Source organism: Mesocricetus auratus, unplaced genomic scaffold (assembly GCF_017639785.1).
Source record: "Mesocricetus auratus isolate SY011 unplaced genomic scaffold, BCM_Maur_2.0 Super-Scaffold_6730, whole genome shotgun sequence".
Lineage (NCBI taxonomy): Eukaryota > Metazoa > Chordata > Mammalia > Rodentia > Cricetidae > Mesocricetus > Mesocricetus auratus.
The window spans coordinates 10,885,164-11,005,844 of NW_024429184.1; the positions used below are offsets into that span (position 1 = coordinate 10,885,164).

At 45.2% G+C, this 120,681-nt stretch overlaps 2 protein-coding genes across 3 annotated transcripts; both read right to left on the reverse strand.

Moving 5' to 3' along the window:
- Window positions 1-18,696: 18,696 nt before the first annotated feature.
- Cavin4 (caveolae associated protein 4) lies at window positions 18,697-28,502 on the reverse strand. Its single transcript, XM_005078716.4, has 2 exons — window positions 27,704-28,502; window positions 18,697-21,946 (listed from the first exon to the last, which is right to left on the reverse strand). Exons 1-2 carry the CDS (start codon window positions 28,109-28,111, stop codon window positions 21,299-21,301), a joined length of 1,056 nt encoding a protein of 351 aa, XP_005078773.1. The 5' UTR covers window positions 28,112-28,502; the 3' UTR covers window positions 18,697-21,298.
- Window positions 28,503-28,601: 99 nt separating this feature from the next.
- On the reverse strand, window positions 28,602-104,410 carry Tmeff1 (transmembrane protein with EGF like and two follistatin like domains 1). Of its 2 annotated transcripts, XM_013119537.3 has the most exons (11): window positions 104,063-104,410; window positions 85,486-85,595; window positions 79,748-79,877; window positions 76,498-76,524; window positions 74,179-74,275; window positions 52,530-52,678; window positions 50,667-50,732; window positions 38,914-39,037; window positions 32,830-32,988; window positions 29,634-29,712; window positions 28,602-29,356 (listed from the first exon to the last, which is right to left on the reverse strand). In XM_013119537.3, exons 1-11 carry the CDS (start codon window positions 104,235-104,237, stop codon window positions 29,303-29,305), a joined length of 1,170 nt encoding a protein of 389 aa, XP_012974991.1. In that variant the 5' UTR covers window positions 104,238-104,410; the 3' UTR covers window positions 28,602-29,302. The 2 variants fall into 2 exon arrangements, with proteins under 2 accessions (XP_012974991.1, XP_005078775.1); XM_005078718.4 differs by having other exon boundaries at window positions 28,602-29,712; window positions 104,063-104,400.
- Window positions 104,411-120,681: the final 16,271 nt, after the last annotated feature.

Here is a 120,681-nt window from a genome sequence, read left to right on the forward strand (position 1 = left end):
TCTGTTTTAAGTGGTGGATAGAATCTTAGCCAATAATTGCATGAATGATCACAACCTGGGTGAGCAGTTAGAAGGGAAAGAACATGTTCACTAATGAAGAAGCTCCCCAACTTAGATGAAGGTGAGACATAGGATGCTCAGCCCAAAAGTAGTAACAAAGACAAAAATCATATTCTGTAGAAACAGAAGCATGACCATGGTACCCCAAGCAACAGAGAGGAAAGACAAATGGTCCCAAGCAGCCAGAGAGGCCTGCAGGGGGCAAGGCAGCCCCAGCTTTATAAGCCAAGTGCAGAAATGCTGGGCTTATTCTGAGCAGCCACTAAGGAAGGGTGATTCTATGGTATTACTGAAAAAGAGCACTCCGGCAGCAGCATTTAGCTAGAAGGCGAAGTCGGTGGTCAGGAGCTGGGCAGGGGGAACAAACTGCCACAAAGCCCTTGCAGTGTCTTTGGTATAATGACAGGTGACAACCTCACAGAGTGTGCTGGAAACCCTGACCATGCACGGAGGAGGAACGATGGGATAGTCAACCTGGCCGCAATAACGAGCTTGCCATCCCTTGTTCTGAAAGCTGTACACCATGACAACATCACGCGTCTTTTCAGTGATACCCGAGTTTCCTTTCGGATGCATCCTCAATCTTTGTCCATTGAGCCCTCTTGTTTGCAAAGGCTACAGTTGAGTTTCCCTTTAAACATACTCATCATTCCCCATTTCCAGAAAGTCTACTTGCATCATATTTTGAAAGAATATTGTACAGATTCATATGACTACAAGGACACCTTTCTCTGTGGACCCCAAAATAATTTCTAGGAAGGATAGAGGTAGTGAGAAACTTTGAGTTTACAAGTAATTACAAGGAACCTACTCCAGGGCAGCAAGATAACAGGGGCAAAGGTGCCTGAGGGCGACCTAAGTTGGGTACCCAAGATGCACAGGCTGGAAAGAAATAATGATTTCCTGATAGCTGGTTCTGACCGCCGTATACATACCATAGAGCATGCACTCATACACAGGCACACAAAAACAAATAAGCAAATAGTAATAAAATAATAATATCTTTAAGTAATCCATCCAAGTCAGGATCTAAAGCATCTGACTTAGAACATTCTCCTTGCATTTGCCCATAGTTAGGTTCATAAGCACATGGCAAGCAGGATGTTGAGAGGAAGAGAGGAATTACAGCTGAAGAGAAGGGGAAGGAGGGAAGTTTCAGTGTGATCTCTGTGGATCCTGATGTGACCACCAACTGTAAACAGACATCTTTTTTATATTTTTTAAAGATTTATTTATTTTATGTATATGAGTAGTCTACCTGCATGCCTGCCTGCAAGACAGAAGAGGGCATCAGATCCCATTATAGATGGTTGTGAGCCACTATGTGGTTGCTGGGAATTGAACTCAGGACCTCTGGAAGAGAAGCTAGTGCTCTTATCCCCTGAGCCATCCCTCCAGCCCCCTGACATTTTTTACACAAGTGATGTTATAAGGTCTGAAATGATGATATACAGATGTGTCTACAAACACCATTAGAAACGTATATTCGATTCACCAATGAACTGGTGTAAGGTACACAGTTTGATTGATAGCTGGCTAATAACTGTTGGAGCTGGGTGGCGGACCCAGGGACTCACTCTGTGCTCTCTCTTGGTTCCATGTGCATGTGGGAGAGGAGGAGACAAGCCAATCTACAGTGAGCAGAGGGGAGGCGGACAGAATGCTTTGTGTGCTGCTGTCTCCGAGTCTGCTGCACATTTTATGAACTACATTAGCCTTCAGCCCTGCAACCTGGAGATACAGACAAGGCTGACAGACAACAACTAACGCAGCCTGGTCAACTTGCAACAATTCCTTTGAAGTCTTAAACATGACAGGGGCATGCGGGTAAATGCAAGTGTTCAGAAAGAATGAGTGTCCGGGCACTTAAAAGGGAAGGTCATTCCTTGAGACTGGACAGCTAGGGAGCCGTGAAATTAGACATATGTGCAAGAAAAGGCTGACACAAGACATTCTGTGAGCTGTGAACTCTTCTCTTTACATATGATGATGCAACGCACTAGTCAAATAACAAACATTCAAATCCTTAAAACCTAAGGAAATTTTGTTACTTTCCAATCAAGTTATGGAGTAGAAAAGCTGGAATTCTAACCCAAACAATCTAACTTCAAGTTCCATAGTTTTAAACTCCATTTATTCCCCTCTCTGTCTCTCCCTTCCTCTCCTCTCTTTCCCTCCCTCTCATCTTTAACTCTCTCCTCATCTTTCCCCTTTGTGAGTTGTATATATGTTATATATGTCCTTGCTTTTATTTCTCAAGACAGGATTTCTCTGTGCATCGCTGGCTGTCTTAGACTTGTTCTGTAAACCAGGCTGGCTTTGAACTCAGCGATCTACCTGCTTCTGCCTCCCAAGTGCTGGGATTAAAGGTGTGTGCCACCACCACCATCTTATCTCCTTGCTTTTTAAATCCAATAATATTAAGTAAGACTCCTTAAACCCTTCAAATTATTGTGAGTTGTTTTCTGGTTTGTTTATTTGTTTCTTAATCCTTCTGGAAGCTTATTTGCTTTGAGTTCATGAAAGGGTACCAGCTGAAACAGAAAGGAATTACAAAATAGAAAATGTGACCATTAGCATGGAAGTGTATCAGAAAAAAACTCTCATGTGGTTAAAGACCACAGAATAGACAGATAGGACAGGCAAATTACAAAATTGGCCATAAAAGTTTGGGTTGCCCAAGTCCCATGTTACTTACCAAGGGCAGCCTCTATCAGCCTGTCTCCCTCACTTTGGGATGGCCTGGTGGTCCCATCCCCACAGGGATCCAGCCATACTTGATCCAAAGATCCACCCAGAGCGCTGTCTCTGCTGACTGAAACTTCCCTGTCTCTTCCAGGTTGGGACACTTTAGTTGCTCTGTCCATCCTTGAGACTGAGGACCAGTCCACAGTGCCAAGAAAACTTGTTCAAGACTCTTGAAGCAAACTGCCAAAGACAGTGGACTTCAGCAGAGAGGCAGATCTAGGTAGAGGTTGCGGCCTCAAATGCCAGACAAACAGAGAAAATCAAGATTTCAATCCCGCTGTGACTTAACCTCACCCTGAACATTGTACACACCTCAGCTGAAAGAAGGAACTTGAACAAAAGAGAAAGAAAAACTCAACCAACAAAAACTTATTCAAGATGCACAAATCCCAACTCAGAGATAAAACATTTAAAAAAAAGACAAAATAACATGCCACCTCCAAAAACTAAAAGCCCCCGTAGTGACAGTTCCTAATGGGAGAGAATGGCTATGCAATTTTTTTCTTCTGTTATTAATACCCCTTGGCAATAAAATTTTGTAGCTCCCCCCTCAAAAAAAATACAAATCCCAGTACTCAGGAAGCTGAGGTAAGCAGACACTGTGGATTGCAGGCAAACCATGGCTACATAGTGAGAGCCTGTCTCTAAAAATAAAAAAATAAAAAGAAATAAAAAGAAACAAAGAAATGAAGACAAAAATAGAAAAATGTCTAAGCCAGGTATAATAGCACACATATGTAATGCCAGCTCTCAAGAGACTCAGGCAGAACTGATTGAGAACTTGCCGGCCAGACTGGACTACATAGAAAGCCCTGTCTCAAAAGAGGCAGAGGTGGGGGAGGGGGAGGAGGAGAGGGGAAGGGCTGAAAGGAAATCTCTTCGTTGCCTTGCGTGGAGTCTTACCATGGATGTAAGTGGCTAACAAGACACTGACAAACATGTAACAGAAGCAAAACTGGAGCCATCGGGCCCCTAGGACTTGCCTCTCTGCTATTCCGCCGTCCTCAGGATGCTGGATAAATAACCACAGAGTAGTCTACTTAGAGATAGGAAGCCACACAAACAAAATGGTGGCGATGGCTTGCGGACTGCCAACAACCACACCAAAGAGAGGTCACCACCAAAGTTACATGGGAGTTGATCTGGACCAGAAAAACATCCCTGCCAACCCAAAGAGTTGTGAACTACAGAAAACAGTTTAACTAAACCACTCTGACTTTGGCAGGAGCATATTGCATGGCGAAGACTCATAAGCAGACTATCACCTGTTGTTCATACACTAAGAGCTATACTGTATCCAATTGGCAAGTAAAAACTGAAAACTGTTTTCCTTTCTTTAGCACTGACTACATTTACCTGCTTTTGCTAATATACAAAAGTATAGGAGAAACCTGTCCCTTTAGTCTCAATCAGGGTTCATCATGATTAGAAATAACCTCAGCCATGTGCCCACAACTTTGACCAAAAAAAAAAAACTAAATAAATAAGGCTACCTACCACCTTGCTTAGTGAAATGGTCTTCCTTAGGAGAGATCCTCTGTAAGCTATAGATAATTCCGGAGGACACCTGAGTCCTGAACACCACGGGAACAGCTCTCCTGTCCTGGGCCTGCGTCACTGGGACAACAGATTGCTTTTGTGATGGACAATAGAGCTATACAACACGTTGATAACATTTGACATTGCATTTAACAGAAAATCATGGATCCCCTTGGTATTTCATGTTATTTCAAACTAAACGGGGAGACATAAGACAATGAAATATGGTGTGAGAGAGAGGCAAGCCTGGTTCAGCAGAGCCCACCACCAGTCACTTTAGGAAGCACAGCATCAGTCACACGCAGGATGCTTCAAGGCTGCCCGGACCCTCTGCCCATGGTGGCCAGGAGAGTTACAGAAGCTGATCACAAACCACCCTATGAACAGGTACAGGAAAGCCATGCAAAACGGCAGGTCACCAACACTGCCCCAGGTAAACAGCATGTTCAAGGGACAGATTTGCTGCAGCAGGAAGTGGAAAGTTAGGGACCACTCACTATCAGATAGCAGCTAGGCTTCTGGTGTGACAGCCAGTGACCATCCAGCTGGATCTCTCTTCTTTCTGTCATGGCCACTAAGACATTCTTGCATTCCAAATACTGCAGAAGAGAACTCTCCCGTGCACGAACTGGAGCATCTGACCATGCTTAAGGAAAGTTCCACAAGGTTTTCCTCGCCAGCTTGCTCTCACTTTGAATGATCCCTGCTGTGATCTTGCTTTAACCTCCTCAGTTACACCAGATAATCTAACCTCCCGCCACACAGAGAAACGGTGGGCTCAGTCTGCATGTCAGGAGAGTGTCTACCTTTGTGGGAGCTGCTTTGGGTTTTTTTTCCCCTGGGAGGCAGGGTTATTTTTCAAGACAGGGTCTCACTTTGTAACTCTGGTTGTCCTGGAATTCACTATTATAGACCAGGCTGGTCTTGAACTCATAGGTTTTTTGTTTTGTTTTAGTTTCTACCTTTTAAATTTATACAGATAGCTGTAACTAAGGCTACAAATGAACAAAAAAAGGCTTACTAAAGACATCTTTACATTTTTAAAATCTGTTGTTATGTGCATGTATGATGTGTGGGTATGGGCATATGTGTCAAGGGACACATGTCGGAGGTCTGTGGTGGTTTGAATGAGAAAGGACCCCCATAGGCTCATATATTTGCATGCCTGGAAGTGGCACTATTTGAATGGATTAGAAGGATTAGGAGGTGTGGCCTTGTTGGAGGAGGTGTGTCCCTGGAGTGGACTTTGAGGTTTCAGAAGCCCATGCCAAGCCCAGAGTCTTTTTCTGCCTATGGATCAGGATGTAAAGCCTCAGCTAGAGCTCTGGAGATCAACCCTGACTCCTGTTGCCAGGCTAATGAAGAATTCACGTCTCCAGGCTTGTGAGGCAAGTGCATTTTACCCATTGAGCTGTCTCTCTGCCTGCTTTAACCCCTCTTTTTAGAGATAGGGTCTTGGTAGTTAGTCGAGGCTTGCTTCAAACTTGTGATCTTCTCACCTTAGCCTCCTGAGTGCTATCCTTATAGACATGAGGCACCATACCTAGCTATAAAATAGTATTTTCATAACACGTTTAATTTCAACAGTCTGAAAGGAAATCTAAGAAGATCTGACCATGGATAAGCCTTGATACTGTCCCATGCCCACTTCCCTTCCTAGGTACACAGAGATGTGCTATTCTAAAATTACTTTGAAATAAAAGGAGTATGCATATCTGAAAGTTCGCCACACAAACTCAATATAGCTAATAAAGAAAGAATATTTCAGGCCAGCCTGGTCTGCAGAGCGAGTTACAGGACAGCCTCCAAAACAATACAGAGAAACCCTGTCTCGAAAAACCAAAAGAAAAAAAAAAGAAAAGAAAGAATATTTCCTTTAATTAAAACTATCCTACAAAACATACGACTAGTAAGAGAAAAAGAGACAGCCTACCGTGTTATTTTGGTTTTGTGTTTGTTTGTTTCAAGCCAATGCTCTGAGAGCTGAGAATCCTCCCCTGGAACAGATCTCCCACAAGAATACAGCCATCATTTACCTAAATCAGGGGAGTCTAACAGGGTCTAGCTACTAAAATAATTAGCTTGTTTCTCATTTCCCTGGTTTTGTAAGTGTAAGAACACTTAGAAATCTATTGGAAATAGCCACTCTCTTTACTCAAAAGGTTTGGCAGAAAAACGATCTGCGTGGACTTTATTCAATCATGTAAACCTTACAAGATGAGTTAACAGTCCTGACTGAGCCAAGACTGAGCGATTACACACTCATGGTTAGGCTGCCAGCTGTGCCAAGAATATTCTTGAATGGAAGGTAAATAGCTACTGGGCCTTTGATTTTCATCTTGATAAATGGAGTAATTAGTCAAACAGTCCCTCTCTGAGAAAAGCATGCTAAGGCACTACAAGGAGTTTACATCCTATCTTTTCTGTTCTTCCCTTAAAAACTGAGAGGAAGCCAGTCAAGCAGGTGGCATACTCCTTTAATCCCAGCAGATTAAATCTCTGAATTGAAGACCAGCCTGGTCTACACCTCGAGTTCCAGGGCTACACAGAAAAACCCTAGAGACAGACGAGACAGGAGAGAGAGAGAGAGAGACAGAGACAGAGACAGAGACAGAGAGACAGACAGAGACAGAGACACAGAGAGACAAAGAGAGACACAGAGACAGAAACAGAGACAGAGACAGAGACAGAGAGACACAGCGACACAGAGACAGAGACAGAGAGACTACAGCACACCAAACAAGTGCACAATCCCTGAAAATAACTCCTATTTCTAGCTCTAAGCGCCCTCGGCCATCCACACCATCCTCGCTACCCAAGCATGTATGCTTCTCAGGAAGAAATCGCATCCTCCCCGCAGAGGCGCCAACCAAATCAGCCAACCAGGTATTAAGGTTTCTAAATGGCTTCCGTGCAACTAGACCAGATAGTCACAAGTTTTGTAACAGTCAGTAGTTTGGGCTTTGAGGATACTATGATCTCTGTCATGACTGGTCACCGCAGCAGCAGCTGATCAATTAAACTTTGTTTACAAGGACGAGCAGAGATCAGATCGTGTCCTGGCCCCTTTCTCCTCCTGTCACGTACTCTGGTCCCTCTGCAAACCAGGGCTCAGCGTTCTCATGTAATCCCTAAAATTCATCTCTGAATAATGCAATACCCGTGGCCGGGTTCCCCAGGGGGTCTTCCTTTGTCTTGCTCCTCGGGCGGAAGAAGTGGAGGATGAAGACGCCATTTTCGGAGGAATGTGTGACACTGGATTCATCTCACTTCAAAGGGATGCTCTCTGGCTCAAGGCGTTGAAACCCCTTAGGTTTGTCTCTGGGAGACCAAGCACCAGTGCGTCTCAGCCTGCCATCTAGCGGCAAACCGGAGCATGGACGGGGCAATCCCAGGGACCAGGCCAGGGGAGCAAGGATGGGCTTTGTAGCAGGTGGTGAGTCCTGCACCCCACATCCCTTGCCTCTGATAGTTACAGCCCATAAGGGCGGCGGCGGACACCAATCCAGAAGTCTATCAGAACACATATAAAATTCCGGCAGTGGAAACCAGTCCGCAGGAGCCGCTCTGGAAGTGAGTAAAAGAGGCGATCCAACAGTCAGAAGGCGGAAATGCGTCCCTGGGGGAAAGATGACTAAAATGAGGCCCGATACGAGTGAGGGCTCCAGGTGACGAGGAGAGGCAAGACACCGGTGTGGCGGCTCACGCTGGTAATCCCAGCACTTGGAGATCTAAGGCAGGAGGATTGCCATGAGTTTGGAGCAAATCTGAGCTAGATGATGAAAGCCACAGGAGCCTGGCTACTGACGGAGAACCTTCTCAAAAAAAGAAAAGTGAGGAAGCAGTTCCCAGAGAGAAAGGTGTCTGTCTAACTCACAGCGGTGGGTGGGGCGTGACAGGGACTGTGATGTGGAAGGGGAGACGGGAGGTAAGGAGGGGACAGCTGTGAGGGGGCGCTCACCGGGTAGAGCAAGACTGCAAGTCCGTCCTAGGGAGGAAAGACAGGGTCACGTCTCATTCCAAATGAGCCACACTGTGCATCATCACTCGGGATCGAATCAGGAGTCAGATACTCCTCTCTCTCTCTCTCTCTCTCTCTCTCTCTCTCTCTCTCTCTCTCTCTCTCTCTCTCTCTCTCTCTCTCTCTCAATCCCCTCTCTTCTCCTCCCTCTCTCTCCTCTTCTCCTCTTCTCTCTCAGTCCCTCTCTCTGTGTGTCTCTGTCTCACTCTCCTCCTCTCTCTCTCTGTCTCTCTCTCTGTGTCTCTGTCATCTCTTTCTCTTCTCTCTCCTCTCTGTCTCTCTCCTCTCTCTGTTGTCTCTCCTCTCTCTATCATCTCTCTGTCTCTCTCTCCTTTCTCCTCTTCTCTGTCTCTGTGTCTCTGTCTCTCTCTCTCCTCTCTCTCTCTCCTCCTCCTCTCTCTTTCCTCTCTCTCTCTCTCAACTCGGAAATTTTGAGGACTAATAACTAACGAGATAGGAGCAGTGAAGTCAACCACAAGCAATAAGGAAAGCAGAAACAAAGAAAAAGAAAGGCATAGCAGACACAAGGGACATCTACCATTCATGGATGTCCCGCCCCCAGGACCAAATCCGGAGCAGTAGGAGAAATCCTGGCCAGGGTTCCCTGGAAGGCAGAGAAGCCTCAGGAATAAAACTTGTAGGGCACCAAGGAACTCTCTGGAAGCACTCTGCTATAAAACTGCCTACGCTCGCTGCCACAGGGTGGTCTTGGCCACAGCACACAGTGGGTGGACTTAGGAACCCAGTGCCCAAGACTCTGACATGGGAGGAAGGCAGTGAGGAAACCACACGCTGCAAGAGCTGGCATGGAGTCCTGCATCACATGTAAGGTCTTCCTTTGTGTCTGCTGTCTCTCTAGTGCCCTCTACTGCCTAAATTTAGCATAGCGTTAACCATGGCGGGGGAATAATCTTTGGAGGACCCAGGCAAGCAGGCAATGGCTCAGGAGATTTGAAGGTGAGACTATAAATGTATTTAAAAATACCAAATAAAAGCCCTCACCATTAAAAACAAAGGACAGGTAAAATCTGTAACTCAGCTCTGACTTTTGAGGAGTTGTGTGTGCGTGTGTTTCCACGTGCACGTGTGTGCAGGTGTGTGCTACAGAAGCCAGAGCCCACCTCCGCCATCATTCCTCAGGATCCACTCCCTTGGGTCTTGCTGGTTGTTTTTTTCTGAGACGGGATTTCTCTGCCCTCACCACATCAACTGGATGACCGAGGAGGCATCTGCCCGTCTCCACCACCTCAGTGCTGGCATTACAAGCATGAACAACCAGGCCTGGCTTTTTGTTTTACCTGTGTGTTGGAGATCAAACAGGTCTTCATGCTTGTATGGCAAGCACTTCGTCAACTGAGCTATCTACAGTCCCTTGATGAACTTTTAAAGTATCTACTAATTGTACAAATAGTTGATTGTAGCGTTTTCATGCGTGCATATAATGCACCCTTGGCTGTATTCACTCCCATTACACTTCTTGCCTTACTGAGTCTCCCAAGCCCCTTCTTACTATATCCACACGTATGTATTAACATCATGTTTCTTTCTATATTCTCCACATCAGAGTGTACGACCTTTGTCTTATGTCGTTCAGCATGATGACCTTCAGCTCCATCCATTTTCCTGAATCATGCATGTTTTGTTGTGCTTTACAACTGTATGTACAACGTTTCATTGTTCTAACACATTTCCCTTACTATGCATCTGTTGGTGGACACTTCAGCTGATTGCACATCCGATGTTGGGCAGCTTGGCTACTGTGAATAGTGCCAACATATACACACTCAGTAACCGTGAGTATGTGCTGATTTTGACTCCTATGGCAGTTTGAATAAGAACAGCCCTCATAGCTCGTATATTTCTCTGTTTGTAGATCAGGATGCAGCTCTCAGCTCCTACCCCAGCCCCATGCCTGCTGCCGCCAAGCTCTCTGCCGTGAGGATAATAGACTAAGCCTCTGAAACTGTAAGCAAGCCCCAATCAAGTGCTTTTTGGGGGGGGGGGTGATAGTTACTTTGGTAATAGTGTCTCTTCACAGCAGTAGAACAGTGACTAAGACAATTCCTTCAGTCACATTCCCAGAAGTGACATATCTGGATCATATGACAATTCTATTTTTAACTCTTTTTTTTTTTTTTTTTTTTTGGTTTTTACGAGACAGGGTTTCTCTGTATTGTTTCGGAGGCTATCGGTCCAGCCCGGCCTCGAACTCACAGAGATCTGCCTGCCTCTGGCTCCCGAGTGCTGGGATTAAAGGCGTGCGCCACCACTGCCCGGCTTATTTTTAACTCTTTGAGAAACCTCCATACTCACTTCCATGGTGACCGGCCTAATCTGCATTCCCATCGCCAGGGTGCGCTATCGTCTCACCCTGCCTCTGCCTGCCACATCCTCTCCAGCATTCTGTCCTTTGTTTCCTGATGACAGTCACCCCCAGGGGGACTGAGCTGGAATTGCAATGCAGTTTGGATCTGTATTTCCCAAATGGTAAAGATGTGGAATAGTTTTTATTAAGAGAGCACACATGTTTGGCCTGCACACCTTAACCTGTAAGCAGAGAACTTTCTGGAGAAGGAGCAAGAACTGCTGGACTGGCCGACTGGGTGTTGAAGCAGGCCAGGGGGAAACAGAGGAAGCAGTAACAACCCACAAGACAAAACAGTAAACAGAAACACCCACCTACTCCAAGTCCCCAAATAGCAAGGCTCATATGCTGATGTACCCAAGCTCACTGGACTCACAGAGGAGAGCTTCCTCAGAAGGCCTGGATGAAACAGCAACCTGGGCCAGCTGTCACAACTCCTAAGACAAGCGACTGACAGCGACAGCTGTGCAGAGTCAATTCCTGGTACGGGAAGCTCACAGAACACAATTGCTCTGAGAGCTTAGCCAGCTTGTCAAGGACATCGGGTGTCAGAAAACTGCATCCAGTCCACACAAACACCGCCACAGCTAGTTTGGGGGGTGGGGCTCTGTGCCTCAAAACTTACCAAAGTAAAAAAACAGCTTGTGACAACTTAGCGTGCTTTTAAATCTCTGCCATGTTTAAAAGCCAGCCTGACTTTCTGAAGCTTCATGCAAGCCTTAATTCAGCAGCTGTTTCTAGATTGTCGGGGAACAGAGTCCAGGTGAAGAGGCAAGTGGCACTGTACATACCCCAGAGGACCTGTCCCTACCTTCAAACCAGTGGTAGAACTTGAATACCTCAGGGTTGGAAGTAACTGTCAGCGACTACAACTCACGACTTAAATACAAAAGAGGCCATTAAAATACTCCCTTGGGGCACTAGAACTGTAGCTGGGGAGCAGAGCTGCTGCTACTGTAGTGTGTGTACACATGTGCATGCTTGCGCATGTGCTCATGCACTGTATACGCACATATGTGTATGTGCATATGTTGTGCATTGTAGAGTGTTGTCTTCCCGCCAGCCTGGTTCCAGAGCCGCATCAGTCCCAAATGAACACACAGGACACTGTAGTAATTATGAAGCTATTGGTCGTTTCCTTGTTTCTTACAGGCTATCTCTGACTTAAGTATTTAACCCATAATTGTTAATCTAAGTATTTCTCTTACCAGAGAAAAGGGTCTGGACCTCTTACCCCTATGGTGGCTACATCATGGCTGACTCTGCCTCTCTTTCCCAGAATCCTCCTTGGCTCCTAGTCCCACCTATCTTGCTTCCCTATTGGCCACCAGTGCTTTATTGACTTATGCACAGGACTTCCCCATCAGTGCATATATAGAGAACCCAAACAAAGACATCCTAGGAAGCCTTACCCTCTCCGAAAAGCATATGGAGGGGGGTGCGGGGAGCAGGAGGAGAGGAGGGAGGAGGAACTGGGATTGGAATGTTAAAAATAAATTAATTAAGCCGGGCGTTGGTGGCGCACACCTTTAATCCCAGCACTCAGGAGGCAGAGGCAGGCGGATCTCTGTGAGTTCGAGACCAGCCTGGACTACCGAGCGAGTTCCAGGACAGCCTCCAAAGCCACAGAGAAACCCAGTCTCGAAAAACCAAAAAAAAATTAATTAATTAAAATGCAAAACAAAATTTTAATATAGGCATTACATTACAATAGGTAGCACCTCTAGAGGCCACTGTTAAACCTTAAATTATAAAAAGATCAAATCCATGCCTGGTCTTTAATTAAACCACCATTTGGTCTCATTAAAGCAAACTTTATTTAATACTGGCCAGGTCCATCCCCTGAGTCCCAGAGAATGGAGCTAAATTAGGATAATTGGGTGCTTAGAAAGGCAGAGCCCACAAGGTTATATACTGCCCATGTTTGCCCAACTGGGAGCAAGCATACATCTTGACATACTTGCTGTCTATGTATCTCCTGCCTACATGTGATCACACACATCCTGTGCAGTTGGGGCAACCAACCTTGTTTACTGAAGTGAAAACATGTGGCTTGTTATCTTACATGAACAACAGACCCAGCATTCCAGGAAGTTGTCTGTCCTTGAGCAAGTGGGACTTACAGGCTAGCCCTTACACCATCCGGGTCACCTCAAAATACTAATGTTCAGCTGTTACTACTGAGTACTAGTGTGTCAAGCAGTTTGCATAGATTGCCTGACTTAATGTACTCCCACAAAATGGACTTTAGAAATCAAATATAGAGAATTTAACTTGTCCAAGTTCTTGGAGTTAGTATATGGTAGGATTTGAAACTGAGCGTCCAACTGCACAGCAGAAGCTGAAAAAGTACAATAGTTGAGGGCTGAGGTGCAACAGACCTGCACACAACTATCACAATGTCCACTAGATGTCAGACTTGAGTTGCAATGGTGTTTCCTAGGACAGAGAAAGGCCCTAGCCTCTAATTGAAAACATTTGAAGTCTGGGTTGTTTTCCTGAAAATACAAAAACTGAGCCAAGTATGGTAGTTACCTTTCTAAATAAAGCAGCGATTTGTTTTTTCAAAAGTAAAAAGGTCGTAAACTAACAAGAGTGTGTCACTGTTGAATGTGTTCCAATCTGCCTCCTCATTCAGGAAGAAAACCCAAGTCCATGAGAAAGCCTAGAACACCCAACTCCAGGCGCCTCAGTCTTCATTCACCTCTCTCTGAAACACTTGAAACTCTTCACACAGCCCTGCATGGCTGACACAGACTTTAGACATCACAGCCACCCTGTCAGAAAACCCTTCTAGGCCCCACAAAGCAGCTACAAACAGCTCTTTCTGCCTACAACACTCTCCGTAAGCTTTCTTGGTAAACCTGGAAGTTCAGATGCCCTTAAGTTACATTCACTTCCTGTTACTCTCTGGAATCAGTTACGGAAGTAATGTGCTGATGCTCCAACATTGCCTGAGTTATGGGTGTTTGTCCTGGTTTTCTTTCTGGTGCCAAGATAGCAACTCTCACCAAAAGAGACTGCGGGGGAGAGGGGTGTCTTACACTTCCGGGTCACAGTCCCTCAGTGGCCAAAGTCCAGACAGGCACTTGGGTAGGAAGCTGAAGGCAGGACCCGTTGCTATTGGATGCAGCACTGCCAGTGGGATCTAGGGTGATCTTCCCCTCAATTGATGCTCTATTCTAGGCTGAACTGCAAAGCTCACTGCTACAGAACTCAATGTCAATCAATCAGTCAATCAAATAATTAACTTTCACTCAAGATATTTACATAAGAAAGTAGAATTCCACAGCTGGTCTTGGAGCACACCTTTAAGGCCAGCACTTGAGAGCAGAAGCGAGTGGATTTCTGTGAGTTCTAGGCCAGCCAAGGTTACACGGAGAAACCCTGTCTTGAAAAACTAGAATTCAGAGGCATTTCTATTCAGAATATCTATCTAACAAATACTCTAAAAACGACATTGACCTCTGGGAAGTAGGAGACATGTAATAAACAGTGCCCATTGCACTTAACCCGAGTTACGTGACCATGGAGTCACCTCAGCGCACTGAGAAACACCGGAACATTGAGGATGGGAGGCTGTCATTCAGCCCAGCGCCTCCCTCCCTCCCTGCCTCCCTCCCTCCCTCCCTTCCTCCGTGAACTGCACTCACTTTCCTTTGTCTTCAGTGACAATGGAGCTCCACTCAGCCTTCTCCGAAGTGCTCCGCATTTGAAGTGCTCCTGGTTCCCAGTGCTCCTGCTTCCCACCCTTAATCCAGTTACTGTTTGGTTGCTGTAAACTTAGCCATATGAGGAAGATTCGTGGTTTCCTTTCCCATTCGCCCCATTTGTGCATCTCACGGGAGTCACTGGATTTTTTAGTGTAATAACTGTCATACCTTTTTAACAAAAACGGTGTCAAGTCAGAAACTAATCAATTGAATGCATTATGGTTTCCACCAAATGACAAAAGTGAATCGCAGGCTCCTGTGGACTCTGGTCATTTTCCAGTCCCTCTAACCTCCCTGCCTAGAGAGGAAAGAGACGCCTAAGCAGATTCTCACTAAAAAACATTTTTATTTTTTAAGATTGGGATATGATGACATCATTTCCCCTGTCTCTTTTCTCCCTCAAAAGCTCCCCATACACCCCCCCTTGCTCTTTCAAGACCTCTTTCTCATTAATTATTGCTACATGCATGTAATAAGGTAAGGTCTTCCCATGTACATTTGCAAGTATAATGTGGGTTTGGGTTTTGACTCTTTACTTTTTAAATGTGTTTTGCCTGCATGTATGTGTGTACATAACTGCATTCCTGGTGCCCAAGAATTCAAGAGGATGGTGTCAGGTTCCCCGAAACTGAGCTTACAGGTGGTTGTGGGCCACCAGGTGGGTGTCAGAAACTGAACTCAGGCCCTCTGTGGGAGCAGCGAGCTGAGCCATCTCTCCACCCCATATTTTCACGTCTGTGTGTGAGCGAGTGTCATGACATCCATGCGGCAGTCAGAGGGCACCGTCAGCGTCCTCTGCGTCCTCCTTGTTGAGGCGGGGCTGTCTGCTGCTGCACCGTGCACTCTAGACTAGTTGGCTCGCAGCTATTAGGCAGGGATACCGTCTCTATCTCCCAGATTCCCATGGGAGTGCTGGTGTTCCCGGTGCACACCACCCCGCCTGACTTTGTGTGTAGGTCACCAGGCTGTTGCAGCAAGTGAATTTACCCAGAGACAGCTTCTGGCCCCAGATGACTTTTTTTTTTAATATGGGAGAGTAATCTTGAGTAATTTACTCTTAAAAACAGATTTTCCTGAACTACGGGTGGTTTTTTTTTTTTTTAGTAAAAAAGATTAATTTCAATCTCATGCATTTTCCTCATGAATTCACAATCTGTGATTTTATTCGGGTATTACCTATTAAAGATTTAGTCCTATAGTCTGACAGTTGACAATGCTCCCTTGCAAACCTTCCCCTTTACTTTGAGCTAGAACCAAGAATATGACATGCTAATTCCACTGATTTATTTCTTCTCCTTATGGAAAGATTTCAAGTAAATGCAGCTACTTCAAAGATGTTAACACAAAATAGCCACCCATTTCAAAGGATTTTATTTTATCCTAAAATGATGCATCTATGCAACCATGGCTTGACAGCTGAGAGCTTGCTCTGGTGAAAGTTCTAATGGGATCCTAATAAACGATGAGAATGGGCCCATAAGGTTACTAGGAAGCTGGCGGTTTAACAAGGTGACATAGTGGGCAAGCCTTCATGCGCTCAGCAAATCCTGTCACTGTGTACTGTTGTATGTCAGGTTCCTCTGGAAGTTGAGTTTGGGAGAGGGAGCTGAGGTGTCTGGGACTCCTTGCCCTTCCTAGTTAATGATGTTGAAGAGTAACCAGACAGTTTCCTTCAAAGAGCTCAGTCTGGGAATTTGTCAGCTACAAAAACCCCTCCTTTTCAACTGTCAGGATTTTCTCATGAAAATACACCACTTCACCTATCTATATTTTAAGGAGGGCATCAAGCCAGTCTTTAGCTTAGTTGGTATAGTGCTTGCCTAGCAGGTCTGAAACCATGAAGCCGTGGATGGAAGCAGAAAGATCAGAGGTTCAAGGTCACTCTTGGCTACACACATAACAAGTTCCAGGCCAGTTTGGGATACATGAGATACTACCACTCCCAAAAGTCATGCGCCTCTCAGTCTTTCCTCTAAGCTATGATCTATAATGTACAATTATCCAGCCTTCCTCCATCGGGCCTCACTTAGGATCAGCACTGCAGTTCAGACCTTAGTTCACTGGGTTACGTTACAAAACATTTTTCTAAGTGTGTGTGTTTTGTCTGTATGTGTATTCTTACATGTGCGTACTTGGTGCCTACAGAGTTCAGAAGGGAGTGCTGGATCTGGAGTTTGGATTGGCTCTGAGCCACCTTTCAGGTGCTGGGAACCAAATACTGCAAGAGCAACAGGAGGGTTCACCCACCAAGCCATCTCTCCAACCCCATGGGCTACATCTATAACTCTGCATACTAGGACCCTGTAGAGAGAAGCTTTTTCCTTGCTAGCCGCTTTGGTTTTAACCCCCGCCAGTTGCCTGGGCTCTGCTGCGTTTTAGTCCCCAACTAACACACAAGACACTGTATTAATTATGAAGCTGTTGGTCTTGCTTGTTTCTTACTGGCTAGCTCTGACTTAAGTATTTATCCCATAATTGTTAATCTAAGTATTTCTCTTACCGGAGAAGTTTCCGGGCTTCTTATCCCCATGGCGGTTACATCTTGACTCCCTGTGTTTCTCCTACCCAGAGTCCTCCTGGACTCCTAGTCCCTCCTATCTTGCTTTCCTATTGGCCAACAGTGCTTTACTCAACAACCAATAAGAGACAGATTTCAGAATGACATCTCCCATCAGGACTCAAAAACAAATAAGGCTGTACCTTCAAGCTGAACCTTACTTTCATATGGAGTGGATTCTGTGCACTAGTCCCAGCCTCCCCACCTCCTGGGAGGGGGAGTTTCCCGTGCCAGCTACCCTCAGTGACAATGAGTGACAGGCCTGTAGGCCTCACTGCCAACCGATGAGATGGGATGTCCTGCTCCGAATGCCGTGTTCTTGCTGCTGCCACATTAGAGCAGTGCAGTTTCCCAATGTGACACAGAGCCCTATCTCCTGTCACGGCTGCACACCTGTCAGTTGCCTGCCCTCCCGTTGGGAGATTTCCTGCACAGGTGCAAAGCCTTTGGGCTCCAATGCGCTTCGAGACCTTGTATGGTGTTTCCATCGGCTAGAACTTGAAAGGGGGAGAATACATTGCACAAACGCACCTTAAATCCCTAATGCATTCTGATGTATTATGCCATGATTCCGATCCACCGTGGCAAGCCCCGAAGGATCATGGTGAAATGAGGCTCTTGTGCAACCAAGGCTGATCTGTGAACAGCTGCACACCTGAGCAACCGACCTTGGCCTGTGTAGCGACTTACAGCAGCTTTTATTGCAGTCTAAATGGAAGAAAGCACTGCTTTGGATGGAATTTTCAGGTGTCCAACAATACACAAGAAGAAAGACACCCATGTTAAGAATCACGAGTTGCTTCTCTCTGGAACACACAAGAGGCAGGCAGAAACTCTGGCCTTGAACAAAGAATAGAATGGGGAGCGCAGTTTTTTCAACCCACAAGGCAGTTGTACTTGTCAGGGTGTGGCTGGAGGGAGGGCAGCGGAGCGGGGAAGGAAGCCCGCAGCTGCATGGGGCAGGCAAGTCCTAAGAGGCGCACACTGAGGCAGCAGCTGTTCTAGATCTCCAGCACGGCCTGATGCTGGTCTGGGAGGGGCAGCTGTAAGCACTGGGGCATCAGCTGTTCAAGGGAGTCACAAGAGTGACCCAAAACTGAGCAGGAAGCGCCTGCACTGTGGAGGTGGCACCGGCACACCATAGGAAAGATGAGGAAAATACAATGTCCTTCCACTTACGTGGGTACCAGAAACTAAATTTTCTTACGAGGAGTTCAAAACCAGAAAACCTGTCCAAGAATAAAAATAAAAGGGGCCCAGTGATCTCATGTAGTCAAAACGCAGTTAACATGGTTCTGGGGAATACTTTGCACAACACGACTCACACCCTTTAACAGATTAGAATCACAATGAGGGGTTGGAGAGATGCCTCAGCAGTTATGAGTACTTTCTCTGTGATTGTGAGGACCAGAGTTTGAATCCCAGTACTCACAGAAGCAACTCATCTTTAAAGACGATCAGATATAGGAAGATGGCTGGAACTTGCTAGCTTCTGGCCTAAATGAGAAAACAGGAATACCGCCTTCAGGGAGAGACCCTGCCTCCAAAGAACAGGTACCTAGAGGGCAGAATCAGATGCTAGGGGGACACCTGATGGCCTCTTCTAGCTTACACACACCTAAGTATATGCTCACAAACACAGACATGAATAAATAAATCTTTAATTAAAAAAAGAATCACCATGACCACCAGATCTGTTCAAAAGCAGCCCTTTAATGTGTACAAAAAGCAAAGAATGAAGTCAAAATGGTTGTATTTTACTTTGGCTTCTGTTCTTCATTCATGAGAACTTGCTTTTGGGGAACAAGTCCACTCACGCTAATATTCAGCATCATGTGTTTCTCTAACCTGTAAGCAGGGGCCAAGCCACTGCTCACTTGGGACACCTGGATCATCACATGCAGGAGACAGGTTGGCACTGCCCCCTCTGTCACCCCTGGAAGAGCTTCAACACCAGCTCCCCAACCCTGGCATCTGAGGCTGCTGTTCTGCTGTATCTCATGAGAATGGTGGTAAGTCCTGCTAAAGGTTTGACTTGAGTAAATTATTTAATGCCTGATATCTGTGCCTCTGCATCACAGATGAGTAAATAACCTAGTGTTTCCGGAAGCGTTCACAATAGTGGACACGGACTAGAAAACCCCCTGTACTAAGTGAGTGTGTGGACTCTGCAGCCCACTGTCTTTGCACCAGTAAAACAGGGTGAAGGTACAGGAAATCAAGAATGTGGAATTCAGGAATGTCCTAAACACGGAAAGACACGAACACATTAGAGACATGGAGGGAAAATCCTGGTAGCAAAATTAAAATGAAGCACAGGATTACCATGAGCCCCCAGCGACATGAACCATTCAGGGTCTCTGCGCCTCACAAGCCCAAGCCAAAGCTTCCCAAGATGTCATCTGGGTCTGAGTCAGGACACAAAAGCCCCAGATATCTGCAGAAAAGTATTTCAGCCCAACTGAAACAAACGGGAACCAACAACGTAACTTCCCCATATCCCTCCTACCCTCCATTTACAATTTCATCCTTCATTTGCATACCGCTGTCTCCATTCACCATTGGTTAAAAACTATCCAACTTCATCCTTCATTTGCATACCGCTGTCTCCATTCACCATTGGTTAAAAACTATCCAACTTCATCCTTCATTTGCATACCGCTGTCTCCATTCACCATTGGTTAAAAGCTTTCCAGCCACAACCCTGGCCTCAAAATAACACCATTTCACACTCACATCTACTGCTGGAAACCCAACCTCCTCCTAAGCAGTTACAAAAACGTTGTTTTGGAATGATGCTTTCGGAGTTTTACTCAACACTGTGCATGCTTTAGTTTGCAATGTAGAAAGATACCAAGATGCCTGGTGGTGGAGGCATACGTACACAGGAGGCAGAGGCAGGCAGATCTCTGGGTTCGAGGCCAGCCTGGTCTTGAAAAAAAGAAAGCAAGATGACCATGTACTTAGGGCACTATGATCCTCTTGTCTCAGCCTGGGGCACCAGGCATGCACTCCCATGCCTGCCTATTTCTAACTACTACATGATTATTCAAAGCCAAGTTGAATGTGAGGAAAGAAATCTATCAAAAATTCTGCTGTCGCTTCCACATCAAAAAATGACACAAAGACTTCAGTGGGCGGGAAGTGCAAAATGGGTGTGGTTTTCCTTCAGTGGCAATTTGTACTTGCAGACCGCATAGAACCTGGAATCTGAAGTCCAGCAAAGTAGCTGTGATAAATGCCCATGGGCACTGTTTTGGACACGTCAGCCCTAGAAGATTCACTCTGCAAACTAAGAGCATTGGAGGTCGCTTCTATGCCCTCATCAGGGCAGACCTTAAAAAAGCCACTTCAGGACGGACTTCCAGCTCATTGCTGTGCACACAAAACCTGCACCAGTCCGCCCCAACCCACGTCTGATGACAATCAGAGACAGTTTTCTAAGGAATATGTTAGGACCCAGCCACAACTCCAAGGTTGGTGTCGGCCGTTAATAAAAAATTGCTCCTCCAAGAATTTACTGTTCACTCTTCAAGCCATGAAAAGACTTGCAAAGCACAACTTCAGTTTCTGCTCAACTCGGGCCTCAGTGCCTGGCGTTGAGGGCTTCTTCATAGACACCGCTGTTAAGTCAGCTTAGAAGCACCACGTGGTTCGTGTTTCTCCACTGGATGTCCCCACACTCAATGACATCCCTCAGATCTCAAGTTCTCCAGGAAGTGCGGGGCCAGCAATCCCTCCCCATTTCCTTTACTAGCAGGGAAGTATGATGACACAGCTAAAGGCTCAAGCTCAAAACTTAATTATCTTCCCTCACACAAGAGCTTCATAAGGGGTGTGGCTACTGATTCACCAATCAATCTCCCAATGGGAACATCTGGATAATGCAATACACTCGTTAGCTACTCCCCTTTGTGACTGGACTTGTCAATCCTGACCCGAATCTAGTTTGCTGGTGAACGACGGGCACAGATTTGTCCCTCCTGTGTTACAGATGACCAAGCATCTAACTGACCTGGGATGACCAAGCATCTAACTGATCTGAGCCATGCAACTATATTCTAATTGGACAAGAGCTGCCATAAAAAGGTATGACACTCGAGGGAAAAAAAAAAGCTGTCAGAGTCATAGATTCTCAGGGGAAATGGAATTCCCATAAGAAGGTTGCATATAACATTTCTATAACCTTTAGGATTTGAAAGAAACGAAGCTTTTGTGCCATTTGCTTTTCTACTGTGTGTGACTAGCAGACTACCCTACTGTGACTGAGATGGACGCTCATACTTAATGCCTCTCTACGAGGACGGCTTTAAATCCAGCAGGAGGGACTCATCGTCACCTACTCTCACCTGAGGTTTAAAAGTCACCTTCAGAGGCTCGGGAGTCGGGGGGTCCACCTCCTTTTGTGTCTCACTGAACTCATCAGGATGGAACTCATGGATGGGCCCCAGAGCCAGGCTACCTGCGATGATGTCCACGCCCATCCCTCTGTCTCCCTCCTGGCTCTCAGCTTTGGGATCCTTGGGTTTCCTAAGGCTGCGCATCTTAAAAGCCTCCTTGGAGGGGGCAGCATTTGAAATCGATTTCTTAAATCTCTCCCCCGACTGTCTGAGCCTCTCTCCTGACTGTCTGAGCCTCTCTCCTGACTGCCGCAGCCTCTCTCTCCTCTCGGGCGTGACTATTCTAGTTCTAATTCCACTCACTTTCTTGTCAAAATTCTGCCGTGTCTTTTGCATGTTTTCTTTGGAAAATGCCTTCTTGATATGATCAATGCGCTCCTTGCCTGACTTCCTAAGCCTGGCAGATCTGCTTTCTTCTACAGAATACTCTTCATCTGATGAGAGATCTATCGGGGGATCAAAGACTTCCTCGTCCTCCTCCTGGTTCTCAGGCAGGCTTCTGTCTTTAACCACAGCCAGGGATGAGGGGCACCGGACATTCTCCTGAAGGACAGAAGAGAGACACGTGAGTACTTCCTGTGTAGCAGGCACCAGCTTTTACCTCTAGCGATACCTCCAACCCTCCTTCACGCTGTTTGTCCCCTTGGCCTTTTTCACACAAATAATGTTTTTTTGCGTCTCCACTCCTAAGATGACAAACTTCTCCATCTGGATATAGCACAGCACCTTTCAGTCAGAGGTGCAAACGCCATGGCGCTCTCCACTTGCATTTCCTTCCCTTTCTCTCAGCACCAGGGACCACTTTGCTGCCACACAAAGCAGAGACTTCAGAATTATCACCCCCAAATACAATGTCCCCTCTTGTCCCGTGGTCAACTAGTCATCAAGTTCTTCCGGTAACAGTGCAGAATGATTTGTTTGGTTTTTACTCCTCCACCCATGTCTTCATTCTGCTCCTCATGACCTCAGGTCTGAACTTGGGCATCAATCCCCTCCAATCCCTCTCTAGACCATTATCTGAGAGTTTCCTGAGAACCGTTTTTTATATCACGGTCTGGTTATAACTCACTGAAGACGTCCAAGAGTCCCTCAGTGCTCAAGGAAAGAACCGGAACCTTGTAGGATGCTTAGGAAATTCTTTACCTGACCCTACTTTCCCTCCTCTCCAGTCCAGAAATACGCACCATTCTCAAGGTCTTCAAACACAAAAGATTTTAAACCCTCTACACAAGAGGAGTCCACCATATAGCACTCTGGATGTAAATCCCAGGATGACTGTGGATGTTGTCCAACGTATCTGCACTAGACACTCAAGTAGACACTCACCCTCTACACCTTCATATATGTGGTTGTGTCTGTCTCCTACACCCCTTTTCCTTTTTTAGCTTTACAAATGATAGGTTTCTTCAACAATCAGTTCAAATGTCCCAACTTGCCCCAAGTAGAGAGTTAAGAAGACCAGGTCAAGAGAGGCCCCATGGCCAATAGTGAGGACAGAATTTACTATTCTGACAGGAATACTTCCCAAGGTTTTGAGGCCCATGGCCAATAGTGAGGCCAGCAGAGTCATGATTTGACCCACGCTGTGCAAGGGTCACTCTGCTGAAAGCAAGCCACGAGGGTAGGACAAGCAAGGAGAATGGCAGTACAGTACTGAGTTTGGGCAGAGGCAGGGAAGATTGGGGAGGGAGGGTAAGCAGGGGAAGGTGTGAGAAGTCTTCTGACTGCAGGTATGCTTTGAAGGTCAGAACCCACAGGATCTGCTGCTAGACCAACAGAGGGAGGGATCTCATTAACTGGGACAGGCACTGAAGCAGACCAGGAGCCTGCAAGGGAAGCTGAGCCACCTTTGGAATGGGCACTGTGTGTGCAGACAGAGAGGGTGAGCAACTGCGAGTCAGGAGGGAGGTAAGGGCTAGAAATAAGCATTCAGGAACCACTAATACAGTGATGCAATTACAAGTCAGGAAACTCTTGCACTAGGGAGGTCTCAGTTGGTGAAGTGTTTGCCACACACTCAACCCTGACACCCATATAAAAAAGCAAGGCATAGGGGATGCGTTTGGGCTCAGTAGCTAAAAAGTACTTGCCAAGCAAGCGCCCTTCAGACCCCGAGTGCAGATCCCAGGGAAGGAGAAAATCAGCTCCCAAAAGCTTTCCTCTGGGTTCCACACACATGATGTAGCACACCTGTGCCCACATCACACACACACACACTTACACACACCATACACATTTACACCATGCACACTCCCACATCATACACACACCATACACACACATCATACACACTTACACACACAATCATACACACATCATACACACTTATATACACAATCACACACATATTATACACACAACATACACACATACTTACACACATCAAACACACACATACCCAAGGCAAGAGATCAGAAGAGATATAGACAACAGAGTGGTGTTTCATTCTAAACTCCTCAGAGACAAATTATGCATGAGGTATCTCAAAATTCAGAATTAAATTGACTTTAGGAAACTATGATAGATAATATACTAGTTCCAGAAAAACTTCAGGTCAAGCAAAGTCTCCTGTGAAATGCGTCATCTTTAGTTTTATTTTGCTGCCATGACTATATCCCCAGTTCTCGGAAGCCTGAGGCAGGAGGATTACAAGTTCAATACCAGCCTGTTAGAAGAAAGAAATGGGAGGGAGGGGATGGGGAAGGGAGGGAGGGAATGTTTATTGATTTTAGAACATTTGAGGATTTTGAACCTATACATGAGGGAAGAAAGGACACCAGGAGAGTGGAACCCCAGAGGCTGAGGGCAAAGCAGTCTGAAGAGAAAAACCACCTCTGCCAAGAGTGTCAGAAGAGAATCTGCTAAAGGCAGGCTAGCACAGGGCACAGGAGGACACTTGCACACACCCTAAGATGTAACCAGCCTGATAGTCAGGAAGGCATCCTTAGAATCTTATTCCTTAGCTTAAATTACATTTTTGGCTACCGGATCTGAGCGCCCATGAGCCTCCCTCTCCCCAGCTAAAGAGGCAGAAGCGGGCGTCTCATAGCTTTCTGATGAATCAGTGAGGGGCAGGGAAGCTGTCCCTCTCCTTCCTGGCACCTGCTGTGGAGAGCAACCTCCGTGTGGGCTGGGCGAGCCTGAGACGGTATACTTACACAAGGAAAGAACCAAAGGGTATGCGTGGTAGGTAGAAATCCCCACCTCCTGCAATGAAGGCACCAGACAGAGGGAGACGGGACTCGCACGCCCTTCTCTTCAAACACACCACAGACAGTACAAGATCGGGCTTACAACCCAAGGTGAACAGAGGCAACGGTAGAAGTGGACTTGCCTGGAAGCCTGTCACAGTCCCTATGAATCCTGGCTACTATGGGCTGAGGACAAACACGGTACTAATAACAGAAGGTTGTAGGGGTAAACTACACTTGACTTCTGAATACAGCCACATTTGTACATGAAAACCCAGGTAAAATTAGCTCATTGTTGTTTTTGAGACAGGGTCTCACATAGCTCAGGCACGCCTTAGACTCACTGCATATATTCCAAATCCTCCTGCCTCTCACCTCACAAAAGCAAGCACTGGAGGTATACACCACCATACCTGTTTTAAAGTATGTTTTTTTGTAACAGAATGAATACTGTGGGTCAGAATAAAGCGGAACTGAATTAATATGAAAGTAACACAGATAGGGACATTTTGGACGCACAGAACTCTGGGACTTAATCAAACTTCAATATTTATTTGGTTGCCACAGACCGGTGCTTACGGAGCAGCTGGGATCATGAGAAGGCATGCTGTGGCTCAGGCCATGCACAGTGAGGGGTCACCAGGGTGAACAAGTGTTCAAAGAGAAAAGGCCTGGGCTGGGGTGTCACAGTCTTCAAATGCCAACATGTAGAATGTGGCAAAAGCTTAGTCATACACAACCGCAGAGGACAGGGTACCAGTATTTTGTTTGTCGGATACTGTTTTCATTATTATTATCCCTTGTTACCAAGTTTATCCTTGTTATCAATAAAGAAGATTATCAACAAAGGATATGCCCAGGGAAAACTTCAAATGGAAATGAAGATACACTTCAGTTGACTAGCTTAAGTTTCAAAATAATTTTAGAAGGGAAATCTTTTAAAAACTATGAGTATTAATTATAGCTCATTTTAAAAGCTAAAAGTAACTCTGCAAATATCGTCCAGACCTATATATATTCTAACATGTAACAAGTACATGAGTCTAGTCCTATGTCCATGAGACTTCATATTTTACATGTATGCTTAGAAAAGATAGCAAATGCTTTTTTTTTTTACAAACTCTTGCATAATTTGAACAACTAAACAGATGCTTCAAGATATTCTATCTTAAAAGAAAAGAGGTTTGTCACTAACCAGAGCCTCTCAGTTCCTTTATGGAACTATAGGATCCAAAGACGGGGAAAATACCAGTAAGTTACAGGAAATAGAGACAAATAGGAAAACAGAGAGAGAATTACATCAATAGATGGGACCAGCTACAATTTTTGTTAGCTTGCTGTAGTGTCTGTCAATCCCGTGGGAAACCTGGTCCACTGCTTGGCATATAGGTCCCCAAACAGTGGGACTCCAAGTGTACTTCCTGACAGGCCACAGGCGAGTGCAGGGTGAGCCCCCAAGGCAGCCCCCCCCCACCAAAATGGAATTGACATCTGCAGCTCATCTCTCTTTGAAATAAGCACATCATCTCTCTCCTCCCTATGTGTTCCTCAGTAACCGGTGAACTCTTAAAAACAGACGCAGAAGTGCATGCCCCTCACCTTTCCATTGTAACTCGACCACTCACCACAGCGGGCTCTGGGACACCGACTAACGCACAAACAACGTGAAGGTAATGGGCCCCGACGTTTCCACCAACTGTGTCCTTACTTCATTTTGGTTTGTATTCTTCCAGGGTTCGTGCGCACGACTTCCACTTTTCAAAGCATAGAGCCGTGCATGCTATATGCTTTTATGCTTAGAGAAGATTCTCTGACACGAAATTTGGGGGCCAGAAGACTTGGTAATTTTAAAATTCATAATACACATTATCAGAAACGTCTTCCAAAGTGTTGTGCCAGCTAATTCTCCCAACAGCAGAACAGGGAAGGTCGTTCTTCTCTAACACCCACACTCTGGATTTATAGCTCTGTAATGGCCACTGTTTAGATGGGTAAGAAAAACTGCTCTGTTCTCATTTACTTTCTATTCTATAAACTTTCCTCTCGTCGTTATTCTTTTTCAATGTGGAAGAGAGTTGAGCCTGTCCCTTTTAATTTACAGGAGCTTAAAAATTACACTGGAGACATTATGTATTGCCATGGGTATGTTCCATTTTCTTTTTTAAAGTTTTGAGCAGTTATAGGAACTTAGCAAAAAAAAAATGCAACAATGAACACAATTTATTAAACCAACTAAGAAAAAAAGCTTTTCAGCTAAGTAAAGAATTAACTACGGAATGTCTATATCTGTATTATTGTAAGAATAATATAAAAAATAAAACTTAAGCTGGAGTGGTGGCTCACATTTATAAGCCTAGCACTTGGGGAGCTGAGGCAGGAGGATTGCCAGTTTGAGGCCAGCCTAGATTACTACAGAGTGATGATTAGGTCAGCATGGGTTATAGGCTAGACTATCTCAAAATACCAGCAGAAACTTGAAAACTAAATAAATGGCCCAATTTTTCAATCAAAAACAGGTAACTTTTCTTACTGTGGATAATACAAAAAAAAAAAATCAATGGGCAAATATGTTCCGAGAAGTTTTGGGGTTTCTCGGCTCCGTATGACAATAATAAAGCCAGGACTGTGGGGGTGTTGGTTCCTACTTGTTTTCTTCTAGGGAGAAGTTGTATAGCGAATGCAAGCCTCAGCCATGTGGTGACTGCTCCCCATCCTCTGCCCCTCCCAGCTTCTTCTTTTGTGTAACAAAGGTGGTTTTTAAACTTGAGATTTCCCAGGGCCCTTTTGGTTCCAGCATTCTAAAGTCTACTGGGTCACTGTGCTTAACAGGATTCAAACGCTGGAAAAAACTGACAGTATTAAGTTTCCAAGGCAAGAAACAGCTCGAGCCACAAGCCACCGTTCACACTACGTAACCAGTAAGAAGCTCAAGACATGGATGACAGAGCATTGGTTAGCAAGAAACGGCCCTATCCTGAGGTGGCTTCTCAGTGAGTCCCACTGCATACCACAGGTCATGGCTGAGACACGACACTGGAAACTGTGACCTGACAATGACAAATGGTGAAAGAGATTATAGCCACCAAGCTGAACACAGGCACGAGCTTACCTGGAATATCACCACACGGAACTTGTTTTTCTTCATTATTTCTTCTTGTTTGCTTTCAACTTTGGTTACATGAACCTGCTGCTTCTCCACTCGGGCCTTCACGTCTTTGATGTGGGCGCTGACTTTCCGGGTCTTCTCAAAGAGCTTGCTAACAATGTAGCCCGTGTTGCTGTGTGCCTGGGAGAGCTTCAGCAGGTCGATCTGAACAGACTTTATAGCGTTTTCCATTTCCCGGTGTCTCTCTTCTATCCTCTTCTGGCTTGCCTGCACACGGTCCACGACGGTGGCCACCTTGTCCAGCACGGTCACAATCGTAAGAGCAGCATCTTGGTCTTCGTCTTCAGTCACACTTGACAATCGATTCTGGTGGATTTTGTCAGCATTGGAGGCAGACCCATTGTGTTCCATTTTACTTCTTTCTCAGCAAACGATGTCCTACGGCAATCTGTTCCTGCCCTCCAGGCCAAAGCCGGCTTGCTAGCAGGCACCGAAGCTGCTGTAAAGGGCTGACCACCGCACCCTGGAGAGCGGTCAAGTATTTATAACTACAGATGCCCATCCGTGACTGCCCTGCAACACGAGCGCTCCCAAAGCACCGGGGCCAGTTCCAAACATGCTTGCCGACTGACTAAGGGCCTCAAATAAGGCTGTGTGGGTGGAAAGGGAAGCTAAGCCGTGTCAAGAAGTTCACTAAAGCCACTACATTACTCATAAGAAGCCTATAAGCCAAGTGGCTCCAACACTGAGCAAACGTTTTCTCTTTGGATCATTTCAAGCAATAGCTTGTGTAAGAGACATTTTGGACTGCAATCTTCTTTTCCTGTTAATTTCACTTATTACAAGTACTAACAGATCCATACCAAAGGGTACAATAAATAAACACACAAAACAGACCATATAGTGAAAACATTATATTATAACATGCTTTTCCAAATCAAATTATTAAAATTAATATTTAAGTTTGAACATAGTCTTAAAATTCTACATGCATAATTTTGACTAGGCAAACTACACGTTAAACACCTCAATACAGTCTACTCACATTTCAGACCTTTAAACACCAACAGTCTATTAATAGAGCTACTACAGGACAAATTTGAATTAGAGGTCTTAGGTCATTTTTAAGCTCACTTTCAGAGCACCAATCATTAACAATTATTTCTGCATTGTATTCACAAACACTGATACAATTTGTGTATTTATATTAAAACAAATACCACGTTTAAAAATGAATGTGTAGTAAAGTTGTTTAACTGATATGTATGTTTTATTCCAATCTGCTCATTAAATAGCCTATCTTGACAATATCTAAATCTATTTTCAATGATCTGTTCCATCATTAATTCAAATTATTAGAATTACATCTTCAAAGAGAGAAATCGTCAATTCCAGTCCATACAGCTTATAAATATGTTACATCTAACACACACACAGCTTTGCAACTCATGCAATAGGGGCAGTATCTAAAAAAATCAGGTACTAAATCTCAAAAACATTTAAATATATTTAAACACAGTGTCTTCTAGATTTGTATTTTTTGTAAGAAAAGTAATCTGTAAACATCTTTCCTTTCAGTTCATGCTTTGCCGTCTGCCGTGGTCACTGGGGAAGAAGTATGACTTTATAGCCACTGCGAAGTGGGCCCAGCCGTCTCTGCAAAAATATTACATTCCATGGGTAAAGAACAATTCTTAGTACTACCATGTGGTACAAATCCGTGAAATCAATTTCTGTATTTAAAAACATAAAACAGAGACTACTAAACAGTCCAAAACTGCTGTAGCTAAATATTCTAAATACGAGCCAACAGTACTACACTAAAAATGTCCAAAAATAAGGCCTCTGAAATAAATATTTCCGTTCTTTAAAAAAAGACATAATAAATGTACATCGCATGGTTAGTGTGCATATAAAAGTCAGGAGTTCAAACCATTCTGGATGAAGTGTCTGAAGTAAAATGGCCTAAGTTTTGCTTCTGTCGGCGTCCTCTATTGTTCTTGGGACATTTTCTGTTGCATGAAAATACAGAAAAAAAAATCATTTAGTTAAGGATGTTTAAACTATGTCTAAGTAACACAGCTCACACACTGCACACCCAGTAAGGAAACAAAACAAGACACTGTTTAATTCAATGCAAGATGAGGACAGGCATGATGACTGTTTGTTCTTTGCTGAATAGCTGGGAGTTGAGAGGGATCACCCTCGTGAGTTAAGAACCGTGCCTGCCCTGCTGAGACACACTTCTGAGAAGGACGTCTGCCTCTCTGGTCTGGCAGCCGCTCAGTTCCGGCGACGGATTGCTGTCATAGTAGAAGAGATGCTGACCTGGGTAGTTTTCAAAGCGGCACCAAACCACAAGAAAAGCTTAACTGGAGATGGAGTAGCACGGGGCCGATAATCTCAGGCGGGATGCACTGAAGTCCTCCAACTCAAGGAAAACATTCAAAAGGAGCTGGTGTACACCCAGCTGCGGCGTGCCACAGGATGGCAGGGGAGAGATTCCTGGACCCTGCCCTTTTATTAAAGTAGATGTGTGGCTAATACGGAATGAGTCTCCGGACAAGAGAATGCATTCATGCAGAGTAACAGCACTGAAATGAATGCTGGCTGCTTTGAGTTTGGACCCTACGGCAGTAGTAGTGACTGCCTGTGCAAACCTGTGCAAACTCAGTGCCCCCGAGTGGAAACAGTGTCTGGGACTGAGTCCCTTTGCTCTTGTGTTCAGTTTCATTAGAGCACGCTTTTACTCAGTTTCAAAGGGGACTGCTTTACCTCAACTTAAAAGCCTTAATGACAACGTTTCTGATGGTTTTCAGAGGGTTTTCTCTCACTAATCCCTATAAAAATAGGCAGAGCTGGGATCATAGCCATTTCATAAATGAAGGAGCTCGCTGACAGGCCGAGTACCCGGCTTCAACTACCACTAACCCACCATGACCGGGATGAGTTCCAAGTCCCTGGGACCAAGGTTTTTTCCTTCTATACAGTAAAAGAGTTTGGCTGAGACACGTTCAAAGTCCCTGCCAATCTGTCATTCTAGGAATCTGAAAACATGAAAGAAGATTCTAAGCATAAAAGAAGAAAGCACTACTCTCAGATAAGTGGGCCGGTAGGAACACCCATTTAAAGGAAGATCCCTCACAAGCAGTAGCCATTGTGGATGAGCACCTGTCCCTTAATGGACTCCATGGGAGAGGCGTGCCTTGAAAATTCAGTGGTGTGGTCCAAGAACATAATCACAATATTCCACACACAAGACAGCAAGCCATTTGGGAGCAGGGTGGGGAAAGGCTGTGTTCCTTACATAGCAATAAATGTGGCCCTAATGTGGGACAAATGTCAGGACAGTGTCCACAATGTGCAGGAACCCTACCAACGCCCTAAAGGGCCCCCCCTTATCACCCATCTTCCCTAGTCCAGTCAGCTCTGCACGCGGCCTTTAGTATGGCTCAAACACACTAAACTTGACAAAAGCAAGTCTGGCTCCTGCCCCCACGCAGCAGTCATAACTGGCTGACCTATTCCCAACAGGACTCAGCATGGCCCTGCCTCTAGATGGCTCCGTTGAAAGAGGAAAGACTGGAGAATCACACAGCACTGAATCCAAAACCCAGGCACCTCCCCCTTCTGCTGGCTGAATGGCCACAGGCAAAGTAGTTAACCTCTGAGCCCGGATTAAATGGCCACAGCTGGCTGGGCTGTTAAATATTTCCCTCCATCCCTTTTTCCTGTTGTCATTGTTTGTTATGCCATTATGTCCCTACTTTGATCTACTGCCCAATTTTATGCTCGGTAGTCTTGCCTAAAGGCAGATCATCTGTTCTATGGAATAAAGCACGCTGACTTTAGTGCTTTAAACTTCACGAAAATTATCAGCTACTCAGAGGACATTTTCCCATCATTTCTAGATTTGTCATCTTGGCTCCAGGGTGCGGGGACGACTTGCGGGTCTCTCTCCAGGCCTTGCGTAGAAGGCCTGTGCATCCAATCAGCTTGTCCACACCTACTTGATTTGCTGTGACTCACACAAGCGGGAGAGTACAAAGACAGTACTCGTGTGACATGCCAACCAAAACTTAAAGGAGGTAGGAGGAGGCCAGGAAGGGGCTCAGGCAGGAGATGGAAGAGCGTGGCATCTGCTCTGGCTTTTTTAAGTTCCAGTCTGGGCGGACACATTTCTACTCAGTTTGAGAAACACCCATTTACTGTCAACTGCACTGCAAATAATATGGAAGTGATTCTCTCCTTCTACCCTAGAACCCGTGGGGTTTGGTGGCAAGAGTATTTATCCAATTGGCCTCAGTGCTTTTATTTTTAACACGGCATTTTAAAACCTTTTACTTACCACTGATATGAGGAAGAGGAAGTGATGTTGAGTCAATGATGCAGTCAGGGGTCATCTTTAAAGCTGATGGTTGTCTTCTTACTACACTTACTAAGGTAAAATATCTCTCTCTCTATATATATATATATGTATGTATATATACATATACATATACATATACATATATACATACATACATACATATATATATATATATATATATATATCCTCAGACCATAAAGTAGTGCTGCCCGGCCCTTCCTTAAATGTATCTCAGAAACTCTGCTACAAACACTGTCCCTGAATTCAGCAGTCCTAGGATACAGTTCTAAGATCCCTACCCACCTTGATTTCATGGACAATCTCACACCCTCTCTGCCTATAACCCAGATATGTCCCTAGCTCTGGGAAGGAGTTCCCAAACATATTGTAAAGAGACAAGGCAGGGAGAAGTCAGACCCACGTAGGAATTTTGTCCAGTGAACCAGACACTGAAACCGCACCTGAGGATTGGCCAGCTTAAGGACCCTGGCAAGCACAGGGCGCATGCTTTCTTTTTTTATTTTTTATTTTTTATTTTTTTTGGTTTTTACGAGACAGGGTTTCTCTGTATTGTTTTGGAGGCTATCGGTCCAGCCCAGCCTCAAACTCACAGAGATCCGCCTGCCTCTGCCTCCCGAGTGCTGGGATTAAAGGCGTGTGCCACCACCACCCGGCGGGGCACATGCTTTCTTACGGGCTTTCTCGGATTCACAGCTCCCGGTGCACAGCTGAAAGTCGGCACTCCGTGGCCATCACCTACCTTGTTATGCACATGACAATTGCTACTATGATGGCGATCTGCACAGCTCCGATGATGGCTGCGATAAGAACGTGAGTGAGCTTCTGCCTACTCGGTACTACATAGAGAATGCTAAAGTCCGTCTTTTCACAGTGCTGTCCAGTGTAACCAGATTCACATCTGCAAGGGGGAAAGATAATTACATCTTTAATATTTTCATTCGAGAGTGCCGTGCATGCATATGATGTAGTTTGGTCATGTTCATACTCCTGTAACTCCTAGATCTACCCCCACCCCTCCCAACCTCACGTCCATTTCTTTCCTTGTTCTTTTTTATTAATAGCCCACTGGGTTCAATTTGTGCTGCCCATATACACACAGCTGTGAGACCATCCACTAGAACATGACCGATTTTCCAGGGACCATACACCCCTAAAGAAAACTGACTGTCCCTCTCCCAACAGCCATCAATGCCAACAGTGCTCAGTTAGGGGTGGCGGCTCTGGTGCCCCTCCACTCTTTATACTGGAATGTTGACTGATCTGTTGTTGTTGTTGTTGTTTGAGACAGGGTTTCTCTGTATTGTTTTGGAGGCTGTCCTGGAACTCGCTCTGTAGACCAGGCTTGGTCTCGAACTCACAGAGATCCGCCTGCCTCTGCCTCCAGAGTGCTGGGATTAAAGGTGTGCGCCACCAACGCCCGGCTTGACTAGACTGATCTTACACAGGTCTTTGCAGATAACCACAGCTACTGTGTGTTGACAAGTGCAATGCGCCTGCCATTTTCCACCTGTCTTCAGCAAGCTCCGACTCACATGATGCCCACCCTCTCTTCCACAGTGCTCCCTGAGCCTTCGGGACAGAGGTGTGATGCAGATGTCTCACTTATGGCTGAACACACCACAGACACATGAGGAATTCATTGGGAGACAAGGTCTCAGCATGTGCCCTAAGCTGACCTAGAACTCTTGATTGTCCTGCTTACACATCCCAGAAGGAGTGATTATTAGTGTGTACCACTAATGCCTGGAAGAAATCACAAACTTTTATATTGCCAGGTTTTTAAAATTAAATACAAAGGAACAACACAGCCATCGGGAAGGGTGCCGTATTTTTACATTTCTGTTTTGCGTGGTGATTCCAGCATCTACACTTACTGCATCAGCTTTGGCCTTATCAGCATCCTTTGAACTTAGTCGTCTAGGAACTAACTAATCCATTTCCAGTTCTGAGATGCATCAGCTGTCCCCAGGTTTCACACGTGTAAATAAGATAAGGAGTCTAGTGAATGTGCACGTTTCCACTTAGTCATTCTCTAGGATACATACCTGGGAATAAGGTTACTGAATTAAGAGGAAGAAACATTCACAATTCTATGGACACAGCACCAAATTATATTCAAGACACTTCTCAGTGTGACCAGCATAGACACTTGATATGCAGGGGAGAGGAAAACGAGTCATCACACAAGGAGAGAAAAGCCGTCAAGTGGAGGCCAATCGTAGGAACTTTCTAATCCCAATTAAAGGTAGACACAAAGCCGCCACCAGCAGCTGGTGATGATAATCTGACAGGGAAGCACTTAGGCTATCCCTGTTCGAACGGGGCAGAAGAGAAATGTGTACATAAGCAAGACTTCAACTGGACCGCACGAACAAAGCATATGACACGTAGGGGCGCGGCTGGGGGCTCACTGGGCAGGAGTGTGTGTCCACTGTTGTCCCACGCCGCGTTGTGACAGGACGTGAAGCAGCGCTAGGGTAAAGTGCCAACAGCAACGGAAAAGAATCCCGAGTGCCAACAACACGGGGAGCCAGGTGACGTGGGCTTGCTCACGCATGCCCCAGGGATCCTGGACTCCTGGCAGGCGGTCCTGCACTGGGTTCTCAAGGAAATTCAGACCTCTGAGTTGAAACACTGGTCACGGTGTCGAGTTGAGAAGCCAGGAGTCAACCACACACCTGTGGTCAAACACCGCCTGACAGGGTGTGAGGGGGAGTCAGGGATGGGGGAACAGTGTCTGCAAAACACGCTGCTGAGAAGCTGACGGAGAAGAATGCAGCTGACCTCCTTCCTCTCCGCCACCTCTGAGTTAACTCAAAGCGGGTGTGCCAGTCAGCTCTGGTCAGCCTGACAGAACCCAGAGTAAGCTGGGAGGAGGGAGCCTCCACTGAGGGACTGCCTCATCAGACTGGCCTGTCGGTTTGGCTTTTTGTTTGTTTAATCACTGATTGATGTGGGAGGGCCATGCCTGCCATGGGAAGTGCCATCCCTTGGTGGGTCTGGGGATATTAGAAAGGTAGCAGAAGCAATGTTCCCCATGGCTTGTGTTTCAGTTCCTGCCTCTGGGTTTCTGCCTTAGCTCCTGCCTTGGTTTCCCTTTAGAGGTATAAGGTGAGGTTAACCCTTTCCTCCCCAAGTTGCTTTTGGTCATGGCGCTTTTATCACAGTGGTGCAAAGTAAGACAACATGCCACAGGTCTGAACACAGGAGCTAAAGCTGCAAAGTAAGACAACATGTCACAGGTCTGAACATAGAAACCAAAGCTACAAGTAAGACAACAGGTTGCCGTCTGTAATCTGTAACCCAGGGAGACTAGGAAACAGGCAGTTGATAGGCGGCTGAGCAGCAGCAGGAACAAGAGAGGCCTTGCCTCACAGGTGGACGTCAAGAACTGACTCCCTCCCATGAGTTGTCTGCTGACTCCACAGGCAGACACACACATGCACACACACACCCCAAAAAAATCCACCAATTAAAAAAGGGCAAAGGATCTGAGCTCCATTTTCTAAAGAAGATGTACCGTCGGCCAAAAAGATAGTCAAATATAAAATCCTGAAATCCCAGCATTCAGGAAGTTGAGACGGGGGTTTCAAGTACTAGAGCTACCTGTGAAACACAAGACCCTGTCTCAAAAACAAAACAAGAGCAAGCACAGACAATGGGCTACCACCACACACCCACAGTGCGGCCTGCATCAGAAAGGAAGGTGACTGCAAACGCCAGTGAAGGTCTTGCAGAGGATGGGACATGGGAAAGACGCTTTGAAAACAGACCTGCAGTCCTTGAAAAGTAGCTAGCATTTGACCTGTTAATTCCACTCTTAGGCATGAACCCAAGTGAATCCAAGCGCATGTCCATACAAAAACAGAAATGCTCAGGACAGCATCACTCGGAAACAGTCAAACCATGTGATACAATCCTCACAGCAGACTGCTCTTTAGCCACAGGAAGGAACCGCCCCCCACACCCTCGAAAGAAGTATGGAAGACCATGCTATATCATGGAAGTTCCATGAAATGTGCAAAATAAGGAGGGCGAAGAATGTGGCTCAGTTGGTAGAGCACTTGAATAACAGTCATGCGGCCCTGAGTTTGATTCCCAGAACCACCTACACCAGGCACAGTGAAACACACGCGTCTCCCCAGCACTCAGAAGACACAGGCAGGAAGATCAGAGATCAAGGCCAGTCTCAGCTTTATCGTGACTTTAAGACCAGCCTGGGATACACAAGACCTTGACTCAAGAAAGAAGAAATATCTAGAATAAGTGACCTATAGAGACAGAAAATAAATTCCCGGTTCCTGATGTTCAGGTCAATAGGAAGATTTGGGAACAAAGGGTAAAGGGCATGGGATTTTTTTTAATGTGTTAAAAACGACTGTGGTGGTACTGTATTAGAACTATTGAATTGGAAATGAGGGATAGAGAGGGAGAAGGGGAGGGGTCAGGGAAAGGAAGAGGAAGGAGAGGAGGAGAGGAGGAGAGGAGAACAAGAGGGGAGGGACAGAGAAGAGAGAAAGAGTACTGACACAAAAAGCAATCTCCATAAAATAAAATCAAACCAGTCATTTCAAAGGAGCAGTTACTACCGTTATGAAACTCAAGGGAACTTCCCCTCATGGTCCTCATGTAAAGAGGGCAACTTCTAACAGGGAGAATATCGTTCTCAACAACACAGCAGCAATAAATCCAATATTATAATGAAGACCCATGGGACTTTTAAAACAATGTCCTTCATGGTAGGCTAATGGCTCAAAGTCAAAGCTCAGTAAAATCAAAACAGCTCCACAGAGAGCTATAACAACACCCTAGATGAGCTGCTCTCACAGTCCAGCTTAATTCACAGAGTAAACGAGAATATCAAAAAGAACCTTGAGACCACACAGCACTCATTGCTTTCCTCAAGTGACGTTTACACACTCTACAGTATGGAGTTCTAAGGTGCCATTGCTTCTTCTGCTACTGAAGACAGAACGGGGGGTTCAGCCCCACACTCTACAGTATGGAGTTCTAAGGTGCCATTGCTTCTTCTGCTACTGAAGACAGAACGAGGGGTTCAGCCCCACACTCTACAGTATGGAGTTCTAAGGTGCCATTGCTTCTTCTGCTACTGAAGACAGAACGAGGGGTTCAGCCCCACTGGTTACTCATTCACTCCCATGACTTCGCACACTGACTCATCCACTCATCCATTGAGCACATTTACGGGGTAACTGCCAGGTTTCGGGTACTACAGCTTCCCATTCGGGGAAACAAGGCAACAAAGGAGCAGAATCCCAGGCTATGGAGATGGGTCGAGGGGTGAAGCACTTGCCATGCAAATGTGAGGACCTGCGTTCAGATCCGCAACAGTAAACTACGCTGCCACAGACAGAAGCCTAGGAGACTGCGCCCTTCCTCCCTCTTCCCTCAGCTACCTCTGTCTTGTTTTATGTTTCAAACTGCCTCGTGCACATGTACAGATTACAGCACTGTTCATACTGTATTCTGGTTACTAAATATTTTCTGAAGGTATCTTAAAAGACGCCCCATCTTAAGCTGTCAGGACCTGGACTTCTGTGAAGACTTTTATACCACTGTGGGACAAACACTAAGAATCCATGGAGGCTTTACATTGTGTAGTTTTCTTTTATATAGCTGCTGTTTTGAAACGTTTGGGGCGGGGGCATATAGAGAAGTTAGCTCCTTCAAAGACAAGGGGAATGGTCAGTTGGGAAAAGGCCAATGGTTTCACCCATTAGCAGGGAAAGCACTTGCTCTGCCTTTCATCTTTATGCCGGAGGGAAGGGGAAGGGAGCGGAAAGAAGAGGGACCTAGGGGGCCTCAGTGCCAACAGCTTCCTTTTACATCCAAGGAGGCAAAGAGTCACCGTAGGGAGTGATCTAAGTGCTGACCACTCCAGTGTGGGTGTGTTCACGGGTTCCTAGAACGTACGAGCTAGGGGGAGGAGACGCTTTCTCTTTGGGTTTTGGTTTCGACCTGGAGAGCAGCGTGAGGACCTTTGGTTCTCGGCTTTCTTGGCTTTCAATAAGCATCATAGGACATCCCTAAATTTGTGTAGTTTAATATTTCTGCTTCAAGTCACTACCCTGTAGGACAAAGAGAAAGTAAAATTCAACGTGTCCCCAAGTTCTGAGGTGCCCGCCCAACTCTCAGGAGCAGGAGCGAATGGAATGACAGCAATGCCCCATGTCCTTGTCTGGGGAAACCTGGCCTGGCTAACCAGACCCAAGGCAGCATGCAATTCCTGGCAGCAACAACAACAACACACACAGAGAACAGCAAACAGCACCGAGAAACTTCTTGTGTGTCGGGAGTCTGAGGTCTAGTTTCTTCTCAGCTCTTTTCCAGCTTGCAATGGCCTTGAACAGGTTTTCTCTGGAATGCAGGCATTGGCTGCTCACACTCTTCCACCTCCCTCTCACAATTCCCACCTGGTTCTTCAACCTACTCCTTTATTTTTAGGAATCTATTCTAGTACACGATTTACTTGAGTTATTTCTTCTCAATTCGTAATATATGCTTCAGCCATTCAGCCACCTTGTGACAGATTGCCGAAAGATCAAAATAGTGTTGGAATATGGCATATTAATATTAAAATGTCATCATAAAGATGTTAAGCTCACAACCTCCAAACCCTAATTCAGCCTGTTCCTTATCTTTGCATGCCAAGGTTTTGGGGATATATGGATGATCTGTTGATTTATTTTAAACTTATCTTTTGCAGATAACACTACTTTTGGTTATTACTTAAGTCTATAAAGCAACAACCACAGATAGGGCGGGGGTGGCTCTCGCTCCTAACTATGAGCCACTAACTTACCTACAAGAAGCCTTCTGAGTAGAATAGATGAATTCACACTTCCCGTGGATGCAGTACCCATTGAGATTTTCAGGACAAGGCATGTGGCTTCCAATATAAACATCTTCCCTTTGATCACCAGCATCTTAAAAGAACATAAACCAGGTCACTGCATACTGAAAAGAAAAATGGAAAATACAGACCTTTCCAAAGGCTCAGAAACAAAAGAATTCAACCTGTCAATCACCAAACTGGGCAAGTTAGAAAGGAGACTTACCAGCTAGAGTAAGCAAGATCTAAGGTCCCTTGCAACACCCACTATGCACAAACACAGCAAGCGAGCAGACAAATTAGATTGAAGGCGCACAAAAACAGTTGTAGAACATGACCAACTGCTATGAACTATGACTATATTAAAAACAATCTGAAAAAGACAAACATCTTTGCTAAATTGTAAGCGCCAGGTCTAGAAGTAAGTTCACCCTGGAGCAGGGATGGTCTATACAATATTGGCTTTAGAGAGGTGAAGCTACTCACTTCCCTGGCATTTATGCGGCACCTATGAGAACAATGGCACTGGCAGAGAGCAAGTTAAGGGATTCTAAAACTTTAGGGCAAAAGATTTATTTCGAATGAAAACTATCAAGCATGTGTATTCTCAAATGATAACGGTTTTAGTCACGCAGGGTGGCCCACACCTGTAATCTCAGCACTCAAGGCTGATGCAGAATCAATCCCAGTTCGGTTAAGGCCAGCCTGGGCTACATGATAACACCTGGTCTCAGAAACAAAATAGGGAAGGAAGAGGTAGGGACAACTGAGAAGAGAAGGGACAGGGAGGACACCTTCGTCAGCTTTTTCATATAGTATTTTTAAAGTGAATGTTCATTGTAAAAAACTTCAAGTAACAGAACGTGACAAAAATGCCTTGCAGACTCTGAACATTTACCATTCATTCTACTCTCTTTAGCCTTAGAATTCATGACTGTAAATTCAGGATAACAGCCTATACTTCATGCAGGTTTAAAAGGATTACATAAGATAAATAATGCCTTACAATGCCAATAAAATAACCAGCAATCTGTATGACACATCGCATAACAGTAAGTGGCTTATCTTTGTAAAACTAAAACACAAATAATAAAATCTGAAGAATGTTAATGGAAACAGATCAGGAAGGGTCAAAAACGGGGAGCTAGAGGCGCCTTCATCCCTACGTTCTAGTGTCTTTTGGTGCAGGAAGGTCCCCTACAGACTACCAAAAGAGAAATATAAGCAACAATACATCCACAAAATCTTTGACCTGCAATCTGCCCTGCCTGTAAAACACGCTAGGCAATGGTAGCACAGAAACATGTGGGAGTAGCCACCAATGTCTGACTTGACTTAAGACCCATTCCATGAGAGGGACTCTATACCCGACACTGCTAGGGTAACCAAGAACCAGAAACTAGATAGTCCAGAGACCTAGCATAAAACCAAATAGTATTGGTCTTAAAGGAAGGAGGATGGGAGGGAGGAGGGAGGGAGGGAGGGAGGGAGGGAGGGAGGGAGGGAGGGAGGGAGGGAGGGGTCGGCTGGCTATACATGTGTGGACACAGGAAGATGGGGGGAGTGCTGAGTGGGAAAACTAATACAGATGGGGAGAGAAATTCTACATTATATTAATTTAATTTATGATAGAAAGGGAAATGAACTAGAATCCAGGCCACAAATCTTCAATCTTAAACTCATCTCTGTTGCTTTCTTTGTGACCTCAGTCACACCATTTAATTCTCCAAGAGACACAAATGAGACACAGATATAACTTTCTATTTTCCACTAGTCATATTCTAAGGTTAAAAAATGAGTTAATCTTAATTATACAGTTTAATAAATATTAGCAATATACCAATATGAAAATTGAAACACTTTACAGTTGTCCCCAAGACCACACATGTGGTTAGTAAGTGTCACACTGAACAGTCTGGAATTAGTGACTAAATTTGTCGATCTTCTATTGATGACCTTCCATTGGCCAAACACGATGCTAAGTCTTGGGCACACAAAAAAAACAAGACCTATCTTGAACTGCAAGGAGCCCCACAGCCTCCTTTAGCTCCCACATGACAATTCTGCTGTGGCAGAGGCAAGCACCTGTCTCAGGACACGACTGCCTGAGCACAACTCCCCACTATATCCTCATCACAGAGGAGAACACCTGTTTGGACTTTAAAATCATCCCGTAAGACTGAGCTCCTTGGGAATCTAGATATTCCTGCTGTCTGTCCCTGCACAGTTTCCAATCTGAGAAGCAGTCTGTACAACACAGAGGGACACCTCAGCCATCAGACTGTTGGGATCTGAACTCTGATCACAGTACTACCTAACTGTGTGACCTAAAAGCACAGCTTTTCACTTCCTAATGTGGGTGAACTTGTACAGCGCTTTCTGCTTTCTCTTAGAGTTACTTATGAGTGCTTCGCTGGCACGGTTTCGTGTGCATCAAATGTGTGTTCTGGTGCTGGCAGAAGAGGGCACTGGGTCCCCTGGAACTTGGATGATTATGAGCTACCATGTGGGAAGGAGGGACAGATTCTGGGTCCTCCGCAACAGGAACAAGGATTCTTAACCACTGAGCCAACTCTCCAGTCCCTTGTACAGAACTTTAAAAACCGGTCCTTGGCAAATACTAAGTGCTTAATAAATATTACCAGCTGCTACTCTACTCTTAATAAATGTTACAGGAATGAATGATAACGTCCTCTTGTTAGCACGCTGTAGTATGAACACATCTGGCTTTGTGTGATGGGAGTATACATCAGTAGTGGAGCCTCTGCCCCACAGGTTTGAAGTCCTGGGTTCAATCCCAGCTACAGAAGAGAAAAAAATTAATTTATGGATTTAGTCATCTTTGGTTTCCACTTAAAAACTATCCCAACAACAAAATAAAAGGTTTCCACGTTGAAACTCCCTTTCAGAAAGAAGCCGCATTTAGCAGTCCTGCCCTGGGTCTCACAACACAGGCTGGAACTTAATTAACAGATTGCTTGTTTACAAACACTTGTGATCAAAGCAGAAGGCAAGCCTCAAGCAATCAGCACTGATGAGAAGTAGTTGAACAGAAACCAACTAAACTAAAACAAACGTACTTTTCTTGCTTCAGTTTCAAACAAAAAGTGCCATTCGGCATTCCCAGTCAAGCCGTGAGTGACAAGGGAGGCAGTCACTCCCCCATGCCACCATACTTCTCAGAACATGGAACTGAAGAGTGGGACACCTTCAGAGAGTCTAATCGAGGGACCACAGAGTGAGACTGCAAACCCAACTACCTAGTAAAACCCTGAAACATGATAGCACTAGGACTCAGTGGCTCTGGGGAGGTCAGGTAGTGTCCTAATAGACCATAAGAAAGCCCTATACACAGCAGGAAACTTCAGGCATAATGCAGAGAAAAGGATGCACAAAGTGTGACACCAATGAAGATTTATTAAATGAATTCATGAGAGAAAGTGGCCCTACGCGAAAGACGATGAGAAGCAGTAGAAAACAAGACATGGCTAACAAAACTGAGAGTCTGCCTGGCAGAGTCCAAACTCAGCACTCCACTCAAACCTAAAGTAGTCAGTATACCCCGCCCCCAAGCTATTCCGTGCACAGGCTCAGGGAGCGGAACGGTGATGCTTACATGGCCCCGACCCACAAGAACTTCTTTCCCATCAACTTAAGGGATCAAAATACGCATGGAAAGACGACCAGCAGCAGGCCCAGTATGGTGCATTACATTTAAGAGGAAATTCACAACCAAAGCTGCTGAAAAAGACCTACTAGTTGACCGGCAGGACTGAAGGTAGGACCTCAAAGTGCAGAGAGCTGTGGGCAGCAGGGCAGTAGACACAAAGAGAAGGAACAGTCTGCACAGCATCTCAAGACTCGAGCCAAGAGCAAGGACTAGATCAGACCACTGAAGAGTATGAACCAAAGTTAGGGAAACTGGCCGAAACCAGATTATGGAAAAACTTGGATCTCATGTAAGGCATGTTTTCCTAATCACACAGATGGGGGAAACGCCCAAGACCTCTTAGCTGGAGAGCAGCTCAATAAAAGCTGGGTTTGTGTAAGATAAAATTCACCTGAGAGTGGCTGCCTATGGCTAGTAGCAAGGGGGAGGGGATACCCAGTGACCAACTGCTAATGGACGTGGTTCCTCTTAGAGCAGTGATTCCCAGCATGTGAGTCACGACCCCTTTATGGGTCAAACAACCTTTTCACAGGGGCCATCTAAGACCTTTGGAAAACGAAGATACTTACATCATGATTCCTAACAGTAGCAAAATTGCTACATTAAAGGGTGGAAGCAATAGGAAGGTTGAGAACCAGTGTCACAGAGGGTAATGCAAATATTGTCAAGTTAGATTATGGAAATATTCCTACAACAGCATGAAAGCTAAATTACTAAATTCTGTGCTTTGAAGGGGTGAATTTAATGTTGTATGTGAATTTCAATAAAGCTATTTAAATAGAAACAAAGTATTAGAAGACGGACAAGCACTTAGAACAGCAGTTCCCAACCTGTGGGTCGCAACCCCTTTGGCAAACTTTTTAGCTCCAAAAATATTTACATTACAATTCATAACTGTAGCAAAATTAAAGTTAAGAAATAGCAACAAAAATAATTTTATGGTCGGGGGCGGGTCACCACAACATGAGGAGCTGTAATAAGGCTTGCAGCATTAGAAAGGTTGGGAACCACTACAAGTTAATGAAAATGAAATATAATAAATGTCTGCAAACTCAGCACCTGTGAGGTCAAGGCAGAGTGACGGAGGGGTCGCGTTCGGGGCCAGCCAGGTGACACAGCAAAACCCTGCAAGCTAAGCAGCTGCTCAGAGCACTTACTTGGCACACACAGGCCTTCGATTCAATCTCCAGCAACATACACACACACACTCACGCACGCGCACACACACACACGCACACACGGAAATCTAAACCAGAGATGTCCAGGAGGAATAACGAGTAGGGCACACTCCGTAAACATACTCACAAATGCACGCACAAGTTAAGTGAGTAAGTAGTAAGTACGTCTATCTGGGAGGTGTCCAGACTGTATGAGCTCAGATTCCCAGACCTCAAGGGTCCATAGAGGACACTGGCCTGGGGCGGCAATCCTTTAGTGTAACCCCAAGAGCCTGTTTCTAGAGGACACTCCCAGAGAAGCTCATCATAAGGCAGTCGGAGGACACTGTTGAGCATTTCTCATGCAACCTCTGGCTTTGTAGACACTTCCTAGGGCCGGCTCACTCACTGCCTCCCCGTGTTGTATTCTGAAGGTCAAACTTCCCATTGCTATTTGAGCATGTTTGGTTTACAACTATCTTTAAAGAGTTGTTTGTATCCAGGGGCAGGAGAGATAGCTCAGTGGTTAAAAGCACTTGCTGCTCTTGCAGAGGACCCCAGTTCAATTCTCAGCACTCATATGGATGGCTCAGAACTGTCTGTAACTCTAATTCCAGGGGATTCAATGCCCTCGTCTGAACTCCACAGGTACCATACCCATGAGGTACACAACATATGTTCGGGCAAAACAGTCGTATTATAAAATATGAATAAATATTTTTAAAAAGGATGGTACCCAGTAGATAGAACAGAACCATCCACTTTACCAAATGTTCTTAATAATCATGTGAATATCTCTAAATCTGAACCTAATGATGGGGAACCCAGCAGAGACATTAGTAAACTGAATTAAAACTGACATCTAGGGTCAGGCAAAAGGTACTTTTCAGGGCTGGAGAGATGGCTCAGGGGTTAACAGCACAGGCCACTCTTCCAAAGGTTTTGAGTTCAATTCCCAGCAACCACATGGTGGCTCACAACCATTCATAATGAGATCTGGTGCCCTCTTCTGGCCTGCAGGCACACATGCAGACTGAACAATTTTAATAAATAAATGAATCTTTTTTTTAAAGTGCTTTTTATAGAGTACCATGTTCCAAAGACCACAGCAGATTCCTGGAGTTTGAGACAATGGCAGAATAAACAGAAAATAAGGACAAAGTCTCACTAAGCAACTAAGGGAAAAGCGTGCTTAGGGAAAGAGCAGCTGGAGAGCAAGTTTCCCCGGGTATCCGCTGAGAGCAGGGAAGGCTTCTGAAGGGGACTCAGGAGAGAGCGGCTGGAGAGCACGGGATTCTTACAGCGGTAAGATGAGCACAACCAGGGCTCGGGACGCCAGCTTCGTTCTGCTACACTACAGGAACAAAACGCTCAGTCTCAACTTTACCAAACGCAAAATGAGGACAGCGCGGCTGTTGTGAGGACTCGGTGATAACGGTGATAACTCAAAGGCACAGGAGCACACAGTAGGAGGACACTTGCTTAGAGACTGCTAAATGGCTACCGGTGCTACTCGTGAGCCACAACAGGAATCAGGAAGACAGGTGAGCTCGCAGAGGGAGGGAAACTAAGCCCAGTCAGAAACCAGCAGTGAAACTGAAAACTGCGGTAATAACCACGGATCCAAAAAATGATCCCGGAAGCAAGGGTTTGATTTTTCAGACTGATCCCAACTGTCTCCCGGATGCGATCACTGAGGCTCAGAGAAATCGGGTCTCACAGCCCTAAGTGATGCTCAAATCTGACTGGCTCCACAACACAAGCTCTTAAACTGAGACTTGCCGCGTTCCCTGGGAGATGTGTGGGAGACGGACAAAAGCATAATGTTCAAGCACCTGCCCTCTAGACTAAATAAATGAGACCGTTCCAAAGGGAAAGGTAAACGGCTTTGAAGAGACGATAAAGCATGGCTTCAGAGCCAAGCCGAGATGCAGCCTGGGCACAGAAGGACCCTGTCTGAACAGTGCCCTTAGGCAAGTGGCAACAGGCTCCAACAACAACAGTGTCAACCTGGGCTGTCTGAACAATGCCTGAAGTGTGTGCGTACGCACAGTACATCTGGACACACAGAAGCTTCAAAAACAAATCTGCCATCAGCAGCCATATTTCGACACAAAGGACAGTGCACTCTAAGTCATGATGTCATAAGAAACACGTGGCCTCTCTGCAGAGGACTGTTCTACCAGTCACCGGGCCTGAGCCACAGCGGGCAGCCCAGAGGAACTGAGACTTGTACCTACAGGGTGAGCTGCTGCGGCTCCGCCTCCATCGGCACGTCACCACAGCAACCTTAGGGCTCCCTGTCTCTGCACTTGCAAACTCTAAATACCATGTGATGCTTCCCACGCTGTGCACTCCACATCTAGACCTTCACAACACTCGCATTCCCTCTACGGACCTCCCCATCCCAGTCTCCTCAAATCCAGAGCTGAGAGTGCCTACCTAGTAAACACACTCCTCCCTCCCCTCTAAGGCATCCCACACTGCTAGAAATCAATCCACTGCTCTCCGTCCCAACCGGGACCCTCCCACCCTCAACTGTGCCAGGGAAACAACTCCTCTGATTATATAAACTCACCTACCTCCTCAAGTGTGCCCTTAGGAAAAATCCTCCCAGCCTCCTCATGTACCATACCCACTCCACCTCCTAGATCCTCTTCCGGCCACTCCCCACCCTCCACCTTCCCCTGACGTGCTGGTGGCAGTTGCCTCTGGGCGGGCCTTCCAATCTTACCCCATGAGAAATCTCCCCTTCTTAGGAGCCCTTGAACAGCACCAACAAGGCTCTCTGCCTGCTTCACAATACACACTCAGGATCCTATCAGGGGATCTAGCACCTGTATCATTGACTCATTGTCTTTAAAGGGGCTCATCAAAAGAAGCTGGACTGAGATACATAAACAGTCACCAGGCAAACTAGACTCATGATAAAAGCTATCTCCAGTGGCCCTGGCCAGCACAATCAAGACTAATGAGCCTCAAGAACGAGTTCAGAGATGAGGTGAGGGTTGGAATGAGAAGTGTGGGTGTCTTTCTAATTGAAGTGCCACAGTTCAGTTTCGGCTGCATGAAGGTCTCTTTGGATTACAATGTCCGTATCATGAAGGAACTTCCTGGGAAGCTGGGAATACTGTCAACCACAGTAGGGTGTGATGTCCATGGAGTATATTCCTTTCAGGTTTGAAACTATCTCAAAAGCTGTAAAATTAGAACCATGCTGATAATGTGTTCTGAAGGTAAATAGAATAAAATGCTAATAAAAACCAAAAGTGGGGCTGGGTGATGACTCAGCGGTTAAAAACAGGTACTTCCCTTTGTAGGGGACCTGAACTTGGTGGCCAGCACCCACATTGGGGAACTTTAGTTCCAGTGGGCACCTATACTCAAGTACACATACTCATACAGAGACGCATGTACACATAAAGAAGAAAAACCCTAAAGGTTGGTATTGGGTACACATGGTTTGTTACCTTACTCTCTTGACATTATCTTTGAAGGTTTCTATCCCCACATTCCTCATACTCAATCATCACACCTTTATGATTTCAAGATCCTCTACTGCTACTGTAAGCAACCCAATTAAACTCATTGAGTTGCCCCTCTCCAAAAGAAATGAAAAAAATATTTTTCCACTGGGCATTCCCCTCTAAGTCCATCGTTCCTGTTGGTATAGTGTTGCTGCTTTCTATAGCAGGCCCTGCAGAAGTATCTCCTCCTACCTACACAGTCTTGGCTTCACTAAGGGCTCCTCTCAGTGCTGCAACAACAGAAAACAGAAGCAACAGGGCTCCCTTTTAACATGTCTCCTTACTAACTCTCACAGCCTGGCCTCCATCTGAACTCTATGGAAACTGTGGTCCAGTGACCTTACTGTCTTCGATTCCAGGTGATTGACACCTCATCCTGGAATGCCTTTTCTGTAGCATGTTGAACTTGTGGCCATCCTGTCCAGCTATCAACTCTGGACCAGAGGTCTGTCTCTAGATTTATGCTGAATAGTCTCCTGGATGAATGCCACATCACATCAATTCCAAGTGCAACTGATCACCGTCCCCAACGACTCCTTCACCTTCTTCAAACACCTCTCCCCCTCCCCAGCAAATCATTTCTATAAAAAGAACCAATTGTCAAAGCTTTATACTTAAGTCTCAATATTTTTAACTCTCGCTGTCCCACATCTAAGCAGACGCTGAGTCTGCTAAATTCACCTCTCTGCCTTTGCATGATGTCCCCGCAGGTATCACTCATTCAAGTGGTTAATGTTGGAGCCTTGTCTTTTACATTTGTAATGTACTAATGATCCCTGCCTTAGTCTTTGTTCTATTGCTGTGAAGAGACAACATAATCACAGCACTCTTATAAGAGAAAGTATCTAATTGGGGCTGCTTATAGCTTCAGTTTTAGACCATTTTCATCATGGCAGAGAACATGGAAACTTGCAGGCAAACATAATGCTGAGAAATAGCTGAGAGTTTTACATCTAGATCCACAGGCAGCAGAAAGGAGGAGCCACTGGGCCTGGCTTGGGTATTTGAAACCTCAAAGCCCACTCCCAGTGACACACTTCTTGCAACAAGGCCACACCCCCAAATCCTTCTCAAGTTGTGCCACTCTCTGAAGACTAAGTATCTAAATATATGTGCCTATGGAAGCCACTCTTATTCAACTACCACATCCCTGGGGTTCAAAATAAAGTCTCAGTTGTCCAACAGAACAAATCTGGCCAAGCTACTTACCCATTTACCTCCCCATCCTTCCTCTAAATCCCTCACACTCTCCAATACATCCTGCCATAACATTTGAGTCTCTATCTCTTCTGATGGTCTTCTAGCCTCCCTAAACACCTTGTGAGTCCTGTTCAAGCTCTAACTGTAGGTCAAACTTTTGTTCAAATTCTATCTTCCCTATGAATTTTCTCCTATCTTCATGGTCCCCTATCAAAGAGCATTCTGTCTTTTCTAAAGACCATTAACACTTTCCAACTCGAGTACAATCATGACAGTATTTGATTTCTACATTGTCAGGCACTGGTTAAGCACATATCATACCATAGTGTACACCCTAAAAATACACGCCTATACTAAATTATCTTTCCTTCCACAAGTAAATGTTGCCAAAAGGATTGGCTGGCATAAATTAAATCTATAATAAATAAATATCCTCCAAATTCATTTAAAGTTATATGGCCTTTCTTATGTGTACAGAATTTTTAGTACCTCAAAAGTGGCACAGACAAGATTATCAATATGTAGTCATATTATTAAATGATTTTATGAACATTACACAAGTGTTTGTAGTACACAAAATTTCCCAAATTGCCTTAAAAATGAGTTACTAACTACTGGAAAATGGTCTTCCTGGGGTATACATCAGTAAAGAGAATAAAACTAGAGTTGGTCTGCTGTGGCTCTGGTGGGAACACAGCTGATTTCCTATTTTAAATACAACACTTTGTATCGGCAGAGAAAACTGTTTTTCAGGACCTCATGGGTTATAAGAAATTTAGCAATTCAAGTAAAGGAAGTAACATATTATTCAATTACATTAGTTACTATTTACTGAGCACTTACAACCATGTTAGATTCTATTCTTAAAAGTTAGACATATAATGAAGATCACATTATTTTTTTTCCTGTGGATCCAGCTAGGGTTCAAGACTGCCAAGGCTGCTGCTGAACTAATCTTCAGCCCTTGGTGTGTTAAGACAGGTCTCACTACATAGCTCAGGCTAGCCTTGAACTAACTACACAGCTTCATGATTCCCCTTCCTCAGTCTCCCAAATGCCTTACATATCACACATTTTTACATTCATTTTGTTAATTTTTTTTTAGAATTTCATACATGAGTGTTGTACTTATAACATCTCTACCCCTCCCTCTGTCCCCTACAACTCCTCCCTCTCAAATTCATGACCTCTCCTTCTCTAATTACAAACTAGTGGCAGGTGTACTTGTGGATTGGGTAGTTGCACACAAATGATGATCTAGGAGTCCAGTGATAAACCAGATTAACATCACTGAGTCTCACACTTGTCATTGGTTGAGTGCTCTTCATACTACTACTGGTAACAAACTATAAAAACGATTACAGAAAGTACAGTCTCTGTACTACTACTTGTAAGAGTCAAATACACTAATGCATGTGGCCACAAGACAGGAAAGAGCAATGGAGCTTGAACCCAAGGGCCATGGATTCTAGTCTCTGCTTTGATCTTTACCCAACATGAGACTTTGTGCAAATAAATCATAAGGCTTCTCTGAGTCACGCCCATTCTCTCGAAGAGTATGGAGTTGCCACCGATTGCCAGACATTCTACTAGGGTTAGCAACAGAAAGTAAAGATGGTTTCTGTGTAATCCACATAGAACACAGGATCTGAGCTACAGATGGAGGGGGGAAATTATAATGGAGTAGGGTAAGTGTTCAGCAGATAGGGGGAGGGCGTAAAGGCATCTAATCCAGGTGTAGGGGTCAAGGAGTGACTGATTCTCCAAGGAAGTGATTCCCACACTGAGACTGGAGAAGATGAGCGGGGTTAGTCAGACAAGGAAGTGGAGACTTCCGGATAAAAGGAATGAGGAGACAAGGAAGTGGAGACTTCCGGATAAAAGGAATGAGGTTCAAAGACCTGGGCACAGAGGGGAAATGTCAGCGGTGGATTCTAGAGAAATTCGAGTTGTAAGGAATGATTTAAATCAATAAGAAGCATGCATGGGAGCGCTCTCGACACTGAGAGGACCCTTAGCTGTTTCAATAAACACTACCAATCAATAGTGTCAAGTGTGTCACCACAGCGAGCGTCGCTAAGGGGCTGCCACGTGGAAACAGAACCACTAGGGACAGAGAATTCCATAGTTCAAAATGAGATTCCAACCTAAAAGATCATAACGCAGTACCTTTCACATCTGGTCGGTATTGCAGCCCATCATCTTTCTTTCCCAATAAACTTGTATCATCTGTGTCTGCAAAAGAAAAAAAGGGCAGTTGTCACGTTAACAAGGATGTGATGCAGAAGTCACACCAAAGGACTCAAAATTATCCCAGCTGCTCTGGCTCCTTCTTAACCGTAAACCTACCTTACCTTACTCCTGCATATTTCTTTTAACACTCTCCTCTTCTAACTGGCAGAAATACATGCATCACGTACAAGACCAGTATTTTACATCTGTAACGCTGTGGGAAAGTTTCCACCATTCTCATCATCAACGGTCCCTTTTCTGCCTCAGATCTCAAATAAGCCCAGGTAGACCTCTGCATGATGAATGGATTTTATTTGGACTTCAGCTCAAATGACACCTACTTTAAAAAATCATTCCTCTGTAAACTGAAATTAACATACACCCCTTGGAGAGCCTCCTTCTAGGGAACCACTGAGCTCAAGATTTATCTTTTCCTGCCGTGTTTATCTGGAAACATGAGACTACAATCGATACGGGCTCTCTGCTACACTGTCAAACAGCATGAAGACCCTTTTCATGTGAACTGCACTGGACTGTGAAGACTAAAGCGAACCATAAACACCTGCTGAGAGGCCCAGGCTTCCACCTCCAACACCCGGAGAGAGGCAACGGGAGGTACAGCTAAGCGTGGATAGACATTAGTGAGAGGAATAAAATAAACTTAGGGCTCCACCACTCCCAAGCTGTATACATTTCAATTAAAACCCTCTGGCTTGCCCATTGCTCTGAACTGAGTATTCCAGGAAGGAATTCAAGCATTCAGGCATCCCACCTAAGTTCTAAATGTACTGCATGAAATAAACTAAACTGTATTCCAAGACACAAACCAAGAGGAATGTCTACCTATGGGATCTCTGCCAGGAAATGGCTTCCTCCATTATGCCCACGCCTACCCTACCTGGCAAGCCTCGGAGGACCTTCCTGAATCTGGGAACTGCTCAGAACAGATAGGGGAAGTGTGTCACAAACAATTCATTACTAAGACAAAGTAATAAACTCACTTTTACAACCTTGTTGCATTGCCTCAAATAAAAGCACATGTGTTTAGTAAGCCCTCCACCCCGCCCCTGCCACCACCATCACCAAGGACAAGGATAACGGGAGTTGAACAGAGCCAAGCAGGGACAGTTTATAACCCGAGTTCATGAGGATGGGCCTAGACTGCATGTAATACTAGAACTCATCCGCTACCCCAACCCACAGAGTGTGGGGAAAGCAGCCTGTGCCTCGGGTTCAAAGACTGTTAACATTCACAGTAGGAGAAGAAAACCCATTCTTACGTAGTTCCTGTTTGCTAAGTCATAATAAACAGGAAGAAGGGCAAATGGGATTTTTCCTTTACAGTCTATAACTTTACACTGAAAACTGTAACTGCATACAATGTGGGGGAGGGGCGGGGGAAACAAAGGGACGTATGTGAAAATAAAGGTAACTACCATGCTACGAGGGAAAGTGAGAATATAGACAGCAGATGTGTAGTTTTACTATCATTGAAATGGTCTAACTCCTAGCTCTAACTGAATATGAGATCACCTTAGTACTATACACTCATTTCACACTGAGTCAAATACGCTCACATCAGGCCATGATAAGCTTAGTAACCAACCAGGACACATGGTTGATGTCCGGAGGTTGTGAAAACAAAATGTCTAAACTATATCAGACGAAGCTTTAAAATATACAGTAATAAAAAGACCAAGGCTGAAGACTTACTCATTTCATAACGTTGAGACACTACCAAGCAAGAGTACCAGCATGTGATATTCAAGACAGGCTCCTGGCGGACAGAAGGGTTCTTACCTGTGCAGTGGCCAAGATGCCTTATGTCGATCTGTTCTTGCTTTATACAAGACGCTTCCCGAACGAAACAGGGATTGTTGTAGGAACTCCCGTCAGAAGCACACACTGGGTTAAAACTGTACCCACTGCAGTCTATGTTACATACACACCTGTTGAGAAAGACAACCATGTCTGCATTGGTCAAAGAAAGGATTCACAGTACCGCAACAGCAAACAGCGACTCCTGACTTTCTCACTGCCTGCTGTAGCACAGTTGGAATGATGCTATGCCACTGACCAATCTTCAGTGACCTGGATGCCCGACTAAAAATGTCTCTCGGGTATGGATTTGGAGTATGTCACCCCGGTCAGAAGTCTTCAGAATTTTCATTTTTAGATCAAATGTCAACATTAATAATAATAATAAAGACAGAACCATGGAAAGAACCCAGGAGAGTGTTTTAAACCAAAGGTCAAGGCTTATATTAACATCTTCCTCAAAGTCTTATTTGACCCACTATGTAACAAATGATAATATACCAAACAGTTGAGACAATTAAAAAAAATAATAGGTATGAAGTATACAGAAAGAGCTTTCCAGCAATACATTGAGGGTTCAGAGTATCCAGATCCCACAGCACAGAGTCCAGGCACACCAGGCCATGGAACTCCTCCCCCAAGCACACTGAAGCCTACCAGTGGGGATGGTATACAGTCTCTAGCAACACTCGGGCCCAGCACGCTTCACTGCTCTCCTACAGAAAACAGATGCTGAATAAGGCACTTTAAAATCTCCTCTTGGGCCAGACAGTGGTGGCACAGGCCTTTAATCCCAGCACTCCAGACACAGACACAGGTGAATTGGAGCCCAGTCTACAGAGCAAGTTCCAGGACAGTCAGAGCCACACAGAGAAACTTTGTCTCAAAAACAGAACAGACAACAACAAAACTTCCTCTTGGATATGCCCCTAGGTTGGTAGGAAAGTCAGGAACTCAGAACCCAAGTGACATGAAGACAAGAAGGCCTGCCTCTATAAAGTTGGTTTTCACCTTAAAGCTGTTGTTACCTGTAGCATGAATTCTAATTGGTATTACTAATAAAAACCCAAAGACAGATATTGGGGTTAAAGCTGAAGATCGGAGAAGCAAAGCAGCCAGCTACTGAAGAGTGAAGGGGTGATCCCATCCTCAGACTGCACTGCTCCTCAAACCCCATTGCTCTCCACCAAACCTCAAACTGCTGTCTCCCTAGACTGCAATGTTTCTCAGACTGTAATCTGTCTAAATTGCACCTCTCTCGTCTCCTCCCACTTTATATTCCTCTCTAGTGTTGGGATTGAAGGTGTGGGATTTCAAGTGCTGAGATCACCTTTGTGTGAATTCTGTTTCTCTTTTAGAATAGATTAGTTTCGGGTAGCTCAGGGTGACCTTGAACTAACAGAGATCCATCTGCCTCTGTCTCAATGGTGCTGGGATTAAGGGTATGTATCACCATTGCCTGGCTTCTACAGCTGTGGCTAGCTTGGCACTCTGATCTTCAAGCAAGCTTTATTTGTTAAATCATAAACAAAATGTCATCACATTGACCAAATGGGCAGATCCAATTATCAGCACTGGGACTCTATGAATAGGAGACACATAATAATGAACCACCTAAGGGAAGGAAACCAGAGATCTCCACAAAGCTATAACCCTTGGCATGAGCTTCCTTCCATATGCCAAGGAAATGCTTTTTAAACAGCACTGCCCTGAGCCAAGGCACTGAACCCTGGGGGAAAATAAGAGGTTAAGGACTGGATGGGGCCCTGGGCAAGAAACAGAAGCAAATAGGATCTCCTCTAGAGAAGCCCGATTTCATCCTAGGTCTTTGTGATTCTCCACAGTGCAAACGTGAGAAAAATAAGCACCCCTCCAAACAACTACGTGCCTGTAGGTGTGCATGTGTCTGTCTGTGTGTGGTGTGTGTGTGTACATGCATGTGTACATACACAGCACTTCAAGAGAACTAAACACAACTTCTATGAATAAACCATGTACTAGTGAAAACAAAGATTTCAACAGCCGGAGTTAACAGATCACAAACTAAAGGAGAACTGGAGAATCACAAGGAAGGGAACCGCTCAGACTACAACAGGGGCACATATGAAAAACAAGTTAAGACAAAGAGTCAAAAGAGCTTGTGAAAACGCAGGGCTATGTAAGGGTGGGGGTGGGCCTGGCAATATGCCTAGTAATTTAGCTTTAACCTTTCTAAAACTAAAAATAGAAATGTATCTAAGTACCTAAAAATCCCAAACAGAATCTTAAAGTGCACAATCTAAACACTAAATAGCAAAATTTTGGCCATAAAGAAAAGACTACTACTACGACAAAAAAAAAAACCTACAAATGAAAATCATTTTTTAAAAAGTCAAAAATAAAAAGAACAATTGAAGTCAGGCCATGGTGACACTCAATTTTTATCCCAGCACTTGGGAGGCAGAGGCAGGCAGATCTCAGTGAGTTCAAGGCCAGCCTGGTCTACAAAGAGAGTTCCAGGACAGCCAGGACTGTTACACAGAGAAACTCTGTCTCAAAAAAATCAAAAAAAGAACAATTGGTTGAAAGGTAATACCGAAGTCAAGTTATTTTTAGCCAAAAGAACATAAAATAGAACTTGCATTTTATTGGAATTAAATAGAATTCTACACAGAGAAATCCTGTTTTGTTTTTTTGTTTTTGTTTTGTTTTTGAGACAGGGTAATCTTATGCATCCCTGGCTAGCCTCAAACTCACAAGGTAGCTGAGAATGGCCTTACACTCCTGATCCTCCTTCCTGCACCTCTAAAGAGCTGAGATCACAGGCATGGGCCCCCATGCCCAGCTTATGCAGTGCTGAGATCACAGGCATGGGCCCCCATGCCCAGCTTATGCAGTGCTGAGATCACAGGCATGGGCCCCCATGCCCAGCTTATGCAGTGCTGAGATCACAGGCATGGGCCCCCATGCCCAGCTTATGCAGTGCTGAGATCACAGGCATGGGCCCCCATGCCCAGCTTATGCAGTGCTGAGATCACAGGCATGGGCCCCCATGCCCAGCTTATGCAGTGCTGAGATCACAGGCATGGGCCCCCATGCCCAGCTTATGCAGTGCTGAGATCACAGGCATGGACCCCCATGCCCAGCTTATGCAGTGCTGAGATCACAGGCATGGGCCCCCATGCCCAGCTTATGCAGTGCTGGGAACCAAACGCAAGGACAGCGTCATGCATGCCAGACAAACACTACCAACAGAGCTACACCCCAGCCCTCAGGAAAAATACATGAAAGAATAAGAAAAATTAAAAGCACTTTAGGAAAAAAAGTCGTAAGTGTGTCTCCATTGACTACTGAAAAGGTTCTAAATAAAGGGAAAGGATCCCAAAAGCAAGGCTGAGATGCAAATATGAATGAGGAACCAAGGTATAGACGTGTGCAAGTAATGCTGACAAAATGTGAACACGGAAGACAGCAGCAGGGTCTTCCGAAGTCACTCAACACTAATAGAGAAAAGAAATCAAAGCAGGAGCGGGGCAGAAAGAAGAAAGTCCACACAAACAGGACAAGTCAAGTCAATGGAGAGGGACACACGCACACGCACACACGCGCACACACACACACATATGGGGAAGGGGGATTCAAGAGGATTAAAGTATGCAATTAAAGCAAAGGCAGGCTGGATAAAATTACAAAAGCGGGCTCTATGCTGCCTACGTGCTAAGGTTCTGGAAAGCACATGCTGCTCTTGCAGGACCCTGGTTCAGTTCCCAGCACCCACATCAGGTGGCTCTCAACTGCCTGGAACTCTCCCGGGGCCTGATGCCCCCTTGTGGACCCCACAGGCACCTGCACTCACACATGCACATACCCACACAGACACAGTACACCATGATTAAAGACAGATATGCTAAGAAGTGATGATATAAAAATTGAGAAAAGAAAATGAAAAGTGAAGGAGATGTACTTGATGTGGGTTAAAATTAACATCACATACAAAAGACTTCAGAATGAAAAGGATCATAATACAGAAGTTAGGAGGTTCCCTTGTAATACCAAAACATTTTATTAACAGAAAGACTGTCTAATGTTTTAAGATAGTCTCAAAATCTACAAAGCAAATATTAACAAGACTACTGTGAAGAATATGTAACTCAGTAACTCATAATGCAAGCACAAAATTCCAGTGAAGATGAAATCACTGTCACACAGAGAGAGAGAGAGAGAGAGAGAGAGAGAGAGAGAGAGACTGAGAATCTAATGCTGAGATTTGCTTAAAATACTTCCCCCCAAAAAAGTTAAGAAGAGAAGAAAAAATGAAACACACTTAGTCTTTTGAATTTGAAGATGAATAATGGTATATGGGGAAGGGTCCTCTTTAATATTTTTCCTTTCCTGTGTGTTTGAAGATTCCTTTAATTCCTGATACTCTACAAACCAGATGTGAAAAGTAAAACTAAAGACTAAAGGGTTTAGAAGATTAAAGGTAAAAAAAATCCTGGCAAATCTGACTTTGAAATAAAAATGAATAATTATAGCTCATATAACCAACAAAAATAAGTATCCAGAACACACAGATATAAACCAGCTTCTTAAAGAATATAGTGTTGATGGGAAGGAGGGAAACAAAAACAAAGGATGAAAGAAGCATATAAACACAAGATTATAAAGATGTATAACCTGACAGGGCTTATTAGTAACCATCATGAAGTTGGGAAGTAAGACCACAATCACAATATCAAAGTCAAAGTTGATAAAAATGAGAACAGTATCAAGCGTAGTCGAGGATGAGGAAGGGTGCGGTGTGAGAGCCTACTGGAGTAACCACCTTGGGGACTACTCATTCCCGTGAACAGCTAGACTTGTATTTGTTCAACATGTCCCAATTCGGTGGACTTCGAAGTCTCTTACAGTTGTGCACCAGGAGACACTCACTGAGCACACAGCGTTTTTCATGAGAAGACTGTAAGTGACCCAAATGACAATCTGTGATAAAATGGGGCCATAAAAAGATGTGGTACCATCAATCAAATTCGGCACAATGAAAATGAATGGACTCCAGCTATGCAGAGTGCCCTAAATGAATCTCAAAAGCACTACTATTACATACAAGAGGTCAAGAATACATGTGTTATTTTGTCAACCTGATACAAGTCTCTGGGGTCATCTGGAAAGAAATAACCTCAGTAGAGAAAACATTTCCACCAGACAGGCCTATCAGCAAGTCTGTGGAGCATTTTGTTGGTTAGAAATCGATGGGGGGGGGAGGCTCAAGGAAAGCCTAGTCAGCTATAGGCAGTACCACCCATGAGCAGGTCTTGGGTGTATAAAAACGCAAGCCAAGCAAAGCATGGGGAGCAGGCCAGTAAGCAGCATTCCTCTGTGGTCTCTTCAGCCCCTGCCTCAGTTTCCTTAGATGACGGGCTGTGATAAGGACTTGTGAGCTAAATAAACCCTTTTCCCCAAGGTACTCTTAGTCATGGTGCTTATCACCGCCATGGGAAGCAAGCTAGGACAAGGAACACAGCATAAACCAAAGTTAAAAAAAAGTAAATGCAACGATGGGAGAGATGGCTCAGTGGCCAAGAGCACTGCCTGACCTTCCCGAGAACCGGGTTCTATTCCCAGCACCTACACGATGGCTCACAACCGTCTGTAACTCCAGTCCCAGGGGGATCTGATGTTCTCTTCTGCTCTCAGTAGACACTGCACGTATATGGTACACAGACATTCATGCAGGCAAATCGCCAATGCACACAAAATAAAAACTTAAAAGAGGAAAACAGTAAATAAAATCAACAGCAAAGTAATATATATTTTAAGAGACATAACCACATAAACTAAAACTATAAAGAAATCAAGGAAACATTTTACACATTATGCAGGCTTTTAGAGTCGAAGGGAAGCCTGCAGTACTAGCAAATGTTATGGCTTGAATAGGAGGGGTTTTCAAAAGACGGTGTGTGAAGCCTTGCTTCCCAGCATAGAGGAATTCAGAGGCAGGGCTTTGGGAAGTGAGTGGATCATGAGGGTTGTTTTCATCAGTGGATTCACCCACTGAGGGATCCGTAATTTGACAGCATTACTGGGTGTCGGTGGGAGTTAGGAAGTAGGGCCAACGAGGATCTTGTCTCCAGCCCTTCCCATCCCTGCTTCTCATCCACTGTAAGGTGAACTGCTCAGCTTCATTATGCCCTCCCTATCTGCCGGCTACTCACGTTCCCATAGCAACAGGGCCAAGGGTCCATGAACTTCAACCTCTGAAGTAGTGAGCAAATAAAGCTTTCTAAGGTTTCCTTTCTCAGGTATTTTATCAGCCATGAGAGCAACACAGTAAAGCTACATTCCTTGGTTGGGAGGGAAAAGTCACAAAAGCTTGTGTTTTTGTTGTTGTTTTGGTGTTTTGTTTTGGGTTTTTTTTTTTTGGTGCTACTCCAAGTATATAAGCCTTCTTGAAGAAAAGGGAAAAAATAAGACTCATAAGAACAATATTCACAGCTGGGCGGCGGTGGTGCACGCCTTTAATCCCAGCACTCTGGAGGCAGAGACAGGTGGATCTCTGTGAGTTCGAGGCCAGCCTGGTGTACATTGTGAGTTTCAGGACAGGCTCCAAAGCTACACAGAGAAACCCTGTCTCAAAAAAAAAAAAAAAAAAACACTAACAAGTAAAACAATAACACTGTAGGAAGCAGTAACGCAAAGGGCTTTAGGAAGCCATCTCCATCTCCTCCCAATCTTGCATCCGATGCAGGCCCCCCCCCAGTGAGACCCAATGCTCTGTCACACAGTCTGCCTGTGCACCCGTAGTGATGGTCAGCTTCGTATCTTACCAGGCATACATTTCATGGTTGACTAGTCTCTCCCCCATGATGGGCCCAAAAGCTGCATCCCAATGTCTTCCCCTATTGATACGGTTTGATTATGAAGTGACCCCCACAGGCTCCTGTGTTAAATGCTTGATCCCAAGATGACAGCACTATTTTAGATTTTGGGGGTTGGTATCAACTTGGGTTTGTGTGACCTTGCTGGAGGAAGTGGGACACTGGAGACATGCATGTGATGACTGTATCTCCTCCCTCTCTCTGCCACTGTCTTTCTCTCTGTCTCTCACCCCTTCCTGGATGTCATGAAGGGTGCATACTCCTCCCCCATGCAGTCCTGACACCATGATTTCCTACCCCAGCAACTGTGGGCTAAAACCTCTGGCACTGTAAGCTATGCAAGCCCTCCCCTTCTCTACACTGCTCTCTGAAGCTTATGTCACAGCTACACAGAAGCAATGGGTATGATTCTGAGTCTACATGTAATAATCCCAAAACAGCTTCCAAGAACACCCTCTACATACTCATAAACCATCATATTACATATAAGTTCTCATCTCTGTAAACTGGATCTCAAGATTACTCATCACACAACAATGTGACAGTTTCTAATTTGTAACATTAAAACTGATAAAAGATTATTCAAAGACAGAAACAGTTGACCTGACTGACCTAATGAGGGCACAGAGACCCCAGTCGTAAAGCTGGGGAACCAGCATTGGACCAAACCAAGCCCTCTGAATGTGGGTGCCAGCTAGCAGGCCTGGGCGGTCTATGGGACCTCTAACAGTGTAGCCAGTGTTTATTCCTAGAGCACAAATGGACTGTGGGAGCCCATTCCCTATAGAAGGACACTATTGCAGCCCAGATCCATGAGAGAGGGCCTAGGCCCTGTGCCAAAGGATGTGATAGACTCTGATGATCCCCTATGGAAGGCCTCACTCTCCTTGAGGAGTGGGTGGGGGATTGGTTGGGGGAGTCGGTGGGGGGCATGGGAGGATGGGAGGGAGAGGGAACTGGATTAATATGTAAAGTAAGATTGCTTCTAAAATTAAAAAGATAGCAATCTGAAAAAAAGGTTATTCAAAGATCATTCATTACTGTAGTATCCAACATCCCATCCCCCCCCCACACACAGATTCAGTATCTTATGAGGCCACAGACAAAGTACGCATACAGCACAGAAATGATTACCTTAATTATCCTAGCTGATGTAAATAAACACAGGGAAGGCAGCATCAATGTTTCTTATGCTTACATCCAACTTTGATCCATATCAAGGCTCTTAAGCATATTCACTTCCACATGTAATTGTTATCATATGGAAGCCAGGACGCCAAGGATCTCTACAAATCTTAGGTCATCTCAGAATGCTAACATAGTTTGGGCTCTAATTCTATCATTTACTCTCTCCTAGACTGACAGTCATACGTTAGACAAGTATATTACACATTTTTTACTAAGTCATCAATAAAATACTGATGAAGACAGAATCACATATACTATCATTAGAAAACTACCTTCCTAGCTTGTAGAAAAATCAATCCACCACTGAATCCCTATGGGCCGTGGATGTGGGTCAGTTACTAGAGAGCTTGCCCAGCATCCACAAAGCCCTTGGTTTGAGTCCCAACTAGAGTGACCCGAGCACTGGGGGGGAAGAGGCAGAAGGACCATTACTCAAAAGCACCCTCGGCTGCACAGGAAGCTGGAGGCCAGCCTGAGCTATATGAAACCCGTCTCAGAAAGGAGAGGGGTCGGGAGCTTGGACCACATGGACCATCTGCCGCCTTCTGACTCACGGGCACCTCAGGCTGGCAAACATCTCTTGCTAAGATTTTTAGATACTGCAATTAGGGCTCTGCTCAGCCCTGATGCAGGAAACCTTACTGTACCGCCACCACCACCCCAAAAAAAGAAAGAAAATGAGGTTAGCTTGGCTTGTTCCTGGTAAGCCTGTGCTGTTACTAGAAATCTCAATGTGTGCTCGGAAACAAAGTTAATGAAACAGAGGACTTAAAAGAAATCCAATGCTAAAAGTCACTAGGGCTCGAATATCATGACTCGACCAGAACCAAGCTTTTCCATGAAACAAAGGCCTCTCCCACTACTCAGACAAAACCTGGACTGTTACATTAATCGTGAAGCTATTTATCGTGAAAAGGGTCCCACCCCACCCCCGCCCCCTTTGTTCTTGTTCCTTCCTCTCCAGGAGAGGGATGGTGGGGAATGTGAGATGCCTCACTGTGAGCCCAAACGCAGAGCCTGATCTAACCGCCTTCTACCACAGCCCATGCTCCCTGCCACAGACAGCACGCACTGGTCTACACGAAAATAAGACAAGCTTTTAAAATGCTCCCCAAATTAAAAAACTCTCCTACATGTGTTTATCCCTCAAGGCAAAGGAACATTTTGAGAGTGACTATTCTGGGGCCAAGGACAGTTGCTGTATGTTGGCATGTAAAAAAAAGAGAGACCAGCGAAAGACAGGAGGTCAAGCCACCAAGAGAACAGAATGAAACTAATTTCAAAAAGCAGTCTGGCAAAGGTAGCAGACTTTCTGGTAAATTCCTATTAGAAAAGGAAACTGAGTTAGAGGTAATAAAAGGACTGACCTGAAAAGAAGGGAGAGCTCTCCTTTTTCCACGCCCTGCAGGAGTGAGGGAGATGTGAGGCAGAAATGAAGTTTGAGAGAGGGGATGAAATGTGGAAGGAGAGACACAACCAAGGAGGGGATGAAGCCGTCTTTCTACCTGTAGGACAGATCAGTGGAGAAGACTGACAGAGGACAGGAAGGGGAAATAATGAAAACTGCGTGTGCTGGGGGCATACAACTAAAGCAGAAGCTAACACACTACTCCCCACCGCCTTTACCGTGCATCAAGAATAGTCTTGCAGTGCTAGGGGTGTAACTCACTAGGTAGAGTTCTTGCCTAGCATGCACAAGGTTCTGGGTTCAATATCCAATACCACATAAAACGTGCATGCCTGTAATCCCAGCACTAGGGAGGTAGATTTAAAAGACCAGAAGTTCAAAGTCATCCTCAGCTACATAGGGGGTTCAAGACCAGCTTAGGCTTTATGAGTCTGCCCTAAAGTGGATGATTGATACTGAAGACTGAAGTCTGCTTTTGTATGTATACAAGCTAATAAAAATTCTCCCCCCTCTCTCTGTGTGGGGGGTGCATGCATTTTATGTGGGTGCCAATGGGGGCCAGAACTGGGTGCCGCCTGGAGCTGGCTTTACAGGCAGTTGGGAGCCACCTGGCGTGGCACTAAAGTCTGCTACTCAGGAAGGGCAGCGTTCACTCCTAACCACTGAGCCATCTCTCCAGCCCCGAAGAAGGGCTTTTACATTTTTATTTGTAAAGGAGTAGCCATAACAGCCCCCATGTAGCCTGCAAAGCCTGGGGGATTTACCACCTAGCTCTCTGCAGAAAAGCTATGCCCACCACTGGTTTACAAGATAAAAATGAGGCAAAACTGAGTAGCAATAAAATGGAAACAGCAGCAAGTAGAGAGAGCTGAAGACCTGCTCAGAACCAGGAAAAGGGCTGGCAAAAAAATGTCAAGACACTGTGTTAGTCTTGTAAGAAACCACAGCAAGCACTCATCTGACAAGTGACATTGTTTATGGCGGGCATGGGGACCGACCAGGAGCTGCCTTGATCAAATGGCGGGCAGAGACAAGTGCTCCCGGTGGGATGAACTCAGGTCCTCAGGCCTGTCATCATGCAGTTTTACCTATTTAATCATTTTCTGGCCCCACCATACCTTCTTGTGATTACTTTTTAAGGTTTTTATTTGTGTATACATGTTATATGTCTATATGTGCAGGTGCTCTCCAAGACCAGACAAGGGAGGTTTGATACTCTTCAAAGCCCAACAAAAGGAGATTGCAGAGCAGGACGATCCTGTGAAATGACCTCTCTTCTCACTTCTCACATAGTGAAAAGAACCAACTCCTGTAAGTTGTCCTCTGACCTCCACATATGCACAGTGGAGTGCGTGCGTGCGTGCGTGCGTGCGTGCGTGCGTGTGTGTGTGTGTGTGTGTGTGTGTGTGTAGGGGGCTGAAAGGTTCAGGCATTACACTGGGGTGTGTGTGAGCGTGTGTGTGTGTGTGTGTGTGCGTGTGCTTGTGCGTGTGTGTGGGGGGGTGCTGAAAGGTTCAGGCATTACGCTGGCCTGCCCCTATCACCTGGCAGAATGCACTCAGGCAATTCTCTGGTCATCCCAGGGCTCCATGAGATCCAGTCTGCACCCGGGTGTAAGGACCCCTTTATGAGACAGACCCTCTCCCACTTATGCATTCTGACTCCTGCTCTGAGCTCACCTCCTGCTCTGCTCTTACCCCCATTCTCTCTTGTCTCCTCGTGTCTCCTCCCCCGCTCTCGCTCGCCCACCCTGTAATAAACTACGGTTAATGTGCTCTCTCTGTGGCTCATGCGCCATCTAATCCATGCGGGTTCCATCTCACGCCTTTCTAATTTTAATCTTAACCAAAACAACAGGTGCACTCGAAATAAAATCAATAAAAATGTTTCTAAAAAACCCAAAAGATTCATCATTAATAAAGAAAAACATTAACCTAAGAATTCAGTGAGGACTACACTTAAACTATAAAAGCTTTAGAAACTTTATGGTTGTAAGCTTGAAAAACAAGGTGAAATTAATAATTTAATATATATATCAACTATCAAGTTTGATTCCCCACACCCAAAAGAGAGTTGGCAATACTATAATCATAAAAAAACTAAGTTAGTTGTTTACCCAGAAAGTCTTTTACACACATGCATACACACACATACATACATACGCATGCATATGGCTGCCATATGGGAAAACACGTGCAACTTGTCCCTGTGGTTATACACAGCTTGAACTCACGAGACCGTTACTCAGGTGACCCTTCGCAACCCTCAGGGATAAACTGGCTAGTCCATGAGACTTTAGTCGACCTCACTTTTAGGCCCTAGGCTCCCAGGTTCACACCACCAATTAGAGCAGTAAATGAGGGACAAATCCTAACAGCCAACAACAAAAAAGCCGGCAAAGGAAGAATCCACGATTCCCTGTGAAGACCAAAAAAAATTCCCGATATAAAATACTCCCTATTACGCATAGGTGTGAAAGATGGCAAGTTATAAACAAAGATACGACTCTAGAAAACCAGTGAGCACTGGATGCCAGGCATCTGCTCGGAGGGAAAGGCTGAAGGACCAGGAGAGGGAGGAGGAGGGGGGGAGAGAGTGTGTGTTATTCATCCATACATTAGAATCCTGTCAGAGGATCCAGGTTTGGTTCCCATCACATGGTGGCTCACAACTGTCTAAAACTCCAGTTCCTGGAAAGTTGACACTGTTCTCTGCCCTCCACTGACACTAGGCACACACGTGGTACACATACATACATATATGTGGGCAAACACTTATACATACAAAGTTTAATAAATCTTTTCAAGTTTTTTTAAAAATTGAATCCTGCCAGATATCTCAGGTGAACAGAGGTTCAACATAACTCCAACTCCCTTAACGTCATGAGAAGCAATGTTGGAAACTCACAAAGCCAAAAACCAGGCTCTAATTCGGAGGCTCTTGCTGGCTCTTGTTTTGCAAGCTTTACAGGTAGCACGACTGCCCATTTATTCCCCGGTGATTGACACTGCAAGGCTGTCAGTGTTTTAGTTTATACCCAGGTACACTGGCGTTCCCTAAATGGGTATGATGTAGCTATTACAATAAAAACTGTACCTGAGGTACAGAATGTGCTATAGCACACTGCAATGGCTTTCTAAAAGAAAATGAATGCGTGCACGGGCCTGCTTACACATGCATGAAACACCCCTGGAAGATTAAACAAAAGCCAATCACAATGATTGAAGACAACTGAGCGACTGGGAACAGGGAAGGGAAGAGATCTTATCCGGTACAGCCCTTCAAAGCTTTTCAATTTTTAACACTGTGAATTTCAAAGGCATAAATGCATGCATACGTACGTAAATAAATGACTAAATAAAATTACTTCTATGATTTAAGGCTAAGATTTTGTTAAATTGCAGCTTCCAGTCTTTAAAATTGGAACAATACCTCTAACACTGCTGACAGAATCAAATAAGATTTGAAGGGGACCCTTTGAAATATTTCAAATGGTATGCATACTTGCAAGGCGTCATTGTTACTATCACTCAAACACATCTAACCCTTTTCATTCTTCTAACTCTGCACAGAAAGTACCATTTCATCTCAACATAGTTTACTTAGCAGTTAGGAAAACACGGACTTAAAGGAAATCAGGTGCGCTGATTTCGATTTAACAAAGCACTTAATCAAGCCTGCCACAAGTTCAATACATTAAACCCTCACAAGCAGCTCCAAGTGAATAACAGATCCAAACCACTGAGTGCTATCAACTTAACAAGCAATGAAGGACTGAAGGAGAAGAGCCCCCATGCTTGAATGCTAGGTCCACAGTTGGTGGAACCATTTGGGAAGGATTAGGCCTTGTTGGAGGAGGTGCGTCACTGGCTGGGGGTGGGCTTTGAGGTTTCAAAAGCCCATACCATCCCCAGTTAGTTCTCTCTCCTCCCTCCCTCCCTTCTTCCCCCCTCAGAGCTGTCTCTCTGTGCCTTACGGTTACATCTCAAGACAAGAGCCCTCAGCGACCACTCCAGTGCCACGCCTGCCTGCTACCAGCCATGATGGTCATTTGTAAGTTGCCTTGGTCATGATGTCTTATCTTAGCAATAACCTTAAAGCAAAGTGCCAGGTCCCAGGGACCTCACAACCTGCCAGCGACCCCACAATATAAACATAGTGTCACACAGATGCTCTTCTTCAAGACCAAGGAAAACTCATGGAGACCATGGAAAAATGCTTCCAAAGAGAGGTGGTGGCATTCTGGTCTGGAAGGAATCCGACTTACGATAGAAGAACAGTCATGGGACCGCAGACAAAGAGTACCGGGGACAAATGAGGCAAGGAAAGTGTCCAGGGGCTCGGTAAAGCACCATTCAGGGACAAGAGGCCTGGACATAGGAAGCTCTGGGCCTTAAGGACAAACCCATCAAGAGAAACCTTTATTGGCAACTGTCAGAAGTTATTTCTAGAAAAGAACCTGTCCTTGCTCACACACAGATTTCACTTCCCATAAGATACCACTGAGTAGTATTTATTTTTCCATTACCAGCAGAGAAAGAGGTTAAAATTATTTTTTCTATTATAATCTAAGGGACAATAGATATTCATTAAGCTTATTGACTTTTACTGACTGACCATTTTATACATGTACACGATGCATTTTCATCTTGTACACACACACACACACACACACACACACACACACACACACCCTCTTCCTCTCATTCCCTCTGGAGCCCTTCTTCCCAAGAAGGCTCCATCCCACTTTTCTGTCTTTTTCTTAACGGCACACTGAGTGTAATTAGGGCTGCTTGCATGCGTATGGGTGTGGGGTTATTACTGGATCACAGGCAACTTACCAAGGGCTACACCCCTGAAGAAAATCCGCAGCTTCTCCCTCTCCCACAGCAGCCATTAACTGTCAGTAGCTCCTCAGCTAGAAGGGGAGAGCTTGGGAGCCCCTTAAATTATTTTTAACTCTATTATTCTGTGTGTCCAGAACCAGGCAATGCTAAGTGACAGTACTCACTGTCAGAGCAGAAAAGAAGAAAATTATGAAAAATACATAAAGCTTTCAGAAAGGAAGGAAATGCATAGCATCACACTTTTACCAAAGGGAAAGATGTCACCGCACCCAGAAGGGAGAGTATTCATGCTGTAATGCAGCCCCGAAATCTGCCAGAACAGAAATTGGCAACATGCAAAGATGTCCAGCAGGTGAACTAGGCTGCTATCAACGCTGTCTGCACACCTACACACCTGCACAATTCTCTAAGCAGCTCTCAGATATTTATATCATGCAGGGGTAAAAAGGAAACAGCAACCCCAGAGAACAGATTGCATCAAACTGGCAGAAGAGCAGATACCATTTCCACAAAGCACAGCACACAGAATTCAAAGAGAACTATTTGGGTATTTTTATAGCTCACCTGCATTGGCTTCACACATGGGGAAGTCTACAAATGCCTCAGACCATTCCTGGGCAGGGATTTGGGTCACGTACATAAAGGCACTAAACAAAGGGCCCTATCATTAGCAACCACACTATTCAGAGAAATGACTGGTAGCTGTCTTGCAGCAATAACAGAAGCGTTGGACAAATTAGAAATGCTACTGAGAAAAGGGAGATGGTCAGGGGAATAATACTAAGAACACATGGTTTGGAAGTATAAGGCTATCAAGGCCATGCTGACTGCAAGCTTTAAGACTGAGGTGGCCATCTAAGAAGTCCCTACACCTCACAGCTGTGGCAATGGAATAATAAAACCTCACCTACCAGGGAGCTGTGTTTTTGGAACCTTACCTATATACCTCCAGATAGAAATTGAAAAGGTAAGTAATGAATAATGCAGTCACTAAAACCCATGCAAAGCTCACAGCATCTCAGGAAAAAAAAAAAAACCAGTCTGCCTCAGGAAGAGGGGAAAGCACCTCAGAAGTCACTTAACCTGGAAAATTTTTATTTTTAATTACATGTACTTGTGTATGTGCCTGTATGTGGGTACCCGCATATGAGTGCAGATGCCTACAGATGCCAGAAGGGGGAGCTGGATTTCCCTAGAGCTAGAATTACAGGTGGTTGTGAACTACCCTACATGGGTGCTGGGAAGTGAACGTGGGTCCAGTGCAAGATCGGTAAGTGTTCTTCACTGCTGAGGCTGAGCCATCTCTTGCCCCAGTAATCCAAATTGTAGATGACTGGAAATAGCCAGCAAGTGAACAAGCATGAAAGGACACGCAATAGGGACCACAAGCGTTGCTAAGAAGAAACAGCATGAGCTCATTTGACGTTGAGGTTGTTCCTACACTAGATGCCGCTCCCACGGGCCCATCGTTTCCTGTTTGTGGAGGCAGGGAAGCAAACGTCAGCTGAGCTCACCGACACGACACACGGCGATACCCATCCATAGCAGCAGCTAGCAACCTGACAGGAGAGAAGAAAACTTTCTGTTTTGCTTTTTGGGTTGGTTTGGTTGGTTGATTGTTTTTTAAGGTAAGAGTCTCATGCTGTTGCTGGCCTCAACTTCACTGTGTAGCTGAGAATGACCCTGAACCTCAGATCCTCATGACTCTACTTCTTGAGTGGCGGGATTGCAGGCACAATACTCCTAACTCTGGGAAGTACAGGGGATTGAACCCTGGGCTTAGACAAAAACTCTACCAACTGAGCCAACTCCAGACCCAGAAAGTATAAAACGTGTGTGGGTGCGTGCGTGAGTGCGTGTGTGCATGCGTGTGTGTGTGTGTGTGTGTGTGTGTGTGTGTGTGTGTGTGTAGGTGCCATCTGTTTACAGGTGCACATACCCAAGTATGCTTGCTCATGTGGAGGTCAAGGGTCAACTTCCGGTGTTGTTCCTCAGGAGCCATCATCCTGTTTGTTGAGACGGTCTCTTCCAGGGAACTGGAGCTCACAGATTAGCGAGGCCAGGGATCTGCATGCCTCCACCTCTTCAGGGAAGGAGTGTAAGTATGCACCACCACACCCAGATTTTCATGTAAGTGCTGAGATCAAACTCAGGTCCACACACTAACACATCAAGTACTTTACCAACTAAGCTATCTGACCAACCCCTCCAAAAATTACTTTAAAAACAAATGTAAGAACATAGAGCACATAACAGCAGAATGGCATTTCGAGTGTGTGTGTGTGTGTGTGTGTGTGTGTGTGTGTCTGTGCATGTGTGTCAAGCAGACCCCTCTAAAAGCAGCCTGAGTTACACACAGTATCCTCTTGTGTCCTCAGAAGGCACCAATACATACATGCACAGACACACACACACACACACACACGTAAGTAAAAGTAAAATACAATTTTAAAGGAAGGAGATGAAAAGGGAGGGAGGGAATTATACAGTGTAATTAACTAAATTTTCATTTAAGTAACTGAAGTTAAAAACATAGATCTTTCTCTTAATAACAGAAAATTAATTTCCATGGTACCACTATTCCTTCTTCCAAAGTCTTGGTTTCTTGTGTGTATGTGGGTGTGTGGGTGTGTGTGTGGGTGCATGTTGATTAACAACAGAAGGAACATTAAGTGTAAGAAACTAAATAGATTATGCATCATTTCTTCTGACAGGAAAGATATTAAGTGAGGAAAGATAAAACATTTTAATGGATACCCATATCTAAAACCATGCAAGATATACAGCTATGATAGTTATGTTCAAGAACATTATCTTTCAAAGTGCACATCACAGAAGCAGTGGATTATAAAGTCAATTTGTGGACCACTACAGTATCGGTTACTTTGCTGACTGCTACTGCAAATGCCTGACAGAAGCAACTTCAGCAAGGAGGGTGTGGTGGTCTGGATGAAAGCAGCTCCCATGGGCTCATATATTTGAATGTTTGGTTCCCAACTGTTGGATTATTTGGAAAGGATTAGGAGGTGTGGCCTTGTTGAAGGGGGTGGGCTTTGAGAGCCAAGCCCAGTCTTTCTCCTCCCCCACACCCACTCTGTCTGCCTCCTGCCTTCGGATGAGGATGCAAGCCAGCCTCAGCTATTGCTCACCGGGGCCACACCCAATTGCCTGATGCCATGCTCTCCCCCATGATGGCCGTGGACTCTCCCTCTGGAACTGTAAGGAAGCTCCCAGTTAAATGCTTTAGTCTATAAATTGCCTTCATCGTGGTGTCTTTTCACAGCAATAGAACAGTAACTAAGACAGAGGATTTATTTGGAGCACAGCTAAGGAGTGGAAACTCGTGGCAGCAGGAGCCTGAGGCAGCTGGCTGGCCACATCGCATTCTAAGTCAGGGAGCAGAGAGAAATGGCTGCGGGTCAGCTCTATCCTATCTATGCAGCCCAGAGAATGGTATCGCCACATTCAGGGTAGGTCCGTCTGGAAAACTTCACAGATGTGCCCAGATGTTTGTCCCCTATATGGCTCTAGGTCTTGTCAGGTTAACCTTCACAGGCACTATCTTAGATCTTTTTCTATTGCCATGATAAGACATCCTGACCAAGGCAACTTGTAAACGAAAGAGTTTAATTTAGGGCTTATAGTTCCAGAGGGTTTGGGCCCATGACCATCATGTCAGCAGGCAGACAGCATAGGGCTGAAGCAGTAGCTGAGAGTTTACATCTTTAGACACAATTGTGAGGAATAGCATGGGCTTTTTGAAACCTCAGATCCTGCCCCCAATAACACACTTCCTCCAGCAAGGCCCCACTTCCTAATCCTTCCCAAACAGTTCCACCAGCTGGGAGTGAACCATTCAAAAATATAAACCTATGGTGGCCATTCTCATTCAAAATAAGATTGAAAGTATTAGAAACATTTAAATGCACTACATTTAATAAAGGTAAACAAGCATCATTCCACAGAATCCCACTCTCAAGATGTTTAAGTACAATGTCAACAATATGTAAGAGGCCCGTTGGTTAACCATGCCAGTGTATTTCTTTTTCACTTGTACATTTTATTTCACGTTTATGGGTGTTTTGCCTGCCTGTATGTATACTCACCCCATGTGTGCCTGCTGTCAGCAGAGCTAAGAAGAAAGCATTGGGTCCCCTGGAACCAGAGAAACGTGTGAGCCGCCACATGGGTGCTGGGAATCAAGCCCGGGTCCTCTCTGCAAGAGCAAGCGCTCTTAGCCTTGAGCCATCCCTCTCTCTCAGCCCAGGTGAATTTCTTAAATTGGGTGTAGTTTTATTTAAAAACAGAAAATCTGAAAGCTGCCCCAAACACAAAGGCACACAAATCCCAGGATTCTGGAGGCAGAGGCAGGGGTAAAGATAGGATGTCTAAAGTCGGAAGGGGCTGTATTTGGAAAGTCACTATAGGAACTTGCTTCCTTTTCAGATAGCCTAAGTTCCCAGCTGAAGCCAGCTTCAGTCAGAAAGACCATGAGTTTGAGGCCAATCGGGACTACTTAATGAGACCCTGCCTGCAAAATAGTCAACAGACAATCTAACAGCTGCTATTCATAGTACCCCAGGCAGACTCAAATTCACAGAGATCTGACGGGCTCTGCCTCGCAGGTGCTGGGACCAAAGGCTGGTGCCACCATATCTGAGGGTATTTTCATCTCTCAATCTCCTGAGCTGGAGTTTCTCACTGAGTCTGAAGCTCACTGTTTCTGCTAGTCAGTGAGCTCCTAGGATCTACCTTGGCTCTGTTCACCGTGCTGAGGTCACAGAAACATGCAGCCACACCCAGATGTTTTACATAGGAGCTAGGGTTTCAAACTCATGTCCTTGTCCTTGCAGGGCAAGCAATCTTGCTCACGGAGTCTTTCCTAGCCCCCCAAATAAACTAAGAGTGGAAGATAATAGAGGGAGAGTAGATGCCTTTTACAGGAACCTGCTCTCACACCAACACAAATACACACACACACAAATTCCCATATACACACAATTCTAAGGAAAATATTTTTAAAAACACAAAGCTATTAGCTGCTGTCACATTTCCGCATGTCATAGTTTTCTGTACCAGAAGTTCTCTGCCTTAAAGGAGCTAAAATAAACCTCCACAGATAGCTTTCTTGGAATCAAAGCCCACTTAAAAGTAAATTAGGAAAATTCAACAACATTGCTCTACCCGCAATCGGTGGTAGTTTACAGATGAAAGATTAGCCTACAAATGAAACTTTCTTTTGTTGCACATTTACAGTAGCATCAAGAACTTTAGCTTCCCCGCTCGTTTTCTGGACAAAGGTGTCATCGTTTCCTGAGTGTTTTCCTACTGTCCCGTCATTTCCTCACGTGGCCTTAGCTGTTCATCTCAGTCCATGTGCTCCTCTGCCCGCTAGTAATCCCTTCCCTGCTTGGTGCCCACTTCCCTGCGCTGGGAGCTGGTTTCTGCCGGAACAGTGGCTGCAGAAACACACACACACTTCATTTCCTCAGGGGAATGTGCTGCATCTTCGGAGGAGGCAGTCACATAAAGGTGGGTATTTAGATGTCTTATTTGGAGCCACTTTTGAGACTACATGGAATCTGCTTCAGTTTCAAATCTTCTACCTCTTTCTGTTTAAGCATGAAAAAAAAACCATGACAGCTGAGAAATGTATAAAACAGGGCTGAATAGAGAGGTATTGTTAAAAGAAAAAAAAACAGACCAATATACTCAGCCAATGAATCATGGGCAGCTATGTAGTCTATGAAGACTATTATAAAACTGTCCTAAGGAAAAGTAATGAAAGGAGTAATTACACACACACACACAAGCACACATTCACACAAGTGCACACAAACACACATGTGGGCACACACACACACACTGCTGTTTTATCAAGCCTTATCAATACTAACATTAGGAAAAACAGTGCAGTATCCATATTCTGCAAGTGCTTATCATTGGTCTCTTGTCCTATGGGTCACTGTCTGCTTTGGGTAAAAAAAAAAAAGGTTTTCCCACATCAAACCACCACGATGGACACTGACACAGTCCAGTCCTGTAAACAGTGTGCAAAAGCAACACATTAAGATGTCTGACGTCGCTTTCCTAAATCTGTTTACCTTATACACACTAGCAGTCCTGTAAACAGTGTGCAAAAGCAACACATTAAGATGTCTGACGTCGCTTTCCTAAATCTGTTTATCTTATACACACTAGGTAAACTACCAAGCATTGAGTTTCACCAAATGCCACCCAAACAGCTGACATTATGCCACAAACACTGAAAATGGAATGGTCCTGACTTATAAGCTCACTCTGGGCGTTAGTGCTAATTAATGCAATGTTCCAATGAAAAACATTTAAGCACTGAATAAAACATAGGACCTAAAACCAAAACTATGTACACAAGGGGTCCAGCACAAGCCTGTAAAAATGGGCATTTCTGAACACACACGAGAGCAAACAGAGGAAAGAGAAGCAGCTAGCACTCAGCGGTCAGGTCTGGAAGAGCATCAGAGGTTTGAAAATCAAATGTGCACCAATGGAGCACCGTCGGAAAAGGGAAGAGTGAGACTGTGTAAGCAAACATGACTCTGACGGAAGGGGAAATCACACTTGACCCTGATAAACGCCAGTGGTGTTACAGTGAGCACTCCTTACAGGGAACTGGCAGGAAGCTGCAGGCGTCGTGAGCCACTAAACTCACTGTGGTGAGGGCTGGACACGGACAAGAAAGACAGCAGGAGCTATACAGAGTACGTTTCAATGAAATAAAATAGTTAATACAGCTAAGTTTTTGCAATTTTTTAAAAATTTGTTTCAACGCACTGAAACGCATGACAAGCTTTTGTTTAGAACTACAAGAGAATGGGCAGGAGGGATGGCTCAGAGGTTGGGAGCACTGGCTGCTCTTCCAGAGGACCCAGGTTCGTTTCCCAGCAACCACACGGCAGCTTTCAACTGTCTATAACTCCAGTTCCAGGGGATCTGACACCTTCACACCAGTGCACATAAAATAAAGTTAAATTTTAAAAAACTGTAAGAGACCAAACAGAAGCTGTTCATTACAGTTACTAACATAACAGTAGGATGGGACAACTCAAACCAGCAGTTTTGATGAATAAATCATTAACATAGGCAAAATTAGTTTTTAAAGAACACTGATAAAACTAAAAAAAAAAAAACCTGTAAATGAATCCTCATTCTGAATACACAACTTATCTAAACTGTCACCATATCGGGACCCAAAGAGCACAAGCCCCTTGCTAAACTGTCACCGTATCGGGACCCAAAGAGCACGAGCCCCTTGCTAAACAGTCACACGAGCCCCTTTGGCCACAGCTCACCCGACGTTCTCCGCGTCCTCGTCGCACTCTGCCTTGTACTTGCACGGGCCACACTTGGAGTGCTTCCTGTGGGCCTCTGCTCCTGAGCCCTCCTCCTCTGTTTAAACAGAAAAGTTAAACTTTCAAGCGTTGCACGGATCCTGTCTAGACATCCTTCAAGTTTTCAGGGGTCACTGTCTTGTTTTGAAGGACAATGCACCCAGGCTTCTGGAGAGAATCACTTCCAAAACAGTCCTCCAAGTTGGGAGTCCAAAACTGCTGCTAACACTAAATACCACAGTCCGTGACGCAGCGCTGTTTGTAAAATAACCTCTTGGGCTGTGTGCGCAGAACAATGCAGCAGGTGTACTAAACTGCATTTCTAGCCAACTACCATTTAACACTGAGTTAGGAGAAAGCAAAACATGAGCAAAAAGTCCAGCCTGTGACTACCCTCCCCTCAAGCAGCCTGTACCAGCTGATAGGCCCAGACATGCTGGCCCACGCCAGAACATGATGATGACCTTTCCCTCAGCTCCACACCCCGCTCTCCAAGCACATTAAAAAACGAAGTCCGGAGTTAAAAGAAATATTCGTCTCCAATTTTGGACAAGTAAGGGGCGTTCTTACAGAGCCCCTCCCTCTTCTCTACTTTATAAACACTGATTCGGAAATCTGTGAGTCTCCTATTTCCCAACAAGAGAAGCACACCATTACCCCCAAAAGGCTCACATCCCCCCAAACAAGGGCATCCTGTACGTGTGGGCCTCAACTAGAGTGGATCCTTGCAGCTCTCTGAAAGAGGGCCAGAAGTCAGCTGAGAGGAAGGATTTCAGCCTCGCAAGACTTGGCATGTCATAGCTATACCAGGGCACCAGTCAGTGAAGAACTGACCAAAACGCAAGTCCACAGTAACACCTAGCCTTCCCAAGTTTACCATCCGCCTGCTCTCTGACTGGGAACACTCCTCAAACTCGAATGAATGTCCTAGCAGATTGCAATGTAATAGTTAATAACGTTGAGACCTCAGAACCATAGTGAGATCCGGAATGGCTGAACAAACTACCAAGCCTTTCCAACACATGCTCCCTTGAGGGTTGAGAACAACCTCCATTCTCGGCAAGGCAGCCAGGACTGTATTATATTAGCAAATCTTGGGAACACTTGAGTTTCCTAACTGAACAATGACCACGGGGACCAGGTCATGTGATCTCTTAAAATCCTTTCTTGCTCTCAGATCTAAAATTCATGAAGTTGGCTTTCACACATGATTGCAAAGCTCCTGCTTAAACACGTCCATTTAAATCAAATCCTATTGTTCAGTCGCTTTTATCTCTTTCTGGCTGCGACTCCCATCCTTGAATTCCTCCCCATAAATGTTCTATTCTCTACAGTCCTTCCAAGTTCCTTCCAACTCGGAAACTTCTGGATTCTACCAAAGACAGAGGAAGGAGTGGCCTGGCATAAGGTTTCATATGGCTAGGACCATAACTGTGGTTTATATTTGGACTAAACTTTCCCAATAAGTGTTCTTTTAACATATCCTCAGGGTACCTCAAATATTACTTTGCACAGAATAGATAGTGATACTTACCGCTTCGTTAAACTGTGACACACAGCAGATTAGTCATCCTCAGCTCTGGCCCTCCAATTCTATTACCAAATATGACATTTTAAAACCAAAAATAATTTTAAAGAAGTTTTAAGGGTTTAAATTTAATTCTTAATTCCACCAGAGTTGTTTTTTGAGCTTTCCCTCATCAAGGCAAAACTTAGTTTGGAATTTTTAACCTTGTTATTCTTTTAAAAAAAAATCCTTATGATTCACAAAAGACTGGCAGCAAAGAATAACACTGGGTCTCATGATGAAAACCGCTTGTGTGGACAACCCTGTGCAGCAGTCAGTTTGTGTAACCTCTATTCAACGGGAGCTACGACGGGCTCCCTTCAGTGGAAACTGCACAGAACCAAGACTGTCTGTGGCCCAGGGGACAGACAGCCAAGGTAGGATGGTGGCCAGGTGGCAGGCGGCTGGTGGCAATGAGCCCACAACTCTGCCCACACTAAAGTCCCTGAGCTGCGAATTTGAAATGAGTGAGCCCTGCGGTGCGTGAGTAACATCTTAGAGTTGTTAAGCAAAATCAAAAGAAAACAAAGACCTTGAAGAAGTATCTGAGCTGGGCTTAAAGGCTCACACCTGGGATCCTAGTACTTCAGAGGCTGAGACATGAGGAGCCAAGGGAGTTCAAGGTGAAAACGTGCACTACAAAGTGAGTCCCAAGCCGGCCTGAGCGAGGAGAGAAAACTCTGTCTCAAAATAGCAAAGCATTTGAAACTCACCTCCTTCTCCAGATCCAGAGCCATTATCTGAGAAGAAAAACGGCAAATGTAAGCATTTCTCCCAGAAATTCCATCTTTTCAGATAGCAACATTTCTTATCAAAAATAAAACTGGCATCCATGCTATTCCTCTTTGAGAATTTCTGAGTTAAGTTTATTTTCATGTCTACTTTAGGCTCTACAGAGTAGGTAACCTAGACACACAACCATCATCAGTATAGGATTTCTTACATACTGAATATATTTCTATAACTGCCAGGAAATACCCAGATCCCACTAAAACTACTATAAACAGCTAAACAGAAATGATTAGCACACTCATTTACAAGGGAAAGGGAAATTTTAATTCTGTTAGGGCTGGAGAGGAATACTGAGCAAACTGCTTTTACTAGGAACATAAAAGCTGAGCCTGGCTCTGAAAGTCTTCTTAATCAAATCTGTGGATGCAGACCAAAGGCCAAAGGGCTTTAAAAAAAAGTCCCTAAGGTTTAGCGAGGAGAACCTCAGGGTTGAATCTGCATAGTACTGATAAAATTAGCTTACTCTAGGAATCTATTCAGACTAAATCTCAGAGAGAAAACAGCCTAAAATGTAATTAATTGCACAAATTTAATTTTTTTGTAGTGCTGGGCCTTATACACACTAGGCACTCACTCTACCACTGAGTCACATTCCAAAACCTAAAATTCTATTTTATAGTGCTAAACGATGCAATATATAAACATGGTGAAAACAGGGAAATCTGTCATCTCATCAGCCTGGAGCTGTAAAACACAGGTGGAAGATGACAGTTTTGACACTTTAGCCATAACTAAATGATGACCTGGGCCCAGGGAATTAAATTCTATCTTTCACATAATCTAGAATGGAAGACAATGATACTGAAGATACTGGTGCCGTCCCTGCACACTCTGTCAAGCGAGGTCCAGAGCCCCAGGTTCACAGCACAGAGGGATCAGAAAGCACACATGGCCGGCAGCGGCAAGCACAGCAGCCCCACGGCCTTCTGTGGAGAGCTTTCTCATGCGTCAGTTTTATCTAGTCTCCTCAGAGGAAGAAGGGAAGAGGGAAGGGACGGAAAGCAGGAAGAGAATGAATGAGAACTGAATCTGTGGACACTACCACATTTTCTTAGGAGGACTAGCCCTTCTCCCTTTCATTCAATGTACCTTAATTGGGTATATATTAAGTGTGGAGCACTTAAATGCTGGGATTTACGAAGATAACTACGACACATTCGGAGTACATGATACACTCACCCGAAACCTTTTTGCAAGCCGTGTCCAACTTCCATAAATACTAACAATCTCACAACTTCCTTGGTCATTAAGAATTCCTAAGTACATTAAATGCTGCGACTACTCTGTTGATACCGCAGTATTTTCCTTGTAGAATTTTATCAGTAGCACACATACCCCTGAGTCCATCCCAGCCCTGAGACGGTGTCATGCTTCCCTAGACAGGACACATGACCTGGTTGAGAAAGCACTTATGTGGCTGTAGGCATGTATGTCAGATAAATGAAATGCTGCATATTACATGCGTAAGTACACAGAGATGTCACAGGAGAAGGACTGCAGAGGAGACACGGACTCAGCCCAGTCATAAAGCCTAAGAAAAGATTTTTCTGAGAAACTGAAAAATTTCTAACTCTTCTGAGGCAACTTATTTAAAGCCCAAATGACAAGAAAACGTGGCCCAGTTGGCAAGCGTCGACACAGCACCCAATGGCCGTGGCATCCCTGGCTTAGCAAGCCCAGAAGACTAATGCCCATGGAACAATTTAAGGAAACGGATCCCGGAGTCTAAGCGACCTGCACAAGGTCGCATGGAGAAGAAAGGCTGGGATAGTGTTAACGCGAGGGAGGCCTTCTTCTCCTGGTTCAGGGTTCTCAGCAACCTACCACTCCACCTCCTGTTTAACTCACTGCCTATCAAAGCTCTGGGTGTCTTAAGCACGTGCTCCTCGCACATGATTAATGTGGCATCAGAAAGGTTTGCAGAAACGTCTAGATCAAACCTGGGAAGTGCAATGTACTCAGAGAAGTACTAAGGACATCCCATGACGGTCCAAGAACACAATGCTTTCTCTCCACACCTAGTTACTTTGCGTACATCAGAATTGGAGGGGGCCAGTCACATTGGATCTAGATCTAGATCAGAGTCTAAGATCAACAACATAGACAATCCACCGAGGTTCAGCTTTCCTAGTGGACAGCACTCCAAGAGGAAGTAGCGCTATCCGTGACTCCTTCAAGAGGACAGCAAGGTATCCCATGTTCGGACGTCTCCCAGAATCTGCCCTATGCATCTCTGCTTTGACCAATTTTAAGTATATCTTTTCCCTGTGATAAATCATAACTATAATAGCTTTTAGTGAGTTTTAGGAGTTCTTCTAGAAGATTACACCAGGGGACGTGGTGTAATTACACTTGGGGAACTTCTTGAACTCCACTGGTAATATAAGTGAGAGGAATGTTACAGACTATGCCCACTACGTTATAGTTGGTCCTAAAACCTTCATATTTAGTAAGAGGGAGAACTTTAAATACTGTAGCCTAATAAGAAAAGGAAGTCAATGGAGACAAGATCAGTTTCCATCTTTACCACTGGCCTCTACACAATAATTCTAGTTACAATATCTAACCAGTACCTCCACCCTCAAACTCAAACACCACTAAGCAAAGCACAGTAAGGCCTCCTGGAACCAACCACCAATTCAGAAAGGAGAAAGGAGAGGGTAAACAAGGTGGCTTGGGGTGCTGGGTGGAAAAAAGAAATGCTCATAGAGGCTTTCTTGAGACAATCATCTCAAAAATATAAATAAATAAAAAAAAACTATTTCAAGCCGGCCATTGGTGGCACACTCGGAAGGCAGAGGCAGGCGGATCTCTGTGAGTTCGAGGCCATCCTGGTCTACAAAGCAAGTTCCAGGACAGCCTCCAAAACTATACAGAGAAACCCTGTCTCGGAAAAAAAAAAACAAAACAAAAAACAAAAAAAAAAAAGCAAAAACGATTTCATGCCAGTTCCCAGCTCCAAACTGTATTTGTTCAATGTTTGTGATATCAAGCAAAGGCTATGTGACATCCTCACATAAAACAGACATACAGTCAATACAAAAATCACCCTGTTAAGAAGCAGTAACATAAACTATGAATAAAACTCCCCTAATTACCACCAATCCCTGCAAACACTCTGGCTAAAGTTTTTGGAAAGCATGGCAGCACCATTGCTAACATCATACATACCGGAGTAGCAAGGTCCACGCGCCACCACTGTTATGTCTTTCTGGTGCTTACAAGCAGCCCTCCTGAGAAAACATTCATTCTGGTAAGTGTCCCCATTTGATCCACAGACAGGGACGTAATTTGTATGGCACTGCAAAAAACAAAAAGAAAAGTACACTCTCAGAACTAGGCATGAACACGAATGGCGTACTTCACATTCATGAACGCAAAAGCATGGTTTTCTAACGTTGCTCCACTGCTGACACAGGTTGTCCCTGTATTTAATTTTTAACAGAGAGGACCTGCCTCTGCCTCACAGATTTTTCTCCCATTCATAATGAAAAAACTACCTATTATCCTCATGAAACTGGACATTCCTGTGCAATCTACTTTACCTGTTTGCTAAGTAAATCCATAGAAATATTAAGAGGAAAGTCGTGACAGTGTTTATAAAGAGCTGCCTAGGTGATGTCACTTTGTCATTACAATGCCTTTCTTAGCCGGGCAGTGGTGGCGCACGCCTTTAATCCCAGCACTCGGGAGGCAGAGGCAGGCGGATCTCTGTGAGTTCGAGGCCGGGCTGGACCGACAGCCTCAAAAACAATACAGAGAAACCCTGTCTCGTAAAAACCAAAAAAAAAAAAAAAAAAAAAAAACAATGCCTTTCTTAGCACATCTTCTTAGCACATCTAGTAGCAAAGTCCCAGGAAGACACAAAGAAATACACCACCTTTAATCCCAGCACAAAGAAATACACCACCTTTAATCCCAGCACTTGGGAGGCAGAGGCAGATGGATCTCTGTGAGTTTGAGACCAGTCTGGTCTACAGAGCGACTTCCAGGACATCCTCCAAAGCCACAGAGAAACCCTTCTCAAAAAACCAAAAAAAAAAAAAAGGTATGCACCACCACCACTCTGCAGGACTCACTATGTAGTCCAGGGTAGTGAGGAACTCTCCCCTGCCTTCAGTTCAGGGATTACAGGCATGTGCCAACATGCACAACTTACCCTTTTAAAAAAAAGTGCTATCTATCCATGAAACTGAACGCAAATTTTCAAATAGTATAAAATGAAAGGTATCAAGAAAATACATTGCATTCCATCTAATTTAGAAAATATGCATAAAATCTAAGAGAAAATTCAATATATTTTCATGTCATATCTTTAATTTCCTGTATGTCTCAATTTTTCTGCAATCAACAAGATTTACTTTTGCTACTATCTTCTTTTTTTAAGTGGTTGCTCTCAGTCTATGGAATATAAATATGGCATATTAACACAAGTCAGCAACTGTTAACAAAATATCTTATAACCAAGTTGATTTTAATATGCTCAATATCAGCAAAATCTTACACAAACTTTTATTAAAATTAAATTTTTATTTGGAAGGCTTTGTATATGAAACTGCTTATGAATATTTTTAATCCAACTTCATTATAAGGAGATATAAGTGCCTGAGTACTATATTGTCTTCTAACATAATCACTCGAAAGCATGTAAATTATGAAATATTCATCATAAATGACCTCTATTTTTCTTTTATATTAAAAATTTTGCACCATATTCACTTCTTTAATCGTGTGTTTATGAATTTCATTTGAAGGTAACAGAAAAATGGATTAGTGATTGAAAGAGCTTTGAGTTTGAAAAGACTGGAAAACATTTATAAAACAGTATCCCAGCAAGCACTGGACACCAGCTTTAAATGTCCTAAACACTTAAATACTCTAACAACCAGTGAAGCCCATGACAATGCCAGAGCCTGGCAAGTGAAGCCAGCTTATGTTCGCCATCTGTCTAAAGGCAACTGTTATAGATTCCCCTCGAATAGTGTTATGAGGATTGCATACGGGAAAGCTACCTATGGCGTTTATGTCCAGTCATAACTGAATACTCAGTAAGTATTAGCTGTGATTGCTGACGTTACCATCACTTCAAAGTCTTGGGTATTTGCACAGGAGCACAGCTGACAAGCGGAAGAGTCACACTTGCTCCCAAGTGATGTACTTCAGACACTGGGCACAAATTATCCAGTCTCACCCATGAATCATTTGGTGATGGTGAGCAGGGTCCTAACATCCCAGACATCAGTGTCAAGCACACACCCCAGAACTTTCCCTGAGATGGGAAAGTGAACCTGCAGTTCCTTCATCGTTCTTGGGGCTCTCTCAGAAGCCCCCGTAACCTGTATTCTTTCCCGCCAGCTGCCTGGGTCCCACCACTGTCTGAGCCCCCAAATAACACACGAGACACTATATTAATTATGAAGCTGTTGGCCGTTTGTTATGGTTTCTTAATGGCTAGCTCTGACTTAATTATTAACCATAATTACTAATATGTATTTTTATAAGGCCTTATCTTACCAAGAACACCAGACTTGTGTCCTTTCCTCCCAGGATCACATGGCGACTCTCCACTCTTGACTACATTTCCCAGAATCCTCCTCGACTCCTAGTCCTACCTATCTTGCTTCCCTATTGGCCAACAGTGCTTTATTCATCAACCAATAAGACAAACACATACACAGAAGGACATCCCCCCATCACCTGCCCCCCCCCAGTAAACTTAAGGATAAATGAAGGGATCCAGGCAACGTTACTACATTCAGACTGATCCTGCCTCTAACCCCTATTCTGCCACCTCTGATGAGGAAAGAAACCTCCCTATTAAGACTATAATGATGCTGCCAGCTATCTGAAGCTGTTTGAAAGCTACAGCACTATTCAACTATGTTACTACATCCGTTCAAGCATTTGCTGTACACCTACTGTGTGCCAGGAATTGTTTGGATCACAATAAAATAGGAAAACTTTGCTGGGAGAGTTCACCTTGATTGTCAAGTTGATTGACTGGTAGGTACCTAGAAGCTTAGTAAAGCACATATCTGGATGTGTCCTTAGGGGGGAAGAAAGGTCATCGCTGAACATCACAGTACCACCCAACAGGCTGAGGGCCTGAGGAGACCAGGACGGAGAGGAAGAACTCCACGAGCACTGGTTCCCCTCTCTACTTCCTGGACACCACTCCGAAAAGGGGCACCAAAATAAGACTTTCCAATAAACAAACAAAAAGCCTTTTCCCCCACGTAGCTGCTTTGCTTGGGTACTCTGTCACAGCAAGGAAAAGGAGGACTAGCATAGCTGTGATGGTTAATCTCATGCGGCAACTTGACTAGGCCCTGGGGTGCCCGGATTTAAAGCTATTTCTGGATGTATCTGTGAGGGCATTTACAAATGAAATTAGCACTGGAGCCAGTGAACCAAGTAAAGCAGGCTGTCCTCCCCCGGGTGACATGCATTGTCCAATTTGTTGGGAAACCAAACAGAACAAAATGGTGGAGGGAAAGCGTTTCCCTCTGACTATCCTGGGAGTGGGAGGCACGGTCTTCAGCCTTCAGAGAGGGACTTACACCTCCATTTCCCAGGTCTTTAGCCCTTCATGTGGTGGTATCTCAGCCTCTATAATGAAATACACTAATTCCTCACTAGTCTCTCCCTCCAGCTCTCACGCAAATTCATGTTCATGTATCCTGCTGTTTCTATTTCTGTAGAAAACTCCAATAAAGGTCTAGTAAGAGTAAGAGACTGTGGAAGCTATTCAAAACAGACACAAACACAGGAAGACAGCCCACAGAACTCTAAATACAATGAGGAAAAAAGAAAGCTGGGGGAAAGTTAGAGACACTATGTTTTAAGGGAAAGATGTACTCCTAATAATCTTTCTATGCACAGTTAGTAAGTTGCTTTGTTTATATAAGTAGCAAGATAATGGCTTTTATTATCCAACTAACAAAATTTGCAGTTACATGCAATTCTACTTTCTATGAGAAGAACGTTAAGCCATCCCCAGAAGTTTGTATTAGCACTGAAAGCATGCAGAATTATAAACAATCTTCCAAATGAGTTGATTATCACTGTTAAGAGTTACACAGCTGAGAGATATGCCTAATAAACATATCAAGTCATTGTTTCTAAGCTGCCAATAATTTGGGCTTTATGAACAGATCTACAATCTTATAACAGGAAGACAGCAGAGCAGGCAAAGGGAGGACCCCTCGGGAGGAGGGAAAAAAATGACCATGCTGTAAGCCCGTAGGCAGGTTGCCCCCACAAGGAAAGGAAACTGTCTTTAAACATCGTCAGCAGCAGCCTGGAAAAGCAGCACAGATCTCACTCACTCACTTATATTTCTCTTCCTGCTTTGCCACAGGTTAAGAACCAAAGGATTCAAGACAGATCATGGAAAGATTTTTTTAGCTGTTCAAGGACACTGAAAAGGCTACTTTTATATATATATAATCTTTAAAAACTCAAAGGCTTGCAAAAAATGAAGGAAAGCGGAACATAAGGCCAGCCCCGTGGAAATGAAAGCGCCCCATAGAAAGGCAGACACAGAAGGAACTGATGTCCCCAGCCAACGGGCAGCAAGGGTGTGAAGTCAGGCAAAGCAGGCCAAGCGAGCTCGGAAGAAAGCGGCTACTGTGGAGCTGCCCCACAGAAATACCGCTCTGTGTAAGCGAATGAAAAGTCTCTTTGACCCTGAGAACCTGACTGAGTGGTCAATAGCCGTGCTACCCATCCCCGTGATCCCCATTCTCTACTCCTTTCCACGGGAGTGTTGCGATGATTTGTAGCACGCGCTCTGTGCTCTCCCTGCTTCTTACAGCAGGCTATGAAGTGTGCCTCCTCCGCTCAGATGAATACTGGTGACAGAAGGAGGACATTCCGTCGCTGAGGTCACTGGGTCACCAGAAACACTGACTCTACTAGGCCATATGCCTGCTCTGAAGGCCTTCCTCTCCTCAAAATTCAAAATGGCAGGTTTAGTTACAACAAGACTAAGAGAAAACCAACCAAGCTCCTTCTATACCTAGTCTCCAATTCTTTATTTTTTGGGGGGAGGGGGGTTTACGAGGCAGGGTTTCTCTGTATTGTTTTGGAGGCTGTCAGTCCAGCCCGGCCTCAAACTCACAGAGATCCGCCTGCCTCTGCCTCCCGAGTGCTGGGATTAAACGCGTGCACCACCACTGCCCAGCCCTAGTCTCCAATTCTAGAGCTGAGGGAGCATCCTCTGAGAGCTAGATTATAATTTAACCAAAAAAAACGGGCCAACAGCAGCACTCAAGAGTCATTCTCTCAGGGCTGGAGAGATGGCTCAGCAGCTAAGAGCACTAGCTGCTTTTCCAGAGGACCGGACCGGGGTTCAATTCCCAGCATCTACGGCAGCTCACAACTGTCTGTAACTCCAGTTTCAGAGGATCCAACACCCTCACACAGACATACGTGCAGGCAAAACACCAATGCACATGAAATAATGCTAACACCCTTGGGTGAGGACTCCAATTCCCAGCCCATCTCTAACCCTGGCTCTCCCCGAGGCTCTCCTTCACCCCAGCTCTAAAGAGCCACAATGCAATGGGGGGGGGGTTAAAAACAAAAGGATACCGTGTCAGCTGGCTCGCCAAGGGGCTCTGCTGCAGAGCCTGCCATTTCCCCGAGTGGCAAAGCTCGCACTTGGATATGAGGTGAACGCCTCTCCCCACATGCTCACATCTGGTGTAGTTAGTCTGACCTCTAATCTCTGGGATGAAGCATAGAAAGGACAAGTAACAGGACTTCACCTGGCAGGAAAGAACTAGCAGGCCGTGAGCTGGGCATCCTGTGGGGCTCCAGGTGCTGTGTGCTCCTCATCTGAAGAATGCAGGATTATTATAAGACAGGGAGGGAAAAAATTAAAAGCTATTTTTTGGTTTTCTCACCTGAAACTGGCATGCACATTTCAAACCATCCCCATCTTCTTTGCAGACACCTCCGTATTTACAGGATGACTCGTCACACACTCTGATATCAGATTCTCTCACATTCAGTTCTGCAAGAGAGGAAAACACTGTTTCACGTATATCCCAGACATACAATACACGACATACACATACATAAGATAGATAGATAGATAGATAGATAGATAGATAGATAGATAGATAGATAGATAGATTAATAAAAGAACAAATGTATCCTGTATCTCATTCACTGGTATAATAACAAGACAATATTTTTAAAAAAAGCAATGTGTGCCAGAGAGATGCCCCCAAAGTTAAGAGCCCCTGCTACATAAACACCAGATCCCAGCACCTAGACGATAAACCAAGCATCTTACTACACCTATAACCCCAACACCAAGAGGGACACAGACAGGTGGATCTCTGGGGCTTGCTGGCTTCCAGCCTCCTGAGAAAAATGTAAAACCTAGATTCAGGGAAAGACCTTCAAAGGGATAGGTAGAGAGTGATGAGCCACCAAGGCCCTCTTCCAGCTTCGCCATGAAGGCACAGATGAGTGTGCTACACACACACACACACACACATACACACACACATGCACATACACACACATACACACACACGCACATACACACACATACACACACACATACACACACACATACACACACATACACACATACACACACACGCACATACACACACATACACACATACACACACACGTACATACACACACATACACATACATACACACACACACACACACACACACATCCTTAAAAAATGAAAATGGAGATGGGCAGTGACGGTGCATGCCTTTAGTCCCAGCACTAGGGAGGCAGAGGCAGGCAGATCTCTGTGAGTTCAAGACCAGACTGGTCTACAAGAGCTAGTTCCAGGACAGCCTCTAAAACCACAGAGAAACCCTGTCTCAAAAAAAAACTAAAACTAAAACTAAATAAATAAATAAATGGAAAATCAAGTTCTTATAAGACTCAAAATGTCAGTATACCCCAAAGAGAATCTTAGGGCCTACCCTTAAAATGAACTCACCCCCCCCCCAAAGAACCTCAAAATGCTAGATTTTAACAATTTCCAAAGATAAATCTACGGAATTTTTCTATTTTGGCTTGCTAAACACTTAAGATAATTTTACTATTGTCTTGATAGTTTAGATTCTTTGTCTGACAAGCAACTTAACTTTAAAGATAACAATGTTTTGACCATCAATATTCATTCTAGGCAATCCTAGTTACAAAGAATTATAAAATTAACTTGAACTTCATACAATAGGTAGATATGGAACACTTACAAACACAAAATTAAGGAGACAGAAAATTTCTCCCCCACTGAAACTTTTAAATGACTGAGTTAACTTTATCATAGCAAGCACAGTCCATCGCTGACGTTGTTTCTGCCCTAAGACTGTCACCCTTGACTGGAAGCAGTGCATTAAGCGTCCTCAGAGAGCAATGCGTGGCTTCCAGGTTAGCGCTAAGTCATGTGGAACTGGGTAAGAGTCATTGGGATGCGTTTCCCCATCTCCCCATCGGGTACTAGAGCCACGACGACAACCGTACACAGACGGGAAGCGAATGTCTTATCTCAGTATAGTCACGGTCCTGCGCACGGAAGCCAGAGGAGCCACAGGCCGAAGCTGGCTGGCTGCAGCTCTGTGGCTGATTAACTCTGGAAAGAGCACAAGGGGTCTCTTGAACGACACCACGATGAGGTGGGGCCTGGCAAACAGACCCACTCACTCCCCAGCAACCCACTAGCCCTGCCTAGTCTCTCTTCCTGATTTCAAAGCAGGGCTTCTGGACTGAGTCAAGGAGACTCGGCTACCTAGTGACAGCTACACCAGTGACTCTCACTGGTCTCTCTTGTTTGCGCCACTGTGCAAGGGCATCCACAGCATGGCGCCTCTCCGTGCTGGCAATCGGGGAACTGAATCAACAGTGCTTCCGTGAGTCGACACTCTGATGCACCAAGCGCTGCACTGGGGTAAAAACAGCTCAAGGCCACAGAAATAGGTCACAGCTCAAAATCTCTGCACCTAAAACAAGACGACGGATACAACTGTCTTACTGCTGTGTTCTACAAACTATTCCACCCACAGAAGATGGGTTCTAAGTTCCTTCTACCTGGGGCTGTGAAAGTCCTGGGTTCTTGGCTCTCTTCTCCCAATTTCTGCTTGTCCTTCCTTCCCTCCTTAATAATATATTTAACTTTCAAGGCCCAAAGAAGATCCAGTTGCCTATAGTTAGAAGCTGCCACCATACATACATAAAACGAATGCAGAAAGAAAACCAGGGGCCAAGGATCATGAGGTCACCATACCACAGTGGGTGCTTCCTTTAGATTATTGTAGGAAATAAAAAGATACCTTTTTAAAAAACAACCAAGCCCTCTTCTTACAAGCTAAGTCACAGGTGCAAACCGTTAACTATAGGTGCCATTAATAACAGCTACACAGAAACTTAAGACAAACATTTCTAAGCAAAAGGCTTACATCTTTTGTGCATCCTCAAACATTTATGAACTTGTCCAGAGCACCATTACTCCCTGGGACTCTACCTCCTAACAAGCATGCTAGCCAAAGCGTTAGCTCAAACTCAATACAGGACTCTGAGTGTCCTTTTCAGGCCTTCTGCACAGGATCAGGCCAGAAGAGGGCACTCTGCTACCTGTCAGTGATGACGATGATTACATACCTGCCTTCTTGAGCCCAAAATGGAAGGTCAGCAAAATGGAGGCGCTGTTACTACGGCCCTGGAAAGCCAGCTCTCCACATAAAAAATACTTTACACCAAAAAGCACTCAGAGGAGTGGCTCAAAACAGAAATACTTTGCCCTGGTGACCAATCTGCCCATCATCCGGTTCTCCAATCTCATTAACATTTCAAGGCTGGGAAAGGAAGCACAGGAGGGGCCGGAACCCTGTTTAGCAGGATCAGGATGGCCAGAAGCTCCGGTTGCTGGCACCACTCACTAGAGGTTCAACACACACAGCTCACACCGGGACCCCGGCAGCCCTCCAGAACCACACGGCTTCACTAGCACCTTCCAGCATCCAGAACCAGAAGGGAGTAAACTCCTTAATGTGACCGGAGAACGTGGGGCTTCTCAGTCTGGGACAGGTCTTTGGGGGAAATTACTGATAGTCACTTGGCTATCCTGAGCACTGATGGAGTGCTGAGTGACATTTCTGGCCTCTACTTACTAGGTGCCAGAGATCCCTCCAGCTGTGACAAGCCAAACCTTCAGACTTTAACTAAATGTCACCTGGGGGGAGACAAGATCACTCCCAGTTGAAAACTGCTGTGACAATGAAATCAATGGCATTGCACTGTATTCTTCTCTAACAAGGGTGTTTGGTCCTTCAGCACTGTGACATGATGTCTATAAAGCACGCTAGGCCACCTTCACAGCCATCCTAGGGATACGTGCATCCCATGAGTTGCAAGTCAGATGCACCCCTCGACACCAATCACTATTAAGCAGTACCTTCAAGTCAGACGCACCCCTCGACACCAATCACTATTAAGCAGTACCTGCAAGTCAGACGCACCCCCTCGACACCAATCACTATTAAGCAGTACCTTCAAGATCTTGGCATATTAATGGAAACATTTGCTGTTTCAGAAGAGGAAGTGGCATACAACTTTATAGCAAGCTGAGGTTCAAAGTAGAAGTCCCAGATGTAACACCACCTTAACTACAGCCAAAGTGGCTTCCTCAGCCACTCAGGTGCCAGACTTCCTCTCTCTTCCTGTAAAGGCATTTTCTTCCAAGTCAACAAAATCTCATTCTAACGATATGACAGCCTTTTTGTCTTAGGTCTTCCTTTTTTTTTTTTTTTTTCTTCTTTTTGCATTTACTTACTGGAAGGATGTAGGTTCCGGTGTCATAGGTTCCAACGTCACAAGGCTTGTCTGTAAGCACCTTTTCCTCAGCCATCTCAATGACCTCCCAACTCTTTTCTTGATCCTTCCATAGCAGCTGGCACTGTTTCCCTCCCATTCTAGAATAATCTTTGTTATCCTCCGATTCTAGCTACTTCTCATTTGATCAATCCTTTTTTTAATTATATACTGTCAAGTCCAGAGCACTGCATTATTAACTACCCAGACTAATCAAAGTATACCATTCTCAGGAGTCTACAGACCCAAGGTCTATGGCCCAAGGAATCCTCAAGGCTACAGACACTCTGCAGAATGTCAGGAACAACACATCAGCTCCCATCACAGGAGGGTGTCTTTATGTTTCAATGCCACCCAACCTAGTTAAGTACACATACAATTAGGTTGCTTCAACATTTCATAGGAATGAAAAATCAATTGTTCCCATGAAAGCTAAAGTAGGAAGGAGAGTTGGAAAAAAGGAGCTATCTCAAAAACAAATGAACTCACATTTACAATTCTGCATCCACAAATCTTTAGGTTCCTTTCAAAGGAATGAAAAATGGGATCTGTAATTAATTATGAATATGGTTTATTCAAGGAGGAAGAAACTTCTCAGGGGGAAATTCTATACCTGTTCTCAAAATATCATTTAATAAGTATCTATGCTCAAGTTAAAATAAAATATACCATGCATTCATGAATCATTTTGTGATTTTTTTCACTTAAAGTAACTTTCTCAGAAAGACAAATATCTGAACCCCACTGAGCTGTACAGCAAGAGGGTTCTTACCACATACGAAAACACTCTGTCTCTGCCTGCCACCCATCACGCCATCTTCGTCTCCCACCATCCATCATGCCATCTTCGTCTCCCATCACGCCATCTTCGTCTCCCGCCACCCATCACGCCATCTTCGTCTCCCGCCACCCATCATGCCATCTTCGTCTCCCATCATGCCATCTTCGTCTCCCGCCACCCATCACGCCATCGTCTTGGGTTGCTACTGGCAGCATTCTCCATCATGCTTCAAAGCCTGCGTAGCTTTCACATTCATATCAATGCCAAATTCACTTGTTTTCACCCAGTTCGAGTTCCAGGCTGCAGAACTAGGGAAATCCATTTCTGTGACGGCTTCCCGAGGCCTCATTAACACTGAAAGCTTTCCTTCATCTCTGGTGGAATCCCAGCCAATTCCTCATAAGGCATGTTTGAAGATGGTACCTTGTCTTCAGAAACACAATTTTCAACCGCTCTATAATCACTATCTATGTGTTACTTGTGTCTGGAGAAAACAACTCTTTCCAGAAGAGCACAGCCATCCATGGGTGGTTTCAGTCCCCAAATAATGTTCTGGAATACGTACCCAACTGCCAGCTAAGCGATCCCATGGCCGCTATCTGTGCTGGAAACTAAAACTATGGAAAGATTAAACATTTACAATATCCCCCGCCTGAAAGTGTGGTGCAGCCATGGAATACTACATACCAAATTAAAGATTCATTTTATATAATACACAAATATTTCATAATGACTGTGTGAACGTTTAAGTGGAAAAAAAGATCATAAAACTATACATACATGTCATTTTATTTTTATACCCATACAGGAAAACCCAGTTGGGAAAAATAAAAAATGGTAACAGCAAATGTTTTCTACCAGTTCAACAATGAGTGACCGTTCCTCTTTTCAGGGTTCCATATTAGCTATTATTTCATGGGGATGCGGGGGAGCCTCAATGTGACTTCAAACCAAACCAGAAACAGTTTGCAACGTCATGCAAAATAGGAATGTGTGGGGGTCAATCGGGGCCAAGTTCCCATGCTTGGCCTTTTTGATTCAATGAGATAACAGGTTCCAAGCATTGGTGCCTCAGATAAGTAGACACAGTACACAGCAAAGATCTGCCCCCTCACGGCAAAGATCTGCTCCCTCACTAGACAGGACTTCAACTCCTAGCCCATTTGAGAGGCACCTCTAATGAAACAACCATTGAAAATATAAGTCAGGGTAAATCAAGAAATAGATGTAAGCCAGGTGGTGGTGGCACGCACCTTTAATCCCAGCACTCAGGAACAGAGGCAGGAGGATCTCTGTGAATTCGTTGCCAGCCTGATCTACCAGTTCCAGGACAGCCAAGGATACATAAAGAAACGACGTCTCAAAAAAAACATGGGAAAAAAAAAAAAGAAAAGAAACAGGTGTAGCTGTAAACTTCAAGTTCCAGCAAATCATAAGAACTAGAAATCAAAATGTCTTTAACTTTTGGCTAAATTAACATTATTATTACAGTTTCTTTCTTCTCTCAGGACACGGTGACAGAGAAAATGAACTCAGTATTCCATCATGCAAATAGAGTCCACGCTGATATTAAAATGCATTAATAGCAGAGATGACCATAACTTCTCTAAGCCATGGTTAAACCACAGAAACTGCACACGTGCCTCCCGGTTACCCATCTCTGGCATTTTTCACGCATTCTGCAAGCTCCTGTCAAGCTACCTCTGGTAAACAAGGTTTTCAAACTGTGAGTCCTCCACCTCCGCATCCACGGCTTTCCCTGCGGCCTCCTTCACTTCTAAATGCCTGTGTCAGTCGGGGTGCTCCAGGCAAGGTGACAGAAAGGACACCCCGCTGCAGGCTCAGACGGGAGAGCAGACCTGAATCCCAGCAGAGCGGTGAAAACACCCAGTCCTGGCCAAGGACACTGGACAGCAATGCTTCTCTCCAGGCTACTGACACTAGCTTGGCAAACCCATGTTTTCCTCTCCCAGATGGGTAACAAGAATCTATTAGGGTGCTTATTAAAAATAATGATGACAAATCTCTGCATTTCCTGACACGATACATTTAACTATTTTTTAAAGGCTTGTTTTTACGTGCAACACGCAGACTAAAAATGTAGCTCAATGGTAGTGCAGTTGCCTAGCATGCTCAAAGCCCTGGGTTCAAATCCCCAGTGCGCCAAAAAAAAGTAGAATAACTAACTTTTTAATCCACCCTTTTGTAATGCCTATAAGAGTTTTCAGTGCCGGGGAGATGACTCACTATTAAAAGCACTGGCCATGCGAGTGAGGACATGAGTTTGAACCCCTAAAACCCACAAAAACCAGACACACGATGCAAACACCTGTGATCCCAGCATGTCTACACTGACGTAGGAGATAGAGACGGAAGAATCACAAGCTCACAGGCCGGCTAACAAAAACCACAGCCAGGAGATCAGGTCTCAGAAAATGTGGACTGTGAGAACTGACACCTGAGGTTGTCCTCTGACCTCCATGAAGGAACCACACCACGCCACGTATGAATGAATATGCGCTCACACACAAATCTATGAAGCACAGTTCTTTCTTGGAGAGATCTGGAGTCTGTTTTCCCAAGTATCATTTTTAGTTTTATGGTGACCTTATATTACTTTTCAAATCAAAAAGACTGTATGCTACAGTATGGGGAAGCCTTGAAAATACGCTGAGAGAAAGAAGCCAGGCACAAAAAGGCTTACTTAAAGTGTCCAGAACACAGAAAGCAGCCATGGACACCATCCTGTGTCTGTGAGGGACAGACGGTGGGGGTTAATGGGACTGGTGGTTCCTAACTATCTTCACTATTCAGGCTTCAGTCTGAAGTGATGAACACATTCTTAGATAGGAGGGAATGATGATACTGGGCATATAAAACCCACGGAACTGCAGGTTTTAAGTGGCAAGAAAGATACTGCCCTTCTGTAAATCAGATTAAGCCATCATGCTCCTTAAATTGAGAATTTGTTATCTTTGGTTGCGTTTGGCAGGGTGGTCCAAGAATTCGAAGGCTCAAGGGATCCCACAGGAACAGCCCTCCCAGTAGCTGGTCCATCCACACGTGCTTCAACATCAGAACATGCTCATGTTTCCAAACACCAGCCCAACATATCCATCTGCTAGGAATTAACTGAATCACTGATAAAAAAAATTACCCAGATATTAAAGTACGTGAAAGACCAGTAGGCTGGAGATATGGCTCAGTGGCTAAGAACACTTGCTGCTTTTGCAGGGGACCAGAGTTCAGTTCCCAGCACCCATGTCAGGCAGCTCACAACCATCTGTAACCCCAGCTCTAGGGGATCTGACGCCCGCATCTGGCCTCCATGGGTACGGACACACACACACACACACACACACACACACACACACACACACACACACACACACACGGAGGGGGGGCACATAAATAAAATAATTCATAGAAAGAAGAGCCGGGCGGTGGTGGCGCACACCTTTAATCCTAGCACTCGGGAGGCAGAGGCAGGCAGATCTCTATGAGTTCGAGGCTGGGCTAGACCGACAGCCTCAAAAACAATACAGAGAAACCCTGTCTCGTAAAACCAAAAAAGAAGAAGAAGAAGAAGAAGAAGACCAAGACCCACCACGAAGTAAAAAAAAAAGCACTTGAATATACTCTCATTTTTGCATTGCAACTACATTTATTTACATACATGTTTTATGATTTTCCAAATGCAGTTAATATACTGCTTCCATGAAACATTTTCCAAAAGTTAATAAATCTGAATATATAAATATTGGTGGCCTCTGCTTCTATTTCTAACCTCTGATCCCTAGTGTCTGTAACACTAAGTAGTATAAGAGGTGACCAGAACCCAAGAACTCACAGAGGCAAAAAAAAAAAAAAATCTAAAACAAACTGCAAAATGACACTGGAGAACTTGGTACTAACTGCTTTAAATGAGGGAAAAAACTTTTGATAGGGTCTTACTATGTAGTTTTGGCTAATCTGGAAATTGCTATATTGGTCAGGCTGTCCTCAAACACATAGAGGTCCACCTGCCCCTGTCTCTTGAGTGCTGGGATTAACCATTAAAAAAAATAGACCTGAACATAAACGAGACTTAACAACAAACAGTCACCCAACAAAATGTATAGACGAAAAAAGTTCATGGCTTAAACACGTAACTCTAAAACACAAGAGCACTATGCCAAATTTGTAAACCCCTGATCTCTCTCTAGAGAGAGGCTAATAACAGAATTAACAGTAACAAATAAAAATAGCTCTGTTGCATATTTAAAGAAGCCTAAATGGTTGAAGTCACCACCTCACCAAACTTAAAAAGAAATTTAATTTTATCATCCATTAAAGAATCCACATATATAGGAAATTTTTAAGATAATAAACATCAAACAAAAGCCAGGCAGTGATGGCGCATGCCTTTAATCCCAGCACTTGGGAGGCAGAGGCAGGCGGATCTCTGTGAGTTTGAGACCAGCCTGGTCTAAGAGCAAGTGCCAGGATAGTCAGGGCTACACAGAAAAATCCTTTCTTGAAAGAAAAAGAGGGGTGGGGGATAGGTGGGTCACACACCCACCACTGCTATGCTAACCCAACTCTTACCTTTTGGTTGCCTTTTCTATAAAACAGGAAAGCTCCTGCAGCCCCTCACAGCCACACCCAGGTCACTGAACATCCCTCTACGTTCCCTAGTGTCACCAAGCTAATTAATGTCACTCTGCTCATCATCTCCTTACTTGAACAGGTCTTTCTTCCTAGGATCCTAATAACACTAGCAAACACAAGCTTTCTTTTGGGGGAGACAAAAATGACCATGTGCTTAAAATAATATCAAGAAAGAAGAAGAAAACAGACAGCTTGGCACAGGGGTGCAACACCGTGATCCAGAGAGGTGAAGTCGGCTCCACGGGGAGGCCAGGCCTCCTGAGCGGACGTCCTTCCAACCCCAGCACCACAAAACACAGGTGGTAAGGAGCAGCACCAGCACGTACATCATGAAGACACCATGTGAGAACGGCTGAAGGCCTGTGAGAGCAGAATGATCCACATCCTACTGGGAAATAAATCCCAACTCAGAAAAACTAAAAGATAAGTCCAGAAACGACTGGGTATTGTAACCTGGAAAAGACTCTAAAACGCCCTACAAAAAGTATAAGTTATAAACAAAGGCCAAAAGTGTGACAAATTATGAAACAAAATTTAATGTACATTTCCTAAAAAAAAAAATAACAAAAATTCCTGTTGAAAAACCTATGTCATATTTGAAGGTTTCCATATTTTATTAACAGATGAGAAAGCAAAAATTAAATATTCCGGGAGGTTAGGGAGCTGGCCCAGTCAGTGAAGCATTAAGGAAACATGAAGACCTGAGTTCACATCCCCAGCACCCCAAAACAGCCAGGTGTGGAAGTGGCTATCTGTTACCCCAGAGAGGCAGAGCCTATGGATCCCTGGCCAGGACAGCCCCGTCAGTCATTTCCAAGCACAGTGAAAGATTCTATCTCAAACATTAGGCAGAAAGTGACTGAAGAGATGCTCTACAGCCACCTCCGGCCTTGCCACACAGACTTCCCTTACAAACATGGGCGTATTTGTACACACACCACAGAGGGAAAAACAGTACAGACTAATACAAAACGAGCTAGAAGCAAGTGGCTCAGTGGCGGAGAGCACGTGCAGCTCCTCCAGAGGACGGGGGTTCAGTTCCAAGCAAGCGCATTACTGACAACTGCCTGTAACTCCAGCCCCAGGGCATACCACGCCCTCTTCTGGCTTCTGTAGGCACCTGCACGCACGTGCACATACACAAACAAAAATAAAATAGATCTTCAAAACTGAATCAAATCTTTCCCCTCATGGGAGGGAAGCCAGTGTAGCAGCACTAGGTCCCTAAAGGAAACAGACAGAAAGAAGGACAGACGATGGAGACTAGGTAAGAAAACAGCGGACACACACACGAAGTAAGAGCAACTATGGAAAAGATGCCTGTGAGACCTCAGCTGCAGAACGTGGGTGCACTCCTGCGGCTCCCTCTTCCCAAACTGAGAAATTCCAGAAGTTCAGTAAAACGAGAATTGACATGAAAACTGAGAAGACAAGGAACTTCTTTTCCTAGAGTGTAAATCTTTCACAAAATGTGTTCCCATATAACGATGCCAGTATCCACCTACTTTTAATACACTACACCTAGGAAATCTATACAGCATATTCTCAGACCATAGCACAAAATCATTAAGCAAACTAACACACCTAAGTTCATGTGATTTATAACCGTAAGTGGGATATGGTCATATTTCAAAATTGGAATGTTAGCAAATATAGAAAGGGGGGAGGCGAAGTGTAGAAAGAGGAGGCGCCAGGGCAAAATGAAGAAAATGCAGGGAAGATATAATAAAAATACCACTAGGGAACTTTAAGGAAAATATTACAACCCGATAGCAGAGCAAGTTTCAAAGACAAAGAAGAGGTAGATTCAAGAAAAGGGTTAAGAACAGGAAGGAAAAAACATTCCGAGTGAAGCTGTTGCTCCCCTGAAAACATCGGCCACTGATGGCCAACCCCTTCCTTTGGAAGAGTAAAGAGGGGATGCTAGCTTGGGGGTGAAGGGGACAGGGAACATCACATGGACGGTCACACACAGACAGAGGGTGTGCAGACGGGAAAGCTTCAGAAGCTGATCTCCGTCATTCCTGATGACCACGATGAGATCTCAGCCTTCTCCAGGCCCTGCATCCCACACTAAGTGCACCACAACTCATACATGTCAACAAAGAGAGATCCAGGGGCTATGGCAGACACACAGGAAGCCGTCTAGCTGCTGGAAGCCCAGAGTGAAGAGAAGAGTGAGGGTGCCACGCCCTACTCCTCATGGACCCATCATGGCTGTGTGGAAACGAGGGCCCAGAGTTGCCAGTACCTCCAAGTCTAGAAGAGGCTGAAAGTCAGATTTTGAAGCGAAGCCTTGAGACTTAACAATCAATGCAACTTTTTTAAACACCTTATAGGCTGAACCAGTATCTCAATCTCCATGCTATTCTTCACCATGCTGCCCATTTCTCCTCCATGCCTTCCTGACCAATTCCAGGCTTTTCTCTCTGAAACCACAAGGCCACGTGAACTTTCTAATGAGACTCCCATGTCTTCAGAACAGGTGACAACCTTTCAGATTGGCCTTGAATGCCTGTAACCTGTGCCTACCCCTACCTGCCCCACCGCAACCTAGCAGCGTATTAGCTCCTGTCCTTGTGGCTGTAACACAAGAACCAACAGAGCGGCTCAACGAACAATTCATTCTGGCTGATAGCTAAAGGGTCCGTCCGTGGGGGTGGAAGCCTGGGCAGCAAAGGCTTAGGAGAGCTGTCACAGACATCCAGTCAGGAAGCAGAGAACCACGACTGCCCGGGCTCAGCGTCCTTCTCCTCTAGGAAACGAGCCTCCCCTCCTTTAGGCCAGGTCACCTAACCCAGGTAACCCTTCACAAGTGCCCGGGAGCCTCCCTAGCCTAGGTAACCCCTCACAGTTGCCCGGGTTTGTCTCCTAAACTGGAGACTGTCACTGAACATCACAGGCAATGCTCCTGAAGTCAACTCCACTTTCCCGCCCCCGGGCCTTCTCTGAAGTCACCCCTCAACCCCGAGACGCCCCTCCCAAGTCTCTTCGGATGCCCTGTTTATTGGTCATTACGCCATCCCATAAATAAACAAGCAACGGACAGCCAAACTCTGTCAGGTGCCGTTCTAAAGGCAGTATGATCTAAGTGAATAAAGCAGACAAAAGCGCCTTCCATAAGGAACTTACGAAGGAAGGAGGATGGTGGGGCCAACGTGGGTAGGAGAGGAGGATGAGACTGCACACGGTGCTGAAGGCAGCCCTGCTGGAGGGCAAAGACTGGAGGGGGTGAGGGCAGCATTACTGGGCCAGAAGGTTCCCGGGGGCAGGAACACCAACAGCAAAGGCCCCAGGGAAGGGGGCCCTAGTGTCTCCAGGTGGCGTCCACTACCCCGCAAGGTCTGACTCGCCGCCCAAACTCTAATTCCCACACATCAGGCCTGCTGCTCCTCAGCTCTGTAAGCAAACAAACCTTCCTCCAGGGGGCCTCCCTTTCTGAAGGCACACAAGAGTGATTGGTAAGGAGGAACTGGGAGGTGATGGGGAAGGGGGAACCATAATCAGAACACTGACTAAAAAAAAAGTATCTTCAGTGAAAGGGAAAAAGATGGTGAAATTGTTTACAAATGATAGTTCTGTATTAACCACACAAAGACGCATTCACTTTCCAACACCTCACCCAGACCTCTCCTCTCTGGGGAAACAGTTCCCCGTTTTCTTAAATAAGCCACACCAACAATCCAGTTGTCTGTGTTCCTGTCAGGAAAGCAGAGGTCTGAAAAATACTTGTAATGTTTTCTGGGGAATCCAAAACACTGTCTGTTGTCTTGATCTCAAATCTAACTCATTTAAAGGCAATTCTTTCTGTCTCTTTCCTGCACCAAGTCTTTCTAAGCATTTCACAAAACAGCTTTTCATATCTATACTTCTTAATCTGAGGGGCATTTATTAAATTACACTCACAAGTACCGTTGGTATAAACAAGTCTGAGAATAAACAGACCCCATCCTTGGCGGGCAGGAAAAGTAAATGGCACACAGGTAAAACGCTGTTGCTTGGAGGAGGTTTATTGCCCGGATGTGCGCAGTGAGCCTTGCTGAGTGAGGATATTGGCTAACTTGAGATGTCAAAATCAAGGCCAGGAGAAGATTTAAATACATATTTCCATTTACCAAATAAAATTTACAAATGGCCAAGAGGTACATAAAATAAGATGTCTGACCTCATTAGTCATTGGGAAACTGCAAATCAAAACCACACTGACACACAATTTCACACCCACTGGGACGGTTGTAATCAGAAAGACAGACACAAATGCTGGGGAGCATGTGGAGAAACTGGAGCCCTCACACACTGCCAGTCAGGATGTAGGGAGCACAGAAACTTCAGAGCACAGCTTTGAGGCTCCACCTGCAGGAATGGATGGACAACCACGCCCACACACCAGAACCTCACTCAGCCCTAAAAGAAACGTAGTTCTAACACGTAGGCCAATGCTGAAAACCGCATGCTAAGTAAAGGAAGTTGGATACAGCGGACACCGTAAGGTGTGGTTCTACTTCCTTACATGTTCAGGGTAAGTAAATCCATAGTGCCACGACACAGACTAGTAGCAGCCAGCGGCTCAGGAGAGGGGTTGGCTGTCAACAGTAGGTTTCTATTCAGGGTGAATAAATGTGGTAGAATTAGCGGCGATGATCAATATTGTACTATTCCATGGTACTTTTTTTTCTTAATTCTAATTAGCATTAGTAGACAGGGGGAGAGGTAGACGCAGATGTACTAGGTGGAAATTCACACTGTTCACGTTTTTGTAAGAGAATAACCACCCTACTCCGACTAGCATGTCTCTGAGGTTTCCCTTAATATCTGGTATGTTAGAGAAAATCAAACAGATGCACTCAAGGTTTGCTAGTGAATTTACATATCAGAGACCTCAAATAGCACACTAACCAGAAACCTCATTGCCTATTCCCCAGAATTCTGAATGACCACTGACAAGGCTCTTCTGTTAACCTGACACTTATGTCATCTATTTGTAAGACTCTCACCACCACATAACATCGAGAGGTCTCACTTCTAACTTTCCCAACATTTTTTGAAACCCAGTTTAAATGCTCCATCGTATGTCTATCACTGAATGCCTCTTGCTGGTCTGTGTTTTTCTACCTCCTAAACCCATTCCCTGATCTAGAAAAGTCTCATATACTTAGCCTCATTTGTTCTTCCAAATACTCCCAAAGTTCCCAAAGCCAGAAGGGACCACCCGCTCCCATTACAAGTGGGGGAAATGTTATCTAAGGTTATGCAGTCTCTTGAGGTTAAGTTCATCTTCCCAGTGTCGCATAACTGCCACAATTCTTCTCTTAGGATAAACAGAGAGCTTACACATAAATTAGATTCTTAATGGGTAACTATAAAAAAAGATGCAAAATCAAAGAAAAACAACAAAGCCCGAAAGCCTACCGCCCAGAATGAGTGGGGGCGCTGTGCAAAGAGACTAATAGGAAGAACCCACACAGACGAGAGAAGGAACATCGGCTTCCTGCTTAGGGAAGCCGCTTCCACAGCCCGAGAGGAGGGGAGGGCACAGGCTGTCTTTATGGAGCATGCTCTCCACACTGGCGCTCAGGACCCTGAGGACACCTGAGGCAAGTGACACGCACCTGAACACTTGCAGAGCATGGTACCCACTCCAAATGCAGGTCCTGGGCAAACCATCTGTGCTCAGTGACACTGAGAGAAATGTTCAGGCATACTTAAAAGCTACTACTATTTGCACTGTCTTGGTAAGGAGTCACAGGACCAGAAATTAAAGAACACACCCTTCATTCAAAAAAGAAAGGAGGTAGGGTACACAGATACAGAAAATCATCTGCGGATAAACTAGTGTTCCAGATGCTGAAATTTTCTAAAATGGGTGTGTGTGTGCGTGCATGTGTGCACGTGTGGTGTGTGAGTGTGTGGTGGTGGTAGTGTGTGTGTGTGTTTGTGTGTGTGTGTGTGTGTGTGTGTGTGTAAGAGAGAGGGATAGAGAGAGAGAGCATTTAAAATCCTTATGTAAGCATTCTTTCTACATAGGACTTTTGCTTTTCCACTAGAATGGAAAACAGGAAAGTGACACAGTCTAACAAGATGCTCTGACCATATCTTTTAAGGATAGTCTGGTGAACAATATGGAAAACATCAAACACTAAAAGCCTGAAAGTCTATTAAACTCAACTAAGAGGATGCACGGCTTGTACATCAGGTTAACTAACACTCAACAAACTTACAGTAAAACACTGCAGGGTCCCATCCTTCCCACAACCTGTATAACTTCTACCGACAAAAGAAACCACAGACTCCTCTTCATATTTACAAATGACAAAAAGCTCTGAGTAACCCAACACACACAGCCTTACAGAATCAGACCCCATTAAAAGATTACAGAAGTCGCTGGGCGGTGGTGGCGCACACCTTTAATCCCAGCACTCGAGAGGCAGAGGCAGGCTGATTTCTGTGAGTTCGAGGCTGGGCTGGACTGACAGCCTCCAAAACAATACAGAGAAACCCTGTCTCGTAAAACCAAAAAAAAAAAAAAAAATTTACAGAAGTCTTAAATAACGGACCAAAGAATAACAACAGGGAGTCAAGACCAAGGTCCAGATTTTAAAGCTCAAATACATCCTGGATTAACTTCAGTTTACAGGGAAACACCAGGGTGTGCAACCTCAAACTGTATTAACATGTACAGTGTGCCCATACTGGATTGCTAGTTTCAAATTCATCAACTCAAATGTGCATTTCCTTTGTGAATCTTTCTTTATCCCAGAAAGTTGTTTTAACAAAAATCTGCCAATGTGCACTGGAGAAATGGCCCAGCCATTAGGAGAACTTGCTGCTCTCACAGAGGACCTGAGTTCAGTTCCTAGCACCCACATAGTGGACCGCCCAATCTGAGGGAAATCTTCTCCAGCCCTCTTCTGGCCTCTGCAGGCTCTGCATGCGTGTAATGTGCATACATGCAAGTAAAACACATAAAATACTGATTCATTAAAAATCTGCATATATAGTTAAAACTAGTTTTAACTAAAATATACCTTATCCCTTGAAAACATTTGACCAGTCTAATTTATTTACATTTATATCAGTGACAAATATTCTAAAGGAAGACTGAGACATTAAGCCCAAGTCTGTCTTAATTTAAGAAACTAAGGGGCTGGAGAGATGGCTCAGCGGTTAAGAGCACTGACTGCTCTTCCAGAGGTCCTGAGTTCAAGTCCCAGCAACCACATGGTGGCTCACAGCCACCTTGAATGAGATCTGGTGCCCTCTGCTGGCATGTAGCCAGAAGATTGTATACATAATAAATAAATAAAATCTTTAAAAAAAAAAAAAAAGAAACTAAGAAAAATCAAGCAATTTGCCCCAAACTAGAGCTATGAAACAATGGCTATGGCATTCAGATGAACCACCTTCCCACACCATGTGAGTGTCCAGTCCCTATGTCCTTTCTAAACACTTAATCCTATGCCCTGAAGGATCAGAAAGAGTACACAAAAACACCCATCAGCAAAATGCCATGCTTTGCTAGTATTTGTTGAGGTTAGCCAACCCCCCTCCCCCCCTACACACACACACACACACATACACACACACACACACACGCACACTAATACCCATAACACACCACCAAGTAAAATATTTTGACATAGTGTGCTCATCTACAAATAGAAACTATTATGTTACCTCAAAAAAGTCACTCTGATATACAAACAGCTTACATTCTTAAATAAAGACTGATTACTTACTATAAAGCATTATCTCATCCCAATTGCTATTAGAAAAATAGAAATGTTTTTAATGGATATGCCATTGTTAACAGTTCTCAAACCCCTCCCCCCCTCATAAAACATCCTATGTGAAAATTACTAAAAAAAGGTATTTGGTGTTTGCCCTCCCCCTGCCAAAAACAAAAAAACCTAAACAGCAGGCCAGCATAAACCCTCTCGCCCCTAAATCACTGCCCCACTAACAAAGCCCCTTCAAGAGCCCCCAGGTACAGGCAGGCATCGGCTGTCAAGTGTACCCTCTCCCCACTTCAAGCCTAGTTAAGAAGTCGAATGCTGGGCGGAGAAGAGATAAAGCCCCAGTGAGAAAGGGCTGGTTTACTAGGTCTGCTGGGCCAGCTGCAGGAGGAGCTACCCTCCCCCAAAGAGGACCTGGAAGTCTCTCCTTGCCCCAGGGCCTGAATCTCCCGGCTGCTCCTCGGGGACTCCTTCAGAAAGGACGGGGGGACTTCACTGCCCGGCCCCCTCCTCCCCAGTGCCATCCATTAGAACTCCAGCAAGCTCTTTGTTTCCAACAGCTGTGGGAGGGCAGGCAGCCTTGGAGAGAGGGGAGAGGTCACTCACTCCCTGGTTCCCCTGGCTGCCAATCTCCGGGTCCTCCTGCAAAACACACAGCACCATTCCCGGTCCCCTCTACACCACTTTAATTAACCCGGGGTTACACTAGCCACACAGGGCTCACTCTGGAACCTAATTACCCTTCTTACCCAAACCCCACACAAGATAACTCCCTAGCCCCTCCCTCCCTCTGTCAGACTGGGCTCACCACGGGACTCTCTGCCTCCTAAACGCGTACTCCAGAGCGGTTACCTGAGCCCCGGGCTTTGTCCATACACAACATAGAAAACACTTCCTGGGCCCTCCTGGGACTCCAAACTGACCAGATCCACAGTGCAAGCCCCCACTGCCCCCCTGAACCCAAAGGACAAACATCACCACTCCTTCCTTTTACCCACATGACCTCTCGGAGAGCCCGGGTGCCCTAAGGGAAGAACCCCCCACCCAACACATGGTCAGTCCTCAGGCCCTTCTCAGTCCCCCAGAATCTCGCCATCACACACACACTCACACACACACACACACACTCCCCTTGAAGCCTGGCCGTCCTCCTTCCCTCGAGGCTTCACAACACTTCACACGCGCTTCCACGCGCACACCCACGATCGCCGCTCCGCCTGGCCGAGCCTCACCTGCTCACCGCGCCCGCCGCAGGGCCGCCCTCGCCCGGCCACTCGCCCGACACCCAGGCACTCAGGCACGGCCACTCCCCATCCCCAACGCAGGTCCCCCCGGCCCGGCCCGCCCCACGAACTCGCGCCCTGCCCTCGGCCGGGCTCCCGGGACGCCCCAGCCCACGGGGTCCTCCGGCGCGCGGCCCAGAGCGGCGCAAGGGAGGAGCCCCAGGGGCGGGCGCCAGCCGCTCCTACCTGAGCAGTTGATGCTCTTGCCCCTGCCTCCGGGACAGTCGCCGCCGCCGCCCGCGGGCTGGTTGGACGCGCGGCTCCCGGGCAGGCAGAAGGCGAAGAGCAGGAGCACCGACGTGTAGCCGCAGACGGCGAGCGGGGGCGCGGCCGGCAGCCGGAGCGGCGCCTGGGCGCCCATGCTGTCGCGGCCGCACGGCGGGGAGCGCCGGGAGCGGCAGGCCGGGCGCACCGGCCCCGCGCCGCCTCCTAGCAGCCGCGCCGCCGCCCGGGGCAGCCCCGCAGCATCCCCGCCAGGCCCCGTCCCCCTCCGCGCTCCGGACCGCGTCGCCGGGGGACCCCGGCGCGGGCGAGGGGCGCGGGCGGGCGCGGGCGCGCGAGGGCAGGGAGCGCGCCGCGTGGGGGGGACACGGAGCCGGGGCGCGCGCGGGGGGCGCGGGGCGCGGGGCGGGGACGGGCGCAGCCGCTCGCTCGCTCGCTGGCTCGCAGACACGCAGGCTGGCCTTCCCTTTGTGTCCGCGCGGCCGTCGCCGCCGCGTCACAAAGACCCCGGCCCGCCCGGTGAGGGGCGCGTGACGGAGCCGCGGGCGGGGAGGGAGCGGCGACCCCGCCCCGCGCACACCCCCGGCGCCGAGCTCCGCCCCTCCCGGGGAGCCATTGTTCCTGAGGCGGGCGGGGGCGCGGGCCGGGGTCGCCGCTCTCTCTGGCTGCCCGGCGGGGCCCGAGGATGCCCGAGAGCGCCCCGGGACCCGACTCTCAGAAGCCCTTTGTGAGCCTTCCCCTCGCGCCTCCTAACCCTGCACGGGCTCAGGGGGGGTCTTTCGAGTGTTTTCCAGGTGGAGGTAAAGGCAAAGGTGACTCGTCCAAGGTCAATCACATCCCAAGAAATGGGCCGGATGTGGATTGGTACCCGAGTTCTCACTCCAGCTGTGCACTTCTCCGAGGGAATGGCTTAATCCCCAAGACTCACCCGACCACCGGGTGTCTGGATAACTACATCCCTCGGCTGAATCTTAAAAGTGCCTTACCCTTTCCACGCCTAATAGCAAAGATTTAGAGCGGATTTGCTATATCCAAGGCCTAGAGGAAGCTCTTAGCCTGCATTCTCTCCAGTTCTTTTCCACAGCACTCAAAAGGGTTTTCATTCTGATCTTCGTCAAGTGAGGAAGTTGGACCGAAAAGCCTCCCAGCGATCTGGTTGGTGCCCAGGCCCGGTGCGTGCTCTGAGGGCTTGCCTCCCTTGCTAGGTGATAACTTCACTCAGACACAAGGAATAAGATCACAGGCCATATTCCTGGAAACCTTCTGCTTTTTTTTTTTTCAGTCTATTATGTTGCCCACTCCAAAAGGAATTTTAGAATCCCATTGTAAAATTAAGAATCACGCAAAAAGCCACTCTAAGAAAGCTACAATCTAAATGTAAGACAAATACTGGAAAGTCGAGACAAACTGACAAACAGGAGAAGTGCAGGCAATGAGTATGAGAAAGGTTTGAGGACTGGAGAGAGTCACACACAGTTGACAGCCTTGGCTGCTCTTACAGAGGCCCCAGGTTGGATTCCCAGAACTCACACAGCTGCTCAAAACCCTCTGCAACTACAGTTCCAGGGGATCTGGTGCCCTCTTCTGGCTTCAAAGGGCTGTGTAGGCACGTGATACCGACAAATACGCAAGCCAAATAACCATATACATTACAAATATTTTTTTTTGATGATTTAAAGCCAGCCATAGTGGTACATGCCTTTAATCTCAGAGCTTGGGAGGCAGAGGTCATCCTGGTCAGCTAGGACTGTTACACACACACACACACACACACACACACACACACACAAAACCTTGTGTCAAAAAACAAAAACAAAAGATTTAAAGCCACTAGATACAAAGGGAAAAATTAAACCACAAAAAAATTCCCCTTTGGATGAATATTAACAAGAGTTAAAAGACTGACAAACGTAGCACTATTCATTTATACATTTTGGAGGGAGGGTAACCTAAGTATGGGGCAGGAAAGCTTTGGATGTGTTTTCCTAACAATACCAGTATTGGAATTTATGCTTTCAAGATGGTTTGGCAGGACACACAATGAAGAAATGAAGATGTGCATTACAGCCTTTGTGCCGTGTTGAAACCGAGCCCCAGCGAGCATCAGAGACCTATGATTGTCCCTTTAAGTCTGGGTACAGCTTTTGATGGTGACTGGGTTAATGTTTGACGGTATAGAGAAAGGGCAACTGATGAGTGTGCATAAGAAAACTCCAGGAGCTGCAGACGCAGTTCAGAGGTGGAGAGCTTTCTGCTCCTGCAGAGGACCTGGGTTTGGTCCCTGCACCCCTGGGGTGACTTCCATCTGTCTATGACTTCAGTTCCAGGGGATCTGAAACACAAACTCATGCAGGAATGCATTAATAAACAATCTTTTTTTTTAAAAAATCTTGTTTTTCTAAAATATGCATATGTACCACCCAGAGGAAGGTCAAGGCTGCTACACTCCATTACATCACCACTGACTCTGGAAAAGAGGGTTGTGGGTAATAGGCACTTGTCCTTCATAGTTTTCTGTTGAATTTTTTTCAATGAAGAAAATTATCATAATTTTTAAAACTCTTCGCTTTTAAGTTATACTTCTGTCATGCTTCTTATCTAAATAAATCTGAATCTCTCACATTTGTTTGTGGTCTGCCTCAAGCCTCTGAACTGCTTGCCTGGCGCTTCCTAGTGTCCTGAGTCAGGAATGATCCCAGCCCCTTCCTGCTCAGTCAGGCAGAGGCCTCCTTTGGAGTCCAGCCTCCCAGCAGCCTCTCTGCTAAACTTGACTTCATGGATGCTTCTTCCATGAGCGGTGTCTTCATGCTCAGCCCCACTATTCTGCCTTAAATTTCCATTGCCCTGCTGATCATGGACCAAGCAAAACCACCAAGCGGACACAGCCTTAGTTTAAATTGTGTAATCCTGGGTCACAGGTCACAGTCCCATCTAGATCTTTCTCCAGATGGGGTAAGAAAAAGTCAGCACGGATTTCTCCAGTGTTCACAATGAAAGAGATTCTGAGAGAGGACTCTACTCCGTCGAGGAAGGGTTTCTCTGACTTTAGTCATACAGTGTCAGAAAGGATTTCTCTCTTTATTGTGTGGTCAAAGAAGGCAAAGGAGGGGACTGGAGAGAGATAATTCAGTGATTAAAAGCACTGACTGTTCTTCCAAATGACCTGGGTTCAATCCCCAGCACCCACATGGCAGCTCACAGTTCTCAGACAACTCCAGTTCTAGAGGATCTAACACCCTCATACATGCAGGCAAAACCTCAGTGTACATTAAATAGATAAACCTTTTTTTAAACTAATGAAAAGGATTTTAGAGGTTACATAGAAATTCCACCATCCATGTTACTATTTGTGATTCCCAAATAAGAAATAACAAAAGGATGTGGGACTGCTATGTGAAAATCTACCCAGATTGCTTAAAGGGAATGTAGATTTCTGAAGAGCATTCTAGAAAGTCCAGAGGAAATTTTAGTATCTGTTTTTTTTTTTTTTTTTTGGTTTTTCGAGACAGGGTTTCTCTGTGGCTTTGGAAGCTGTCTTGGAACTCACTTTGTAGACCAGGCTGGCCTCGAACTCACAGAGATCCGCCTGCCTCTGCCTCCCAAGTGCTGGGATTAAAGGCGTGCGCCACCAACGCCTGGCTTAGTATCTATTTCTTTTAAAATTCTCTAAATGATTCCGATGTTCTGCCAAGGTTAGAAACCCCCGACATAACCTTGATCAATCAGCTATTACTCCTTAACAAACAACCATAAACTTTCACCACCCTGAGACCAGAATTTTTCCTCCTAGCTCTTAGAGGCTCGGATTGGCTGATCTGGGGCAACCCTGACTGGATAGCTCTGTTTCAACTGCAGATCCAGCAGGGGCTGGAGCAGAGGCTTCCAGAAGGACTTCTCAGTGTTGAAGGCTGTGCAAGCACTTCTCTCCTGCTGCTTGTCCACATCTGATAACATCCCACCAGCTAAAGCCAATCCCAAACAGAAACTCAAAATCTAGATGACTCAGTGGGTAAAAAGCGCTTGGGGCTTTAGTCTATGTTCAGGTCTCCAGCACCAGTTAAAGGCCGGGAGTAATGATAGGTGCCTGTGACACCAGCATTAGGGCAGAGACAGAAACATTTCTGTAATCCCAGGCCAACTAGACTTGCCATTTAGTGGCTCAGTGAGAGATCCTGTCTCAAGGAAATAAGGCACAGAGTGATAGAGTCAGACTTACATCCTCTACTCTCCATGGGGACACGCCACAGGCACGCGCTCACACACACACACACACACACACACACACACACACACACACCACTACCACCACCAACCACAAAACAATGATGACATGCCCATAATTTAAAAATAAAATGAACTCCAGTTCCAGGGGATCTGACACCTCACACCAAGGCACATAATGTTATTTTTTTAAAAAAAGTCAACAAAGTCATTTATAGTTAATTAATTAAAAGATAGTTACCAATGGAGGAAGTTGGTCTCTGGCCTACACACACAGAGAGAGAGAGAGAGAGAGAGAGAGAGAGAGAGAGAGAAGCATAGAAGTGAGTGGGTATTTCTGAAAAAATACCTATCAGGGATCCTGTATTGGAATACCACTTTTTTTTAGAATGTTTTCAGTTCCAAGTAATAGGAAACTCCTACTAACTTAAACAAAAGGATTGGGAGCAGGGGCTCAGGGTTTTGCTGTTGTTTAAGCCAGGGGCAGTGCCTTCTCCATGAGTTGGTTTTGTCCTCAGCAATGAAGGGAGAACAGTCACTTCTTTAGGAAACCTTTGTGAGCAAGCAAACGAGCGAGCGAGTGGTCCTTGCATGCCAGGCACCACAGCAGCCTCTGGGGGCAAGAGATAATCCTGCCCTTGCTGTGTGGGGGCGGGGAGACGTCTGAAAATTAACAGTTACGACGCAATGTGATAAATACTAAATATAAGTGTGGTTAGGGTGAGGACAGAGGAAATGGCAAATCCTATTCCAGGCTCCCAGTCCTGCCAAAATCCAGGCTTTGCTGGACCTCCTGCTGGCTGGTCTAGCTGTATAATGAAGTCCTGATAAACGTAATGAGACACCTTGGGGCTGACTAATTGGCCCAGGAAGGAGACAGCCACAGTGCTTGAGCCAGAAACAGGGAGAGGGGTGATTTATGCTGGAGCACAGAAACAGCCTGAGATTGGCATCTAGCCCAATTTAGAGTCTAGACCCCACTTCCTAGAGAAAGGGTGAGGGAGTCTTTCAAAAGTGAAAGTGAAAAATAGTCATTTAGCTAATCAGGAAAGCCTCTCCGCCCTTGGGAATCCAGTGATTCTGGTCTTAGGAAGTTTAGGGCCAAATAGCGGTAACAGTCAATAAATAAAAATAAAATTTCAACACTGGTAACAAATGCTATGAAGGGGGCAGACAAGAAATTGTAAGGGGAGTGGAGGAGCCAGTTAAAAGGAAGGTTCCAGATAAGCAAAGAGCCTGTTAGGATGCCAGCCGCTGTTGGAAAGACCTGAGGGCAACTTCATTGACTTAATGGTATTTCCTGGCTTAGGTACTGCTCTGGGTGCAGAGAAACAGCAGCGAGAAAACAGAGACACTGCTTTTCGCGGCCCTTACAGTCAAGTGGGGAAAAGCGCATAATAAAAACAGAAGATGAAATTGTTGGGTGAAGAAACGGCGGTACCTACAGTTCACCGAGGACACTCCCTCCCAGATGACGTCAGGCCCTGCGTGCGCGTTTGTCCGCACTGACCCTCCCACCAACTTGGTGTTATTTTCTTTTCACAGACTCCTAATGAGGTTAAGCACCTGAGACTACAACAGTAAGTTAGAGTCATCTGGTTCCTTCTAGCCCTGAAGCCCACCATACCACTAATTAGGAGGAGAGCACCGATGATACAAGCTGGGCTAAAGACCGGCGCTATCAAGACGGCAGCCAGACTCCCGGCAATAACTGAAAGATGTGGTTAACCTAGGTGCCCATCGGATAAATGGCTGAAGAAAACAGAACGGTGTGTTATTATTATGTAATTGATATAATAATAAACATATCCTTAAAAACAAATGAAATCTTTTACTTGCAACAAATAGTTGGAACTGGAGGACAAAATGGTGAGTGAAATAAGCCAGACCAGAGAAGGTGCCTCATATACTCTCCCATACTTGGATGCTGAAACACATGAACCTGTAAGTGACAACTGGAGATGGAGAAGGGAGCCAGGGTCAGGGGAGGGTAGAAGAGGGTGGTTGGCTATGGCTAATGGCTTGGAACCGTTAAATGAAGCCCCATTGATATGTACAGTTATTATCTCTTTTTAAAAATAAGACCACGGCTAGAAGGTGGCTGTGTAGCTCAGTAATAGAACACATGCCTAACATGGAGTGAACCTTAGCTGGAGCCCCAGAGTCAAGTTGTTTTCATAGCCGCCAAAGGGTATGCATAATCCCTCCTTGGCACACTACAAGGATGTTGAAAGATTTGGTTAGGATTCTTTGATTGCACGGTGCTGAGAATCTTTTGAAAGCACTGGTACAGACTCCAGTGGAAGGTGCTATTATTGCTCCCCACATCCCTCTAATGATCCTCAATTATCTAGATGGAGGACGGGAGCCAAGGAAACATTTGCAGACATCTAGTCTAGCTTCCCCTGAAGGAGATCAGCCTCCCCGCTATAACTCTGTCAGTCTGAAAGCCTTGTCACCCAAACAGACCCCATGTGGGTAGAGGGAGGAGACGTCCCTAGGTTTTCCAACAAGCCTGCTTGTCATTCAGTTGTTTGGCACCTCTCTAAATACAGAACTGAGGTGTTTCATTTGTTTGTCTGCTTCATTTCTAGATCTTCCAGCAAACAAAATTTCAGCTGTGATTCAAACATTTCTCCAATGGTTTTAGTTTATGAAGGATTTTGCCAAACAAAATGATTCCCTGGAACAGACAATCATACATAAGAGGAAGTAGGAATTCTAATGTGGTAATTAAGAGTATACACTCTGGATCCAAGCCATCTGGGTTGGTTCTTAGCTCTGCTAGCTCTATGACCCTGGGGAGTTTACTTAACTGTTCTGATTCAGTTCCACGGTCTACTCAATGCCATTCCTATCTGTTTCACGGGGCTGTGCTAAGGGTGAAATGAGTTGATGCCTGGAACCATACTTGGTGCATCACATGTGCTCAACAAGGAACTGACTAGAAGCGGAAGTGGTACAGTGACGGCATGATGCGTGCTGGTCACTGTCCGCGGCAGTCACCATTAGCCGTTACAGCTTAAGCTAAGAGCTCTGTGTGTACTAACTTACGTAGTACTACACAAAACCCACGCAAGGCACGGGTAGCATCAGCTATTCTAAAGATGAGGAAACTGGCTTGAAAAGAGTAAATAATTAGCCCAAGTTTACACGGTATAAAGCGGGGTGAGGGCCTGGTCTGTCTTACTCCATAGCCTACACTCTGAATCAAACCCCAAAGAGTTAACAGTCAAGAGAGCTCATCTGGGCTGGTCGCCTACCAGAGAAACATGTAAGAGGGCAGTCTGGTGACTAGCAGAGGCAGCCAAGCTGTTAGGAAATAAAGTCAAGACAAACAGCCAGGTGGGTCATGGAGAACGACAAGAGCTGAGCAGTATGGTACACACTTCTAAACCAAGTGACTGAGAGACAAAAGCTGGAGACAAAAGATAGAGTCCCAAGCCAGCCTGGGCTACTTAGTGAATTCAGGGTCAACCCAGGATACATTACATGCTATTGAGAGAGAGAGACAGAAGGAAAGAGGCACGTGTGTGCGTGCGCGCGTGCACACACACACACACACACGGTAGGGGAGGGAGGGAGACAGACAGACAGACAGACAGAGTTCAATTTCTATCCAAAGTCTAGGAACACAAGGGAACAGCACCCATTGAACTCAAAACCCTGAAAGAGCCGTCAAGGAGCTAGGAATTAGAGTGAATCAAATGCAACTAAATAACAGTTTTGCCACTGAATGTGTTTAAGTATGTCAGCTTGCCTCTGTGTGTATACATATGTATTGAGCATATGCCATCTGCCTGTGTGCATACATATGTAAGAAGTATATCGGCTTGCTTCTGTACATATGCATAAGTGCCAAGCATGTGCCATTTTACTCTGTATGTACACATGTAAGAAATGGGTGTATACAAGGTTGCCTCTGAGAAGAGTATGCATGCACACTTGAATGCTTCAGTTGAGCTCCACGCTCATACATGTACACATGTACTTATGCATACATAACTATATAAACCTCATCTTGTACTGCACGTGTGAGTGTGAATATAATCAGGAGATTTAAAATTCTTCTTAGCTCCTAGTAGAAAATTTACAGCCTAAAATCTAGTGGCCTAGGGAGTTCGCAGCAAGGTCAATACGTTTGGACTTAACAGCCTGGATTCCCAATTAAGAGAGATGCAAAGGTGAAAAAGCAAGGCCACATTCTGGACTATTCCTCTCAGCACAGAAAAACAATGATAGGATACAGAGCAGCTCAGCCGTGATGACTTCAGCAACGATGAGAGCAGGATCAGGGCAGGGAGCATGGTGACAGTGGCTGCATTCATCTTTAGAGTTGGTCCATTATATGTCAGGCAGTTGTGCGAGGCAGGAAAGACACAGAGAGGTAGACAAAACAGACACAGACCCTGCCCTGTAGACTAGCAGAGAGAGAGAGACAGACACGGTCCCTGCCCTGTAGACTAGCAGAGAGAGAAACAGACACAGTCCCTGCCCTGTAGACTAGCACAGAGACAGTCACAGACCCTGTCCTGTAGACTAGCAGAGAGAGAAACAGACACAGTCCCTGCCCTGTAGACTAGCAGAGACACACAGTCCCTGCCCTGTAGACTTGCAGAGGAGTCAAGCTTTAAATGGTCACAGGTACAAAGGACTGAGAAACAAACCATCCAACTCCTTAGGCACAGGAGTTGGAAGCATGATGGAAACCTTCCTCACAGTGGCATTTCAACTGAAACTGAGAGACTAATGGGTTAGAGGGAAGGAGAGAAGAGAGATTATCCTATGATATCCTATGATATGTGGAAATGAAGTCTAGACTACGGCAAATTCAAGAGATAGAGGAAAACAAATGTATTATCTCACACATATGTGAAGTCAAAAAATGCTGAGCTCAGAATTAGCAAGTAGAATGGTCATTATAGAAGTTTGGATGACTCAGGAGTGAGGCCTGTTGCTGAAGATATACAATTACAGTTAGATAGGGAGAATAAACTTAAGAGATCTGACATACACTGTGGCCACTACAGTTAATGATTGTGTTTGTGTGTCTGTCTGTCCCCACCTCTGTATCTCCGTCTCTGTCTCTGTGTCTCTGTGTGTGTGTATGTGTGTGTGTGTCTGTGTGTGTGTGTATGTGTGTGTGTGTCTGTGTGTGTGTGTCTGTGTGTGTGTGTGTGTGTGTGTGTGTGTGTGTGTGTGTGTGGTGCTGGGGACTGAACACTGGCAGTACCTAAGGTATATCATTGTATTGTATTCTTGAAAAATATGCAAAGAATGCTAAATGTTCTTGTCTCCCAAATGGCAATCTTATGAATGCTAGTACATGTATTAATTAGCTAAATTTGACCATTTCACAACACGTGCTTTGTGAAACATGTAGCTTTCAAATAGCATTCCCAATAAACACATGACTTTACCTGATCATTTAAAAGGAGGCAGGAAAGGCAGCTGCATGCCGAAATCTAGAGAGTGAGTGGCGCACAGTGAAGCTGGAAACTCCAGAAAGCAAGTGGCAGACCCTACGGGCCTTCTGAGTCAGTGTGAGCATCTAGGGTTGGTTTTAAGATTCTAAGCAGGCATCTGGGACTGATGGCTCATGCCTGTAATTCCGGTATATGGGAGAATGAGAGAGGAGGCCATGAGGCCATCCTGGGCTATACAGTGATTAGGACAGCTTGGATTCCATAGTGAAACTTAACACACACATATGAGAGAAAGAGAAAGAGGCCGGGCATTGGTGGCACACGCCTTTAGTCCCAGCACTCGGGAGGCAGAGGCGGGCAGATCTCTGTGAGTTCGAGGCCAGCCTGGTCTACAAGAGCTAGTTCCAGGACAGCCTCCAAAGCCACAGAGAAACCCTGTCTCGAAAAACCAAAAGAGAGAGAGAGAGAGAGAGAGAGAGAGAGAGAGAGAGAGAGAGAGAGAGACAGGAGAGAGGGAGTGAATCACCTGCTCACATGCATGTTTGGAAAAGATCGCTTGGCTACCGGAGTAAAGCATGGTTGTATGAATATCGCTGGAGTGGAGTTCTTTCCTGGTACGGGGGGGGGGCTACATTCCAGCTACAGCACCACATAAATTTCAGTGACGCTTTCAGAGCAATCACTTGGTCTGCAGTGTGTGGAATGGATTAGAGAAGAAAACAGAGAGAGAAAAACTGGAGGATGGCTACTGCAAATGGCCTAGGTGAGTGGTGACAATAGCTTGGAGGAGCAGGGAAGATGGGACAAGTAAATGAACTGAACAGATATGGCAGATAAAAGCAATAGGATTTGGTGACAGACTATATGTAGGAGGAATGGGAGGGGAAGTGATTGCTGAGTAGTATTTATAAAACGGCCAGCCCTGACGGAAAAGCAGGTTTGGAGACGGGGTGGTAGGCTTAGGTCTTGGCATACAATGAATTTGAGGGACTAACGATGCAGAACTCAAGTAGCCATGAGATTTGCGGGTCTTCAGGCAAGAGAGACTCGCACTGTGCATGTACAAGTGAGTCCTGAAAATGGATGTGAGGACCTCATATAAAGTAAGAGAGTCTGCTACTGCTGAGAAACTCAAGCCTGGGAACTGTACAGGAATTCTCAGACACTCAGGAAAGTTGGAAAGGTCATGGTGACCAAGGAACAAATGTGTGTCAAGAGACAGGATGTAGCCAGGTCGGATTCTGCTGAGAGTTTAAAGCAAATACGAATACTGAACAGTTTCCCACTGATGCAGTCGCTTGAAGTCACAGAAGCCCTGAGTAAAGCAGCGTGGGCAGAGCCTGGATTAGAGTTCAGGGTCATGTGAATAAGAAGTAGGGGAAGGAAATGGAGACAGAACATTTAGAAAGTTTGACTGTGACAGGAAAAACCCCAATCGTGAGATGACCGTGGGCAGAGGGAGAACTGTGAAATATCCAAATGATAGCGGTTTGTGGGGAGAAGAGGCGGGCACACAGCAGAGCAGAAGGGATAGTCAATTGCGTAAGATCCCCAAGAGAAAGTGGGATTCAAAGTACACATGGGCACTTTCCTCTGTTTAGCAAGCAGGAAGGGGGATAGTATGGGGGCTGACACAGTCTGTCGTGTAGACAGAGGGTTTAGATGCCGGGGCGTTTCTGCATTCTGACATCCGTACTTTCCTGTGAGAACGGGGAGTAGGGCGGCCTGTGGATAAAGGATGAGAGGAGTGGTAACGTAGCTTGAACCTCACTGTAGTCTCTATCCCCTCTCGGTCTCCATCAGTGTCTTCAGTGTGAGCAATTGGATTTCTCCATCTTATACAAAACGTTACTTTTAAAAACTGATCTATAACATGCATTTTATATAACAGCCGCCACTTCGAGATAAACATCCTGGCACCCCTCTTCCCACCAGATTGCTGCCGCACTCCCTGCTGCACAGAAATTCTGAGTCAGACTTCAGGAGTAGGAAAACGGTGCAATGGTCATTGCTGATAATGGGGGAGGAGGCGTATAATGCCCCCAGGGACAATCATTAATGTCCAGAGAAGCAGTCTAGGGCAAGACGCCTAGGAGAAGGTAATTGGGAGTTGTCTCTCAGGTGGGGCAGAGGGAATCTACACCTGTGCTCCTCACCTCCAGTAAAGAAACACAAAGCAAGCCAGGAATGGCAGCACATTCCTGTAATCCCAGCATTTGGGAGATAGTCATTTTCAGTTACATAGTGAGTTTAAGTCCAGCTTTAAAAAGAACGGGGGAATGAGAGAGAATGAGAGAGTGTGAGATCTTTTGTTTTCTGTATACATGAATGCCCAAAACTTCTCAGGGCCCAAGCCAGATAAAATCGCAGCATGGAGTGGGGGAGTCAGGCACATGTCCCATCCCTAGCTTCTGTGAGAGGGACAGTCAGTTTTCTCCAGTGCCCCCAGTAGGTCAACCACACTCCAGGACAGGCCCCTTCCAAGAGCAGTTGGCCCACATAAACAGAGCTCAGTGGAAAGAAAAAAGAGAAAGAAAACTCACAGCTGAGTGGTGGGAAGATAGGCGTAAACAAGGGAGGACTTGGAAAAATTCACCATATGCAATGCTCAAAGAGTTGGTAAGACATATTTCAAAAGAGAAACTTCCAGAAGCTAAAACCATTAGGCAAAGGGTTATGAGGAGAAAGGTTATCAATCTCTAAGTGTCACCCAACAGTAACATTAACCACGAGCGAAGGAGCAGAACTCTGCGGTTGGTGTGGCAGACACCACCTTCACTGGGTGATCAAGTTTGGCACTGCCAATGCTGGGATCATCTGCCAGCACACCTCTCACAGTGCCGCAGTGTGAAGGGCCTGGCATTTGTCTGTGTGGTCCTCTGGCCAAGGAATTTTACCCCAAGTCTAATAACGAGGATGTGATCAAACAGACCCAGATCGTGGGGTGCTTTACAAACCCTGGCCTGGAGAAGAAAGTGGAGTCATTCAAACACAGGGAAAGAGAAAGGCTTGTTCCAGATGATATAAAACAAAGGCTTGATGACCAGATGCAATCAACCTTGGCTGGAACCCAGAAAAGAAACAGCAGTAGAAAACGTTAGGATTGCCGGAGAAAACTGAAGGTAGCTTACATATTAATCGCTTTATCAATTTTTAAAAACGACTTACTTAAACTGGGTGTTGGTGGTGCAAGCCTTTAATCCCAGCACTAGGGAGGCAGAGACAGGTGCATCTCTGTGAGTTCGAGGCCAGCCTGATCTACCGAGCAAGTTCCAGGACAGCCTCCAAAACTGAGAAACCCTGTCTTGAAAATAAAAAAAAAACCTTATTTAAATTTATTTTATGTACATTGGCATGAAGGTATCAGATCTCCCAGAACTGGAGTTATGGACAGTTGTGAGCTGCCAGGTGGGTGCTGAGAATTGAACCTGGGTCCTCTGGAAAAGCAGCCAGTATTCTTAACTGCTGAACCATCTCTTCAGCCCCATGATTTATTGATTTAAGGTTAATTTTTCAAGGTATGATAATGGGATTGGATAATGGGATTGTTTTCTTGTGAGATAATGTTCTTATGCTGAGTACATATTGCTGAAGTACTTTCTTTTCTGTGTTTGTTTGTTTGTTTTGTTTGTTGAAACAGAGTTTCTCTGCATAGCTTTGGAACCTGTCCTGGAACTCACTCTGTAGACCAGGCTGGCCTTAAACACACAGAGATCTTTCTGGCTCTGCTTCCCGAGTGCTGGGATTAAAGGTGTGCACCACTGCCTGGCTTGCAGAAGTACTTATGGGTAGAGTGTCATAGTGTCCAAAACACTCTAGCTTCAGAGAACAAGAGGAGGAAGAAGAGGGGGAGGAGTAACAATTAAAATCCAAAGCAACCTATTTCTTAATTACTCCACCAAAGATTTTCTTTTGGCTCTGGCTCTGGATAGCTTTATGCTTATTAAGCATAAACCCCGCAGCTCAGTGTGCTAAATTAGATTGGAATCTCCAAAGGCATCATGGCAAGAAAGCTACTCTGCAAAGCTCTTTAGACATAAAAGGTCTTATAATTTGTGTAGGAGTACATGTATTAAAGGTCTTCTGATTGTATAGGAGTACATGTAAGTGGGTAAATAAACCACACAAAAAAAAAAAATTAGAAGAATGTTTCTTGAAACCATAAAACTTTGGGATCCAACACATCCAGGTTGGAGGTGTCCGTTTCCTCATCCGTCACGGGCACAGAGGTTATGAGAAGCCCTTGTAAGCTGGAATTGTGCTGCGCTTGAAGTGATGGAGTCGGCATAGCATGGCGGATGGCCTGTTAGCCACAGTTCTCAAATGTTACCTCAACAGCATGGAAGCTGGTTAAAACTTCTCGATTCTAGTGTAGCCTTCAGGGACCCTGATCCAACTGACCTGGGATGGAGCCTACGTCTGGATTTGTTGTAGCCCCTCTCTCTCATTTTCTAGAGCAGCGCTCATGGTCTGAACCCACAGGGAGAGCTAGCTTGGAGGAAGCTACTCTTGCCTAAGTCCTCAACAGTTGGTCCATGGTCCAGCATCATCACCCGGGGAGTTTATTGGGAATGCAAAAATCTGACTCGCTAAATCAAAACCTGCTCTTGTAATAAGATGTCCAGGGGTTTCTCATGCCCATTAATGCCTGTAAAACACAGATCAAAGACAAAGCTAGCTGGCTACTTTCTTGACTTGGTCACTGTCCTCCGATGGCTCCTTTGCTGCCAGTGGACACCCTTCCCCGCACTTGACTCTGTGCTTCTGACTCCTGTGTCACGGCAGATCTTTTAAAAGCAGGCTAATAAACAGAGTTGAGTAGTTACAGTGCTTTCCCCCCATGCCATACACACAGCACACAAAGCATTCTGGCTTCAGCTGTACATCTAGCTGAGCTCTTTGCTAGGCATGTGATTTTTTCCTTCTTTTCTCCTTCTTTCTTTTTTCTTTTTGACTTGTACTTAAGCAGGGCATTTGCCTTAGGTTTATAGTTCAGTGACACAAACTGTAGTTCATTCACACCCATCAGCACTACCCATCACGGGAGCTTTTGATACATGGTTTTGGACAAACCACTCACTCTCTCCAAGCTTCATTTTCTTATCTATTAAAATATGGATGAAATTATATATGCCTGCAGGGTATTTGAGGCAGTAAATGAAATAATATAGAACATGTTCATCACCTACAAAAGGTGTTCCATAAATGCTAACATTCTTCTTTCCTCCCTAGTTTTATAGTAAATGTCATCTACCAGAGTCAACTAGCAGGGACCGTGTGTGAGTATGTGCTTGTGTTTGCACATGGAGTATGTATATGTGTGTGTTTATAAGTGTATTTCATTCCTATGTGTGCTTGTGTGTGTGTGTATGTGTAGTGTAGTATATGCATGTGTGTATGTACATACATCCTAGTTTACTTTCTATTGTTGTAAAAGAACACCAAGAACAAAAGCAACCTGAAGAGGGAAGGGTTAATTTGGCTTACATGTCAACCATGGATCACCATAAATGAAAGTTGGTGCAGGAACCCAAGGTAGGAATCTGGATATGGAAATTGAAGAGAGGGCTAAAGAGAAACACTTCTTACTGGCTTGCTCCTTCTAGCTGGCTCACCTGATTTCCTGTGCAGCCCAAGACCACCTACCCATCAAGAAATCAAGAAAATGCCCTACAGGTTTGTCCACAGGCCAGTTTGGTGTGTGTGTGTGTGTGTGTGAGAGAGAGAGAGAGAGAGAGAGAGAGACAGAGACAGAGACAGAGACAGAGAGAGAACAGAGAGAGACAGAGATAAAGAGACAGAGAAACAGAGGGAGACACAGAGAGAGACAGAGAGACAGAGACAGAGACAGAGAGAGACAGAGAGAAAGAGACAGAGAGAGAAACAGAGGGAGACACAGAGAGAGACAGAGAGAATTCAGCTAGGCTCACTGGTCAATGAGCTCCAGGAACGGGCCTCATCCCTTCAGCACTGGTGCAGTGTTTGAGTGAAAAGTGTGCATCCTTACCTCAGCCTTGGCCATTTGAACGCTTGGTCACTAGTTAGTGGTGCTGTTAGGGGAGGGTCAGGGTTGTGGCTTTGAGAACTTAAAGATGACATCATAAAGGGAGGGGGACCTTGGCGGATTCCATGGTGGGAGAGAATGACTGAGGGGAGGGACAAACATGCCAGGCAGACAAAGCTTTAAGTGAGAAGTTTTATTAGAAAGAGGAGGGAAGGGGGAAGGAAAGAGAAAGGAGGTAAAGACACACACACACACACACAGAGACAGAGAGAGAGGAGAGAGGGAGAGGGGGGGAGACGGAAGAGAAGCGGGAGAGAATAGAAGTGGGAGACAGGAAAAGTCCTATCTGCCCCAGGGGAACCTCAGGAGAGAGGGAAAGAGCAGAACGAGAGTGTCAGTGGGTGGGGTCTCTCTTTTAAAGGGTCCTTTGCACCTGCGTGTAGACTAAGCAACCATGGAACCCTGGGCTGACCAGGGCACCGCCTGAGTGCATTCTGCCAGGAGACAGGGGCAGGCCAGCATAGTGCCTGAGTCCTTACAAAAGACATGTACCATTTCTAGTTTGTTTCCTGCTTGTGGTTCGATGTGAGAGCTCAGTTTCTGCTTTAGCTACCATGCCTGCTGCCTGCGGTCTCCACTCTGCCATCATGGACTCTAACCCTCTGGAACCAGAAGCCCAAATGAGCTCTTTTACAAGTTGCCTTGCCCATGGTGTTTTATCAGAGCAATAGAAAAGTAACTAATGCAAGCGGGGTTACAGCTTGTTGTGTGGATTCTGGAGATATACACTCAGTTCCTCAAGTTTTTGTCAAAAACACTTTGCCCATTGAATCATCTCCCTAGCCCTCAAGAATTTTTTAATATATAGAAATCTACAATTCTTGGCCTATTGTTGCCTGAGAACAAAGCTTATAGATAGAAGAACTCTAAAA

Bases quoted from the DNA above. Each gene is read 5' to 3' on its own strand.
- Cavin4 (XM_005078716.4), bottom strand. From the start codon at position 28,111: ATGGAACACAATGGGTCTGCCTCCAATGCTGACAAAATCCACCAGAAT. The intron at 21,947-27,703 runs GTAAGCTCGTGC...TCTGTCCTTCAG, and splicing joins TCCGTGTGGTGATATTCCAG to GAGAATGTCCGGTGCCCCTC.
- Tmeff1 (XM_013119537.3), bottom strand. From the start codon at position 104,237: ATGGGCGCCCAGGCGCCGCTCCGGCTGCCGGCCGCGCCCCCGCTCGCC. The intron at 52,679-74,178 runs GTGAGCTGTGGC...CTTTCTCAACAG, and splicing joins GAGGACGCGGAGAACGTCGG to GTGTGTATGTAACATAGACT. The intron at 29,713-32,829 runs GTAGGTGATGGC...TTCATGCAACAG, and splicing joins ATTGTCATGTGCATAACAAG to AAAATGTCCCAAGAACAATA.